The sequence below is a fragment of the Pelobates fuscus genome, chromosome 3 (assembly GCF_036172605.1).
Source record: "Pelobates fuscus isolate aPelFus1 chromosome 3, aPelFus1.pri, whole genome shotgun sequence".
NCBI lineage: Eukaryota > Metazoa > Chordata > Amphibia > Anura > Pelobatidae > Pelobates > Pelobates fuscus.
The window spans coordinates 161090306-161212201 of record NC_086319.1 but is presented as its reverse complement, the minus strand read 5'-3'; the positions used below and the strand labels follow the sequence as shown (position 1 = coordinate 161212201).

The window sequence follows — 121896 nt, the reverse complement described above, 5'->3', positions numbered from 1 at the left end:
ACCATTTACGGAAACCGAAAAATGCTCCAATAGATAAAAAGTCCATAGGGGAACAGTTCACCAGATCTAGCTTGGATAATAAGATCTAGAACAGGCTTCCTCAAACTCTGGCCCTCCAGATGTTGCTGAACTACAACTCCCATGATTCTCAGCCTATTTCATTCAAAGAATCATGGGAGTTGTAGTTCAGCAACATCTGGAGGGCTGGAGTTTGGGGAAGCCTGATCTAGAAGGTGGTCATTTTATTGGTAACAACTATTCTAAGATCTCACAGTAGTAAATATAGATGTCAGTTTTCCACTAAGTAGTTGATATCGTTTGAGGCCAGATTTCTACCCTTTGACACACCAATCAAAGCAGATGACTGGTTGAAGAACTTAATTACTTTGAAAGAAGATTTGTAAAAGTTTATTTTCTGAATAGCTACTTACATTATGCATTTAGTGAATTGATTTCATTTAAAATATTCTAGGTCTCACCAAATTACTACAGACCAGAAGCACTAATGTAACCGCAGCTGGTTCCCCTATTTACCATTATAACGTCTTAAAGCATTGAACTTTTTTTTTTTTTTTTAAGGAGGGCTAGCCATACAGATATCTTAGCCATAATTTTATAGAGTTAGTAAGAAATCCTCTATTTAAAATATCTAAATAATTGAGAATACAATATAAAATAAGGATTGTCTTGGAAGCAATAAAGTTTTGTCTTTTAGATATTTATTATATAAAATTATAAATATAGACATATAAAATCCATTACAATAATTTATAGCAGAGTTTATAAGATTAAACTACATGCTTGCAAATATCATTAAAAGATTAACACACCCTCCTGAACATGTCATCATGTCAGCCTCTCTGTCATTATAAGATGGAGCGTCTGTCTCCAAATCTCTCCTCTTTGTGTTAACATTTAAAAGGTACACATATTTATACCTAAGGTGTCTTCATTTTAGGGTTACTGTAGTTCATATATGAAAAAGTAACACTTCTTTTACTTCATTTTAGGACCTCCCTTAACTTGGCAAAAGATGGCATCTTAAAGTCTGAACATCTTTATCTATTTAGGGTTACCGCAGTATATTATGTATTGAAAGAGTCGTCGCATAGTCTTGAAGCTTGTTTATGCATTATTGTTATTGTATTTTGTCTGGGACAAAATGGCGTAAACATATTATGCACTGAAGGTAGGTAAAAGGTTATTGCTTAAAGAAACATGTATGAAAAACAATATGTTCCATTTCTAACACCATGTCCGTTTGCAATATTTCTCAAAGACAAAGTACACAGATTGAGAAATACAATATTTGCATTTGCCCATAACATGATAACATTAATAAGTGATATTAATAACCTAACTTCTCTAATTTACTCAATTTAAAGCGTAATTTGTTTTAGAGTTTGTTTTGGTTTTTTTCCCCAACTAAATTAAGAGCTAATTACCATATGGAATGGATATGTAAATATACATCATATAAAGGCACTAGATAAAGCAAATAAATTGGTTCTAATTTTGATATAAGAATTTAAAAGTTAAACATAATTTGACAATTAAGCAAATACATTTCTATCGAAATGGTGTTTGAATAATGATGTGCACAATCCTTTTAAGGTTATCAAAAGATCTCCAACATACAGAAAGGGTTATACAATTCGATTGTATGAACAGTGAAACATCGAGAAGATGATGTCAGGATTCCTAGAAGATCCAGCACGCAGTACTGTGTCACACCTAGGACTAAGGATAACGTATAAACGGACCTTAGAATGGCCGGACTTAACGTCTCCAAGAATAGTCAAAATACTTGCCGAGGTCAGGGACACAGAATCAGACTCAATCAAAAGTCAAGGATACCAGATATCAGGGAAGTCCAAACAAAATCAAATACCAGAAAATCAAGATCAGGCACGCACTCTCGGATAACCATAGGCATGAAACCATGACAGGGCAATGAGCAAGAGAAGAGCTAGGTTTAAATACCCCTCATGTAGATCCAATTGGCTGTAACGAGCCTTTGACCCCAAAGGCAATTACCAGTTTTACATGTGCTTGATTGCTGCTCAGCACAAACCTTCCTGTGGATTTGATTGGCCTTTGACCCCAAAAGTAATTACCAGGTTTCCATGTGCATGATTGCTGTTCGGCACAACTTTTCCTGTCAGGACAGTAAATGCCATTAACCACATTTTTATGTTTGGATGAATACGTGACAGAAGAATATAATGTATATAATTGAGTTACACTTGATTCACTATTTTGTTTATTTTTAAATTTTTTTTATTAATAATCGTTTTTATTTTAATGAATGGTCAATTGATCCTAGTAGATAAATCTAATATTTAGGATTTAAAGTATCCTAAGACTAAGTAAACCACTACATACAAAGGCACTAGTTTGATGAAGGTGGTGGTGGGATTGGGGGGAATCAATTTCACGTAAAATGTAAAGATTAACTTGCGGAAAAATAGGTAACTTGTGATTGGAAAAGTAGATAACTATCATACAGATGTGCAAGTTCGCTTCATATTATGGAACTAGGTATATGCAAATCACAATTCACTTATTAGGTTTCCATATTGAAAAGTTATAAAAATATGTCTAGTATACAGAAAAGGTTATATAATCTCATTGTTGGAAATTGATAAAATTATTGGAAAAAAATAATAGAATGTATATAATTTAGTTTGACTTGATTTATTTAGTTATTTTTTCCTCCTTTTTCTACCTTCATTTTTGAAGGGTGACTGGGAAGGGTCAGAGAGGAAATTGTAAATTATCCTCTTGTTGGACTGTCATCTTTGAGCTTGTGCTCTAATTTTAGTGTTTTTAATATAAACACTTATCCATTATTGGTCTATGGGTTGACCATAGTGGCTTTTTTGTTGTTTTGTAAACACCTTATAAGCAATTAATATTTCTCTGTTTTAAAGTTGTTTGTATTTGTGTAAAGGGCATATATTAATCTAGAATATTATTTTAGATGGTTACATTTCTTTCTTTAACCCCTTAAGGACCAAACTTCTGGAATAAAAGGGAATCATGACATGTCACACATGTCATGTGTCCTTAAGGGGTTAAACACTCAAGGTTTTAATTCTTGCTCTAAGTGTGCAATGTTGAGAGACCTACTGGGAAAGGGAAAAATAGAGATCTGTTTCCTTCAAGTAACACACTGGACAAAAAAAATAACAAGAAAAAAGTTTATTTAGTTAACCATATGGATCAAGACTCAAAACAAAACAAAAAAAAAACAACAATAATAATTTAAACAAGGAAAGAATGAACATGAATCTAGAATCCTTAAAAAAATTGTATTACAAAAATAACGAAGCTGATAAGATTCTTAAGAATAAACTAAGAAGAGAAGTTGCAAATAAACAAATCTATAAAATAGTAGGTAATAATAGAATGCTTTTTGTTTCTTGAATGCATTGGCCAAATATTTAATAAATCTTATTCTAATCTGAATAATCTTCCACACACTAATATCCAGACTGAATAATCTTCCACACACTAATATCCAGACTGATATTCTGATCTGAATAATCTTCCACACACTAATATCCAGACTGATATAGAAAAGTTCCTGAATATAACAAAAATTATGTATAAGAAAATACATATACATATAAAAAATATATAAAATAAATCCAAGTCATGATAAAGAAACCTGTACAATGTATATGTCATAAAATAAAAAGTTATAATATAAAATATGACATCCACTCAATAGAATCTGGTTCTGTAACTAGAAATATGAGTTTGGATACATTTGGACTTATGACATACTTTTATACATTATATAGGAGAGAGGAAAAAGAACAAAGAAGGAAACCCAATACAAATCTGACCCATCTAATAAGGTCAATATTTAGATCAAGGCCTTGCTTGAGTGTTTTAAGATTATATATCCATTATGCTTCTTTTTGTTGAGTTCCATTGACCTGTTTCCTCCTCTCCAATTTCTTTCCACTGTGTATATACCAGTAGCCAAGACGTTTTCCAAAGCGAAATGTGGACATGAGTTACAGTGTTTTGGACGCTGTGTTCAGTTTTGTTGTTTCTGATATTGTAGAAGTGTTCCGTTAATCTTTGTGTGGTTCGGCCGATGTATTGGGCTCCACAACCACATTGTAATAAGTATATCACAAATGTAGTGGAACATTGTATTAATTTTTTGGGTGTACTTTCTGTTGGTAAATGTACCTTATGGTTTGTATTGGCCCTAAATATATCTGTATATGAGATGCTGTTTTTCCAAACTAAAGAGATTTACATTTTTAAACCTCTTTTTATAACTAAAACTCTTTTATAAATCTCTTTTATCAATTTTGTAGCCCGTCTCTGCACTTTTTCTAGTGCCATAATATCCTTTTTTAGAACAGGTGCCCAAAATTGCACAGAATATTCAAGGTGTATTCACAATTTCATAGAATTTGGCAATTTTATATTGCCAAAAGATTCTTAAGAAATTAGAAATAAAATTATTAAAAAAGAAATTCAGTTAATTCCACTTGGGAAATATTCACTAAAGTCAATTTATTTTAGAGGAGACTGATTTTGGTACAATTTATTTTACCTTTTAAGAGAATTATAATAAGAGATAGTCTTGAGGTCCAAGGTCAGGAGTAGAGAGGATCAGAAGAAAGGTCATAAACTAAGGTTCGGTACACAGAAATATCAGGTAAGTATGAGCTCAAACGGGAGTAACGAATCGCTGAAACAATCTGAGTAAATGATTCAATAGTGCTGCGAGTCAGACTAAATAGGTGGGCGCCGGACGTGTAGGCTGGGCGATCGGCAAAACCTGGAAGTGCGGCAAGGGGATCTCCGATCCCAGTAAAACCCTTGCTCCCATCTGTCCTCTTGTTAGTTTATGGGCAACAGTTTCAGCATATATGAATAAAATCAGGATTATTTTTTCACGTAGGCTAGAATAATCTAGAATTAATTTTGTATTCGTTTTGGCAAACTTTTTTCACATCATAAAGTAAACAAAGGTGAAGGTTAATTACTGCATAAACAGTTTAAAGATTATGTAAAGGTGTTGGCCTTCAATAGGCGCAGAGCTAAAAGAAGAAAAAAAAAGAGCAATAAAAAAAAAAAGAGTACAAAATCATAAGAACAAAACCAAACTTCTCAAAACATGGAAGAAATGTAAAAGCATTATATTATATAAAATAAAAAAAAATATAACAGGATAAAAGAGAGGGTAAAAATAGTTATTATAGTTGTCTGTGTTTGTCAACCTTGTTTATATTTTTTACATTTTTGACTTTTAGGGACAACTTTTGGTCTCCTATGTCAAACAAAATAAATTGATTATAGTTACTTAAATTGGACATAGATGGATTTTATCCCTGGCTGACGTGAATCTGTGTTTTGGCGCTTACTCTGTCAGGTGCAGCAGCGTCTTCAGCTTTTACTTTGGGTGCTTCTCTGCATGTTATCCTGAAGTCTGCAGATTGATCTAGAGAAGAGACATTTAGTTTTTTCTATTTACGTCTGTTGGAGCACACTGATTTTTCGCTTTTATCCGAGCATTAAAAATATAAATGTGAAGCTAACTGGCATGTCATAAAATTGCAGATTATTCTAGCCTGAAGAAATAATCCTAATTTTATTAATGACAGGAAGCAAATATTTTCTATCCATTTTGTCTTATATGATCCACTTTTCGTCTTTGCGTAATGTATTCTAATTTTCTGTAAACTTATACTTGTTTGGTAGGTTAGTATTAGGTTATTAAGAGTTATTTTCCTGTGGGTCAGTTTCTGTTTGGGGCTGTGTTATGTGGTTCATTATTGGCATCATGGTATTTTATTCAGTTGCATATGTTCATGAACATTTTCCTCATTGGTTGATGCATTCACGCTTTGACCGTACGCGAGCGCTATATCCAAGGGCGGATCACCAGTCCGTGGGTGCTGTATCTCTGCGACTGCTATTCAGGAGCCATAGATTGCCGGGTATTGTTGCCAATGCTATTCAGGAGCCATAGATTGCCGGGTATTGTTGCCAATGCTATTCAGGAGCCATAGATTGCTGGGTATTGTTGCCAATGCTATTCGGTGGGTGAGTCCTGTAGCCTCCTGGACTGTTTGCGGTTGTTTGCGGTGCGTTAAACGGGGAGTTTGGTCTGTCACTGTGAAGCGGGCGTAACCCTTACACTACCTGATCGATACAACATCATACCTGATGTTTTAAAGCACGTTATTCCAAACAATTTAGGAATGTTAGGTGATTTATGCCCTTTATGGATTAAAACCAGACTGCATCAAGTATGTAATTTTCCATGGGAGTTTTGCCATGGGTCCCCCTCCGGCATGCCACAGTCCAGGTGTTAGTCCCCTTGAAACAACTTTTCCATCACTATTGTGGCCAGAAAGAGTCCATGTGGGTTTTAAAATTCGCCTGCCTATTGAAGTCTATGGCGGTTCGCCCGGTTCGCCCGTTTGCGAACATTTGCGGAAGCTCGCGTTCGCCGTTCGTGAACGGAAAATTTAGTATTCGCGACATCTCTAATCCCAACCCTTCCATGTAAAATGGGAAAATGAAAGTGACAGGTAGTAGGAAAACAGACAGAGCTGTATACATACCTGATAAACCTGAATAACTACTGGCAAAAAACAAGGGTAGAGATGAAACTGGGAGGGAAATATTTGCCTCCTTTCATTAATAAAATTAAGATCATAGGTACACTAAAGCTAGCATAATCTACAATTTTATAACATAACAGGAGGCTTCGTATTTGCTGTTTTAACGCTCAGTCAGCAAATCAAACAATGTATGCTCAGCTGGTCTGAAATCAAACTGCCAGAAGTTGTCTTCCTGAGACCAGTTCGCAGAACGTAAAATATTGTGAAGAGAAGCGCCTGCCACTAGGGCACCAGACGCCACTGCGCCCCTCACTGAGTGCGTTCCGAAAGACGAATCCACACCTGCTTAGGACAACAACCATTTGATCCATCATGCCAAGGTAGTGGAAGAGATCGGTTTGTGATGTCAGACATATGAAACCACTGATGTGGGATTATTAAAAATCTTTATTGTACTTGTATTGAATTATTGCACTAACTCCATTTTAACTTCATACTGTGACAATCCTCCATTTTGTCCTCCTAACCTGACTTCTTCAGCCCTCCATTTTGTCCTCATAACCTAACTTGTTCATTTTAAAACTACATTACATGACAGAATTGCTCAGCACATCTAACACAATAGACAAAGACTGTATTTTCCATAAAGACATGATTAACACAGGAATTGCTGACTTTTCCTTAACTTGCAACATAGTATAATTTGAAGGCCATGAGAACACAGTAGTAATGAAATGTTCTATTCATAAGAGACCTTGCACCTGGCCACGAGGCCTGAGATCACCGACCGTGTAAAATGACGCTCAAGACCCCCTTGTCCCCACCCGTGTCCAGAACAATCCCACCTCTTGGTGGGTGGGCACGGGACTAACCACTTAGTTTTTGAGCCAATTAGTAATATTGATAGGTGGACACTAATCCCGACACTTAACAATTAATCCAATTAATGATGTTTATTTGCTGATATTCTAATAATCAATGATGACGCAAAATGCCTCTTAAAAGGGCCTGCGCGCCCGCTTTTTAAGCACTTGCCAATACATTTTCTCAAAGTTATTTTAACCTGAACCTTGTGTGTCAGACTTAATTACTTCAGCGTATATACGCAATTCAATTTTATTAATTTGGACAGGAACAGATAGACATTTAAACATTTTGGTTTACTGCTAAAAAGTACCATAACAACTTGGCGCCCAACGTGGGGTGGAAACAAACCAGACCCATCTTTCCTGTCCAATATTGATGTCTCTTGTGTTGGAGTGGATGGCCAGCCAAGACACAGCCCTTTAACAACTCCACTACGAGTTGGCTCTAGCCTGCTTGCTCGCTTTGTGGTATCCTCCACATGCCCAATTAACCTGTTAGGTGCTGATGTTCTCTCACGCCTGCAAGCATCTATCACCTTCACCCCAGACGGACAGGTAGAAATGTCTACACCTCTATCTGAATCAGACACCTCAGCCTTGTGCTCATTGCCTCTGATGCTGCATTTAGAAAAGCCCCGTGAGGAAGCAGCAGAATTAAGGTCCAATTTCCCAGAGGTATTAAAAACACAGGTGCCTGCCAAATTATGGTCCTCAGACCCAGAGGACATAGGTCACCTAAATGTTCCCCCTGTGGTGGTAAAGCTAATTCCAGGAGCTAAGTTACCAAGGAAGCCACAATATCCATTAAAACCAGCACAGGCTGCTGCCATTTCTATCCACATCAAGGCACTCTTGGAGAAGGGTGCCCTGGTAAAATGTAAATCTGAATGCAACACCCCATTATTCCCTGTGAAAAAGAAAACTCCAAAAGGTGAGCCAGAGAAGTACAGGATGGTCCAGGATCCCCGTGCTGTCAATGAAGCTACCGTCCTGGACACCCCTCTTGTACCAAATCCCCATACTCTGCTCTCTGGAGTCCCACCATCTGCAACATTTTTCACAGTCATTGACCTAGCCAATGCCTTTTTCAGTGTCCCACTGGACCCATCCTGCCAATACCTGTTTGCTTTCACCCATGAGATGCAACAGTATACCTGGACTGTCATGCCCCAAGGGGCACAAAATTCTCCAAGTCAATTTGCAAAGGCCATGGCCACCATCCTTGACCCATGGCAAGCCGAGCACCCAGAAGTTGTTTTGCTCCAGTATGTGGATGATTTGTTGCTCTGTGGAGATGATATACCCACTACTGAAAATTGCTCAATTAGTCTCCTTTGCTATTTGGCAGAACAAGGATGCAAAGCTTCGCTCATCAAGCTCCAATTCTGCCAACCTTCAGTAATTTTCCTTGGACATTGCCTATCTCAAGGTACCAGACATCTTACTCGGGACCGGGTAAGAGCTGTACTGGACATTCCACCTCCAAGGACTTCAAAGTCTCTTCATGCCTTCCTAGGCCTCATTTCCTACTGCAGAGCATGGATCCCAGAAGCCTCTCTGCTTATGCAACCTCTCTATGATGCACTTAAGTCTGACCCATTCTGTTTGACTAATGAAGCTCTGGACAATTTCAATGCTCTCAAACGTGCCATTGCTTCTGCTCCTGCCTTGGGCCTACCTGACTACTCCAAACCTTTCAAATTATTTGTCTCTGAAAGACAAGGCCATGCAACAGGAGTTCTCACCCAAACTAATGACTTAAGAGGCCGCCAGAGGCCTATTGGATATTTCTCATGTCAACTGGACATTGTGGCCAGAGGGACCCCTTCCTGTCTCAGGGCTGTTTTTGCTGCAAGAGAGCTCATAGAAAGAACCTCAGACCTGATCCTTGGCCACCCTCTGGTTGTTTTGGCCCCTCATGACATTTCTGCCATTATCAACCAAGTCCAGCTCAAGCACGTGTCCCCAGCCAGACACCTGCGCCTACAATGTCATCTTCTTTTGCCTGACAACATTTCCATCCAGAGATGTCAGGTGCTCAATCCATCCACTCTTCTTCCACTCCCTGAGGGGGGTATCTACTATGGATTCATCACGGATGAGACCTACATTTACCTGCTCTGTGGGTGTATCAAGAAGACCATGCATCCACATCTGACATTTCAAGAAGAGGAGAATCCTCTCTGTGAAGGCCCGGATTACGCCTTCTGTACCATGTGGTACAAACCAAACATTACTCCTGAACCTTGCTATGAAGATGAGCTTTACCACTGGACTGATGTGAAGCTCACTGCTCAAGATTTCTATTGTGACTCTGAAGGCAATAGCATGGTCTTGGTCCAACTACCTCAACAACTTAACTACCTCTACCGCCATTGGGATACTGCTATCCCACATATTCCTGTTACCAAGTTGAAGACAAGGTCATGGAATGATCTTGGGCCCATGGCAAAGCTATGGGCCACCATGGATGAAGAACAGCTACAGGAAAATGGTATTGCCAAATACCCAACAACTGACCTTCTGGAAGCATGGCCACGCCACTTCCTAGAAAAAGAATTTCAAGATCTGGTCGTAGTGAATGATTATGACCCGGAAACACCTCATGACTGTTTTGAACAGATGAAAATGGAGACAGTGCACCTACCAACTGTGCATGAGAATCCATTACCAGATCCAGATTTTACCCTGTTTATGGACGGTTCAAGATATGCTGATGAAGAAGGAAGATATCATACAGGATATGCCGTAACCACAACAGATGAAGTTATCAAATCATCATCCTTACCGCCAGCAATGTCTGCGCAAGCAGCTGAATTACAGGCTCTGACTTCAGCATGCAAAATTTCCGAAGGAAAACGTGCCAACATCTATACAGATTCAAGATATGCTCTGGGCGTGGCACATGACTTCGGCCTAATTTGGAAGACAAGAGGATTTCTTACCACCGCCGGTACACCAGTCAAGCATAGTACTGCAATCAAGGAGCTAATGGATGCCCTCCTACTCCCTAAAGAAGTGGCCGTTTTGAAGGTAAAGGCCCATGGGAAATTGGATACAGATGAAGCAAAGGGCAACCATTTGGCTGATCAGGCTGCTAAGCTAGCAGCCAGGGATCTGCAGGAAGTGGATGAAGAAGTGTCCGGACAAGAAGAAGAAGAAGTCCCTATTTTTGCTCTGCAAACTCTTCCTACTGATTTGCGAATTTTGCGAGAACAGCAAGCTGCAGTCACTCCTGAAGAAATCCAGAAATGGGAAAGGAATGGAGCTGTCCAAAAGGACGGAATATATTACAACAACTTCAAATTTTGTCTTCCCAGAAATTTATATCCAGCAGTTGTCCAATGGACACATGGGCCTGCACACCTGTCAAAAGAATTGATGGCCGCGCTCAAACAGAAGTATTATGAAGCACCTGGAATTACAACATTGATCAATAGCTTCTGCAAGGCCTGTGTCATTTGTGCAAAATGCAATCCAGGAAAACCAATCAAGGTGCCTGCGAAACACCTGGCAAAGCCCATGTACCCCTTCCAGAGAATTCAAATTGACCACATCCAAATGCCCAAGAGTGGGCCCCATGAATATGCACTAGTCATAGTGGACATGTTCTCAGGATGGCCAGAGGCCTACCCAGTGGCCAATATCACTGCAAAAACAACCGCAAGACGCCTACTTACAGAGATAGTATGTAGGTTCGGACTCCCAGAAGTCATTGAAAGTGATCAAGGCCCAGCTTTTACAGCAACAGTGACTAAAGAAATTTGGACTGCTCTAGGGGTGACTCTAGCCTTCCACACTCCGTACCACCCACAAAGTAGTGGTAAAGTAGAGCGCATGAATGGCACTCTAAAAGCCAGAATGTTAAAAATGTCACAAGAAACAAAAATGCCCTGGCCAGAAAGCCTGTCAATAGCTTTATTTAGTGTTAGGCACACACCTAGAGGGAAACATTCACTGTCCCCATATGAGATTCTATTTGGGACAGCACCCAGACTAGGTTGTTATTATCCGCAGCAGTTACAGCTCCAATCAGATGTTTTAGTAGACTATGTAACTGAACTTGCAAGTGCCTTAAACAAAATACATGCCCAAGTTTTCTCTTCAATTCCAGATCCCGAATTGGATACAGGTACCCATAACCTACTTCCCGGAGATTGGGTTCTGGTCAAGAAGTTTGTGCGGAAAAATACCCTGGAACCAAGATTTGACGGTCCATTCCAAGTTCTCCTGATTACCGCAACCTCCGTCAAACTGGCCGGTAGGCCAAGTTGGATCCACGCTTCCCACTGCAAGAAGTCTCCTGCCCCAGAGGAAGCAGATACCGCACAAGCATGTACCTCTGGTACACCTTCTCCCTAATCAGCCTCATAAAGGCCCAGCAAGTAGCCATTACCAAAGATGTTAGTGGGTACACCTTCTGGTATAATTCATCGTGCACCCATGTGGCTACTTATACCTTTAATTACTGTGATATTGTAGAATGCCCATTTCCCACATCACAAATCCAGAGTATCTATAGAGATATCCCTCATTCAAAAGACCCATATGTTTGTGTAGTTGACAAGCAATGGGGGCACAATTGTGACCATTGGGGGGCGGCGGGATGGAATGCCGGGCCTGCCTGGGGTTACAAACCAAAGAGTGCCTTATCTAAAGTAGATGATCATGGTAGATCCCTTCTCCAGAGAATGACTTTGAGAAAGCCTGGGGGGGGGTACACCAATGAAATTAATCCTTAACATTGAGCATCCAAGCCCCGCGGATGCAGACCAGTATGTGATGGGAATGTATTGGAAAAAGGGTTCCTACCGTAAATTAGGGCATTTCTACCTCAAAGATATGTGTAACTCTTCTGAGTGGCAAGGGGCCACCCATATGGTCCCTAACCCATTAAAACCTCATATCCAGACCTTTCAAGACATGATGGCCATTGCTAACCCCACTTTTGAAGATACCATGGCCGCTGAAACAGGTTTTAATGATGTAAATTTATGGTTAGAATGGATGAAATATAATGCTAATAAGCATAATAAGACCGCATGCTATGTGTGTGGCGGTGCCCGGCCTCACCTGGGTACTGTACCTCTAATCCTGCCAGTAGATGTAGAGGAATGTGTTTTAAGCCTTTTTGCCTATCACTATAATTTTAACAGGTCCATATGTATAGCATGGACAAAGGAGTATCCTCTCCTAACCAAGGATGTCAAACCCCCAGATGGTATTACCGTGTATAAAGGTAATTACACTTGTTATGCTAATTATGATGGAATTGGTAAATTCTTGGGTAACTTCTCTAAGGGGTATTGTGCTACCTACAGAAATGTCTCTATGAACTTGTTGCAGGCCACATCCCAAATGGCTTTCCAGAATAGAATGGCCCTAGATATGATCTTAGCCGAAAAAGGAGGGGTTTGTAAAATTTTGCCCGACACCATGACATGTTGTACCTATATCCCAGAAAATACAGGCCCTAATGGTAAAGTTACATTAGCCATAGAGAAATTAAATGACCTGTCTGAAGAGTTAAAAAGGAATTCTGGGATAAAAGATCCCTGGGAAAGATGGTTTGGTTGGATGACAGGATGGCAAAAGGCTTTAATGCATATCGGTATGGCTATACTAATTTTTCTTTTTATCTTTGCTCTTCTCTTTTGCTGTATCCTCCCATGTCTGAGAAAGTCCCTCATGAAGACTGTTGACCAAGCGGCACCCACTTTCACTCATCTCGAAGTTGATGACCAAGATTTCCAAGATATCAACTCACCCTGTCTGCCGCTGCAAACAATCCCTTTTGTTGATAAAGTGCAGGAATTCTAGGAAGGGACCAGCTTAGGGACAGCATCTGTCAGTGAATGGTAAAGGCCCCATGTGGAGAAGTGGTGGGTTAGCCGCCATGGGACACCCATGGGTGTGAAGTGTTCGAGTGCCATACTGATGGATGAGATAGCCTATTAGGGTCAGACTTAGGGACAGTCTTGCACTTTGCATTAACATCTAGCTAGCGGCCACGGGGTTTCTGTGCCTTTGGGCTAACACGTCTTCCTGGTACTAACTTAATAAAGTTTTTATCTCTTAGAATCTAACATTTCATAGGGGGGACTGATGTGGGATTATTAAAAATCTTTATTGTACTTGTATTGAATTATTGCACTAACTCCATTTTAACTTCATACTGTGACAATCCTCCATTTTGTCCTCCTAACCTGACTTCTTCAGCCCTCCATTTTGTCCTCATAACCTAACTTGTTCATTTTAAAACTACATTACATGACAGAATTGCTCAGCACATCTAACACAATAGACAAAGACTGTATTTTCCATAAAGACATGATTAACACAGGAATTGCTGACTTTTCCTTAACTTGCAACATAGTATAATTTGAAGGCCATGAGAACACAGTAGTAATGAAATGTTCTATTCATAAGAGACCTTGCACCTGGCCACGAGGCCTGAGATCACCGACCGTGTAAAATGACGCTCAAGACCCCCTTGTCCCCACCCGTGTCCAGAACAATCCCACCTCTTGGTGGGTGGGCACGGGACTAACCACTTAGTTTTTGAGCCAATTAGTAATATTGATAGGTGGACACTAATCCCGACACTTAACAATTAATCCAATTAATGATGTTTATTTGCTGATATTCTAATAATCAATGATGACGCAAAATGCCTCTTAAAAGGGCCTGCGCGCCCGCTTTTTAAGCACTTGCCAATAAATTTTCTCGAAGTTATTTTAACCTGAACCTTGTGTGTCAGACTTAATTACTTCAGCGTATATACGCAATTCAATTTTATTAATTTGGACAGGAACAGATAGACATTTAAACATTTTGGTTTACTGCTAAAAAGTACCATAACACCAGTAGTTGGCCGGAACGTGAAGGGCAAAGAGGAGCAGTGACAGCTACATGTAGAGATAGAGACTGTAACTGAGCTCCCTGTACCCCTGGCTGGGTACCTCCACCAAGGACCGCTTCATAGCTGGAACAGGGAACAAACCACAGCATTTCTGCCCACAGTCACCATGGCTTGACTGGGAACCTGGAACCCGCCCATGACGTGTGCACCCTTATGTTTTTATGGCCTTGTATTTTTGCCAAGTTAAGGGAGGTCCCTAGAATGAACAAAAACAGAAGAAGTGTTACTTATGAACTACGGTAACCCTATAATAAAGACACCTAAGGTATAAAAATGTGTATCTTTTAAATGTTAACACAGAGAGAGAGGAGAGATTTGGAGACAGACGCTGCTCCATCTTAAAATGACAAAGAGGCTTACATGATGACTTGTTCAGGAGGGTATGTTAATCTATTAATGATATTTGCAAGCATTTAGTTTAATCTTATAAACTCTGCTATAAATTATTGTAATGGCTTTTATATGTTTATATTTTATTTAATAAAATATCTAAAAAGACAAAACTTTATTGCTTCCAAGACAATCCTTATTTTATATTGTATTCTCGATTATTTATATATTTTAAATAGAGCAGCTCTTACTAACTATATAAAATTATGGCTAAGATATCTGTATGGTTAGCCCTGCTAAGTTCTATGCTTTAAGACGTTATAGTGGTAAATAAGGGAACCAGCCGCGGTTACACTATAAAATCCCTGTGAGATAAATTTTGAACGTAATATAGGTGCCGAATCTCCCCTAAAGAAGGTCTCTTGAATAAAGCACACCTCAGCAGAGCTTCTGTGCATCTCATTCACAAAAGTTGGACTTTTTTCATGAGTATTCAGCCCCTTAAAATTCAGTGTCATAATCTTAAGTTGTGCCATTTATATAAAGAGACAAAAAAGAAAAGGAGACAAAAGATTGATATTGTCCACCGATATGCAGCAACCTTATCATACCTAAACCCACAGGAAACTCATTTGATTGAGTTCCGAAATAATAAAAAGCACAAATATTACTGTACGCAAATAAACTTACTTAACAACAAAGGAAAAAAAAGGGAGTAGAAAAAAAGTAATTTGAGTTGATGCAAGACTTGTCAGGAACAAAAAAAAGCCTGCGAGAAAGTCTGAGCACCTCTTGAGGGTTTCGTGGCATTTAGTAGAGATTAAATAACCAGGCGAACCTTGAAATATAAAAGGAAAAAAAAAACAGCAATGATACATAAATAAAATTATTAACCAATCCGCTGTGTATTCTCCAGCTTCAAGGTATTTAATGTCACGGTCTCCCAAAGACCAAAAAAGTCAATTTACTTATATACACTTGATCTTCTTCTCCTCACCTCCCTAACTAAAAGGTGGGGGAGAAAGTGAGGGAACGAGGGTCTGAGGGATAAAAAAAAAAAAAGAGAGTAGAAAAAGGGAAAAAAATTTAGCAGAAATTTTACCAATGGATCTTGTCCGATAGGAGAACCTCAAAGGGGCACTGGAGCCACTGAAATTGCTGACCTGGCCACGTTAACAGAACAAATAGACCTTCCTTGGTCAAAGAGATGGGAAAGGAAATTCAGGACACTGGATGCAGGGGCCATTAAGGGATCAGCACTCCATTCCAGGCACCAACAACACCAAGTGTTCCAAGTGGACAAGTAGCATCTCAGAGTTCCAGGAGTCCCAGAGGAGGTCCCTAGCCATCTGCGATAAGTCACCGACATTCCAGGTTCCACGGAAAGAGTCCAAGCCACTAATCGAAGGTAGCCATCCACTACTAGAGGATGAGGTTTGCTTCGTAAATCCGAGAGGAGCCAACTGAAGAATGTCGGAACCTGTCAGTCTGAGAGACGAAGAGATCCACCATGAACAGGCCCCTCACGGTTGTGATGTCAAGGAAACTCGAACTATGAAGTCTCCAATCGCTGGCGTCCCTCCAGTGTCTGGAGAACCAGTCTGCCATCAGGTTCATCATGCCTGGTAGATACTCCGCCTGGAGAGTGATGTTGCGCTGTTATAAAATTAGGATTATATCGTCACGTGGACTAGAAAAATCTGCAATTAATTTTGTATTTGTTTTGGCAAACTATTTTCACATAAAGTAAAACAAAGGTGAAGGTTAATTACAGTGTAAACAGTTTAACGATTATGTAAAGGTGTATTGGCCTTTACTTATTGGTGATATCGCGCAGATATCAGAGAGATAGCTAGTTAATATGTAAACAGTGGCTGCTATATAACATTGTATCTGCATTTACAAAGTTCCCTACACTGTAATGTCCACAGACTTCTGCTGAAATCTAACGTTTACAGATCTGACATCATGCAGATGACACTGGTCTTCCTACTGGGCCTAACCACCACTTTAGCAGCACCACAAGGTGATCATAACATTGTTTCTTAAAATATTCTTAATATTATTATTGTAATCACACATTTTACTATTGTAATTTGGTTTACTCATTGTATTATCTCAGAGATGTATACCTGCTGTCTGCAGTCTTTGCACCACTCCCGTTTTTCCAACTACAGACTTTCATATTGGTCTTGGAAATTGACCAATCAAAAGATTCTCATTGAGAAGCCTCTGAGCTGGAGACATGAGTGCATGCGCACAGTTGCTGCTTTTCTGTAATTCTCAGTGAGTTGTAGTACAGCTCATTTAGCGGGGGAAATGCAGGTACACTCAAATCCAGCGTGCTTACCACTTCCTTTAGCTCTATAGACCTTGTATTTCTGATTGTGATCCAAAGTAAGTGATACAAAAATTACAGTAAAAACAGAAATCAATATCATGGGTCATTTTCAGTCGTTATACATAGACCATCTTCAAGAAGGAGGTCACAATTCAAATATCAGTAGTGTTCCGAGGTAAAATGTAGTAAACGACAATTTATAGATTAGAAAATCTGAAATGGGCAGGGATATAATAAAACCTAGTAGCAAATTTGCAACAGACACTAAAATATATACAAAAAATGTATTATTCATATTACTGAACAAATACAAAATTCACTCACATATTGTGTAGATGGAACAGAGCAGGATGTAACTTAGGATGACCTTAGGCAGCCGCCTGGGACCCAGGGGTTAGACAGGGGCCCTGGAACCATGTATATGCTTGGCCTTTTTCAATATCTCTATGTGAATAATGAAGTAGGGGCCCCAAACTTGTATCCTGCCTATGGTCCTAACCACTAAAAGCATGCAGGACTCTTCATCTCAATAAAGTGGTCTGTGTGCAGTGGCTTTTTTTTTTTTTAACCCTGCAATCTAAAATAATGCTATTTCATAGTTACAGAAATGTTATGCCATATCTATGACAACCACTAGAGGTGCTCCTGCGTTGAACCTAGAGCAGCATTTGGTTGGCGAAGCAGGTCCATTTGCATGTGCACTAACCTTATGTTGATTCCCTATGGGGAAGAATTAGATTGGCTGAGATCATTATTATTACTATTATATTATTTATAGAGTGCCGTCAAATTCCGCAGCGCTTTACAATGGGTGGACGAACAGACATGTAGTTGTAACCAGACAAGTTGGACACACAGGAACATAGGGGTTGAGGGCCCTGCTCAATGAGCTTACATGCTAGAGGGAGTGGGATAAAATGACACAAAAGGTAAGGATAGTATTAGACTAGTGACAGTTGCAGAAGAGGAATCAGTTGGGAGCTATTAAGAGTTTAATTGATACGCTTTTATGAAGAAGTGGGTTTTTAATGATTTTTTGAAGGAGTGGAGACTGGGTGAGCATCTAACGGAGGAGAGAAGCGAGTTCCACAGGAACGGTGCAGCCCTCGAGAAGTCTTGAAGGCGAGCATCAGAGGTGGGAATACAGACAGAAGATAGACGTAAGTCTTCAGCAGATCGTAAGGGCCTAGACGGGACATACTTGTGTATAAGGGAGGATAGATAGGTGGGAGCAGCATTATGTAGACATTTGAAAGCAAGAACCAGAATTTTAAATTGAGCTCTATATTTTATAGGAAGCCAATGTAGGGACTGTCAGAAGGGTGAGGCATGGGAGGTGCGGGCGGACAGGAAGATGAGCCTCGCCGCTGCATTCATTATGGACTGTAACGGCGCAAGTTGGGAGCACGTAAGACCACTGAGAAGCGGATTACAGTAGTCAAGGCGAGAAAGTACAGTGGAATGGACCAACACCTTAGTCGCATCTGGCGTTAAGTAGGGGCGGATGCGCGCAATGTTTTTGAGATGGAAATGACAGGATTTGGCGATAGAGTGAACATGAGGCTTGAAGGAGAGGTCGGAGTCAAAGAGAACACCTAGGCAACGAGCCTGCGTGGTGGAGCTGATGGTAGCACCATTGACTTGGAGGGAGACAGACACAGGAGTAACAACACTTGAGGGAGGAAAGACCAGAATTTCAGTTTTGGTCAAGTTTAGTTTAAGGAACTGGGCAGCCATCCAGTTAGAAACAGCAGAGAGGCAGTCAGAGACACTAGTCAAGAGGGACGGGGAGAGATCAGGAGAGGACAGGTAGATTTGCGTGTCATCTGCATAGAAATGATATTGGAAGCCAAAGGAGCTAATGAGTTTACCAAAGGAGGCAGTATAGATGGAGAACAGTAGGGGACCAAGGACTGAACCTTGAGGGACACCAACAGAGAGGAGTTGGGGAGAAGAAGCAGAGCCAGAGAAAGAAACACTGAAAGAGCGCTGGGAGAGGATTGACGGGGTAACCATTGTGAGACGAGCATGCCACGGGATATAAAGTATATTGCTTATTTTTACCCCTGCAAGGGGCCCCATAGTACAAATAGTTTTACACCATAACGCAAAGAATACATGTTTGTATTTCTAACACGATTGTGTTTATTTAATTCTTATTTGTGTGTACATGGTTTCATGGGGAAAATGAGGATATAGCATCAAGAGTAAATTCTTGACAAGTGCTTTCCTCCCTTACTGGTAACTTTCCAGTAGGTACTATACTATATATATTTTTGTTATTTTTTCAAATGGTATTATTGGATTCTCTTTTAATTATTCCATCATGATATATGAGATATTTATATAAGAAGTCTTAAGTGTCATCTAGTGGCCACCTTTAGTATTACAAAAATAGATTTTTCTCTCTAGAAACTATTATATACAGCGCATTCAAAAAGTATTCAGACCCCATTCATTTTTCACATTTTTATGTTGGAAACTAATGCTATGATTGTTTAAATTATTTTCTTTTCACATGAATCTACAGTCAATATCCCATAATGATGAGGCAATAACCAGATATTGACACCAAAGCAAATATATTATAAAAATACACATTTTTAAAATATCACCTTGACATAGTCAGACCCTTGACTCGGATACTTAGTTGAAGCATCTTTGGCAGCGATTACTGCCTCAAGTCTTTTTGGGCATGACAAACTTTCCACACAGGCATTTGGGTATTTTCTGACATTCATCTCTGCATGTCCTCTCAAGTTCTCTTAGGTGGGATGTGGACAGCTGTTTTTAGGTATCCTTTTATTAAGAATATCTGTATTTTCCTGCATTTGCACTTTCCCTCAACCCTGACCAATTGCCCATTCCCTGCTGTTGAAAAACATCCCCTAATTATACTACCACCAACATGCTTCATGCTGGTATTGCGCAAGTGACGAGCAGTGCTTGGTTTCCTCCAGATATGACACTTTGAGGCCAAACAGTTCAAACTCACTTTTTCAGATCAGAGAATATGGTCTCTCACTGTTTCAGAGGGGGGGGGGGGGTGTCTGTGTGTCTGTGTGTGTGTGTGTGTGTGTGTGTAAATTCCAAGCAGGCTTTTATGTGTCCTGCTGTGATGAGAGGCTTCTGTCTGGCCAAACTGCCATAAAGGCCAGATCAGTTGAGTGTTGCAATGATGGATGTCCTTCTGCAAGCTTCTCCCATCTCCAAATATGGTCTCTGGTGCTCATGAAGAGTAACCATCATAGTTTTGGTCACTATATCCAAGCCCCTTCTCCATCAATTGCTCATGTTTGGTCAAGTGACTTATTTAAGGAAGAGTCCTGGTTGTTCCAAACTCCTTCCATATAAGAATTACAATTATTATCCATGTCACTGACGTCCGCAGGCAGTTCCTTAGACTTCATGGCTTGGCTACTGCTCTGATATCCATTTACAGCTGTGAGACCTTATATAGACAGGTGTGTGCCTTTTGAAATCTTGTCCAATCAACTGAATTTGGGAAAGGTGGACTTCAATAAAAGTGTAGAAGAATCTCAAAATGATCCAGGTTGATGTTAATAAATAAATAATTTTAAACAAATTAAGCATAAGATTGCAACTTAAAATGTGGAAAAATGAAGACATTTGAATAATTTCTGAATGCACTATCGCTTTATTTTCAACCTATTGGTGAGTGCCACCTATTGGTTTTAGACCATATTGCAGTAACTAAGACAATTACTTTTAACTATTAAAGGAGGTGAATAAGCCACCTTATGTGTGGAATTGGGGTAAGCAAAGATGCAGGCAGAGGTGCAGATTAGCAAAAGAAATTCAACCTTTACTGGTATACTATTTAAAAGTCGTAGGTAGTATTCTCTACATTACAGCTGCTCCAACCCAGTGCGCGTGCTATCGCAACATCTCTGTCCAGATGCCGGCAGTATTGGTCCTTTGGGTTTCGAATTGCACTTTAATTCTTCTGGGAGGCAGGGCTTACGTTCTACGTACGCAGAAGTGTTATGGTGCATTTCGCTGCTTTGCAGGCTTCATCAGAACATTACCTCTGTTCTAGGTTCAATAGCCATATGAAATGTGTGACGGTAGTCACCATCACTGGGGGCTGAAGACGGACACTTTATGTAGGTCCCCAGCTTCTTAGTAGATAGCTCCCTAATCCTTGAGGTATTGGTACAAAAAAGAAGCTCCCTAATCCTTACAAAGGAGCTATCTACTAAATAGCTCCCTAATTAGGTACCCTTAAATATGGCAGAAGCGTATCAATTTAGGGAGTTAACTACTAAGCGGCTGCTAGATGTTGCCGCGATCCTCAATACAGATCGGAATTTAATTTGTCCAAATTAAATTCTGAATCAAAATTAATGTCTGAATTTAGTCCAAAAATGAATGAACAAACAAAGGATATGCGGTTCGGACAAGGCAAAATTTGGCAGCTTTTTTTTCTCTTAGTCTTTTTAATATTGGGTGCTTTTAAATAAAGGTGTGTGTGTGTGTGTCTGTCAGTGCATGTGTGTATTTCCGTGAATGTCTGTCAGTTGGGGGACAAATTTGTGGAAAATCAGGTCTTTTATTTTATATCCTACCAATTTTCTTAACAAAATTAAGGCCATAAAGATTTTTCAGGATTCCATTTTGGTCTCCGTTGACGTAGTCTATACACATCTATTTGCAATCAGGAGTTCCTATTGGCCATGACTCATGTGGTATGTGCATGGAGAATTCTAAACAAAACTTCCAAACATTTTAATTTATAAGGATAATTCTACATGCAGATTAGGGGAACTTCAGTGGGCTCGAATGTGGCACCCACATATACAAATATAGTCATGGCAATGCTTCAAGAAAAATTCATATATGTACATCAAGAATGTCAAACCCAAAGTCTGGCACGGGTCACATAAACAAGGTTTAAGTTTATGTGGGCCGCAAAAAAAAAAATACCTTACATTTTCACAGAAACGTAGGTTTATTTTAAAAGTACAGTATAAAAAAACAGCATCCCCCTCTACTAAACCACAGCACCCCCTCTACTAAATCCCAGTCCCCCCTCTACTAAACCACAGCACCCCTCTACCATCCTGTGCCAAATCCGATCCTCCCGCTGACACACACACACACACATTCACTGACAGACACTCACACATACTCACTGACTGACAGACACACACATACAGACACACTGACAGACGTACACACATACTCACAGACAGACACACATATTTACTGACAGACAGACATACTCACAGACACACACACACTTTTCTTTATTGCTTCGTACCTTTTGGAGCCGATGTGGGGCATCTCTCTTCTATCTGCACCACACTGCTCCCGCGCACAGTTTCGTGATGACGGGTGTCGGAATAGGACGGCGCGTGCGAGGGAGCAGTGAGGAGCAGGAACACTGAGCTCCCTAGCTGGCCCTCCTCACCGGCCGGTGAGTGTAAGTGTTAGCAGAGTGGGCACCTGCAATGTGGGAAAAGCAGGTGCCTACTCTGCTATAACAACAGCATGTACTCGTGGCTCGCTGGGCCGCAAAGATGGTTCTTGTAGGCCGCATGCGGCCCAAGGGCCGCGAGTTTGACATGATTGATGTACATAATATGTTTACTAGGTAAATAAAGTACTGGTACAGATACATTGATGACATATTTGCAGTGTGGGAAGGCCCATTCGAGCACCTCCAGATATTTTTTGTCCCATTTGAATACCTTATCCCGGACTATTAAGTTTACTATTATTTATAATTATGAACATTTAACCTTGTTATATACTGAGGTATACATAGAAAATTATAGATTTTTGACTTGGTTCTATCAAAATGTTCTATCACAATATAAAATCAATTGACAAAAACTACTTACTGAGATGATTGCAAATACTTCAGACGTTACCAAGAAGCTAGTTATTTACAACTAAGCGCATAGAGATGACAGGAGATGTTCAGTAGAGAGTTGAATACAATTAGGGATATCACAAGAATTACCCATTCCATCTCATTTGCACGAACCAAGACATTAAATATCACAATTAAAAGTTCAAATTATCAACTGTGTACCTAACCCAGCAGAGGTGTTGATAGAGAAAACCTTGTAAAACGTAGAGAGGTTTTCTGGCTTAGGGAACACCTTGTGGCCAAAATGAATTATTCAATGATTATTTGTGTAATACTATTGTTCTTATCCTGTATCTATTCCACACTTTACAAATTATATTTAGTTTTTCCATTTCAGAGATCATACAAGAAAAAGGCATCAGCTTTATTTAAGATCCTCATTGTTTTCCTTTTGGAGGTTTTCTGTTTGGAGATAATTTTTGTTGTATTTATCTGGATTTACTTCAGTATTTCTTGCTCTGTGAATGAAAAATAATGCTTAAAGGACCACTACAGGCACCCAGACCACTTTAGCTCTATTATCGATGGTTTTTATGTGCAAATGTAGTTTTTAAAGTGCATATACACTAGTCCGTAAGACCAGGTGGTCTAATACGGAAGTGTGTCACCAGGCACAAATTAACAATAAAGTTATCTGCGTTCCAAGCTGGATATGCATGCATGCGCGGTAACGTATGCAGAAACGTTAGCCGCAATGCGCATGCGTGAAATAATGAAAGCCGCGCAAAAAAAAAAAAAAAAGCCAGAAGAAATACAGACACACAGCTCCTGAAAAAGTCTATAGGACGAAACGCGTTGAGCGATTAAAGCCTTCCAGCATCCCTACAAGAGACTCTTTTGGATCTTATACAGCTTTGAAGTTCAGCTGATGAAAGACTGACTACCATTTAAAGTCTTGAAAATTGGATCCATCTGCAAAAGGGAACTTAGCCCAGGAAGGGGCTGACAAGCTTTTGTAGCACAATTGAGACATATGTCCTTTTTGTGCCACTACATTTGTGAGTGTACATACGTGTTTTTATTTTTTTGTTCAGTGTGTTATTAAATACTTCACTATATATTCTATTGTTTTTATCACTTTACAGGACTACATCTGTCTACAATATGGTAAATATACTCACACGTTTGTGATTGTGGCGCCCCCGGTGGTATATGTTTTTTTAAAGGGACACTATAGTCACCTGAACAACTTTAGCTTAATGAAGCAGTTTTTGTGTATAGAACATGCCCCTGCAGCCTCACTGCTCAATCCTCTGCCATTTAGGAGTTAAATCCCTTTGTTTATGAACCCTAGTCAAACCTCCCTGCATGTGACTTGCAAAGTCTTCCATAAACACTTCCTGTAAAGAGAGCCCTATTTAGGCTTTCTTTATTGCAAGTTCTGTTTAATTAAGATTTTCTTATCCCCTGCTATGTTAATAGCTTGCTAGACCCTGCAAGAGCCTCCTGTATGTGATTAAAGTTCAATTTAGAGATTGAGATACAATTATTTAAGGTAAATTACATCTGTTTGAAAGTGAAACCAGTAGTTTTTTTCATGCAGGCTCTGTCAATCATAGCCAGGGGAGGTGTGGCTAGGGTTGCATAAACAGAAACAAAGTGATTTAACTCCTAAATAACAGTGAATTGAGCAGTGAAATTGCAGGGGAATGATCTATACACTAAAACTGCTTTATTTAGCTAAAGTAATTTAGGTGACTATAGTGTTCCTTTAACTATACTATTTATTTGCTTGTATTGTTATTGGGATTTGGAGTGATCCCTATTTTGGAGTGGCTAGCCTGCATTGTATTTTGCACTTTTATTCTCACTTACTGCACCTTTTCTACAATCATTAAATATGACTGATGACATAAAGGTCTGGGGAACATTTCGTAACAACTCAAAATGGTCATCATAATATGAAAAATATATTTAAACACATTGGTGACTAGAAATATTCCCTGTAGATGGTTGTGCTTCCATCACAGTGTGAAATCAATAGTCGGCATTGTGCCACACTGTGATCCTGTGGATGTTTGTGGTTCCGTCACAATATTAATCTGTTTCGTGTTTTTACAGGAAAAATAAATGAAAGATGGGTGAATGATTATGATCAGCTACTCTTTTTCAGCTGTGCGAGTAATCAGAGCATTCGTTCAATCACAAGGTAGGATTACAAACATAAATGAAAATGTAAATCCATTAAATGACAAGCAAAACAGTGTAGTACCAATGGTCGCTATCTGGCATGCAAAAAAGCAACAGGCTTTAATCTGCTAAAATCTACTTTCCTGTGAAAACTGATTTAAATGCTAATCCATGCATAGGTGAATAAGGTATGTCTTTTAGCAGTGTATAAAAAACAGTGAAGTCTGGGTGCTAAATGGTGCTTATTAAACCAGTGTGTATAAATATGCTTCACACTCAGGTGTAATCCCCAAATTCACCAGTAAAGAATAATGTGCAATAGTGAGTGGAGCAATATAGAACACAGTATTAGAAAATTGTATACAAATTTATTAGGTATTTGATGATTTCTTCCAATAGACAATGGAACATGTAAGAGAAAAAACGCAAAAATGCAGTGATCGTGCAGATTGTACTAAACTGACACTCATTTGTCAATTAACATATGTTAAATAATTCTATTTATGCATAACCTTAATTGTAGATAATCTTATATGCAGATAATCAATAACTTCAAATATAGAATGTAAACAAAGTTTAACAATTTATTATCTGCTACATGCAGAGTTAAAATCAAAACATAAATAGAAAGATAATATCAAAGACAGAGGGTCGCTAGCCTCTTACTGAATGAGGTGGTGAGTTAAAACGGCTTCCACCGTTACTCACTAAAACAGCTTGTGATAAGTCAATGGGTGAGCTGCTGTCTCCTCCTCCGGCTTGGCTGGGCTGTAGTCAAACTGCTGCGGACAGTAGACGAGTACACACAGACCGAAGTTGAAATTAACTGCCTGGAGTTCCGACTTGCGCAAGCTCCTCCCACTTTGATGACGTTGACGCGTTTCGCCGTATGACGGGTTCCTCAGGACGTGCTGCCGACTTCCATGTCGGTTATGGGCTTATAAAGGCCAGTCATAATCTGATTGGATGTCTTACACTGCCTTAATTTGCATGCGATCATTTGTCTTACTGCCTTGCGACTCACTTAAAATTACCAGATTTTACTATTAACATGACGTAAAGTCATGATTTTATTAATGACACGGAGGCGAGTATCATGCAGAAACCATAACAATAGCCTGGTAACAGTAGCACCAATCAGCATACAGTATAATCCATATAGGTGTAGTGCTCCTTGACTCCTCCTCTTTCTGCGTAGATCCTGAAGACCACGAATCAAAACCATAACTGGAACTGCAATATAGAACCGTTTCAACCGCCAACTCTCCAGTTGTATTCAAGCTAAAAGAAAGGAGAAATATGGTAATATCGAAGTCTCGTGACTGCTATTCCGCAATTAACAACTTGTCAACCATGTTAATCAATCGATGTAACTATATCAAGTTCGTCAACCATGTTGCTAGATCGAAATACGTATCATATAAGTCATATTTGTTGAATACTTACTCACCTGTGCCATGAATGATCTTGTACCTACCGTATTAAGTCATCCTAAAGGCTCCATGTCTGGGTTGTAACTTAATCACCACTCTGGGTAGGGTGGGTGGGAATACTACTCGCCTCCGTGTCATTAATAAAATCATGACTTTACGTCATGTTAATAGTAAAATCTGGTAATTTTATTAAAGACACGGAGGCTCTTACTATGCTATTTTAAAGCTGAGCAATCACTGAACTGGAAATGTGTTGCACTGGGCGAAAATAGAAATTACGAAATGTAGACTCATTCGACCAGTCGGCTGCCCGTAGTATATCCTCCAATTTACAACCTATCATGCAAGCTTTAGAGGCCATAGCTCCGCGAATGGAGTGTGAGGAAAAAATTGAGGTGTCTATGTCTGCCATTGACAGAAACCATTTGATCCAACGAGCTAAAGTAGGAGTAAATACTGGTAGGTGAGGTCTTTTGAATGAGATGAACAGTGGATGGGTTTGTTCTGGACGGAGTGATGCCGTACGATGCTCGTATTCCTTCAGACATAGCACAGGGCACAAATTTGGGTTGTCCGGAAATGACGGGTAGAAAACTTCCTTAGTCGAGGATTTCGTTCTACGTTAAATATTAAAGGATACTCCATTTGGGACAAAAACGCGTGCATGCCAGTCTAGCGCCCTGACATCAGCGACCCGTTTACATGAAAGTAAACAAAACAGCATCAACAGTTTGGCCGACAATTGCTTCAGCGAAAGTTCCTGGTTCATTGGCCAAGATTCGATCAAATGCAAAATCACATTGACATCCCAAAAGGAAGAATATTGAGTTTGAGGAGGTCGAGTAAGATGGATGCATTTGAGTAAACGACAGATCAGGGCATGTTTACCTATTGGGGTGCCATCCAACCCCATATGTCTCGCTGATATAGCTGATCTGTACAGATTTATAGTACTAAAGGCTTTTCCTTCCTCAAAGAGGAGAGTCAGAAATTGTAGGATTGCTTTTGTAGGAGCTGATATGGGATCCATTGACTGTCCCACGCACCAACCAGACCACTTTCTCCAAGTGCCCACGACTGGTGGTGCCCACGACTCTGCCAAGAGACTGAGTGTCGTCTGCGAAACCTCCTCGAGATTCCATGATCTCCTGAAATGAGCCATGCCATCAGTTGCAGTAGGCCTTGGTTGGCCAGGTCGTGACTCATTCCCTCTGGGTTGGTCAAGAGGTAGGGAATGTCCGGCAACAGCTGTGGGAAATCTATCAACATTTCCAATAATTGAGGAAACCAAGGTTGTGACCTCCATAACGGGGTTACCAGCGCCAGTGTCCCCTTGGAATATCGAAGGACCGCCAGGGTCCGGGAAATGAGGTTGAATGGGGGGAAAGCGTAGTTCCTGCCCTTGGTCCAGTCCTGTAGGAATGCATCTGTTGCCAGAGCATCTGGATCCGGTCTCCAACTAAGGAACCGAGGAAGCTGGGTGTTCAGAGGAGACGCGAAGAGGTCTATATTGAAAGGTCCCCAGAGTCGAGAGAGGCGCTGGAAAATCATTGGGTGGAGATGCCAATCCCCTGCGTCCCGAAGGTATCGGGAGTTCCAGTCTGCCATTGTATTGTCCTGCCCCGGAATGTATTCTGCTATTACTGAAATGCTGTGTTTCAGGCAATAGTGCCAAAAATCTCGAGCCATCAATGCGAGAACCTTTGATTTCGTCCCCCCTAGGTGGTTGATATAACGTACCGCTGAGATGTTGTCCATCTTGATTAAGATCGAGCATGAAATGCCTGTGGGGGTCATACTGCGAATGGCAAAGGATGCTGCTAATAGCTCTAGGCAGTTGATGTGTAACAGAGACTCTTCGTTTGACCATCTGCCACCGGTGGAAACTGACCCGCAATGCGCGCCCCAGCCGTGTAAGCTGGCGTCTGACTCTATGACCAGGTCCAGCGTCGATCCAAATATCGCCCTTCTGTTCCATGCCTCCATGTGGGCTAACTACCAGTCCAGCTCTGCCCTGGAGTCTTCGTCCAGTCCGACACAGGTTTCGTATGAGTGACCGGAGCGTAGGTATGAAGCTTTGAGTCTTTGTAGGGCACGATAGTGTAGCGGTCCCGGGACCCGGGATAAAGTATACCCTCAGAACCAGGGGATCTGGGTGAACCACATCTCCAAAATTCACCCAGATCCATTCAGTAGTTTGGAAGATACAGTTCAATGCAGATTCCGCAGAACATATACAGATTATATAAAAAATAATTACTGTATAATGTGTCCCCTGTTGTATAGTTTAAAACTACTGCACGATGACTTTGTGTGCCAAATACCGGCGAGATGGCACCGTGTAGAAAAGTCACAACAATGTTTGTGAGTTAAAATGGCCACCATCCATTGTTCTCACCATGTGCTTCATCCATTATTCTCACCATGTGCCTCTGATACATGAAATGGTGGTCACCCAGTAACTCCACAGTATGTCCCCAGATGGTTCTTAAAGGGCCAGTAAGGTCATACATAATCCATTATGCCCAAATATTGTACTTGAAGGGCCATATCTCCCAGGGACCATAATCACAGGGCAGGAGGCGAGCAAGCAGTCCCCTCCAGGAAACTGGGGCAGACTCTGGTGCAGGGTCCAGTCCGCTACAGTCTAGATAAATTATTAATCTGACCCCTCGTGTGCGCAGGAAGGCAATCACTGGTTTTAGCACTTTTGTGAAGCACCATGGAGCAGAGGATAGGCCAAATGGCAGACATGCAAACCTCCATTTCGTTCCCTGCCACTGAAACTGCAGTAGGCTCCGGTGCGCTTCTGCGATCGGGATTGTCAGGTAAGTGTCCCGTAAATCTATTTTGACCTTCCAATCTGATGGTATGAGGAGGTCCCGAAGGCTATGAATACCCTCCATTTTGAAATGGTAGTATTGGACAAACGCATTTAGAGGTCGGAGATTTATTACTGGGCGTACCCCGCCCCCTTTCTTGGGGACCAGAAACAAGTTGCTCACGAATTCTTCTGTGTCCCATGTGATTTGTTGGATAGCGTTTTTTGACGCTGTAACGGATCGCCTGGCACCCCGACTGGGTACCTCCGTTAAAGGATGCTCCTAGCGTTTCCTGAGGACTTCAAGCACTGCAGCAGACACCACAACCACTGAATCTGAGAAGCATAGGAATCCTCTCTAGCATATGAATGCTGTATACAGCTTAATAGGAAAAACCATGCAAATAGGTTTACACTCCTAGCAGTCAAACTGGAACAGCATACAATAAATCCTCTCCCAATAATGAGACGACACTTCACTTTGAGGGTTAAACAGGAACTCTCCACTGGCACATCCAGCCTGGCTTTTATTACAATTGTACACATACAGGCCACACCCAGGGGGAGGCATAAAATAACCAATAGCATAGATGTTACCTCCCACACATCTCCTCCCCTTAGATTAATACTTAACACAATTATACAGTACACACTTTTCCCCAAGTTCTGGATGTACCCCAAACACAGGGGGTACACCTTTAAAACACCGTTTGATAGCTCTTATTCAGGGGGACAACATATCCAAAAATCAGTTCATTCGGATAAACGGTTCGGGAGTTATAGCGTTCCAAAGATTTGACCGACCGCATAGACCAACTTGCCGAAAACAGTTCCATAAGTTTTGGCCTTGCGGTCGGTCCATCGTTCGTATGATGAAAAGGGATGAAATTCGTGCCATCCAGTCGAATCTCGGTGGTCGCTAGACTCCCCATAGCAAATTAAGTACAACTACCGAACGGCCGGGGGTACACCTTTAAAACACCGTTTGATAGCTCTTATTCAGGGGGACAACATATCCAAAAATCAGTTCATTCGGATAAACGGTTCGGGAGTTATAGCGTTCCAAAGATTTGACCGACCGCATAGACCAACTTGCCGAAAACAGTTCCATAAGTTTTGGCCTTGCGGTCGGTCCATCTTCGTATGATGAAAAGGGATGAAATTCGTGCCATCCAGTCGAATCTCGGTGGTCGCTAGACTCCCCATAGCAAATTAAGTACAACTACCGAACGGCCGGTTGTTCGGTAGTTCCAGCACGAAGTTATGGGTGTATGGAGGTCTCAGCGGTGTTCGCCTATTTGCGTATCCGTTTTTAGTTCCATGCGTTCACAGGCAAACACCGCTGTTCGTGCGCAAGATGGCCGCGAACACGTGTAAGTCCCGAAATGGCGCCCACCCAGACACTGAGACAAAGGGAATGATTAAAACGACACAAACGGTTTTTACTACCGAATCCCAGCAAAGTATTTAAACCTATTCCCGGTGTCCATAGCCTCTGTACAACCCATTTAAAGAGCCAGAGACAGCAATATTAAAATCCATTAAGCCCAGATATAGTTTTTAAAGGGCAATATGTCCAGGGGCCATAGTCGCAGGGCAGGAGGCTAGCAACCAGGCTTCTCCAGTTTACAGTGGCGAGGTTGGTTCCGCCACAGAAGAGGAAGGTGGAGTCAGAGGAGGAAGGTGGCTTTGAGGAGGTGGAAGACCAAACACAGCAGGCGTCTCAGGGGGGCTTGTTGTCACCTTTCAGGGACCCTTGGTGTTGTACGTGGCTGGGTGGAGGAAGAGACCTTCAATGACATCAGTGAGGACAAGGAACGGACATGGTTAGCTTGGTATCCAACCTTGTGCAATTGGGGAGTTTGCGGTTGTGCAAATGGACTGTTTGCGGTTGTTTGTGGTGCGTTAAACGGGGAGTTTGGTCTGTCACTGTGAAGCGGGCGTAACCCTTACACTACCTGATCGATACAACATCATACAGTAGGTCCCCCCCCTCATTTTTTTATGCCCCCCACCCACCGCTCACGGGTGGGGCCGGGGGGAGGACAGTAGGTCCTTATTTACTGAATATTCCCCTGTATAACAATGTTTAGCATTTAGTGAATATTCCCTATTCTGCTCTGTGTCAGTGTGTATCAGGGTCTCTGAGGACAGGTGTCAATCCATATCTGCCAAGTGACCCTATGTAGGAGGAACAGTCCTTATTCTGCTCTGTGTCAGTGTGTATCAGGGTCCCTGAGGACAGGTGTCAACTATATCTGCCAAGTGACCCTATGTAGGGGGAACAGTCCCTATTCTGCTCTGTGTCAGTGTGTATCAGGGTCTCTGAGGACAGGTGTCAATCCATATCTGCCAAGTGACCCTATGTAGGGGGAACAGTCCCTATTCTGCTCTGTGTCAGTGTGTATCAGGGTCTCTGAGGACAGGTGTCAATCCATATCTGCCAAGTGACCCTATGTAGGAGGAACAGTCCCTATTCTGCTCTGTGTTAGTGTGTATCAGGGTCCCTGAGGACAGATGTCAATCCATATCTGCCAAGTGACCCTATGTAGGGGGAACAGTCCCTATTCTGCTCTGTGTCAGTGTGTATCAGGGTCTCTGAGGACAGGTGTCAATACATATCTGCCAAGTGACCCTATGTAGGGGGAACAGTCCCTATTCTGCTCTGTGTCAGTGTGTATCAGGGATCATTAGGATAGGTGTTAATCCATATCTGCCAAGTGACCCTATGTAGGAGGAACAGTTCCTATTCTGCTCGGTGTCAGTGTGTATCAGGGTCTCTGAGGACAGGTGTCAATCCATATCTGCCAAGTGACCCTATGTAGGAGGAACAGTCCCTATTCTGCTCTGTGTCAGTGTGTATCAGGGTCCCTGAGGACAGGTGTCAATCCATATGTCAAGGTGTCAATATGTCATATGTCAGGTGTCAATCCATATCCATTGTGATTTAGGAATATTAGGTGATTTATGCCCTTTATGGATTAAAACCAGACTCTGCATCAACTGTGTAATTTTCCATGGGAGTTTTGCCATGGATCCCCCTCCGGCATGCCACAGTCCAGGTGTTAGTCCCCTTGAAACAACTTTTCCATCACTATTGTGGCCAGAAAGAGTCCCTGTGGGTTTTAAAATTTGCCTGCCCATTGAAGTCTATGGCGGTTCGCCCGGTTCGCGAACGTTTGTGGAAGTTCGCGTTCGCCGTTCGCGAACCGAACATTTTATGTTCGCGACATCACTAGTAATAAGCATGTAGCAAATAAAAAGATTAAAAACAAGGGATAATAGTGCAATAACATCTAAAAGTACAGAGAGGTCAACGTTATACGTGCCATCTACGTTATAGATCTCATTCACAAAATAAGAGCCAAAAAATTCACTTGGCTCAAGTGCGAAGTGCACTAGAGTAACAGCAAGGAGATCCTGGTCCCTCTTCTAGATGGCACTTCACAACTGCATGAACAGAGAACGTCTCATTTACTTGTCTATATCCTCCTTTTAAAGCCATTGAAGAACGCCGCCAGGAAGTATCTACTTGTCCGCCTTCCTCTTACCAGAGGATCTACTTGCTGATACTCTAGGGCAGGGCCAGATTAAGAGCCCAGTGGGCCTGGTGCTGACAATTATGACGGGGCCTAATTACAGAAACTTATCAACCAAAAACACTAAAACAGTCATACCTCCCAAGAGTCTGATGGAGTTGGTGTTGGAGGGAAACTCAAAGGATGCAGCTTTAAGAAAACACATACTCTATGCTAATCTCTATATCTAATTAATGCTTTCATCTTTCAAGTAAATCCATACCCCATAACAGCAGTGTCCATGGGCGGGGTAAAAGGGTGCACCACTGACACGAATCACGTGACCAGAACTGCCAAAAAGGGCGAACATGCCCAAAAAGGGGGCATGTCTGTTCAAAGTATTGGAAGGCCAGCCTGGCATCAGTGTCCCTATGTATCACAGTGTCAATGTCCCCATGTCACCCAGTCCCCTAGTCTCCCAGTGTCTGTGTCCCCATTTCTCCTAGTGTCCCCATGTCTCAGTGTGTCCCGTGTCACTAGGATACTAGGGGACACTGAGAGACATGGGGACACTGAGAGACCCAGGGACACAGAGACATGGGGGCACTGGGAGACATGGGGGCACTTGTTAATACAGACATGGGGACACTGGGAGACATGAGGACACAGACATTTGGGGACACTGGGAGAAATGAGGAGACAGACACTAGGGACACAGACATGGGGACACAGACACTAGGAGACATGGGGACACAGACACTAGGGACACTGGCTGGGAGGCATGGGGACACTGAGAGACATGGGGCACTTGGGGACATAGACATGGGGACACTGGGAGGCATGGGGACATTGAGACATTTGGGGACACTAAGGACACAGAGACATGGGGACACAGACACTGGGATACATGGGGACACTGAGACACTAGGGACACTGGCTGGGAGACATAGGGACACTGGGAGACATGGGGACATTGAGAGACATGGGGACACAGAGACATGGGGACATTGAGAGACATGGGGACACAGAGACATGGGGACACAGAGACATGGGGACACAGAGACATGGGGACACAGAGACATGGGGACACAGACACTAGCTGGGAGTCATGGGGACATTGAGATACATGGGGGCACAGAGACATGGATGGGGACACAGACATGGGGACACAGAGACAAGGGGACACTGGGAGACATGGGGCACTTGTGGACATAGACATGGGGACACAGACATTTGCAGACACTGGGAGACATGGAGACACTAAGGACATAGGGCCATGGGGACACAGACACTGGGAGACATGGGAACACTGAGACACTAGGGACACTGGCGGGGAAACATAGGGACACTGAGAGACATGGGGACACTGGCTGGGAGTCATGGGGACATTGGGAGACATGGGGCCATTGAGAGACATGGGGACACAGAGACACGGGGACACAGATACTGGGAGACTAGGGGACACTGGGAGCCATGGTGACACAGACATTTGGGGAAACTAAAACACTAGGGACACTGAAAGACATGGGGACACAGACACTAGGGACACTGGCTGGGAGGCATGGGGACACAGACACTTGGGGACACTGGGAGACATGGGGCACTTGTGGACATAGACATGGGGACACAGACATTTGGGGACACTGGGAGACATCGGGACACTAAGGACACATAGACATGGGGACACAGACACTGGGAGACATGGGGAAACTGAGACACTGGCTGGGAGACATAGGGACACTGGGAGACATGGGGACACTGAGACACTGGCTGGGAGTCATGGGGACACTGAGAGACATGGGGACACTGAGAGACATGTGTCCACATGTCTCCCTGCTGCCTTTCCCCCCATCCTTCACATATCTGAGCTGTAGTCTGTCTCTGAAGACTGGGAGCTGCTGTCTGGACTCTCTGTGCTGTGTAGCTGCTCCCCCGCGGATCAGTGAGTAGAGAGAGGCAGGGAGATGCTGTAACTTCCTATCCCTGCCTCTCTCCACACACAGTGACCCCTACTGGCCGGTGCTGGTATTGCAGAGTAATCTCCGTTTATACGGAGAAAAATATTTGCATTTGTATTGCTGGTATTACTGCAGTACCATCACGGCCAGGCAGCCTCCAATACCAGCTGTGCCTTAAAATATCAATCAGGTGGTAAACCTAAGAGTAGTCTGTAAAAACCAAAATGTAAAAAAAAAAAAAAAAAAAAAAATTATTTTTTTTTACAATGGGCCTATTCCATGGGCCTGGGCCTGGAGCTGCAGCTCCATCAGCCCCTATGTTAATCCGGCCCTGCTCTAGGGCACTTCACACTTGAACCAAGAGAATTTGTTGGCTTTGATTTTGTGAGTGAGATCTACTATACCCCTTGTTTAACTCTCTGTACATTTTAACACTACTACACAATTAACTCTTGTTTTTGTTTGTTTTTTTAATTCTTTATTTTTGTTGTGCAGGTGGGTACAAGGAATCAATAGACGCCACAACAGCGTATTGCAAGAAAGACATTGGTTAAACAGTGGCATGAGAGACTGCACATTTTTTACATTTTTAACAAGCTTGGTTGAACAGTGGAATTGTTAGAGTAAGGTTAAATACCATACAGTAAGATAATCATTGCTTAACTCGTCTAAATCGGCATTTATGCTAGGTATATGTAAGAGAAATAAAACATTGAGCTTATTTTTGTCGTTTAACCAGGAGCTAAGGCCAACATTAAGCACAGATTTCTATAGGTTTCATGAAGTTTGTCCACCAGGGGACAGCAGTGCATTGGCCATACATGTAGACTCAGACATTTTAGTCGCTTTAAGCAGAAAGAAAGATTATAAATCACAAAACTATATCACAATGCAAATTTGTCCCACTTGCTCCCATCTTTAAGCGCCATAAGCAATAGTGATTAACTGTGACTTTGCAACATTCGATAAAATAGCATGTAGTATACTAAGAGCTAGGTAGCCTATTAGTCGCGCATATTGTCATTTCAGTATGCCATCTCGATACAAATGTCCCCTTTTACCCTATACCAGTGGACGGCAGGCTGTTAGCATAGGTTTGAGAGCAGTCCGAGGCTTTCCACGTGGGGGTCATCTCTTGTGCTGCGGCTGTACAATTCCGGCTGCGAGCAGTCTCTTGAGCTGGTCCCCCAGCTTGTCTGCTTGCGTCGGGGCATTGCTGGGTGTGGGCAGTCGTTCGTCCGGGGATTTTCTCTGCTGGTTGTGGACTCTTAAGAGGGTGATTGCTGGCGCCTGAGGGGCGAGCCGTCGCTGCTTTAATTTCTGTCTTCGTCCCCTTCTGGAGGGCGCCCTGGGGGCTTGTTGTGGGTACTCACTCAGGTGCCGCCGGGTAGCTGGTCGGATCCATGCTGCTGCCGCTCGAACTGCTTGTTTGAAGGCCCGGACCCTGTAACGGAGTTTTGACCATAAGTTGGAGCAGAGTCGGTCAAAGAACTCCCGGGTGTGTCTGGGTGGAGTGGAAAGGGTGCTGCTTGTTCCATGTTTCGTCTTCTTTAACTCCTTCGCTGTGTGCCTTTCTTTGCTGCGTTGTGGCTGCATCAGGCCACATGTAGTGGTGCGCGGTTTGTCCGCCATCTTGGGCCATTCTGCTTGGAGGTTCATCTGCTATGATGCCTCTGTGTGTTGTGTCCTGTGCTGGTGGGGACCGGGATATCCACCGCCGGTCCAGGGGGGGGGGGGGGAGCGATGTGTGAGTATCCCCTCTTCAGCCTGAGAACTGGGAGAGCGGCCGTCTCTCCGCGGCTCCCACCCGTGCAGGCCGCGGATTGTGAAGCGGGCAATTTAGTGGCGGGGAGCCCCGAATCGGGTATCTCCGGACTCCGCATCACCTCCTGGGTGTGAGGGTAGTTGTCCGCTGCGGGCACGAAGCGGTGGTCGGGCGTAATGCCCAGAATCAGGGCTTCAGGTGTGGGAGCTCCCAACATGTACGTCTTGCTCGTTCGGCTGGTAAGCTCCGCCCCAACTCTTGTTTTTTAACTTTTTGTTTGCCATAGGCTTATTAGACCTCACAATAGATAAGTATTGCCATATAGTGTTCAATCTTTTGTATAGATTACTTGCTGATGCTCTAAATCGTCTGAATCGTGGGATGGCACCCTAGCACCATAATCACTTATGTGAGAGATTAATGTTTTGTCTCAGTGAAATATTACCTGAGACACACAGGAGAATTTTAGAGCAATTGTTATATATGTATGCGTACACATTTTTAACACGATAACGTAATTATATGATCTATTACACTAAAATACAATCAGCATGCAGTATCCATACAATATTTCTTTTTCTTCCTTAATAGTATACATGACAATAAGCGTGAGGATCGAGTGTGGGATTTTTTCTGTCAGAACACATTTAGCAATCCTGGAAGCTGTACCTGGTCTGGTTATGCTAATAATTTTGATGAAGAACTCTATTTCATATGTCCCTTTGGCTCTGTCCTCAGGGGCATGGAGAGCTCACATGATAACTCGAAGGAGGACAGAAGGTAAACCTGCCTATTTATTCTGTATTCACTGTGTAAAACTGGCTGCTAGAGTAAAAGCTTCCCTTCCCCCCTCTGTGTGCTCAGTAACTATTTCCTCTGCAAATTCCTCCCATCCTGCTACCTTCCCCCCTTCCCATCGAGCAAGCCTTGTGTAACAAATTCCTGTGTTAAAGGAACAGCTTCCTTTACTATCTCCTCCCCCACTTCCTTTGTGCAACTAAAAGCTCTATAGAAACATGCCACGTGTAGTAAAATGGAGCTAGAAAGGGGCTGGGATACAAAGAAATGTCATGTGATGATGCTGTGAAGACCCCTTAGACTGTTAACCAATTGATGAATGTATACTTTATGTTAACTGTGACTCTGTACATGACGTATTTCTGCTTTAAAAGGGAATTGCACCCCCTGCAATAAAGGGCACTCTGGAGTTCTTCATAAACCTGCAATGTGTCCGGTGTGATTTACTTCCAGAAGACATGCGCACAATCAATTTATAAAGTAGTAGATAGACAAATAATCAAACGCTTGATTTGATCTACCTCAAAAGCAGCTGACACCCCCACAGCTCCTCTCCAGCAATGGGCGCGCTCCCAGACACCTCAATCCGCTCCGGCAACGGACCAGTGGGATATCGGCACTCTGCTACAGAGGCAGGTACCATACAAAATGGCGGCCACTGACGGCACTGACACCCACACATCTCCTGACTTACCAAGCCAGACACACATCCCAGCAACAAAAGGGGAACCACACTTCATGACTGGGGATATCCCTGGAGGCACAGTCCCTGCCACTAAGCAGGATCTTCACAACATGCAAAATACTTTGTTGGAAATACAGAGGATCCTAAGTGCAGACATGACCTCCCTAAAATCTAATATGCAGCAGCTCAGTGACAGGACAACCTTGACTGAAGGGCACATTGGGAAACTTTAAAATTAAGTAACTGAATTGAAAACCGCAATGGTCCACTTACAAACAACTCAGCAGGCTATGTCACTACAAATGACTGCACTGGAAGATAGGTACCGCCGCAACCACCTTAAAATCCACAGGGTGCCTCCCCCCCCCCCGAGATCAACGCAGAGGAACTACCTCACTATATAAGAAGACTAATTGCTTCACTGTCACCACCAGCGCTACCCAAGAAATTCACTATAAATGGACTGTACCGACTGCCTACCATCACTAAGACGGCAGCCCCTATCACTGGTGACGTCATCCTCCGATGCTGTACACCACAAGATAAGGGCCATATCATGGCAGCAGTGAGGGATAAAACCCCATTACTATTTGAAGATTCGCACTTAACCTTCTACCAGGACCTCACTAAAACTACACTTCAATGGCGTAAATCACTGCAGTCACTCACCAGCCGACTACGTTCTGCAGGGGAAACATACAGATGGGGCACGCCAAGATCCCTACTAAACACACACAACGGGACGACCCACAAGCTCACAACTGAATCGTAAGCACCTGCAATACTCCGCACACTGGGCCTTACCGAAGCCTCAACCGCAACCTCTGCACCCCAAGTCGAACACACCTGGGACCCTGAGTCAACGATTCCATTCGTACCAAGAACCATACCAACTACCTGACTGATCAAGAAGAGGGCGCAGCTACCCCACACCGAGGAACAAACTTTGCTAGACCACAAATGTTCTTGGTTTATACTATACCTAATACTAACCTCTGTTCAGACTTCTCTTAACTTAATGGTCAATTACTAGTGATGTTGCGAACATAAAATTTTCGGTTCGCGAACGGCGAACGCGAACTTCCGCAAATGTTCGCGAACGGGCGAACCGGGCGAACCGCCATAGACTTCAATGGGCAGGCGAATTTTAAAACCTACAGGAACTCTTTCTGGCCACAATAGTGATGGAAAAGTTGTTTCAAGGGGACTAATACCTGGACTGTGGCATGCCGGAGGGGGATCCATGGCAAAACTCCAATGGAAAATTACATAGTTGATGCAGAGTCTGGTTTTAATCCATAAAGGGCATAAATCACCTAACATTCCTAAATTGTTTGGAATAACGTGCTTTAAAACATCAGGTATGATGTTGTATCGATCAGGTAGTGTAAGGGTTACGCCCGCTTCACAGTGACAGACCAAACTCCCCGTTTAACGCACCGCAAACAACCGCAAACAGTCCATTTGCACAACCGCAAACTCCCCATTTGCACAAGGTTGGATACTAAGCTAGCAATGTCCCGTTCCTTGTCCTCACTGATGTCATGGAAGGCCTCTTCCTCCACCCAGCCACGTACAACACCAGGGGTCCCCGAAAGGTGACAACAAGCCCTCTGTATTTTTTTTTTTTTAATGTACACTACTGTTACACCAGATATGAGTTGCACTGGTGTGACACTGTGCCCTGGCAGGCCCTGAAACGTACACTAGTGAAGGAAACTGACTGCTATTATATTACAGTCAAAAAAGTTTAGTTTTTTTTTAAATGCAAGCTATTGTGACACCAGATATGAGTGGTAGCACTGGGCAAGTGGGCACAGTATACGCTGTGAGCCTGACACACATGCTGGCAGACAACTAACTGCTATTCAATCTATTACAGTCAAAATTTTATTTATTTTTTAAAAATGTACACTACTGTTACACCAGATATGAGTTGCACTGATGTGACACTGTGCCCTGGCAGGCCCTGAAACGCACACTAGTGAAGGAAACTGACTGCTATTATATTACAGTCAAAAAAGTTTTGTTTTGTTAAATGCAAGCTATTGTGACACCAGTGAGTGAGTGGTGGCACTGGGCAGGCCCTGAAACGCACACTAGTGAAGGAAACTGACTGCTATTATATTACGGTCAAAAAAGTTTTTGTTTTGTTTTTTAAATGCAAGCTATTGTGACACCAGTGAGTAAGTGGTGGCACTGGGCAAGTGGGCACAGTATACGCTGTGAGCCTGACACACACGCTGGCAGGCAGGCAACTGCAATTAGATTACACAGAAAAAAAAAAAGCAGACTGACGTTCTAGCCCTAAAAAGGGCTTTTTGGGGTGCTGTCCTTACAGCAGAGATCAGATGAGTCCTTCAGGACTGTAGTGGACACTGAATACACTAGCCTAGCTATCAATTTCCCTACACTGTTACACTGTCCCTACTCTCACTAAGAATGGAGCTTCACAATGAATGTAAAATGGATGCTGTCCAGGAGGTGGGAGGGTCTGCTGCTGATTGGCTGGAATGTGTCTGCTGACTGTGAGGTACAGGGTCAAAGTTTACTCAATGATGACGAATAGGGGGCGGACCGAACAGCGCATGTGTTCGCCGTCCGTGGCGAACAAGCGATGTTCGCCGGGAACTATTTGCCGGCGAACAGTTCGGGACATCACTATTAATTACCCTACTATTACCCGTTCTATATACTAACAGACCCTGAGAGGGGCAGTCTCAGACCCGTCTTGCATACACACATTAGACACACCCACAAAAGATTTACAACCCCCCCCCCCCCATGCCTCCTTGGTTAGGGGTACTTACCTACTAGGGTAACCAAAACAAGCCTCAGGTCACCACCACTAACACCATGATTGCCCATATGCTTCCCTCATCAGAGATTTTTTTTTTTATATAATTCTTTATTTTGTTTGTGCATAGGATTAACAATAACTATATTGCATTTTGTGCCACAACAGCGCTTTTGTTTTTGTTTTCAACAAGGAAATCAGTATGGCTCAGTTTAGACCTGCACAGTTTTTAGTAAGTTATTCAAGCATAGCGTGTCCGCTATAGGACAGTGATGGTGAGCACATTGTACATTGTACAGTTAGTACATTAATTCGTGTAGCAGTTGAAGGTATTCTGAGTTTAGTACAGTATGATATAACATATTAAGTACAGTATGATATAACATATTAACCTGGCTCAACGCAGTTATACTATGATTACAGAAGAAAACTCGTGTCGTAAGTAGCTCCTATTTGTCTAGCATATGCTCGTTAGTTGACGACATTTGAGAACTTTCTGTGTGTTGGTGGGTCCTGGTGCTTGGGGGGGGGATATGGATTGTGCCCCTTAGCCTTCAGGTGTGGTGTTAGTGTTGGGCATAGGGCCTAGGTGGTTCGTACTTGGGTGTTCTCGTTTTTATTATTTTTGTGCCCTGCATGCCAAGTGGTTACGTACGTGGTACATGTGAGTTTATGACCCCTAACCAAAAGGGGGTCGCAGGGGGGGGAGGTGAGTGGTGATGGCCACTGTGTGGGCCTTGTTTGCGGTGGTGGTCAGTGTAAGGTGTAGGCTAGCCGCTGGTGGGCGTGTCGACCTTCGGTGTGTAGCACCCCGGGGGGGGTGAGGGACACGTTGTGAAACTGGGAGATGTAACATAAATATTAGACATTCAAAAACTCTATTGTATTAACAAAACAAGTAGGTAAACGTTGCGCCTGTGTGCTGTTGGAGTCATGTGGTATCTATCGGGGCGCCTCTTCCTCGGGGTGTGAAGGGGACAGTGCTTGTTGGGTCCCAGTTATGAGAGGTGGTGGGTGCATCACATGTGCCAGGTTCCGGTGGGAGCCCCAGTGCTTGAAGGAATGGGTATGCCTCCTGTATGGAGGTGAGTTTGAGAGTGGTACCGTTTTGGTCCACTATCAGGGCTTTAGGCATTGTCCAGCGGTAGGTCACATTGGCGTCACGTAGGCGGCGGGTCACTGGTCCCAGGGATCTCCTCCACTGAAGGGTGGGCTTGGTCAGGTCCGGGTAGAAAGTGGGACTGGCATTTTCAAAGTCTAGCGGTGTTTTGCCTCTTGTAGCGGCAAAAATGTTGTTTCTATCCGCTAGGGTTTGGCACCGCAGGATCACGTCGCTGTTTGTTAGGGGAGGTACCAGACTTGGTTTACTGGTGCGAAAAATCCCTGCAAAGGTCAGCTTCTTTGCCTGCGAGTGTGGTAGTAAGGTTGCAAAGAGGCGTCTGAGGTAGTGTGGTAATTCAGAGAGATTTACATCGTCGGGGATGCCTCTTATTTTTACATTGTTTCTGCGGTTTCTGTCTTCTGCCGCAACCAGCTTGTTAAGCAGGGCAGAATGGGAGGTTTGAAGTTGTAGTACTGTTTCTTTAAGACTTGTCACCTCTTGCTGCATGTCTAAAATGTCCTCCCCCGTGGTTTGCACGCGGTCTGTCACTGCCTGTACCTCGGTGCGCATCAAGGTCATGTCCGCCGGAGACATCTGTTTCAGCTCTGCCAGGAGGTTCCTAATATCTAGTTTGGTGGCTGGGGTTAGTGCGTCGGGGTCCGGCTGCACGTCCACGTGTGACTGTGGGTCTATGATTACCCCTGATGGTTGCTCTGGTCCTGCGAGCTGGTGTCCTGTTCAGGCATGGCGGCCATCTTTGGGGCCGTGGAGCGCTGCAGCATTGTGCTGATGTCCTGGGTGTTTGTGCCTCCGCCTGTAGCTGCCCGTTGGGATCTCCGTCCCATGTTTGCCGGGTAGGTTGTCCCTCTCTCAGTGGGTGTTGTGGCGGCCGGGATCACCGCGTTGCGTAGCACTGCTTCAAGGGCCTTGTATGCTGGGTAGGCCCTGACCTTGCGGCGTGTTTTCTTGCCCGTCTGTGGGAATTGGAAGTGCATCGGTCGGTCACTACCGTTTCCCCCTTGCTCAGCTGTGTGTTTTCCTGACTGGGTCGGCTTGTTCAGCCCCTCATCAGAGATTTAATACACTACTACAACAAAATCTACTAGTACCCTTAGGTACAAACATCAGCCCACTCATGATCACCTAGTTTACTAACACTTAGCCTCCACATAATCTTAAACAGCATAGTACACTACCCAATCCAGACCAGAGAGAGAAAAATAACTCCCACAACGCAGAAACTACACATATCTTTCCCTCCTTCCCCCCGGGGGCTACACCCCTGATACAAGCTGGGGATAGGATAAAGACGCTGCCCTGGAGTCTGCCCTGATGTCTTGAGTGGCTGCCCTGATGTCTTAAGTACCTACCGAATCACTCTTACATGGTGGACTCCTGTATTTTATATGCTTTTGAGTCTGCTTATGTGCTTCTGCTTTTGTTTGAAGTAATAGAATACATTTGATGTTTTTCTTTATTTTACGTTCTTAAGAAATCTATACTCACAACAAGACTGGGTACAATGCGAATCACAGTTATTTACGGCTCTAAACCTCACATTAAGCCTAGTCTTGTCTTAGAAGCCTGTAACTTAACCATCTTGTAACTTAGCAATCCGCAGTACCTTCGTGCTGCCTACTAAAGATCATATACATTACTCTAACCGGAATTCTAGAATGTTAAGCTTTTCTCACCTACCGACCTTCACTTTTATTAGCATGTTATTTTAATATAAAAATGTGCACTTTCTCTATAAGCCATGATACTATTAATGTCTGTTGTTCTCATGCTTGGTATTGCTGTCGTGGCATATCCAGCCTATTTGTTATTACTTGCACAACAAAATAAATTTACGAATTTAATGCGTTCTCCGGGACGTTTCGTATTGCGAAAAATTCGTAAACCGAAACACGGTTTCCCATAGGAATGCATTGAAAACCAATTAAAGCGTTCCGGAGGTGAGAAAAAAGTCAAATAAAGTATTTTATCTGTTCAAAACTCTTTATAAAGTGCACTTTAAAGGCATAAATACTGTACAGGGACATGATTAATCAAGCAATAACATTTCAAACATCCAACTTTATGTTTTAAAACATCACACAGTAAAAGGCATGGAAACAACTAAGCTCAGCTCCCTACCTTTCCACTTCTTGAGATGCACCAAAAAGGCTCCAAAACCTGCTGCAAATGGCTCCAAAAGGCTCCAAAACTTGCTGCAAAGTGCTCAAAAAGGCTCCACAACTTGCTGCAAATGGCTCCAAAAGGCTCCACAACTTGCTGCAAATGGCTCCAAAAGGCTCCACAACTTGCTGCAAATGGCTCCAAAAGGCTCCACAAGGCTCCACAACTTGCTGCAAATGGCTCCAAAAGGCTCCACAACTTGCTGCAAATGGCTCCACAACTTACTGCAAGTGGCTTCAAAAGGCTCCACAACTTGCTGAAAATGGCTCCAAAAGGCTCCACAACTTGCTGAAAATGGCTCCAAAAGGCTCCACAAGGCTCCACAACTTGCTGCAAATGGCTCCAAAACCTCTCCAACACCTCCACACTACACACTCACGTGCTACCCACACTTCAGTATGCAGGGGGCGGAGCTATAAACTGGGAAACTTGTTTCGTATTGCGAAAAAAATACGTAAACCGAGGCATTTTTTTAAATGAATTTTTATACGTAAACCGAATTTTTCGTTTACCGAGGCATTCGTTAACCGAGGTTCCACTGCATATATATATATATATATATATATATATATATTTAGATATGATTTTTTTTTTTTTATGTTTTGAATTTAAAAAAATTTTTATCCAAAGATATTATAAATCATTTTAAAAGCTTAGAAAAAAAATATTAAGTTAAGGCCTTAATGTGAGTTATTTTTTTTTTAATAAAAATACCTGCAATATAAATCTATCATGTATAACAAATTCACTTGCAGATGGAAGTTTGAATGCTGTACAGGAGAAGTACAAGTCACAAGTAACTGCCAGTGGAGTGGCTATGTCAATGAGTTTGATGGGTACTTGAAATGGGATGCCTTACCCAACTTCTACCTGGTGGGTACAAGAAGCTACCATGACAATAGAAAAGAGTAAGTATACAGTAACTGTCCAAGTTGAATTAAGGTGAACTCTGACGGAGCTCCTGTACTCCAACGAGTACCTCCCCCAGTTCACTTCCTAGTCACTTGACAGGACCCTGGAGCACTTCAGACCCAGGCACTGAGGCTTGACTATAGTCTCTCTGGAGCTTTTCCACCCGACCAAGTTAAAGCTCTCCTTCCAAGTAGCGCCCCCTCTGCCTATTCCTATGCAGACCTTCTTCCAGGCAGGTATTGTCTTCTCTGCAGCTTTCCATCCAGGCAGGTATGCACCTCTGCTTGCAATGCGATAGCTCTTGTCTTTATAAAGACACTTGCAGCTCTTAGGCCTAGCTCTATTTGATTTGCCCCAGGGCTAGGGGGGTCATGCAGCCCGCAAACAGGTATGACAACTCGGTGACTGGGAACCCTAGAAATCCACATAGGACACACAGTTCTGAAAGTAACTAGCATACACTTCTTTATTTTTTTTACTTGGAAATAGCCCATATGCTCATTAACCTAAGATTGCTGTGACAACTTCCACAAAATACAAATAACCAGATCATAGACAACAGACAGCAACTTATAACAACACAATGACATATTTATAAAGGAGTGGGGAAGACAATAATTAACACAAAATATCTATCCTGCTTTCAGAAATTACAATATGCAAATCTACCTGAACGTGCATATTAACAAGCCTTGGTATTCAGGCAGTGCAGGCTCCATAGCCAAATCCACTTATTTGGTAACAAGCATCAGCAGGACAGGAGAGCACACAAAACAATTCCACATTCATGACACGTTGAGATCTGATCTCTCCTGTTGGGCCCATAGCCATCTCAGTTCAGGCTGCCCATAGATGGAACTGGGAATGGAGCTTAGGTGTTGGCTACAGCATATACCTCCCATGTATACTGTTCACATTGTATTAGCCACCTAGTTTTGTGCCATCTGCAAACACTGACACTGACCTTTAAAGCCTCTTTTAAGAGGAATTATAAATATGTTAAATAGAAGCAGTCAGAACAGAACCCCGAGGGACACCATTTTTAACTCTCTATACTCTGTCTTTATGCCAAAGACAAGAATTTTATTTTAAATTGAACACTAGCCTAATGTGTCAAACTGTATAGAATAACTTACAATAGTGATGGTGCGCAACAACAAAAATCGTATTCACTATCGACCTCTTATAGAGAGTGAAAGTAACCCTGTGTACATGAAATGAGGTGTTTACAGAGTGGAAATATAAATAATTGAAAAGCACAATCTGTAGGTATACTTGCAAACATGGAAATCACTCTGACACCTATTAAGGAGACAAAAACAGAAAGAGAGCTCCAAGTGCATCATAGTAATTTACTTATAAATATATAGAATAAAGCAAACAGAGGTGCCCTTTAGGTGTTACACTCACAAGATTGGAGTGGTAAAAGCACCACTCGTTGCTATAGCACTCAGGGAAGATCAGCCCCTAGAGTGCGTGGGATCCGTGGAAAGGAAGCTTGCAATCCGGATCTCAGGTAAGTATACTTTATTAATAGCAATTTAAAACAGCAAAACTTGTTGTGGAGGTAGTTAGTCCGCTCACCAGCCTCAGGAAACCGCAAAGAAAGTTCCATATACTCATGTAATGTAAAAAAAATCTCCCGGCTGCTATCCTGGCTGCTGTTGCCGACTGTCTCCAAATCACTTCCTGGTTCCGGGTCCGTAATGCATTTCGCCCCACCCACATTGCTTTGTCAAACGGCTGATGCTTTCTCCCACTGCCCTGTGTCTTATATACACCAGTCCATGTTACCAACCAGTTTAAAACCAATACAAACTTTCTCATCAACATTTCAAAGTCCAAAATAAGTCTCTTATTAGTAGCACTGCTGATCCCAGTGCTAATTGATAGAAATGGGGTCTCAGATATTCAAAACTATGAATATAAAAAAAAAAAAAAAAATGTAAAACTTGGAACAAAAATGGGTTATATTGCCTAAACCAATTTTTCACATATTTCTGTGGGCAATAAGAAACTCTACAAAACGTATTTTGTTCAATTAGCATTATAAATTTAAGTAAATATATACATTTAAAATTCTAAATAAAAAAGTAAGTTATTTTATGTTCAAATCGTTTTACCAGGATTTGTTTTTGTTGGTTGCTGCATGTACTAAGATCCTTCTCTCATTTGCGCCATCCTATTTATAATCGTTTTTTCTTTAGACTGTATAGAATGCCTTGGCAAAACCCAAGTGGATCACATCCACTGCAGCACCCTGGTCTATACTTCTTCACAATGTGCAGCACTAACATTCAGCATCTAAACGCCTGCATGCAGGGCCGGTGCAAGGATTTTTGACTACACAGGCGAAGATGCGTTTTGCCGCCCCTCCTCCCCCCCAAAAAATGCATCTTCACCTATGTGTCATGTAACCCCCCCTTTTGAATTTCTTACCCCCTTCAGTGTTTTATATCCTATCATTCGAATATCTTACTCCCCTTTTCTCCTTTATGTGTCTTACACCCGCTTTGCTGTGTTTTATCTCCTCGTGTTTCTCTTACAACCCATTTGTGTATTTTTTACTTACTCCAGCCCCTTTGTCTGTCTCTTTCTTCTCCCCAGCTCCTTTGTGTGGCTCTTTCTCCCCCAAAGTCCCTTTGTACGTCTCTTTCTCCCCACAACCCTTATGTATGTCTATGTGTCCTCCCTCAGCCCCTCTGTATGTCTCTTTGCCCCCCGTGTGCATTCAGCCTCTGTGACTTTCTTTGTGCCCCCCAGCATTCCTGTGTCTTTCAATGTCCCCCTCCCCTCCTGTGCCTTTAAATGTCCCCCACCTTTTATTGCCTCCCCTGAACCTTTTATTATCCCCCTCCCCTCCTGTACCTTTTATTGCCCCCCTCCCTCTTGTAACTCTTATTGTACCGCCCTCCCCTCCTGTAACTCTTATTGCCCCTCCATTTTCTCCTGTAATTCTTATTGCCCACCTCCCCTCCTGTAACTCTTCTAGTCCCCCTCCCCTACTGTAACTCTTCTTGTCCCTCCCCTCCTGTAACTCTTCTTGTCCCCCCCCCGCCTGTAACTCTTCGTCGCCCCCTGTAACTTTTATTGACCCCCCTCCTGTAACTCTTCGTCGCCCCTGTAACTCTTCTCTCCCCCCGTAACTTGTATTGTCCCCCCCCTCTTGTAACTCTTCTCTCCCCCGTAACTTGTATTGTGTCCCCCCTCCTGTAACTCTTCTCCCCACCACTGTAACTTTTATTGTGTCCCCCCTCCTGTAACTCTTCTCTCCCCCCCTGTAACTTTTATTGTGTCCCCCCTCCTGTAACTTTTCTCCCCACCCCTGTAACTTTTATTGTGTACCCCCTCCTGTAACTCTTCTCCCCACCCCTGTAACTTGTGTCCCCCCTCCTGTAACTCTTCTCCCCACCCCTGTTACTTTTATTGTGTCCCCCCTCCTGTAACTTTTCTCCCCACCCTGTAACTTTTCTTGTGTCCCCCCCTCCTGTAACTCTTCTCCCCACCCTGTAACTTGTATTGTCCTCCACTCCCCTCCTACCTTTCATTGTGCCCCCTTCTCTCTCCATGTAGCGTGGTTGAGCGGGCGGTACGCGGTAGAGGATCCTATTTCCTGTCCCGGTCTGACAGGAAGCAGTTTGTTGCATCTCCTGTCAGACCGGGTAAACCGCGGCCCGTCCGCTCGGCCACTCTACACGCAATGACCGGCAGGAGGGGAGCACTATGCAGGGTGCTCTCCTCCTGCCGGTCACCCGAGGATTGCGCCCCCCGGGCCGGTGCGCCCTAAGGCGGCTGCTTGTGCCACCTTATGGTAGCGCCGGCCCTGCCTGCATGCAGGCGCTGAATGTTCCTCCCTCGAGATGCATTGATTCAATACATCTTTATGAGGAGATGCTGATTGGCGCAGAACAACATTTTGCCATGCTTGCGCAATAGTCTCCCATTGCTTTCCTATATGAAGTTTGATGATGTCAGCCAAAAGAATGGCACCAGAAAAAAGAGTTTTACACTTTTTAAACCAGGGTTGAGGGAGCAGGGATCTAAATAATGGTTTCAATACTATAGTGTCAGGAATATACTATAGTGTTCCTTTAATATTATTATGAGTCACTTGAACTGTATATACATTTTTATTACATACCTTCTTTGTTATGATTCTACTACTCTTGCATCTCCACCCCCCTTTTCCTGTACTGAACCCCATATCTTTTCTGTTCAATCTTCATTTAGTAGACTTCTGTACACCCCCCCAGTAATTTAAAAAAATTCCTCCAACCTACTAGTCACCTCCCCCTAGAACAGCAGAAACGTGTTTAGGTGCAACCCATCATGACAATAGAGATTTTACCCAAGCACAAAATCGTCGCAGTGGGCTAAAAAAAAACTGAACCCTCCTTCTTACACCATGACTTTAGCCATGGATTAACCTGCCTAATCTCCTGCTGCCTTTTCACTGGCACAAGTTATATCTCAGCCAATACCACCAGTTTGTTTCCTTATTCCTTGAACTCATTCATCTCAGACTTTTTCACTGGTACCCATGCAGAGCATGACAGCTGGATCAGCTCCAGTCCCTCCCAATAATTGTAACAGGAACAGGGTGCCCTGTCTTTGACTTTGGATCCAGACCTGAACCTGCTATTGCATTTGTACCTTCTTCATACTAATAGAGTTCAGGAGCTACCACAGCAACTTGTTACCTTATGGCTACTCGCCTATCTGCCTGAGTGCAATGCTCTCCTACTCCTCACCCTTCACACCAGGGAGAGTACCGAGTCCCTATCACTCCCTCTCTGAGTAATACAAGCAGAGAAAGTGAGATTAAAATGACAATATGTGTGTGTCTGTGGATGTGTGCTAGTGTGTTTGTTTGTAAATGTGTGTATGAGTGTGGTTATCTTTGGATGTATGGTATTGCTTGCGTGTTAATGGATTTTTGTTAGTGTGTCTTTGTATGGTGCCTTGCAAAAGTATTCACCCCCCGTTGGCATTCATGTTCTGCTGCTGAACAACCTGGAATTAACATGGATTGTTTGAGGATTTGCATCATTTAATTTACAGAACATGCCCACAACTCAATGTGCATAACTATACACCCCCCTAAAGTCAATACTTTGAAGAGCCACCTTTTGCGGCAATCACAGCTCCTAGTCGCTTTGGATAAGTCTCTATGAGCTTGCCACATCTTACCACTGGGGTTTTTGCCCATTCCTCCTTGCAAAACTGCTCCAGACTTGTGAACAGCAATCTTTAAGTCTAGATTTCCTATTGGATTGAGGTCTGGGCTTTGACTAGGCCATTCCAACACATTTACATGTTTCCCCTTAAACCACTCAAGTGTTGCTTTAGCAGTGTGTTTGGGGTCATTGTCCTGCTGGAAGGTGAACCTCCATCCTAGCCTCAAATCACGCACAGAGTTGTACAGGTATTGCTCAAGAATATCCCTGTATTTAGCACCAACCATCTTTCCCTCAACTCTGACCAGTTTCCCAGTCCCGGCTGCTGAAAAACATCCCCACGGCATGATGCTGCCACCACCATATTTCACTGTGGGATGGTGTTCTTTGGGTGATGTGATGTGTTGGGTTTGCGCCAGACATAGCGTTTTCTTTGATGGCCGAAAAGTTAAATTTTAGTCTCGCCAGATCAGAGCACCTTCCTCCATACATTTTGGGAGTCTCCCACATGCCTTTTCGCAAACTCAAAATGTGGCATTTTGTTTTTTGCTGAAAGTAATGGCTTTCTTCTGGCCACTCTGCCATAAAGCCCAACTCTATGGAGCGTTCAGCTTATTGTCGTCCTATGTATAGATACTCCAGTCTCTGCTGTGGAATTCTGCAGCTCCTCCAGGGTTACCGTTGGTCTCTGTGCTGCCTCTCTGATTAATGCCCTCCTTGCCCAGCCCGTGAGTTTTGGTGGGCGGCCGTCTCTTGGCAGGTTCCTTGGTCTTCATGGCAGTGTTTGGTTAGTGGTGCCTCTTGCTTAGGCGTTGCAGTCTCTGGGGCCTTTCAAAAAAGGTGTGTATATGTAATGACAGATCATGTGACACTTAGATTGCACAAAGGTGGACATCATTTCACTAATTATGTGACTTCTGAAGGTAATTGGTTGCACCAGAGCTTTTTATGGGCTTCATAACAAGGGGGGTGAATACATACGCACATGCCAATTTTCTAAAAAAAATAGTTGTATGTATATATTTTTCTCATTTCACTTCACCAGCTTAGACTATTGTGTTCTGATCCATAACATAAAATTAAGGTTAATAAAACATTGAACTTAAGGCTCTAATGTAGCAAAATAGGTAAAAAAAATAAAAAACAAAAAGTCAAGGGGTGAATACTTTTGCAAGGCCCTGTATGCTTGCATGAATAGTTATTTATATCTGGATGAATGTTAGAGTGTCTCAATGAATGGTACACAGATCAGCCAAAATATTAAAACCACCTGCCTAATATCGTGCAGGTCCCGCTTGTGCTGCCAAAACAGCTATGATGCATTGAGGCATGGGCTCCATAAAGACATTTGAACATTTCCAGTGTTATCTGGCACCAAGATGTGCAAAGCATATTCTTTAAGTACTGCAAGTTTAAAGGTAGGGTCTCCGTGGATCAGATTTGTTGTTCCAGCCCCCCTACAGATGCTCAATTGGATTGAGACAAGATCTGGTGGATTTGGAGATTAAGGCAACATCTTGAACTCTTTGTCATGTTCCTAAAACCCTTCCTTAACAATCATATCAGTGTGGTAGGGTGCATCATCCTGTTAAAAGAGGCCAGGGTTGTATGCGGTCTGCAACAATCTCTAGGTAGGTGGTACATTATTATTATTAGTAGTAGTAGTAGTAGTATTTATATAGCGTCAACTAATTCCGCAGCACTTTACAACATTACAGTACATGTCAAAGTAACATCCACATGAATGCCAGGACCCAAGGTTTCCCAGCAGAACATTGCCCCAGAGGATATCACTGCCTCTGCCAGCCTGCCTTCTTCCTAGAGTGCATCCTGCTGCCATCTCTTCCCCAAGTAAAAGACGCACATGGACCAATCCCTCCAACTAAACTAAAAGAAAATGTCCATTATACCAGACAACCTTCTTCCATTGCTCCATGGTCCAGTTCTGATGCTTACATCCCCACTGAGATGGGCTTTCAGTGGTGGACATGGGCCATGATGGGCACACTGACCAATCTGCAGCTATGCAGCCCGCACTGTGTGTTCTGACACCTTTCTATCATGGCCAGCATTATTTGTTCTGGCAATTTTTAAAGATAAAGTAGCTATTCAGACGGGCTAGCCTTCATTCATGTGCATTAATGAGCCTTGGGCGCTCATGACCTTGAGGCAGGTTGATTGGTTGTACTTCCTTGCACCACTTAGTAGGTACTAATCACTGTATACTGGAAGCATCCCATTAAACTTTTTTTGAATGCTTGTGTATTTAAATACGTTTTTGCAAGTGGAGAGTTATTAATAGGCCTACCTATGCAAACAGAGTAGCAAACACACCATAGCATACAGATGCCTTCTAAGCAAGCACATTATCATTTATTCATAAATTACAAATTGGTTTTATCAGGCCCTTCTTCATCTTTTGTCACTGTTTAAATTATGTATGTCAATTAATTGTTGGCAATTATCCTCATTCTGTAATTGTAAAGCATTGCAGAATATGTTGTTGCTATATAAATGCTAATGCTAATAATAGAGACACAAGCCTAAAACTTACCACTGCCTGAAAGGTATTGGTAAAGGTGGCTATAAAATTACCTCTCCAAAACAAGAGCATAATTCCCAGATTTTACTAGTAACATGACGTAAAGTCATGATTTTATTAAAGACACGGAGGCGAGTATTATGCATAACTCTTTCTTTATTTCCTCAGCAGCAAAGATAGAGGAATATAAATATTATCAAAAATGAAAGAAAAAACTGTACAGGCACAACAGGCAGCCAATCACATAATAGAGGAAGTAGCTATATAAGTCCTGTGTCTCCCACAATCCCCCTCTTTCTTGCGAAAACCGAAGACCAGGTAAGATGAACGATGTCCCACTTGATCCAAACAGGAAAACGGGAAACAAAGCGATAACTTCAAGCTAAAAAAGATAGAAAAATATGGTAATTTCCAAACTCAAAACTGTAGACTTACCAAACATAACCGTGAGGAGTCATACATAAAAACTGGATTCTGAAATAGAAAATATATAAAATTAGAAACCAGCATAAAACGTTCAAAATCATCCAAAACATGATAAAAATTCATGACATAAATACATGATCCAAATACAGACCTAATTGGAAACATACCTGCATAGTATCGAAGCATCTTCTATCCCAAATCCACACCGGGAGGGTGGGAGGGAATAATACTCGCCTCCGTGTCTTTAATAAAATCATGACTTTACGTCATGTTACTAGTAAAATCTGGGAATTTTATTAAAGACACGGAGGCTCATATTATGCAAGTTCAAAGCTGTGCTATCACCTGAGATGCAATGTGTTCAATTGGTCTGAAATAGAAATCCCTGAAGGTTGATTCTCGGGACCAGTCCGCTGCTCGCATGATGTCCTCCAGACGGCAACCAACTGTGGATGCCTTCGAGGCCATAGCACCTCGAACAGAATGAGGTGTAAAGATAGACGTGTCTATACCCGCCAGGGATAAAAGCCAACGAATCCAACGCGCTAGCGTCGGTGTCGAAACTGGCCGATGAGGAGCCTTATAGGAAATGAATAGGGGATGTCGGTCAGACGAACGCAACGTTCGCGTAGCATCCAGATAGGCCTTCAAACAATCCACCGGACAGAGTGCCGGACATACCGAGAATCTAGGATATACGAAGGATTTGGATGCTGACTTAGTCCTCCTAGATATGTTGAAAGTAACGCCTTCAGGAGTAAACACGAAGGCACCCCAGTCAAGAGCCCTGACATCGGAGACTCTCTTACAAGAGATCAGGCAAAGCAGCATAACCATCTTGGAGGATAGCTGCTTAAGGGTCAAGTCATGGTTAGGATACCACGCCGACAGGAACCGCAACATTATGTTGACGTCCCAAAAGGCCGAAAAACGCGACCTAGGCGGACGGACGAGGCGAATACCCTTGAGAAGGCGGCATACAAAAGGATGTTTGCCGACGGGTAAACCTTCCAAACCGCCGTGACCGGCAGATATGGCCGAGCGAAAAACATTGATAGTTCTGTACGCCCTGCCCGAGTCGAACAGGGCTGTGAGAAACTCCAAGATCAAATGGAGAGGGGCAGATACGGGATCCATTGCCCGTTCCATGCACCAACCAGACCAAGACTTCCATGCAGCTCGGTAAGCTGATCGCGTGCCCGGAGCCCAGGCGTTATCGAGGAGCAAGAGAGTCGTCTGTGGAACGTCAGGGACAACCCAGCGTCCCCTGAAAGGAACCACGCTACCAGGGGCAACTGGTGCTGTAATACCAATTCGTGTGAGTTCCCATCCGGATCCAGAAGGAGGTCCTGAAAGTTCGGTAATAGACAAGGGAAGTCTATGGACAACTCAATCAGTCGAGGGAACCACGGACGGGATCTCCACAGAGGGGTGATCAGAGCCAGACAGCAGTCGTGACGAACCAGCTTCGAGATTGTGCGAGCAATCATGTTGAATGGAGGAAAGGCATACAGGCGGCCCGGCGGCCATTCCTGAAGAAAGGCATCCGTCGCCACAGCCGCCGGGTCCGGCCTCCAACTGTAGAACTTCGGCAACTGAGTGTTCAGGCGAGAGGTGAATAGGTCCATCTCGAATCGCCCCCACAACCCGGTTAGGCTTTGGAAGACCGAGGCGTGCAAGCGCCAGTCTCCCGAGTCTCTTAAATGTCTGGAGTTCCAATCCGCACCCGAATTGTCCAGACCCGGAATATGTTCCGCCGTCACCGCAACGTTGTTGAAAAGGCAGAACTGCCAAAAATCCTTCGCCAAGAGAGCCAACATCCTGGACTTGGTGCCGCCCAGGTGATTTATGTACCGGACCGCCGATACGTTGTCCAACTTGAGGAGAACGCAACAGTTCGCCTTTCCAGGGGTAAGGCTGCGAATCGCAAAGGCTCCTGCCAGAAGTTCTAGGCAGTTGATGTGCAACGACTTCTCTGTGTCGGACCATCTGCCTCCTGTGGAAACGTTGCGACAACGAGCCCCCCAGCCGTGCAAGCTGGCATCTGATTCTATGATCACGTCCGGAATGGAACCAAAAATCGCCCTTCCGTTCCAGGCTTCCATGTGTGCTAGCCACCATACCAGCTCGTCTCTGGATTCCTCGTCCAGACATATCCGAGACTCGTAGGAGTGACCCGAACGTAGGTGCGACCCTTTGAGCCACTGGAGAGCCCGGTAATGCAAAGGGCCTGGGAATATCGCCTGAATGGAGGAGGCCAATAGGCCGATGATCCTTGCCAACTGCCGAACCGATAAGTCCGAAGCACGAAGAGCTCGACGAAGCTCCTTCTGGGATGGCTTTTATCTTGGATTCCGGCAAGTACAGGAACTGCCGTACGGAATCCACCTGGAACCCCAAAAACTCCATAGACTGGGCGGGGGTCAGGACCGACTTGTCCCAGTTGATCAGAAAACCTAGGTTCTGTAAGAGATTGACCGTCCAGTCCAAATGCAGTCTCAGGCATTCCAACGATTGGGACATGATTAGGATGTCGTCCAGGTAAATAATCAGCCGAACCCCTCGGGTACGGAGGTACGACACCACCGGCTTCATTACTTTGGTGAAACACCAAGGGGCCGAGGAGAGACCGAACGGCAGGCATGTAAAACGCCAACGCCGTCCGTGCCAGGTGAAGTGTAAGTAGTCCTGGACTCTACTGCTATTGGAACCGTGAAGTACGCGTACTTCAGGTCCAACTTGGCCATCCAATCCGACTGTCTCAGGAGGTCTCTGAGACAATTAATGCCTTCCATCTGAAAATGTTGGTAGCGTAGGAAGGCGTTGAGAGGGCGAAGATTTATCACTGGGCGGACTCCGCCCCCTTTCTTGGGCACTAGGAAGAGATTGCTCGTAAAGCCTGGAGTGGCGAACGGCAATTCTTCGATGGCGCCTTTCGAGAACATCTCCTCGACTTCCGCGGAGATCACCGCGTCCTGCTCCTGTGGGAGAGACAATTCCCTGGGGGCATACATTTGAACAGGCAGGGAGACAAAATCTAGTTGATAACCTTTTACGCATTGTAGAACCCAAGCATCTGAGGTTATATCTGCCCACCTTAGGTAGAATAAAACCAGCCTCCCCGCCACCCGAACCTGATCGAGAGGGGAAGAAAGGGTACTCACCATAAGGGCGTCTGCCCGAAGACGCACCATGGGGGTATCTGGAGCCCCACGATCTCCCTCTTGCCGGAAAGAAGGGAGGCGTTTTCGGATCTTGGAACCCTCGGGAGGGGAAAAAGGAACCTCTGGCGGCACGGAACGAGCCTCGGAAACCACGGCCGGGTGGACGGTTCCTGCTACGCCCGGCCCCTCCGAAAACCTTGGGTGCGAATACGCGCTTCATATTTGCCTGCGCCTTGTCGATCGCCGTAAATGTTTTGACATAGGACCCCATGTCCTTTACGAAGGATGTGCCGAACAACATCCCCTCAGCGGCTGAATCAGGTTCAGCTACGGTCATAGCGGCCAGTTTAGGGTAAATTTTTAATAGAATTGCCTTGCGTCTCTCGGAAGACATGGCCGTGTTAGCATTCCCTATAAGGCATATAGCCCGCTGGACCCACCCGATGGCCACATCGACATCCAAAACAGAGTCACCAGTACGAGCGGCATCAAGAAGCTCATATAGTTTTGACAGGGGGCCCAGCGTGTCTAGGATCTTGTCTTGGCACCCTTTCAGGGAGTGATCAAGACCCTTCTTAGGTTTCCATCCAGACTTATTTAAAAATTGGGCAATTTGAGGGTCAACGTCTGGGGTCTTACAGGCAGCGCCAGGGAGGGAAGGTCGTGGGCATTCGGCACGCAATTTATTGCGGCCTTCCTTGGACAGAGGTGTGCGTATTCTCTTAGCCACATATTGGGCGATATGGTCCGGAGGGACCCATTCAGCAGACCGCGGGTGACGTAGGTCGTCCGGGTCAAACAGGGGGTTACCCTGTGGGTCTAAAAGCCCTTTATTATCATCCCCAGCGGGGCCTGGCACTTTTCCTCGGGGGTTGGCAGAGGACCCAGAAGGGGTTACACCCGTAGGGGGTTGATCCTCGCCTGACTCGCCCTCAACATAGGAGTCATACTCCATAATATCGGAATCATCTTCCACACTCCGGTCGGGATCCGACCCATCATCGAGGGCTCTAGCCCGTTTGCACAATCTAGCCTTTTTAGCCGGGCAAGGGGCTCTTGTGCGCGTGGGATGCAGCGCTATCTGCGACCGCCATAGGCGTGTCAGTCATGGCAGGCAAAGCCTGCATCGAGAAGTGGGAGCCGACATGTCTAGACTTTGCCTTCGCCTTACGGGCACCCGGCACAGTTTGGGCAGGGGAAGGGGACCCCACACCCTGGGGGTTAGGGGTAGCCATGGAAGGCAAAAACACAGAGTGGAGTGACTGGGTAAAGGAGGATGAGACAGCCTCCATAGCAGAGGCAATAGCCTTTTGAAGGGAGGAAGCCATAGTAGCCTCTAATAAGGCCTGGAACTCCTGAGAGGCCATAGCACCCTCAGGGTTATCTGTTGGGAAGTCCCAAGGGGGGTCAGTAGGCCCATCCTTACTATCCTGCATAATGAGGCACTTATACAAAAAACGGGCACTAATATAATCCGAAAAGGAAACACTAGAAAAAATGGGTTGATTAACCCAGCAGAACAGAATATAAGCAAAAGACCTGATCGTTGGTGTAGCAGGGGAACCTGGAGAAGGACAGGGACCGACCGCACGGCAGAACAGGGTGATGCGAGTGACCGCCCAAAATGGCCGCCGCACGTGTCTGAGTGCGCTCGCGGACCGGCTCCCGGCGGGGGAAGGGGCGCGTGCACCTACCCGCACGGGCAGCCCACGAGAACTACAAGTAAACATCACAAAACACAATGTAATGAGTAGGAGAGCTCAAGTAAGATACTTAGCTGTCTGAGGAAGCAGCAAAGAAAGAGGGGGATTGTGGGAGACACAGGACTTATATAGCTACTTCCTCTATTATGTGATTGGCTGCCTGTTATGCCTGTACAGTTTTTTCTTTCATTTTTGATAATATTTATATTCCTCTATCTTTGCTGCTGAGGAAATAAAGAAAGAGTTATGCATAATATGAGCCTCCGTGTCTTTAATAAAATCCTATTTTTCATCTGAAAATCCCAAATTCAGGAGATCATGAGAGAAACTCCCTTAGTAAATTTAGATGTACACCTTATTGATACTAGTATAGTACTCAATTGTAGAATTAAAAAAAATAACCCATGGTGTCATCTCTAAACTGGGTTGCATCAAGTAATAATAAATCTCTAAAAAACACCAAAATTTCACCAGGGAGTGTTTTTTACATAATCCTGCTGGTTTTTAACTAAGGCGTTTCAAAAAATTATTGAGCTAGGCTGTTGTAGTATCTCTGCAGACAGGGAATTACTTACATAACTTCTCTCGAGCACTAATAACTAGATTAACACAAAAGTATCAAACAGAGATACAGACCAGTGGCAGAACTACTGCTGGTGCAGTCGGTGCAGCTGCACCAGGGCCTGCACACTTTGGGGGCTCATCGGGTGGCCCGTGCACTTCAGTGGCGGATCCAGGGGGGGGGCAACAGGGCCCCCCCAAACACACACTTCCGCACAAACACTGCCCCCCACACACATACACACATTGCCCCACACACACTGCCACCCACACACACACTGCACACCCATAGACACATTGCCCCCCACACACATACACACATTGCCCCAAACACACACGGCCTCCCCATACACACAGTGCCCCACACACACTGCTGCCCCCCAATACACACATTGCCCCACACACACACGACCCCACACATACATACAGTGCCCCACACACACATACAGTGCCCCCATATACACACTGCCTCACACACACATACAGTGCTCCCCAAAAACACACTGCCCTCCCATACACACAATGCCACCCATACACACGTACACTGCCCACATACACACACACATACAGTGCCCCCCATACACACACATACAGTGCCCCCCATTCACACACTGTCCCACACACACATCCCCAAACACACATGCAGTGCCCCCATACACACACTGCCCCACACACACATACAATGTCCCCCATACACACACTGCCCAACACACACATACACTGCAAGCCTCACACACATTGCCCCCTCACATACACACTGCACCGCTCACACACACACACACATACACAGCAACCCTGACATACACTGCCGCCCTCACGCACTCACACACACACTTCACCGCTCACACACACACACACACTGAACCTATGCCCTATATCCCAGCAGATCCCAGGTAAGTTGTCAAATTGCTCTTAAATGGTTTGACTACTTACTGTGGGATGGGATCCTGGCACCATAACTACTACACTGAGCTGTAGTGGTTATTGTGCCTGGATTATTTCTTTAAATAATCTTCAAGTGCCCCTCCCAAGATCAGGCTCTAGATCCGCCACTGGTGCACTTAGGGCCAAAAATGGTATTCAGGAGCCCAGTCAACACTGCAGCCCTTTAACAGCGCAACTAGGACCCTTTGATGATGTTAACACTCGGAGGTCACTTCCTTCCAAAGAACACAGAGTCACATGGGATGGAAGTGAAGGGGAGCAGTGTGGGAGAACTGACTCCAAACATCCTCAGCCAGTTGACTGGACTGCAGGAAAATTACCACCCAGCACCCAAAAGGTAGGAAACAGAAGGGTGGCTAAAAAATGTCTTCATTTTGAATGTATGCCTGTGCGTCTGTATCTGTGTGGATGTGTGTCAGTGTCTATCTGTGTGTCAATATGTGCCCCTGTGTATCTGTTTATCTGTATGTGCATTTGCATGTGTGTCATTGTGTGACTGTAAATCTGCATGTGTGTCATTATGTGTCTGTATATTTTGTGTTAGTGTCTGTGTAAACGAAAAATTTACATACAGTAGTTGCTAAAGTTTATAAAATAAAACAAATAGTCAAAGTGAAGCTATTAAGGTGGATAAACCTATAACACTAAATGGGCTGCAGAATAAAAAAAGACTGAAAAATAGTTTATTAAAGGTATATTAAACTAGGAATAAAAAAATATAGGATATATTTTATAGGACATATAGGATTATCGACACACATACAATAAAAGGTGAGTAAAATGTTGATTGACAAATGTGAGTGGTAAATGGAGGTGGCCGTGGGCTAAAAGAAAGGAGAAAAAACCTTATAGCAGAAGTATTAGGAACTAAAATATTAGATAAGACTAAAGCCCCAATTGATTCACCCTCCTAACTACTCAAATAAAGAAGGGGAAAAGCGATGGGGAATATAATATAAATTTACAACTATATTCGCCTAGAGATACCAATGGGTGGGAAATAATCCCACTACTCTTGAGTGTATACCAGGGAATAGTTACATCCCTAAAGAAGTCCCTATGACTACCTTGGCGCACCAAGGGCAGAGGATGCACATACAAAAACCTATATCTGCTGCTGCTCTAAAGAAGGGTTTGTCCCCCAGTATTGCAACATCAATCCTATCACAAAGAGCCAGGCTTTACGCTCTATAAAAGGTGAGAATCCTATCATTTGTTTACACTGTATTATACTTACCTGTACCTATTAGACTAAGAGCTTTCTGCTTGTCTTTTTTTATTCTCTTTTTTGAGTATACCTCAGTGAACAATAGAAGAGTGAACAATAGAAGAGGTTCTGATTTGAGCCTGTCCCAAATTGGCTCTATCCTATGTGAGTGTATCCAATATATAATTATACACTCATTTACTGTATTAAAAGATTTTTATTATAGCACTTTATCACTAGATATCCCCATAAAGGGGTAAGTACATTTACTTACTAGCTCACCACTGTTTAGACTGGTGGCGGCTTGTGCCACACAGTCCAAATGTTGATAACCTAGGAATAAGGGGAAGAACAAAAGTGAAGAAGATAAGAGGTTTGAAATACAATAAAAATAAGCTAGATATGAATTAAAACAATAGAATGAAAAATAAAAGTAATATTAATAAAATAAATAATAATAATACATATTAAAGATAAACAATATGAGAGGAAAAATAGGCAAATACAACCAGCAAAAAAAATAGAGAAAGCAAAGTGAAAATGAACTTCAATTAAATATCAAATGAATATTCCATGGTGTCATTTACTTACATTTTTTTTTATTACATAGCTATTTCCTTTTATGTAGTTGCTGTACTTAAGCCTAGTCACTTGTCATTTAGGCATTGTAAATTACTAGTGTATTATAATAAGTGTAACATTAGTATAATACAGAGCCTAACACATTATTACACATTTATTATTACATATTATGATTAAAAATCTCTTCTCAGGTTGCAAATCCATAGTTTCGTCTACGGCTTTATACCAGCTGTTTCTGTATAGCAATATCATGGCAAGCATTGACAGAGATTGAGAGATTGATATATGTTTCTTATTGTGTTACAGGGACAGACGATGGCAATACTATTCATGTCAAAAAAACTAAAATTGCAAAGAAATCAGCAGTCATAGCCAGAACTATATTCCATTCTGATTGAATAAAGGTTGTGTTCAAGAATCAGTTTAACTAATCAATAATATTTATTAGCAACATAGACAATATAAAAATCAAATGTTTGTAATTTAATAAAAAGGTTTCAGAAAGTGCAATCACTGTCATTATTTTTGCAGAATTTAGAATGTTATCATACACTTGAATAAGTGAAAAAACAACAAAAACAACAACAACAAAAACAACAACAACAAAAAAAAACCTCAGGCACTCACTGTGATCACTTCCAGGCAGATTTATTGCAACGTTTCGACCTGTAACCAGGTCTTTATCAAGCTTGATAAAGACCTGGTTACAGGTCGAAACGTTGCAATAAGTAGAAACCCTAACTTCAATAAATCTAAGATAAAAAGTGGAACTATAATAATAATAGTACTAGGGAAGAGTGGACAGTAAAGACAGTAAATCAAATACCCGATACATAAATTATTAAATTGTCCATTACACTCTACTCCTGGACAGAGAGACGTCTAGGTCAGTAAATACCCATGGACTCTGTATATATATCAATTTATTGAGAATAAAACATAGACCTGTATAGCATATAGGTAAAACATTCCAAGCATAAGCAAATATAAAGATGTCTCAATATAGTATATAGATACTTAGCTCTGTCCCTTGTTACCTCGGCACCGCACAAAGCTAGTGTCTACCAGAACCAGCAAACCCTAGAGCTATAATAAAAAACTAATGAACTATAAAGTGCTCATAGTGCTACCCAAGTGATTATAAAAATAAAAATGGGAAAGAAATTAAACACCCAACACGAATTTCAGGGGTGCTCACACGGCCCTGACGACGGCACCCTGGCTGTCCCGTCTTGCCAGTGGAGATCATCAGTCAATCAATCAAAATTAGATAAATCATGAGTGGATTAGCACTATCAGGCTACAGAAACCGGCAGCACACCTATAAAAATAGGGTTCCCTCCCAAACCCCACAGTACAGATATGGTTACTAAAAAAGGGAGAAAAAAGGTAGCGCCTATGTATATAAATTAATCAAATGAAAATTACAAATGTCCAGATAAGAAAAAATCCAAATAGACTTATAAAAGAAGCAGAGAGAGGGACTCCAATGGTACAGTATGTATATAAAATTCTAACGAGATATGAATGAGGTAGATATTACTCACATTTACCAGAGCTAAATCCAGCTCTGGTTTGTAGGGCTTAGAGTGGTATGATCCCCACTTCTAGGATATGTGAGGTACTCCCAACCTTCAATGGTATGGTAACAGGGGGAACCATGGGGAACTGTGTGTATGGAGAGAGACAGGGATAGGAAGCTACATCTTATCCCTGCATCTCTCTGCTGACTGAAACCGCAGGGAAAGCAGCACATGCAGGCAACAGAGACAGCCTACAGATCAGGGAAGTGAGGCATGGGGGGAGAGATAGCCTATAGATTAGGGGAGTAAGGCATGGTGGGGCAGCCTATAGATTATGGGAGTGAGTCATGGGCAGGGCAGCCTATAGATTAGGGGAGTGAGGCATGGGGGGCAGCCTATAGATTAGGAAAGTGAGGCATGGGGGGCAGCCTATAGATTAGGGGAGTGAGGGATGGGGGCAGCCTATAGATTAGGGAAGTGAGGCATGGAGGGGGCAGCCTATAGATTAGGGAAGTGAGGCATGGGGGGCAGCCTATAGATTAGGGAAGTGAGGCATGTGGGGGCAGCCTATAGATTAAGGGAATGAGGCATGGGGGCAGCCTATAGATCAGGGAAGTGAGGCATGGGGGGCAGCCTATAGATTAGGGAAGTGAGGCATGGGGCAGCCTATAGATTAGGGAAGTGAGGCATGGGGGGCAGCCTATAGATTAGGGAAGTGAGGCATGGGGGGCAGCCTATAGATTAGGGAAGTGAGGCATGGGGCAGCCTATAGATTAGGGAAGTGAGGCATGGGGGGCAGCCTATAGATTAGGGAAGTGAGGCATGGGGGGCAGCCTATAGATTAGTGAAGTGAGGCATGGGGGGGGGGGGGGAAGCCTAAATGAAGAGTCAGCAAGGAGCAGGAAGGTAAAGTAAGAGAAGGAGCAGAAAGGAGAAGGAACAGAAATAAGCAGGAAGGGTCTGCAAGTAGCAGGGGCAGCAAGGAGCAGGAAGGGTCTGCAAGGAGCAGGAAGGGTCTGCAAGGAGCAGGGGCAGCAAGGAGCAGGAAAGGTCTGCAAGGAGCAGGGGCAGCAAGGAGCAGGAAATGTCTGCAAGGGGCAGGAAGGGTCGGCAAGGAGAAGGAAGGGTCTACAAAGAGCAGAAAGTGACAGAAGGAGCACAAAGATAAAGGAGCAGAAAGAATCAGAAGGAGCACAAAGGTAAAGTAGAAGGAGCAGAAAAGGACAGCAAGGAGCACAAAGGTAAAGTAGAAGAAGGAGCAGAAAGGGTCTGCAAGGAGCAGAAAGGAATCATGAGCATGAGAAAGGAGCAGAAGGGCGCAAAATAAGCAGAAGGTAGCAGAAAGGTAAAGGAGCAGAAGGAGCCAAGGATAGAAGACAGTGTCAGAAGAAAGAGACGACTGTGTCAAATGAAGGAGAAGAAAAGGAGATTGGAGCAGGAAGGACAAATGAAGTGAACCCTCCACTTTATTCTGGACACCACATCATAAGGCTTTGGTACCTGGGCCTGGCAGGGAAACTCTGGACCTTCTCATCTCCCCAGGTTAAAAAAACATCAGTGTTAATGTGTTCACTTTTATTTACTGAGTGTCAGGAAGCACAGAGGGCCGCTGGGTAGGGGTGTTGCTGATTGGCTAGAGCGGTCAGCTGGCAGTCTAAGCCAATCAGTAACGTTTTAATGAACTGGGAACTAGTGATTGGCTTAGAGCGTCAACTGTCCACTCTAGCCAATCTGCAGCACCCATGCCTGACGTCAATCTGCACTTCCTGACACTCCGTTTCAGATGACGAATATCACTGAGCGACCTGGAGCTAGAGGAAGCCTTTGGGGTTAAACCATTTGAGAGCGGTTTAACCCCTTAAAGGAAAGAGAGCACCCAGGGGTTTCCTGGCATCATAGCATTTTCATTTAGATGAAGTTGTTATGGTGACCAGAATGTTCCTATAATTTTCTTAAAGGAACACTATAGTGTCAGGAATACAAACGTATTCTTGATAGGATAGTTGTGAAAACGCTATTCACCCTGGCTTTATGTGATAATGACTATGCTCCTTCCCTTCATGACACTGTCAAAAAGGGGCCAAGCATGGATGTCATTACAATTATGCCCCCCCCACAGGAAAAATTCCTGCGGACGACCATGGGGGGAACTCCAATCGAGAAGATAAAAACAGCAAAAAATATAGTGCTCACTGCAGTTTGGGGACAAAATAGTGAATAAGGAATATAAGAAATATACCCACATTTGGCTGAGCAGGCTCACTGCTCGATCTATAGGGCGCTTGGTGTATAAACCCACCTTGGATTATTTTAGTCTTCTTAAGAAAAGTGGGCAAAGGTGTCAGGCAGTAAAATATAAAATAAATAAAAAAAATAAAAAGGAATATGGCAAACGTAAACAAGTAGCCAAAACATGCCTTTATTTAATTTAAAATAGAATAAAAACAGAATTTCTAAACGCGTTTTGCCTCACAGGGTAGAAATAGGTATTGGGTAACAAGCCAGACATACAGAGGTATACATAGGGAGCTTACTGCAATTAACTTTTAAAATTGGCACCAAAATGACGTCATCATGGAAAGACAGAATAGATATATACATAGTATTCTTCAAAACATAAATACATAAGTCACAGTAATAGATAGTATAATAAAAGGATGCAAATAACATTTATTATAAAAAAAAAAACAAGGTTTGTAGTAGTGGTAGAAACTCGTATTAGGTTAGCATACAGGTTAGGTAAAACATTCAAAGCAAAAGCAAATCTAAAGATGTCTCAATATAGTATATATACTTAGCTCTGTCCCTTGTTGCCTCGGCACCACACAACGTTTGTGCCTACCAGTACCAGCAAACCCTAGAGCTATTAATTACCTATTTAATTAATGATTGTATTAGTTGCAACACCAAGAATGTGATATATTTATTGGAGTGCCCATGCGGACTTCAATATATAGGGATGACGACTAGGTGTTTAAAAGTAAGATAAGTAGAACACTGCCAAAACATTATTAAAGGATATGAAAACCACTTGCTGTCTAAACATTTTATTAGACACAATAAAAATCCTAAACATCTTAAATGTATTGGCATTGATAAATGTAATATTCCATGGAGAGGCGGTGATGTAAAGAAAATTGTGGGAAGTAAAGAAATGGAATGGGCATTCAATCTAAAAACATTTGCCCCACAGGGTTTGAATATAGAGTTTGATCTTTTAAATTTTTTATAAATATCATTTTAAAATATTTTATAATACTTTTAGGTTTTTTTATTCATATTTTTTATACTTATATGTATTTTTATATTTATTTTTAAGTTTATTTTTAGTTTTGTAATTATTTATATTTTTATTTCTATTTATTTTTATTTCTATTTAAATTTTTCTTTTTTATTAATTTAAATTTTATTTGTATTTATTATCCATTTTCTAATTTGTATTTCTATATTTGTGTTTATTTTCCAACATTCATTTTCATTTTATATTTTAATTATAAATTTATGTATTTTTAAGGTCAACATATTACCCCCCTCTCCCTGTCCTTTTATTCCCCTGTGGATACATATCACCCAACCAAGTTATTTTTATAAAGAACCCCTGCCATTCTATTTCTTATTCTTTTCATTCACACTGCATTATTTTTGGCTGAAGAGAGAATTTTCTTGTGTAACATATCCTGATCCATTTAACATATGGCAGACACTAAACTAGTGAGAATACTTTATCTATTTCAGCCTGCAGCAGGCATAAGGCTATGCTGCAGACTGTTGGAGATCTGTGCCTTTATGTCTGCAGTTGCAGGACACATGATGTGGCAGAGATCTCACCTCTCCACAGACTCACTATTGCTCATGTGCACTGTGGAGAGGGACGGATACGCACTCGCCCTCTCTCCTAAGGTATGTGCGTTCACCCGATGCCAATACTGACACGAGGATCACGTGACTAAGAAGCGCGCCATGTGACTAACCTAATACGAGTTTCTACCACTACTACAACCCTCGTTTTTTCATAATAAATGTTATAGGCATCCTTTTATTATACTATTACTGTGACTTATGTATTTATGTTTTATAGGCGCCAATTTTAAAAGTTAATTGCAATAAGCTCCCTATTTATACCTCTGTATGTCAGACTTGTTATCCAATACCTATTTCTACTTGAAGAAGCCCTGTGAGGCGAAATACATTTAGAAATTCTGGTTTATTCTGTTGTGCAGGTGTGACCTTCAGGCCTACTTCAGGGATCTACTAAGAGCATATGCCCCTGAAGTACCCACGGATATGCTCCTGGTGGACAGCGTACACAGAGTCCCTAAACCAAGGAACCTACCTGACTCGATACCAAGAGCTGTCCTAATGAGGGCTCATTACTTCCACATCAAGTAGATTGTCCTATGGGCCAGCAGGAAATGGTTAGAGCCTCACGAAGACTACCCGACGCTGAAAATCTTAGCGGACCTGTCAGCAGCGACCCTCAAGCGAAGAAAAGACTTCTACGAGATTACAGAAGAACTGCGGAGAATTGGGATCCGCTACCGCTGGGGCTACCCCACCAAATTGCTGATAACGAAAAATGGAGGACTGAAAGTCATCCACACACCTGAGGAAGGTGTCAATCAACTTCGGGAGTGGGAACTACTCACTGGGTCCCCGCCAAATTCTGCAGGTCCATAGGGATGCCTGACACAGGAATGGCGTAAAGTCTCTGCAAAATCCTAAACGACCTAAGAATTCAGAACGCGAGGATCGACCTACGAGATCCATCACAAGTATACATAAGACCGAACTGTTATATACTGTTTGCGTTGTCCTTGTAGTTTTCACTACTAACGAGGTAATATCTAATCATTAGTCAGTCCTGGAGATACCAATAATGTCTATGATCAGATGTCTTGTGGATATATTTGTTGTAACATGACCAATATTATTAGATAGAGTATACTCGAGAAAGCAATGGTGCAGCTGCAAACGGCCGTACAGCTCATATGGAGCTCGCAACCCGCTCCACAAAGCTAACCTAAAATGCTGTGGTAAGACTTAGACCCATGCTTACTGCTTAAGCCTCGCAAATGCGGGCAAATCACCCGCGCTCGCTGATCCCCACTATACCCTAACACCAGTGTTTCCTGAGGGGTGACCTGAGTGACGCTGTGTGGCCCATATAATCACCAGATTATCCCTACGTAGACCTGCCCATACTAAAGCCTGCAAATATAGATATCTTACAAGCTGACTAAGGCATAAAACATACAAACCATCGCAACCATAGGCACAGGGTATAGCCGCACTCTTTAGGCTCCCATGCTCAGTTAATGCCGCTGGCCAGCTGCTCTTGTGCCACCCACGGGATGCTTATAACTGCGTCAGGTACTGGAGCCATTGCCCACCCATTGTTCCATCCCACCTGTCAAATTCACATAGACCCTCAAATGCTCATGAGGCTTGGTCATAACTTATGTAAAGCCACGGCATATTATACCAGGTGGACTCTTAATTGACCATAGCCAGAATGTAAATCACTCCAATATGATTTAGAAAAAACAAATCCTGAACACAATATCAGAAAAAACAGGGTGCCACAATCACTTTGTAACCGCTGGCGGTTTCCTTATTTACCACTATAATGTCTTAAAGCATAGAACTTAGTAGGGCTAACCATACAGATATCTTAGCCATAATTGTATATAGTTAGTAAGAGATCCTCTATTTACATATATAAATAATTGAGAATACAATATAAAATAAGGATTGTCTTGGAAGCAATAGATTTTGTCTTTTAGATATTTATTATATAAATATAGACATATCAAATCCATTATAGCAGAGTTTATAAGATGAAATTAAATGCTTGCAAATATCATTAGTAGGTTAACATACCCTTCTGAACATGTCATCATGTCAGCCTCTCTGTCATTTTAAGATGGAGCAGCATCTGTCTCCAAGTCTCTCCTCTGTCTCTTAACATTTAAAAGTACACCTATTTATACCTTAGGTGTCTTCATTTTAGAGTCACCATAGTTCATATATGAAAAAGTAACTTGTCTAATTTAAATCAATTTAGGACCTCCCTTAATTTGGCAAAGATACAAGGCCATAACTAAAGAGTGCATACGTCATGGAAATTTTCCTGACTTAGTTCAGGATGGCATCTTAAAGTCTGAATAGCTTATCTGTTGTTTATACTAAGACGTAAGTGCACAGTCGTGGGAGATTCACGGATTTGGGGAAGTTCCATTAACTTGGGGTTACCACAGTATATTGTGTACTGAAAGAGTCGAAGTATAGCCTTGAAGCTTGTTTATGCATTATTGTTATTGTAATTCGTCTGGGACAAAATGGCGCAAACATATTATGCACTGAGGTTATTGCTTAAAGAAACATCTATGAAAAACAATATGTTAAATTTCTAACACCTTGTCAATATGCAATATCTCTTAAAGACAAAGTACACAGTTTAAGAAATACAACATTTTATTCTAAAACTTGTTATATTTGCATTTGCCCATAACACCCTCTCCATTAAACTGTGGGCATTGTAGAGCATTTCTTCCTTAAATTAGTGAACCAAAGTTCTCCAACAGTCTAGGTTTTTTGTGCTCCCAGCATCTTTGATCATTGTTGTAACAGTAAAATATCCGTCTTGTCTGGGAAAGAATTGAAAAGAACACCAGGTTCCAGAGTAAGATATTCTTGGATGGATCCAGATACAAATTGTAATCCAAAGTTAAAAGTAGTAATTGTATTTGTAATCCAAAGTCTTTAAAGGTCTGTAGAAGTTTACATTCCTTGTGTTTGTAGAATACCCGGGTATTTGTTATAGAGTATAGGTTGTAGAGTGTAGCTTTCCAAATATTATTTGGCTAGAATTGGTTGCAGATATTAAATCAGCATCATCTGTTATCACCGTGGTGATGGTGTTGGTATTTGTCTTTGTCTTTTGTCTTTACTTGTTTGCTTTTTGTTTTGTTTTTTCTGTGAAACATTTTTACACCGTTTTATGATGTGTATATTGGATAATCTCCGATATTCTTTTACGGAATAAATTAATTTACAGCATTTCCAAGACATTGTCTTAAGTGACATGGATCCCACTATAGTAAATGTTATGTTGATACAGCAATCGAAGTGGATTCTCAAGAACGCCTCTTTTTGCTGTATTGGAATCTTTGTAACATCTCAGTGATAGACAACTCAATGACATCAGGTGCTGTTGTGCTAAAAATGTTAACAGGTAAAATCTGTGGAAAAATCTTTACATTTGTTATACTTTGTATAATAATGATAGATGAAATAGTAACATAGTTAATCTTTCTAGTGTTTTGTTTTAAAGATAAACACCCTTGTATATGATTTAGAGATATAAGGATAATTCGAAGCAGCAAAGTATTTACCACCTTTGTTCACAATGGTATGTGAAATTACATTCTCTTTAAATGATAAAAATACTCTTTTATTCAAAATGTCTCAATATATTTAGAATAGTTGATAATTGGAAATATGACATTATTCATCTTTCTTTGTCCTGTTAGGGAGAAGACATTTTATTCCCTAAGTTACGGTTAGATAATAAAATAATTACAGTTATTAGTGGCTTAAAATACCAGAAACACCCAAAAATTGAATTAAAAAACTTTTTTTTACCAAGATCTGACAGCCATTGTGGAAAGTTACGTTCGTGACATTGGATGCTTAACAATGTGAATCTTAATTGGTTAAGTATATTTTTCAGTGGCTGTTGGGTGTGGCTTAAGATGATTTGAATGTTTTATTATTTCTAAAAGTGAGTTAAGAAAGCACTCAGATACAATATTGAAGGTATTTATATTATAACTCTACCTTTGTATAGGTGGCGTTATGTACCTTTAACCATCACAACCCAAATAACATTTCCTTGGTATTTTAAAAAACGATAAAATATTTGATTATGTGTATTTTAATATATATACATAGAGTGGTATGGATGTTGAATTGATATCTTTGCCATCTTTTCACCAGTTTGCAATAGGTGACCTAAATGATCAATTTCCAAAATCATCATGTATATGACCTGGACGGGTTAATCCATAATACTCTTTGACTTTCCATTGGCTGGCCTTAACTATGGCAGACTGAATATGTTGATCATTGTAAATAAACTTTATGATAGGTGAAGTAAAGTTTCTGCCTGTCTTTCAGTTACATTTTAACTGTTGAAGTACTTCACATATATTAATTAGATTGTATTAATTATACCACTCTGCAAACTTAAACGAATTTCAAGTAGTTTCTGATTTAATAAAAACTTTGACATTTTCTTCTAAAGTTTAAACATTATTCATTATTGCAGTTGTTATTGTAATCATACAATCTTTAACTATCATGATTCAATTATTCATCTGGGTAATTAGCTGTTATGCTCTTATACTTATGTCTAATATATTTGTTTGTAGGCCAGACTGCAGCTGCATATGGCATTTTAGCAATAATCTTCAATTGCGTTTCAGATATTCACAAAGTCTATCCACCTTTGTAATTAACACATTATGTGTTTATTTTATTTTTTTTGTCAATCTTTATTTTATTGAGGCATATAAGAAGGGTACAGAATAAAGAGAGGGAAGTGCAAAGATATTCCACAAAAGATAAGGGTCAATACAGCTGTAACAATGCTCTCTACATTTCCATAGTAGACGTGCCTCATTTTTTAGTTTTATGCGGCTTTGAACTGAAGCGTTTAGTAAACAAGTAGTGTTGAGAAGCAATCTAGACCAACAATTCCGTGAGTCACAGTAAATAGGCTAAACATCGCTAACAGAGCGTTTGCTTAAGTTAATGTTAAGAGTAGGTTACATGCTAAGCGGGGTGCAACTGTGAATATGTATGACAGTACTGAATAGGTACACGCTGGGTGACATATAGCAGGCCCCATGTGAAAGTTAGATTAACTGTACAGGCTAGGTACACGTTATGACTACATCTTTCATAATAAATTGCATAAGTGAGTAGTAGCAGTCGCTGTAGGTTACTATACATTTTTGTTTTGGCAGGGGTCATTGCCTGCTCATCCACACCTATCTGCTTCATTCAGGCGGTGCTTAGTTACAGTAAAGTAATACATTTACCTGCTGAACAGGCTGGGAGGCATGCAAATCAATAGGAGCTGATTAGGCTAGGTGAAGGCTTAAGACAAAAAAGAAATAGGAACTGAGTCACTATACAAAATAAGAAGAGCAGTATGCAGGGTCTGTACGGCATAGTGGCTGCAGGGTTGTGTAGTAAACCTGCAAGTCAAATGCAGTCCAAGCTTTAAATAGTTCAGTTATTGCCCCGAAAGGGGTGGTTGCCAGCAGGTGGGTGCTTCAGACCTGGTGTAGGTAAACCAGCGACGACCGATTATAGGGATACAGGTTTGTTCTCGAGCTTGGGCCGTCCGCCAGTGTCTCCTACTAGTGTATCAATTCCAGTCCCGGGTCAGCCGACTCCGCACAAGGGCCATGTGGGAGAGACAGTCTCTGCAACTGGGGAAGGCCAGAGCTTCACTCCGATTTGTTTGCGTGCAGCAAGAAGCTGTACTGTGGACTGGTAGGTTTCTGTGTTCCGGGATTTCAGAGCATAGGCATGCTGGTCAAAGGTGCTGTATATGTTGACCCCCAGGGTCAGGGGATCGCCACTGGTGGCAGTAGGTTGCGGATATGTGGCGGCCGCCTGCCGGCCCCAGGCTTTCGTGAAGGCCTGCACCATTGATCCACCAACTCGGTAACTCTGTGAGGCCGGGTTGATCCTCAGTCGGGTGCTGTGTTGAGCTTGGGTGTTTCGCCACCGCCTGCGGTGGCTTGCTCTCCGGCGGTGTGGTCGGTGCTTGGGAGGGTTGCTCCTATTGGTCTTCGGCCCGGGAAGGCTTGTGGGGCGGCCTTTGCCAGTTGCCGCTGTAATGTACAGGGGGTTCTGGGCGGTCAAGCGTTGTACGTTAGTCCCTGACCGCTGTCCCCTTTGGGGGTGGTTTGAGAAGCATGCTTGCTTGTTCAACTTCGTTGGTGGGCCATATTTACGTGTGTTGGGGATGTGGAGGGAGTTAATGCCCTGTGGAGTCCCCTTCCCCCTCTTACCCGCATGTGGTTGCATGCTTTTCTGTTCCCCAGTTGCTGTCCTCATATGTTCCTCTAGTTTCTCCCAGAATCGGGTGAAGTGTTCATCGATGCGTTGTAGCAAGCCATCTAGTATAGTGCTCCCGTCTAGACTGGGTTGTTGCCCGGTTCTGACGGTAAATGCGTCCGCCATGTTGCGAGGGCTCACTGGACGGCTAACGACCCTAGATGTAGCCATCAGCAGGCTGTGCGGTAGGTGGGGTGTGTTGGTGTGGACCGAGATAACCCCCGTCGGTCCAAGGGGGGGGGGGTGTTCCCCGAGGTGTCCAGCCGCTGTTAGTGAGTCCGGGGAGCGGCCGTCTCCCCAGGCCTCTTCCACGTGTAGGCCGCAAACCTCTTTTCAGCAACGATTTGGTCGGGAAAGGTACCGTCCGATTCGGCAGCCTCTCCCGGGTCTTGTGGGATAGGTTGCGGTAGGCAAATGTCGCTTTTGGGGCTGGATTACCCCGGATTGTGTCCCCAGATGCAGGAGCCCTAGTCGGGCACGTCTGGTCTGCTAAGCGGTTAGGCTCCGTCCCCCTATGTGTTTATTTTATACCATTAATTATAGTATCTGTATTATATTACACGTTGTCACTGACACATTTCTGATACAGGGAAAAAAATAGCATGATTGCTTTAGTAATTATAAATTTTCTGTCCATGCACCACATTCCTGGAAGTCCAGAATATAGCAAAAATCCTTTGTCGTTTGATTCTATGGAGCCATTTAACATTTTGATTGGTATAGTTATACCAAAAGAGCAAGGAGTACATCGGTAAATCACATCTGCAACAGAACAATTACAGATTCCTTGTTGTAGCAATGTCTCTGTGTTTATGTTTACAGGAGTTCCTTACTTTGCAGGTATGTACATAATATGTAGAGTTTAAGAAAAGCTGCAAATCGTGCTTTAGTACAAGTGTCCCATGATGTAAGGTTTCTGATAGATTTTGCTGGTCTTTTATATTCCATTCTCTTGGCAGGGCATCTGCTCTAAGTAGGCCTGTGTTGTTATTATTTATTAATTGCATCAAGGTTTTTTCGTTAATTGATATGTTTCTGCCGAATTCAAATTCATATGCCACCAAATGTCATAATAAAGTTCATTGTTACAGAATATTGTTCCAGGATGTTTTTTTACTCCAGTAGGAAATCTATATTCCTCTTCTTCTGCTCCTTCCTATTAACCACCTATTAACCACGTCTCTTATAATGATGTTGATGATTCATTTTTCATACATTCCATGTTAACTGTGAATGTATCACGCCTGTCTGTTCATCCTTTCTCCTTCACATTTGCAGGTTCAGATCATGATTGAGTCTGTGATGTGGCTATGATTCTGGTGGCTGTGTTCTGGTGGCATTTCTGTCATCCTCTGTTTGTTTTATCTTGTCATCTTTAACAGCATTCACTGTGTCAGTCAGTGGTTCTGTGAACGTCCTGTTAGTAAAATATCAAAACTTACTGTTCTCTGTTGGCTCTGATTGTTCTCTGTAGTAAAAGTTCTCGGAGTCACCCTCTCCAGGTCAAACTGGCCAACAGTAAGAAAAAGTTGGTGGTGCAGAAAAGGTTGGTGGTGCATGGTGAGGTGGGCTGGAAAAAAAAATTCCCTACATTTCTTTAATAGAACCAATGGTTGTCCCTGGTGCAGAATTATGTTTGTCAGTGAAAAACATGTAACATTTCATATGGTGTCTCACCATTTGTATCATCAGGTATGTTGTGAATGCTCCTCTGTACCATAGGAATAAATAGATACCACTGTGTGGGGCAAGCAACTGGTAACTTGGTTAATAATCATTTAACCTCAGCATTTTCCCAGACCACAACCCCACTACTTTGGGGGTGGTTGGGGCACTGAAATCCCAAAGTAACCCAAATGTGGTTGCCCAGTTTTAGGTTTCCTTTACAGTAACTGCAGGACCACCAAATGGATGGTCCAGGGATTATCAAATGCATACTAAGGAAGTGAGACTAGAAAACGTGGCATCAGAGGTTGCACTTCGCACAGGATATATCCAAGTAAACCTGGTACATGCATCAACACATACAAAAACATATTTATAACCATGAGATGTTGGCAAAGTTCCAATGTATAGTAATTCAAAAAGTACATTAGATATTAATATTTCAATAAACCGTACATCAGTAATGTGACAATAAGCAAATGCTTATGATTACTAAACACATGCATTACAGTATTTCCCATATTGGACCACCAATATTCCTTTTCAGGAGTCAGAAGTACATCTCTCTATAAGAGCTTTTCCTAGCCATGAAAAAGCTTTTAGGGCAAGTCTATCTTTCCTCTATAGGAAGAACAACCAACATATTACCTTCAATGGTTATTATGTAATTAACCCCTCTCAACGATAGGAGTATTTATACGGATACCAGGTGGATAAGGTCTGGATATCCTTGCAAGCATAAACTATGCATCATGACTGAGAGATAGGGTATGCTTTTGTGATCCAGTGACCACAGACACATTGCATCAAAGTGCCTGTTAACGGCCAACTATATGAGGAGAGGGACCATGCTTTGTTATAAGCATGTTCATACACGTATTACAATGCCAGGCTTTCAATTTGTTACCACAAAGCAAATTGCAGTTGTGGATATAAACATACGACGTATCGTAAGAAAAACTGTTTGAACACCAGACTGAGATTCGAGATCAGTGAACAGTGGAGCAAAATAGATAAATGAAATCTCATCAATTAATATACTTTCTTTAAATTACTTTATCCTCTGTATTAACTATGAAATATTAAAGTTAAAACAATTAAATTTAAAAGCCAACTTTTAGTGTGGATAGGAATTACAAGGCCGTTCATAATGTGAGATAAAGAACAGCTTTTTTTAAATCCGAATAGTCTGTGAACAAAAAATGACCTTGCGCTGAAAATTCACTTTCAGGGGAAAAAAAACTAAACCTTTTTTTCTTTTTTTAGTAAATTAATTAATTAATTAAACATAGTTAGAACCTCCCTCAAAGTCCCGATGACTTTGCAAGAAACATGTCGTCCTTAAATACTGGGTAATTCTATTAAACAGTGAAATAGCATTTTTACCCTGTATATCATGTTGTCACAGCTATAATGTGCAGTATAACAAACTATTTTATAGGTGTTGTGCAAACTGTTCATTAAAAGCCAGTGGTCTAGCGAGCCATAGAATATTTATTTATTTATTCTTTAAAGCTCTGACCTGAATTGGCAAAGCAATATTGTAATTGTGTCCATTGCAATCTGCTATCTATACTCGCTGCTCTTAAAAATTCTGAATATGTTCAGAGATTTCTTGGGCAATAATAAATCCCCAAAGAACAACAATTTTGCATTTATGCTAAACTTGCCTGTTGTAAACGTATTCTGTATATTTTTTTGACAAAATCCTTGTACTTAAATCTGTTTAACAAAGCTGTTTATATTGTGACTGTTTATCTTGTGGTAAAAAAATAAAAATATTTATTATTATTTATTTATTTATTTTAACATTGCTTAATTTTTAAAGATACCTGAATATTTAATTAAATATCCTTTATATGTCTTTAAGGTATAAAATATCTGCAAATTAAGATTAAATACAAAAATGCATGTTCTGGATGTTCCCATAATACTTCTTCTATTATTATAATTTATTTTATTTTTATTTTTATTTATTTTTTAAGTGTGAAATCTGATTCCTTTTAGGATGAGCACCCCTCTCAGCCCCCCAGTTTCAGAGGCCCCTTTGGAGGTGACCACAGAAAAGTATAGATTCTATAAAATAGATATGAGGGGGCTTTGGACAGTAAAGTTACCTTAATTATACTTTTCATATAGCAGATATGCGATATACAATGGGATTTACTATATCAGAGCATTATCACTTTAATTGACACTGCATTTTTTTATGCATTATTCTTTATGCATTATTATTTTTCTATTTTCTTAATTGTTAATGTCTGTTAAGAATATTGCAGGCTTTGCATTATTATATTTACAATGCTCCTACAACTCATTATTATTAAAATTAGCCTCCTTCAGTATTAGTACTATCTACCACTGGTGTATAATATACACCAATATGTGGTGGAACTGAATCCCCATATATGAGATTTGAAACTGTATTTTTATTTCTACGCTGTGCCCTAATCTGTATTTATATACATAATTGCAGCAGCATATAGCTTTTTAAAGAAGCAATTATTTCACCCATCATGTGTGGTTGACTGTGGACTTTTTTAAAACCTATTCTTTATTTTTATTTTTTTATAAATCCGTTTCTGGCTCTGAGAGAGCAGGCTGCTGAATGCATGTAAATGCTCTTATTACCTAGTCTATATACATTTATATATAAACAACTTTGATATTTAATCTTATTTTATGTTTTATGAAAACCTAGTTTATGAAATTCACTGAGATTACGTGTGTCTGATCTGATTACAGTCAGTAGTACAATATCATTGTTCTAATTTCCTTACTGCTAGCAATACAGGTACAGTGGGATAGTACCACTTATTTAAGTAAGCTTTCCCTTTTAAAATTGGTGGATTTTAATCCTGTCATTGCAATAGACTAAAGACTGTACCTGAGTAAGCAAAGTCATTATGTGCAGGAATTGTGCACTTTAAATAGTAGAATACTTATGCTATTCTAGTGAATTGGGCTGGCTGCTTAACACATCATTTAGTATTTTTTGGTCACATTATTTAACATTTTATTTAAATACGCCTTTATTAATTTCAGTTTAAAAGTTATCAGAGATCCTGTATAGTTACAATTTTATTTTGCCCTGATTTATTTTACATATATATTAGTTTTAATCATTTTATAACTATTTATTTTTGCAGAGCATTTAGGGAAGCAAGGGGTGTATAACCACCGGTTGCATTTTTTCTAGGAGGGTAGTATAATTTCAACTCTATTTAGGAACAAATATGAGCTAGTTAGCATATATTATATAAAATATATGCTGCAGTGTACTGCATTGTACTGCACTGAATGTATTTAAAAGCCATGTCTCGCTCTTTATGGCTGTATGTAATAATGTTGTCCATAATTTGGAATATAAACCAACGACTTCTCAATTCCTTGGAATGTTTACATGTCTCCTATCTCCGCAACCTTGGCTGGAAACTCCAGACTCCAAAAATAGTTATGCTGTTATAATTCCTGATTTTCAATCAACAGCTAGCGTAACTGACAATATGGAAATTATCACTGTTTTATAAAACCTTTCTTTTATAGTGGACATTAGAATCCAGAATGCAGTAATGCAATAATTAAAAAATCCTGTCTGTCTGTCGCTTATGTGGCATGAATATTTTCATTAAGCCATAATGCAATTTTCTTTGCATTCTTGGAATTAGACTTCAAATTTCATCGCTCTGTCTTATCACTTTTTTTTTGACAACATCTTGCATTAATCTTTTTCTTGCGCATGCATACCAAGCAGCTACAAAGAGAACATATCCCCCTGCCTGCAATCCACTGTCCTGGAACTACTGGGCAATGCTGTGCTGGTGTATTAGGCATATCAGGGAGTTTACCAACTATGTATATTTGTTCTCTTATGATATTAATTAAGATCCACAAAATGTCAGCATTGTATGCTAATTACAATGTACCTGTCACCAGAACTTGAAGTGCATTGTACAAGTTCACATTAAAATAATCTCTCCATGATGAAGATCTCTCTCTGAGTCTGGGCTACAAATAGCTCATTAGATTCTTGATATTTCAAGACTTGTGCCATGACAAAGTATTGTGTCTTCTCTTACGTGTAAGAGGTTACCTAGGTATTTATTATTTTTTTATTTAAAGCTTCCAAGTACAAGTCCCTTCGTGGTCGCCAATTGTAACCGCTGGCGGTTCCCTTATTTACCACTATAATGTCTTAAAGCATAGAACTTAGTAGGGCTAACCATACAGATATCTTAGCCATAATTTTATATAGTTAGTAAGAGATCCTCTATTTACATATATAAATAATTGAGAATACAATATAAAATAAGGATTGTCTTGGAAGCAATAGATTTTGTCTTTTAGATATTTATTATATAAATATAGACATATCAAATCCATTATAGCAGAGTTTATAAGATGAAATTAAATGCTTGCAAATATCATTAGTAGGTTAACATACCCTTCTGAACATGTCATCATGTCAGCCTCTCTGTCATTTTAAGATGGAGCAGCATCTGTCTCCAAGTCTCTCCTCTGTCTCTTAACATTTAAAAGTACACCTATTTATACCTTAGGTGTCTTCATTTTAGAGTCACCATAGTTCATATATGAAAAAGTAACTTGTTTACTTTAAATCAATTTAGGACCTCCCTTAATTTGGCAAAGATACAAGGCCATAACTAAAGGGTGCATACGTCATGGAAATTTCCCTGACTTAGTTCAAGATGGCATCTTAAAGTCTGAATAGCTTATCTGTTGTTTATACTAAGACGTAAGTGCACAGTCGTGGGAGATTCACGGATGTGGGGAAGTTCCATTAACTTGGGGTTACCACAGTATATTGTGTACTGAAAGAGTCGAAGTATAGCCTTGAAGCTTGTTTATGCATTATTGTTATTGTAATTCGTCTGGGACAAAATGGCGCAAACATATTATGCACTGAGGTTATTGCTTAAAGAAACATCTATGAAAAACAATATGTTCCATTTCTAACACCTTGTCAATATGCAATATCTCTTAAAGACAAAGTACACAGTTTAAGAAATACAACATTTCATTCTAAAACTTGTAATATTTGCATTTGCCCATAACAACTTAGAAAAAAATAAAACTTAGTCTGGAGATTCCCATAGATAAAAGAGGCAATCAGAGGAGATAAAAAGTCCACTTTATTACAACTAAAAAGCAAGAAATAGCACAGAATAGTGCAAAATCGCAAAATATACAGAATAAATATAAAAAGTCAAATATGGCCAAAAGCCCTTAGGGACAGCAGCTTCAAGCATACACGTAACTATGATAGTAATAATAGTGCATGTGCTAAAGTGCAAGAGTGCAAAAATCTAATAACACTCCTCGTCAAGCTGCCGACTTCACAATACACAAATTATACTGAAATTGATAAAATACAAACAGTATACAGATAGACAAAGACTGCTATACCAAAGATGCAGGGCTCTTGTAAATGCTCTACACGTTTTGTCGATCCGACTTCCTCAGGAGCTTCCTGAGGAAGTCGGATCGACGAAACGCGTAGAGCATTTACAAGGAATCTCCTGAGGAAGTCGGATCGACGAAACGATTGCCTCTTTTATCTATGGGAATATCCAGACTAAGTTTTATTTTTTCTAAGTGATTGTGGCAACCTGTTTTTTCTGATATTGTGTTCAGGATTAGTTTTTTCTATTAATAGAGGTTGGGAGTGACCTCAATACAGTGGCTTGCCTGCACAAAGTTAATTATCAATTATCACTTTCACCGCCCACCCATCTACTATTTTTCAATATGATTTAGATAATTGGTAATGAACAACTGCTATTACTATCAACATGGCTATGACCTAAATTACCTATTAAAGAATTCCCATACATTATCGCTCTGAGATCTCAGTAACCTAAACATGAGAGCCTAATGGCCACACTGCTAGAGACGCCACTCACCCATCCAACCCCCATGCTAAGACCCATGTTCAGGTCACTCTATATATACTTTGTTTTGTACCCCTTTATGCTTCACGCACCCCACTGCCTGCTACACTCCTTTTACATAACCTAGCCATACCGTCACAGCACCCAATGCAGACCTCATTACCTTTGCCTCTAACATAGGCCTACATAGAGCTACAGCAACTACATACGAGCAACTCCTATTACAGACCCATAACATGAGAATATACTCTCATAACACTAGAGGGTTGAATAACCCCCACAAGAGGCGCATGATACTAGAGGAAGCCAAACGCCTCAGAGCTGACATCGTTTGTCTGCAGGAGACGCACTTTGTCACCGCTAGAGTGCCACATTATGGCTTAAGGGACTACCCCCACCAATACCACGCCACCCATACCTCCAAATTGACGGGAGTCTCAATCCTCCTTCACTCATCCTTAACCGTGGAGTTTCTCCACATCAAAAAAGATAGACAGGGGAGAAACATTTAGGTAATAGGAGTAGATGATGTGTAGAGTCCCACAAGGGGAAACCAAGATCAGGAGAGCTCCACTGTATAAGAAATGAGGAAGGGAGGCCCTACCTTTAATCAATCTAAGGATAAAAGGGATATGCAAACAAAAAGTATAACTTGAAAAAAAGGGAGATCTACTAAACGGTGCCCAGGGGATCAATTGTCTGGAGTACTAGCTAGCATCTAAGTTCCAGTTCCCCTAGTGTCCGACTGACAGGAAGGTAGTGTAAACGAGGTTAGGGAGAGAGAAAAGGCATGGGGTCCCCAGAGAACAAGGGACCAGGTAATCTGGTCTAAACGCAGATGAGACATCTCACACAAAAACAAAAACAAAAAATCTCTCAATTCACCCTAAAAGTTACCTCGACACCGTGGTCTGACCACTAGTGTCTACCTGAATCAACTCTCCCTACTAAAGTTATAAATAAATAAACACCTAAAAATCAATAACCATAGTGGTAACAAAAATAAAAAAGTGCTACCTTCCTGTCAGTTAGACACTAGGGCAGGGGAGGGCTGGCAGCGTTAGGCCTGGGGGGCAAATCCAGTCAAGTGGCCCATCGCACCAAGAAGAGAGTAAAAACACGTTTCCCATGTGATTGAAAGGGGGGGCAGTCACCTAAACAGACACACTCACTGACAGGCGCACACACTTGCTGATTTGACACACACTAACAAACACACACTCACTGACTGGCACATGCATACACTCACTGACAGACACACTGTTACAGGCATACTGACTCACACAGACATACAAAATGACACACACAAAGATACCAGCATACTGGCTCACACACACACACAAACTGGCACACCCACAGAGACATACTTGCACACACATAGACAGACATACTGACACACACACAGACATATTGACACACAGACAAACACACAGACATACTCATACACACACACACACACTTCACACTTTTAAAGCCAGCTTCCTACCTTTGCTGGTACCTTTCCTAAGGTCCAGTGTGCTGGCTAGGGTGCTTGGGAGTTGGGGTCTGGCTCTGCTTGCTGTGTATGGGCCACCCGGTGGTCCCCCTTAGTGTGTGGGCACCACTGCAACCGCAGTACCAGCACCACGGGCCCATGGGGAGGAACCAGGGGCGTAACTGGGGACTGCTGGACCCCTGTGCAAAAATTAAAGTAGGGCCCCCTTGTCACTCTACCTTGTGCATATTCTCGCTCCTCGTCACTCCCCACTAAGCAATACACATGACTGAAATATGTGTGGTTTCTTTGTGTGATTGTACTGTTGCTGAGTGAGTGTTGCATGCATCTGTGTAGTTGGATGAGTGTGATTGTGTGGGTGTGTGAGAGCTGGCTGAGTGTGATTGTATTTGTGGCTGTTTAAGAGGGAGACAAAGAAACAGAGAGGGAGATAGAGAGTGCCAGAGAAGACACAGAGGGAGGGACAGAGACAGAGCTACACATGTAAAGATATGGAGAGGTAGAGAGTGACACAAGGAAAGGAGAGCCAGAGACAGCTAGAGAGAGACAAAGAATGACACAAGGAAAGGAGAGACTGAGACAGCTAGAAAATTAGAGAGACCGAGAGTGACACAAGGAAAGGAGAGACTGAGACTGCTAGAAAATTAGAGAGACAGAGAGTGACGCAAGGAAAGGAGAGCCAGAGACAGCTAGAGAGAGACAGAGTGACACAAGGAAAGGAGAGACTGAGACTGCTAGAAAGCTATAGAGAGACAGAGAGTGACACAAGGAAAGGAGAGACTGGGACAGTTAAAAAACTAGAGAGAGACAGAAAGTGAGACACACAGAAAGAAGTAGAGCCAGGAAGAGACAGCCTCGGATGTGTGCAGGGAGAGGTGAGGTAGAGTATTTCACTCACCTTGATCCTGTGTGCCACTACTGAAAGCTGGGACAGGGATCTCTTGGGGGCCTAAGGGCTGCTGGGCTTGCTCGGAGCTCCCCTGTGCAGTCCCAGTGCTTGCATCCTGGGAAGAGAGGGAGGGCCCTGCAGGCAGGATATGGAGGCAGCTCTGCCAGAACTCCGCCCAGGAAGAGGTGAGGGTAGGCATTGAGTTCCGGTGTGCCTCCGCGGCACACACAAACAATGAATGCAGCGGGACCTCCATCTGCACCCCACTTTGCCCTTTACTGAGGTTACTGGCCGATCGCCAATCAGTGAAGTAGGATAATTGCTATTTAGTATATTGCCGAATTAGCAATATACTAAATAGCAGTTTTGCAAGGGAAGCCAGTCCTGCCAGCAGAGGTCTACAGAGCAGCCGAGCCCGGTAGTTCAGCCACGGGGGGGAACATTTTTCTTTTCTTTTTGGATGTGGGCGGCCTGGGGGGCAATTGCCTCCCTGCCCCCGGCCCAGCCCGCCCCTGCACTAGGGGAACTGGAACTTAGATGCTAGCTAGTACTCCAGACAATTGATCCCCTGGGCACCGTTTAGTAGATCTCCCTTTTTTCAAGTTATACTTTTTGTTTGCATATCCCTTTTATCCTTAGATTGATTAAAGGTGGGGCCTCCCTTCCTCATTTTTTATACAGTGGAGCTCTCCTGATGTTGGTTTCCCCTTGTGGGACGCTACACATCACCTACTCCTATTACCTACTATTTTGGAGGGTTACCCCCTCATTGGAGCTCCCTATTAGGTGGTTACAGTGGTGCAGTTCATGAGCCCTTGACTTGTATCCGGACTCCTGACCTGCACTCTGTTTACTTTATTTCTCTATTAGGGGAGAAACATTGTATTACAATGCCTTATTAATGACTTACCATATGTAATAGTCAGTTTCTATAGCCCAAATGCATCAAATATGAATCAAATACATTTTCTTCATAAAGTGCTGTCTGCAATAATGATGGGCCAGTGCCCTTGGAAATGCTGCAGGCTCATGTGGCCACTCTGCCAAAATTGGGAAAGTCCCCCAACAAATGCCAAAACCTAAGACCGATCTCCCTCCTTAACACAGATGTCAAATTGATAGCAAAGATTTTTTCCAAAAGATTAGCACCAAGAATCCCATCCCTGATACATGAAGACCAGGTAGGGTTTTGTCAACGGCAGACAGGGGGCGGATGGCACCCGTAAAATCCTAGACCTGTTGGGGGGGACTCGCGGAGGGAGGGCCCAATGCGTGCTGCTCTCCCTTGACGCGGAAAAACCTTTTGATAGGTTGCTCTGGCCAGGGGCGGACTGAGAACCCTCAGGGCCCCCGGCAAAATAAATCAAGGGCCCCCTTACAGGCCCCACCCATACTCCGCAGCAAGCGCCACCCATGTCCCGCCTCCATGCATCGCCTCCAGCCACACCCTACACAATCTTTAGACACAAGGAACAAAAGTGCAATAATCCCTTCAAGGCCCCAGTAGGGACTACAATTGAGGACTAATGGGCCATGGAGGGGGGTCTTTCTAGCAGAGGCTATCTCAGTGTCCTTTAGAGAGTGTGTTAGAAAGAATCCCCTAATCCCCTCCAGGCCCTATTAGAGACTACAATGGAGTCAAATAGGCTTGGAAGGGGGTCTTTCTAACAGAGGCCATCTCTGTGTCCCTGCTGGAAACAGTCGCCTCCAGGCCCCAGTAGAGACTACAATTGAGGGCTAATAGGCCATGGAGGGGGGGGGAGCAGTCTAGCAGAGGCTATCTCAGTGTCCTTTAGAGAGTGTGTTGGAAAGAATTTCCTCCAGGTCCCATTAGAGACTACAATGGAGTCTAATGGGGCCTGGAGGGGGGTCTCTCCAACACTCTGGTTCCTATTCACAATATAGCAACACAGCATAGCTCGCTGATACCTAGGCCAAGTTGGCTCCTCTTACCTTAATTACTGTTGCTGGCTGGCAGTCTGTGGGCTTGCTGGAAGGCTGTGGGCTTACTGGCTGCGGCTGGCAGGCTGTAGGCTTGCTGGCTACTGCCGGCAGGCTGTGGGCTTGCTGGCTGCGGCTGGCAGGCTGTTGGCTTGCTGGCTGCAGCTGGCAGGTTGTGGCTTGCTGGCTGTGGCTTGCTGGCTGGCAGGCTGTGGCTTGCTGGCTGCGGTTGGCAGGCAGTGAGCTTGCTGGCTGTAAGCCTAACTGGTGGCCTGTGGGCTGGCTGACTGGCTACTGGCCAGCCTGTGGGCTGGCTGGCTGGCTGGCCGGCCTGTGGGCTGGCTGGCTTGCTGGCTACTGGGGCACTTGTAGATTATTTAAAGAAATAATCCATGCACAATAACCACTACTGCTCTGTGTAGTCGTTATGGTGCCAGATGGGCCGGGCCCCCTCCCAGAGTAAGTAGTCAAACCGTTTAAGAACAGTTTGACAACTTACCTGGGGTCTGATGGGATATGAGGCTGTAGTAGGGTATAGGAGCAGTGGTGCAATGTGTAAGGGGTGCAGTGTGTGTGAAAGGTTCAGTGTGTGTGAGTGGGTGTAGTGTGTGAATGTGTAGGGTGTGTGGGGCAATGTGTGTATGAGGGGGCTGTGTATGTGTGTGGCAATGTTAGTATGGGGGCTGTGTGTGTATGGGTGGGCAGTGTATGTGTGTGTGTGTGAGGCAATGTGTGTAAATGTGTATGGTGTGTTTGTGTGTATGGGGGGCAGTGTGTGAATGTGTATGGTGTGTGGGGGCAGTGTGTTTATGGGGCTAGAGTTCACTCTCACCACTGCGACCACCAGGAATCCCTGGTGGTCACAGTGTTGAGAGTGAACTCTAGCCCATAGTTTACTCTCGCCAGAGCCGTAACGTTGCCGTGGTAACCGCGGCAACGATCTGTGCTCGCGCAAGAAGGACCCAGAGGAGCTTCAGGCTGAGCTCCCGGGTCCTCTCTTCCTCCCTCCCCTGCCGGCTGCCCGCACGATGCCTGCGGACAGGGGAGGGGGCAATTGCCCTCCTCTTACTCCCCCCTCCCCCTCTTCTTACCCCCCTCCCCCTCTTCTTACCCCCTTCTTACTCCCACCCTCTTCTTACTCCCCCCTCACTCTCTTCTTACCCCCCTTCTTACTATCCCCCTCTTCTTACTCCCCCCTCCCCCTCTTCTTACCCCCTTCTTACTATCCCCCTCTTCTTACTCCCCCCTCCCCCTCTTCTTACTCCCCTCTCCCCCTCTTCTTACTCCCACCTCTTCTAACTCCTCCCTCTTCTTACCCCCTCCCCCTCTTCTTACCTCCCTCCCCCCTCTTCTTACCCCGCTCCCCCCTCTTCTTACTCCCCCTTCCTCTTTTTACTCCCCCCTCCCCTATACTTACTCACCCCATCCCCTATACTTACTCCCCCCTCCCCCTCTTCTTACTCCCCCCTTCCTCTTTTTACTCCCCCCTCCCCCTCTTCTTACCCCCTTCTTACGCCCCCCTCCCCCTCTTCTTACCCCCTTCTTACTCTCCCCTCTCTTCTTACTTCCCCCCTCTTCTTACTATTCCCTCCCCCCTCTTCTTACTCCCCCCTCCTCCCTCTTCTTACCCCCCCTCCCCCTCTTCTCCTTCTTTCCCCCCTTCTCTTCCCCCCTCTCTCTCTTCTTACCCCCCTCTCTCTCTTCTTACTCCCTCTCTCTTCTTACTCCCCCTCCCTCTTAACCTCTTCTTACCCCCTCCCCCTCTTCTTACCCCCTTCTTACTCCCCCCCTCTCTTCTTACTCCCCCTCCCTCTCTTTATACCCTCCTCTCTCTTTTTACCCCCCTCCCACTCTCGTTTTACCCCCCTACCACTCTCTTTTTACCCCCCTCCCACTCTCTTTTTACCCTCTACCACTCTCTTTTACCCCAACTCTCTTTTTACCCCTCTACCACTCTCTTTTTACCCCCACTCTCTTTTTACCCCCTCCCCTCCCACTCTCTTTTTACCCCCCCACTCTCTTTTTACCCCCCTCCCACTCTCTTTTTACCCCCACTCTCTTTTTACCCCCTCCCCTCCCACTCTCTTTTTACCCCCACTCTCTTTTTACCCCCCTCCCACTCTCTTTTTACCTCCCCCACTCTCTTTTTACCCCCCACTCTCTTTTTACCCCCCCTCCCACTCTCTTTTTACCCCCCACTCTCTTTTTACCCCCCTCCCACTCTCTTTTTACCCCCCCACTCTCTTTTTACCCCCCACTCTCTTTTTACCCCCCACTCTCTTTTTACCCCCTCCCACTCTCTTTTACCCCACTCTCTTTTACCCCCCACTCTCTTTTACCCCCCCCACTCTCTTTTTACCCCCTCCCCTCCCCTCCCAATCTCTTTTTACCCCCTCCCCTCCCCATCTCTTTTTACCCCCTCCCCTCCCAACCTCTTTTTATCCCCTCCCCTCCCAACCTCTTTTTATCCCCTCCCCTCCCAATCTCTTTTACCCCCTCCCCTCCCAATCTCTGTTTACCCCCTACCTTGTAGCGTGGCCGAGCTGCACTCCGGTCCGTGGTGCCCGGCCGGAGTGATAGGAAGGTGCACACTGAGTGTGCACCTTCCTGTCAGTCCGGCCGGGTACAGGAAACAGAAACTCCTGTTCCGCGCGGAACAGGAGTTTCTGTTTACTGTTCCTGGCCGGACTGACAGGAAGGTGCACAGTGTGCACCTTCCTATCACTCCGGCCGGGCACCGCGGACCAGAGTGCAGCTCGGCCACGCTACAAGGGAGGGGAGGTGAGAAGCTGCAGCCGCCTGAGGCTCTTAAGAGAGCGCTCAGGCGGCTGCAGCATTTAAAGGGGCGGGCGGGACCATGTCCGAAGTGCCCGACCGGTCAGTCCGCCCCTGGCTCTGGCCCTTCCTCCGTGCAATCCTAACCAAATTCGGCTTTCCAGCCACCTTCCTGAAGCCAGTGGGGGCGTTACACTCCACACCATCAGCAAAAGTCACCAATGGAGGCTTCTCTCTAAACAATTCACAATAACTAATGGCTCAAGGCAGGGCTGCCCCCTGTCGCCCCTAGTGTACATTTTATCTCTGGAACTGCTCACGCAACTCATAAGGGATAACCCGAACATCCACTGCATCGCATGTCACAGCAGGGAGTACAAAATCTCACTATTTGCAGATGACATACTCCTAACATTAGAGCAACTACATATCTCACTGCCAAACTTCCATGACACCCTCTCCCAATACAGTAAGTGCTCCCATTACAAACTCAACATCGCCAAAACACAGGCCATGGGCATACACATCCCCACAGACAAACTAGAACACCTTCGCAGATCCTTCGCAGATCCTTCAACTATGACTGCAGAAATTACCATCTCAAATTTTTAGGAATCAACTTCACAACGACATTGATCAATACAAAACAAACTGCCAAAAAAGTTAGACGAGATAAAGAGCATACTATCGGGATGGTAGGGCAAATACATATCTTGGTCAGGTAGGATAGCCGCAGTGAAGATGATTATCCTACCAAAATTACAATATCTCTTTAGGACACTGCCCATAAAACTACCACACCACTTTTTCAAGGAAGCACAAAAAACAATTCTGACATTAATTTGGGACAACAGTAGACCCAGAGTGGTAAAACGAACACTATACGCACCGCTTACAGAGGGAGGGATGGGGGTACCAGACTTGGAAAGTTATTATCGAGCAGCCATATTGGGACCACTACTAGCGACGTGCCACCAAGACCACCCACTTCCGTGGATGATGTTAGAAACGAGACACACCAAAAATATCCCCATCTTTATACTAGCATGGCTCCCAAATCATCATAGGCCGTCAGACAGCTCTATGCTTCCCACCACAGTGCTAACACTGAACGTATGGGATAATTATTGCCACAGGTTGGGTTGGAGGGGGAAAACGTTGCCTTCAACACCAGTAAAAGCATTACACCATCTAATCTCTGACTTGAACAACGCCATATGGCACTGGTACGGCATTACACACCTACACCAATTACTCCTAGAACAGGAGCTTGGATGTTTAGAGGACCTAAAAGTTACTTTTCACCTTTACACAATGCTCTTCTTTTCTTACTTGCAAGTATAATCATGGTTCAAGAAACAAACCCAGACCTTGGCAGGCAATGTACAGCAACCACAGCTGACGGAGGTAGAGAAAATCTGCTCACACCTGTCACCCCTTAAAAAATTAATCTCCATGATATACTAATCGATGCATCACCAACACACAGAACTCTCATTCATAACCGCTTGGGAGAAGGAATTTACATACACCCTGGAACCACCTCAGTGGAAAAAAACTCTACTGGCACACCGTCAACTTTCTAAATGTGCCTCCCATATGGAGCTCTCCCGTAAACTTCTATACAGGTGGTACTTGGTTCCCACACGCATCAAGGCCTCGCACCCACACACTTCAGACTTATGCTGGAGATGACTGCAACACAAAGGCACAATGCTCCACATATGGTGGACATGCCCCCTCCTTGACTCCTTCTGGGACGAGGTAGCTAACATCATACATGAGAGTACAAATACACATTTGCCTCACAATCCTGAAACATATCTACTCCAATTGCTCCAAAGGGCCTTCGGAAAAGTAAAAATGACCTAATTTACCACATTGTAATGGCTGCATTAACAGTGTAACGGATCACCTGGCACCCCGACTGGGTACCTCCGTTGATGTATACTCCTAGCGCTGCTTGAGGATTCCAAGCACTCTAGCCAACACCACAACCACCGCAGGCTGAACCTCTCTTCCTTCAAAGCGAAGCAGGAACGAGCTCTTAAAAGAGCTTAGGAGTGATTACAGCAAGGGAATATGCAGAGCATAAAGGTAAGAGACAGGACTCCAAATTGAGGGTGAAGTAGAACTGCCTGTACTGGCACATACAGTCTCTTTTATTCACATTCTACAAACATAGTAGTGCCCACAGGGTTTTGAAATACAACCAATCAATCCGTACAATACACACAGACACTCCCACACAAAATCCTCCCCTCTGCCTGTGATATGATTACTGAACACAATGGTTAATATAATTATCACAGGCAGAGAAATACAGTATTATAAAACATATCACAGGGACCCCAAAACATGCAATAACCCCATAAAAATATATCCTCGGAATCGGGGGATCTGGGTGAACCACATATCCAAAATTCACCCAGATCCGTTCAGTAGTTTGGAAGATACGGTTTAATGCAGATTTTGCAGAACATATACAGGCTATATGAAAAATAATTACTGTTAAAGGTGTCCCCTGTTCTGTAGTTTAAAACTACTGAACAATATCTTTGTGCACAAAATACCGTCGAGATAGCACCTTGTAGAAAAGTGTCAAATCAGTGTCTGTGAGTTAAAATGGCCGCCATCCATTGTTCTCACCATGTGCCTATGATACATGAAATGGTGGCCACCCAGTAACTCCACAGTATGTCCCCAGATGGTTCTTAAAGGGCCAGCAGCAGCATAATAAAATACAATATGCCCAAACCAGTTCCTAGAAGGGCAATACATCCCAGGGCCATAGTCGCAGGGCAGGAGGCTGGCAAACAGGCCCCTCCAAAAACCAGTGGCGAGGTCACTTTCACCACAAACAGTAATTAGGAGACACTGGCGATCCACAAAACAGGGCTCCATTGCGCAATGTATACAAACACTTGAAACCACCAAGCTCTATGAACAAATAGTCAGGCATACTATACCTCACAAGAATAACTGGTCAGATGCATGGGATAGATGGAATGCATACTTAGAGTGTTCCAAATCACACCCTACAATGAGTTGATCCGAGCGTGTTCCTACCGACCGACAGCTGTGTTCCTCTGAATATATGCATTGAAATATTGTTTGTGATAGTGAGATATAAAGTAACTGCACTGCACTGCCACATCTGGCTGTACGGGTTATGCACATCTGGCAAAAGTATGTCCCCAGATGGTTCTACATCGTGCACCACTCAATGCTGTCCCTGCTCCTCCTGAAAGCTCTTCCTTCGTGAAAGGTTATTAGCGGGCTTCTTCTTCTTGTGCCCGGTGCCATAGGATTCCGTATCGATCCTCCAAGCATGGCGTCTCGAGCTGCCACATTTCCTCCACCAGCCTGTCCCTCCTCCCGCACCCCCTGTGCGTGAGCCAAGTAACCAGCCCCTACCTTCTGCCAACAAAGCACGTGGCGTGCCTGCACCCGATATTAAATGACCTGCACAGTAATACGAATCGCCGCCAGCGGCGTACCTCCTGAACCGAGGACCCGGCTGGATGGTAAACCGCATGAACCCCGCCGTATTGTCCGTGAATTACGACTTTTCATCCCTTAATCCTTCACCTTTTAGAGCCACAGCAACTCCATTCTGCTGCGGAGATATACTCTGCTTCAGTAGAAGTATGCACCACTGATTATTGCTTATGACTAGTCCATCTGATTGGATTACTCCCATATAAGAACATGTAGCAACTTCTAGATTTATGGCCTGATTGGTCTCCAGCCCAATCTGCATCTGTATATCCTATTAGTCTGAGCAGGGCTGTATTTTCCACTAGGCTGCATAAAGACACCTGTCCAGTAGAGTGCACCTGTTTTCAGCACTTATTATGTACCTTTTTGTGGTGGTCTGATGGGGAGAGATAAGTAGAAGTGGCCAATGTACTCTGTAGTTCAGTCAGCCTCTTATGCTTGATACCAGAGCTGCAGGAACAGTTATAGATAGTGTAAAATTCAGTGCCCTAGCTGTCTGTGTGTAAGGCTGGACAAGAAGAAGAAGCCCACTAATAACCTTTCACGAAGGAAGAGCTTTCAGGAGGAGCAGGGACAGCATTGAGTGGTGCACGATGTAGAACAGCTCCTGCATATCTGTTATCAATCATAGGGTACTGACTAAAATACAGAGGTCATAGGAGGGTAAGTACTTTGCAAATAACCCTTCAAATTCCACATGCCCTAAACATCCATTTTCTCTTACTCTAAATGTTACCCTTTCACAAAACATAATTGAAAAATCCTCACATTTGGTGTTACTGCCAGATTAAGTACAGGGTAGCAAAGAGAAGTCTCCCACCAGGCCTGCTAACTGAATCTGTAGAGCAGGCACTTACTGCCCTAGAGAGGCAGGTGCCTGCTCTGATGTCAGGCAGTACGGTGAGTACCCACCAGCCACCTGTCATTTGGGATGGACCACCACCATTGGTTAGTACAATACTCCTCATTGATATTTAAGAGTCCATGAAGTCATGTGAATTCCCGGCATCCTATATATGACTAGGTCTTAAGGGTAGGAATTAAGATACTTGGTCCATCCTAAAATTTTCCCATAATTACTCCTCTGAACATGTGATTGTGAATTGTCAATTTGAACCTAAAATAGACTGGAATGCTAGAAAAACTCACCAAAAAGTTCTAAATCCCAAATTATCAAACTATTGGTACAAACTGTTAAAAACACTGAACAAAATAGGAGCCTGTGCTATCACTGACAAAGATACCCGGATTGTGTTCCAGATTTGTTCCCTGGTGTCCTACATTTGGGGAATTCAGGGAATTGTCCTCAGCAAGCACCAAGTGAATACACTGCGCAAAGAGCTTTTTGAAGAAATTTAGCCCATGTGCACAACATCACCAGCGCCAGTCAGCCTGGTGTGCATTCACAGATTGGCACACTTTCTTTATGGTAAGCTTATTCTCCTTCTGGTGGGTCCACCACTTTGGGACCTCCCACTAATAAAAGCTGCTTCTCTTGCAGGCCACTATAGGTCCACACAACCCTATTGCATCTTTATACTTCATATTGGAAGATATTCAATATTTCAACAGTGCAGAATTCAGGGTGATTACTACCTTTAGAGATTGAAGGCACACTCCAAGTGTGCTTGTGTCCATCCACAGTAAATAAGCATGTTTGAAAACGGTTTGACTGCCACTGAACTGAGGCTGGACATGCAGGTTCATGCACATTGGCTAAAAGCACCCAGTTGACCACTGCAGGAATTAGGTTAGCTGAGCTTATGGTAGCTCCTTACAGGAGCTTCTGGCACCAGGTGAGGCAGCAACAGTGCAGGAGCCATGTAAATGATAAATCCATTCCTAAGCAGTTTGAATTCTTACTGTGGAATGGTGACAATGATTTCTGGCCCTGTAACTGTTAAAGCATTATTATCCTCTATTATCGCTGACATTGGCTCGTTTCTTGAGTTCGACACTTATCTTTATTTTGCATGTTAAGTCTCCGGTACTCAGATCCGGTAAGTCTTAAAGTGGTACTGTCATGCCGAACTTACCTTTCTTTAATCGCTTCCTCTTCTCTCCCTCTGATAGGATCTGTTCTTCATTTCTTCCTGTCTGCTCTAGTTTTCTTTAAAACATAAGACAAAGTAGGGACTATTTGTCTTACGGAGGTTTCCTACGCCTGACCATCTCTGACCAGCGGAGGAGCAAAGTGTGCTTCATTTCCAGTGGTCAGAGACATTTTCCCACAATTCTTACCTTTCCTCCGTGTTCCCGCGATGCTTCCTTTCACTTTTCCTGAACGTCCTGTCACTTAGACATAACACCTAAAATGCCTATCTAAGTATAAATATGGGGATTTGGTTCCACCATATGGCCATATGTTGTTAAGCCCACCACTACTTTCAAAGTACCCCATTATAACACCGAAACTGACAAATTGCGTCCTAACAGAATGAGAACAGTTTCTCCATTCGTGTTAGGACGCATTTCGGAACTTTGCTTGGACCGGAATTTAATTCATATGAATGAAACTCCGATCCTATTCGTGCCGCGGCTGCATCATGCAGCCACTTAGTAGATAACTCCCTAATTCCCATTGTTATACCGCAAGTAGGGGTATGTCTATTGAACAGTGAGCTGCTCAGTGCTAAAAAAACAACAACAACAACAAAACCCTATTACCCCCCATCCTACCTACCTACCCTCTGAGCGGCAGGTGCGGGCCCTAAATAACAATGAGAGGGGGACCGGACCTATTGTCCTCCCCCCGGCCCCCACCCCTGAACAAATATATCACACTATTAAGACTGCAAGTGTGAATTCTATCTTTTTTTGTATAGAGTATACATAGTAGAAAGGAAGGAAATGATGACTATTGTCAGGGTATTTATATCGGCAGACATTTTGTGCTATGATAGAAGTACAAAGTGTATATTCTGAAGTCAATCTAAACAGACCAGACTCCATTTTGTATCTTCAAGCTAACAAAAGAGACCCATAATTTCTTTCCTTTCTCCAAAACTGACTGCTTTGCCCAAGCTGAATGGAATGTGTATATAAACAAACCAAGTAGATAAGACATTGAGAATGGGGGTGGACAGACTGTCTAATTGCGAATGGAATAAGAATAAATTCTAAACCCAGACCTGGGTGACAGAGGATTAAATAATTAAATTTTACTTTCTATACCAACAGATTCTCATTGTATTTTGAGTTCATCTATAGTGTTATAAGCTGTCATATTAGGAATTATAGCAGAATTTGCAGACGCATAGTCTGGACAAAACTGAGAAAGACCCTGTGATCTGACAGATAAAATAAGTTATAGGCTACATAAAGATAACGTAAATGACGTCAAAAATAGCCACCAGGAAAAGTTAACTCTTTCCTGGATAGGTATGTGTAGTGGAACAATGCTGCCCTCTTGAGTTCGAATATTAAATTGGTTACCTAGAAGGGAACCACACCCCACATTTGTGATTGGCCATCACCTAAGGAATTTTCCCTTTAAAAAGTTAAGACAAGGGAAGAGGGGGGGATTCAGAAAAATTCAAGGATTGAAGAGAGGCATTACAACACTCTCGGGAGATTCAGAGAGATCCAGGCAGAATCGGGCGATCAGAGTAACCAAGAAACTCTTACACTCCATGCAGAGCAAGAGAGAGAAACATTCCTTGACACTTAGCTACCTGAGGATATCTGATGAGAAAATATCTACTTAACTGGTAAATATACAGGCATTTAATTAATTAATTTAAATTAATTAAAATTAATAGCATGATATATGACTGGATAAATCGTGATTAGATTTCATATTTAGAAATCTTAATTATTAAAGAATATATATATGGTTATAGCATCCCATCTGCAGCTGGGATTAATGTAGCCATTAATGTATTTGTGTGATTAATATCACGTTAGCATATCATGACCATTTATCCAGCTGTATTGATTGGCTCTAAAATAAGATAAAATATCTATTTAGACAAATTAATTAAAATATCAGCTAATATAACATAGTAGATTTCTCTCATTGGATAAAATCAAGGAAATGGTTGATGACGGGTTAAATGTTATTTTAATTAAAATTACATAGGAGTAGATCTTAACTACTTAGGAGGTCCAGCCAGCACTGCAAGGGTTATTTCTAACTGTTAGCTAAGTTCTATTGCCCTACACTGTAGCTCTGTGTGTGAAACATCACATTCCTTCTGTAAAGAAAGTCGTAAATTGTCTTGACAGCGTGTAGATTCAATGCTGTACTAACCAGGAAGTAAATTGCCACTTTGTATTGCATACCATTTTTATACTGCATATTCATTGATTATTACCATATTGTATTGCATATTGTTTTTATACTGCATATTAATTATTATTGCCATATTGTATTACATATTCATGTTATACTGAAAATTCCATTGATTATTATCATGCATGTTACTCATCATTATTATTTAAATTGTTAAGAAATAAATATCTATTTTTATAACAATTTGTGATTTTAATTACCGGTATATGGTTTACCTTTCACTTATAACGATAACGATTAGGGATCCGAGAATTAAATTAGTGGGTAATTCTCTCTGTTTACAATTAATATCCCATAAATATCCCCACAAATTGGAGGCACTGCTGAGATCGTTTAAGTTGAAATTATATTCCATATACAATAATAATATTTGTGTAATTCATGCAATTAATCTTAATATAGAAAAGAGTTTTGTATTGAGATTAAATCACTGTATAAAATATGGCCAGCGGCAGCGATACATCTGTAACAGATAATACTGAAATAATTGAAGACTTAAGAAAAAATGCTCTAATCAATATTCATAAACATATGAAAATTGATTTAAGCTATGATGTTTGGTTAAAAAGCATAGAATGGGATGCTAAATGCACGATGACAACTGATGAACACATACTAAAACATCTTAAAGTAATTGCTGAACAAAAGAACATAGAGAAAAAAATGGGGTACATAATACACTCCTGTCCTTTCTTTATATCAGCACTTCTTAAGGCGTTAGATGAAAACAAGGTATTGAATACCAAACTGGACACGTACAGTGAACAATTTGGCATTCAAGATGGGAAACTCCAAGATTTACTTGCTGAGCATAAAACTCGTCAGGCTGATCATGAAAAAGAAATGACAGCTTTGATGGATAAATATGCACAGGAAATAAATCAGCTCAAAATGCAATTGGATAAATATGAAAAGGAAAGCCAGGAATCAGGCAGTGAGGTTGATAGCCATCATTCTGTGCCAAAAAGTTGCACAAAAATGAAAGAAAAGACTATCTATAAATCCCCTCCTTGTCATGATTTTCCCACACCAGACCAGGTTTTCATAAAACAGTCTGTAAGGAATGAGGTGAGTAATTCAGGAATATCACCTGTGAAACAGAATTCTCCATCTCCTGGCATTGCCAAACAACCTTGGCAATCTTGGGCAGAACAGTTTGAAAAAGCTGTCTTGGCCAAACTTGAGAGGGAGAGTCCAGTTCAAAGTGATAGGAATGAAAACAGACATGATTCTGTACACTGGCAGGATTCTGATGCTAATCAGAATTATGACAGTGAACGAGAAGCTCAGAGTGATGGGAGGGAAAGTGATTGCACTGTCCACTCTGAAGGCCATGTGACTGATATGCCATCTGCACTGTTGTACGGATCTAATTCCTCTTCAGCAGACAGATCGCATAGACGTTTAAACAGAAACAGAAGTCGTAAATCAACGACGCCTGTTTATGAATCGCCAAAGGTTGTTAAGTTCCTTAGAGAGACTGTCCCACAATTTTCTAGAGGTTCAGGAAACATATCTAAACATCTGGAAAATTATGATAGAGCAATGAATTCATTGGGCATGTATGATGACATTCAAAAGAAATGGTTCATTACATGGACCTTTGATTCAATGTGCCGTGTTCATCTTGAAAGTCTTCAAGCTATGCAATTAATGTCCTGGTCCAAGATGAAATATGAAATAATCATGGAATATGGTAAGTATAAAACCGTTGCTTCTGCAAAGAAGGCGCTTTATAACTTAAAGTGCCGTCCAGATCAAAGTCCCAGAGAATTTTTAGTAATTCTTAAAAATGCATACTCCGTGGCCCAAAGAAAACCCAGGTATGAAAGCACAGATTTCAAAGATCTGTATTTTCATGCCATGCCGGTAAGTATACAAATGAATCTCGCAAGAGATTATGATTGTAAACTACCGTTAGAATGGCTAGTCAGTCAGTGCATGAAATTGTATACCATACACCATGCACATGACGAAAATCAGCCAAAGGTTAAGAAACCTGGTGATAAAATGGTATCAGAGACTAAAATTCAGTTAGGTTTAGAAACCCAACAGAAAAAGAGGACCTATTCTGAGGTTTTGAAAACACCAAAGCCTCAGAAACAGGAAAACGCCAGAAGCAATTCTGCAAACTCCTCTGACAATAGCTCTGAAAAATCCAATGCCAATGGGAATAAACGCCCCTGGGTTAATAAAAACCAAGGCAATTCCCAATGGAGAAGGAATCCTCAGGGAAATAGGAGATATGGAAACAGAAACAACCAATCTGCTTCCAATAACTCCCAACAGTCTCAGCCATCCCAGCCAAATTCTAATGGGCAAAGACAAAACGGCAATGGGGGAAATAATTTGCGTCGTCAGGTTGGTCAATTGACAGATCAGATGGGCAAATTAATGGAGCAAATGACAAAGATCAACCAAGTCTTTGCTATCAATCCTTTTTTAGGAACAGCTCAAATTGCAGAGACACCTGTGCAATTGCAACAGCAACAACAAGTGCCGCAGCAAATATAGCTACAGTGACTAAACAGGATAGGTTATCAGTAGATGTAATGCCTAACCCTGTTTCCTTTCCAGGTACTAGCAGTCAAATAGACGATAGTTGTGTTAGGAAACCTATTGCCAATCCCGTCACTTCACTTCCGGGTGAAGGAGGCGCAACGTGTTCCTCTGTTTTTTCATTTCAGCCAAAGGCTAAAATAGCCCCAGCAACCACTAGTTTCCAGGATCCAGACCTGAAAGGGTTAATTGATGAGATGCCGACCACTAGTTCCCGCTTAACAGTTCAAGATAATCCTAAAAAGGATGGGCCTGTGGGTAAGACTGAGCATTCCTCAGTACAGGTAGAAACTACTGCTGTGACCGGTAATGTATGGAAAACAAGTAATATGTTGACACATTCTAAATTCTTATGTGAATTAGAAGAACATGAAGGAAGGTACTACATGTCTGTAGAAATACAGGATTCGCTACCCCAGCCTTTCAAAGGGTTAATAGATACTGGTTCACAAGCCACGATCTTATCCAATACCTACTTCCAGCAGGTAATGGACTTAGCAACGTATAAGCCGAAGCTAAGAAATTTCCCCAATGCTTTGTTGAGCGTTGGAGGAAATGCACTTCATGTTATTGGCAATACTTGGTTAAAGTTTTAAATAGGTAACAAAACCTTTAGACACCCGGTGATAGTGGTAGACCTCCCCTATAACCGACTAATTCTGGGTATAAATATACTCAGAATACTTAACACAATTATTGACTGTGTGAATGGAATTGTATGGTCACAAGCTAAGGTTCCTATAACCTATGAGAAATCACATGTACAATCTGATCGTAACTGCCATGTAATAGAAGAAAGACCTGACTCGATAGAGGTACATTTTAGGAATAGTCAGTCACCTGATGTGACTATCCTGCAGGTGAATGACGCAATCGCACCTGTAGATGAGCATTCCGTTAGAATTGCTCCAGAGAGGATCCAGAATGTCTCTCTGGAAGGTGATGTTTTAACCATTTCTCTCCACAGGGACTATGTTGAATCTGTAGATCTGGCAGGTCATGCTCAATTCCTTGCCAGAATTGAAAGGGTTAATAACAACTTATTCTTTCCTATTCAGATAAATGACTTAGGAAGAAATAGGAATGCAAAGCTGGTCTTACAGAGTGAGAACAGCTATATTAGCAGAAGTCTGTTAAAGCAGATCGCTAATCCTAAAATGATCAGGTACGCTTCCCCACATGACAGGTGGATCCAGAACCTGGATGGCGAATCAGAGAGTCACAATGTGATAGCAAAATGTTTACTATCTATTTCCATCGGAAATAAGACAGTTAAACATTTATTCCTAGTGATAGACGAACCTCGCTATCAGGTTTACATTGGCAATGATGTCATACATCGCTTTGCCATACACCTTGATCTGATTAATTCCAACTTATGGACAAGGCTAAAAGGTAATCCTTGTGGATACCTACACGAGGAAAACGCCCTGAAATCAGGACAAATACTCCCATATGCGGTAAGTATCCAAGTTCCTGGTGACATAACCATTCCACAAGGGACAAGTAATTTTCTTTTACCCCTACAGGTCAAGGAGGGTCAGAGATTAGAAAACTCTGATGCCCTAATCTGTTTATCCAACAGGATACAACAATTAGGGATGGTGGTAACGCATACACCAATGGTAAGTATTGGTAAAAATCCCACCTGTATAATGGTCAACAATGTTACACCCAATAGTGTTACTTTACCAAAAGGAACATTATTAGGTTTAGCATTGGATGCTGAGTACTATACATTTGGTTTCCAAAACCAAATTATAGGCCTCATCCCTGAAGAATACTTAACGGAGGACGAAATTGTCGATCAAATATTCCATTCCTCCCCAGAAGGATTATTCACTATCCTATCTGTGTATCCCTTCAACGTCGAAGACGGCTTGTGTAAAATAGAAGAAGCATCAATCACCTTCGATCATCCGCTCAATGAGCAGGAATCACAAGAGTATCACGACCAAAGTGAAAAGGTAAGTCAACACCGAACTGACCTAACTTCTAGGCTTGAAGAAGCTTATGAGATAGGCCAGCCTGAAGCCTTTCCAGGATTTCAGGAAAGGCTAGAAGAGCAAATATCTTTAGCTGACGGTTGCTCCAACGATGCTGAGCGGCAGCAGCTAAAGGAAATCCTTTTGGAATTCCAAGATATTTTTGCCAAAGATTCCTACGACTGTGGGTTAACTAACCTCCACGTAGCCAGAATACAAACTGATCCAAATTTACCACCTGTATTTATCAAACAATATAGACTCCCATTAGCGTCATACGATGGTCTACAAGACATCATTCAGAATCGAAAGGAAAGGGGCATTATACGTTCAGTGCACAGTTCGTATAATAATCCGATCTTGGGGATTCTGAAACCTAATGGACAATGGCGTTTATGCGCTGACTTACGACAGCTAAATAAACGCGTCTATATGTCTGGTTGGCCAGTGCCATACATAGACCAATGTTTGGTACAAATGCAGGGATCCAAAATATTCACTGCCATTGACTGTGCGCAGGGATATTGGACTGTACCAGTCCATGATGAAGACCAATACAAATTGGCCTTCACATTTGGAAAGCAGCAGTATACCTGGACCCGTATGCCCTTCGGTTACATAAACTCTGGTCATGAATTCGCTGTGTTCATGCATAAAGCTATGCCTGACGCACTCGAGAGAGGAACGTTATCATATGTCGACGATGTCTTGCTGAAAAGCACTTCCTTTGATAAGCATATCATAGAGATTAGACATGTTCTCACTCAGTTAAGAGAGGCAGGGATTAAACTGTCTTTACATAAGGCGCAATGGTGTCGCACCCATGTCAATTTCCTCGGACATGAGGTAACCTCTGAAGGATTAAATCCCCAGAGGAAGAAGGTTGAAGCCGTACTAAAGGCTAAAACACCTTCAAACATCAGGGAATTAAGATCGTTCCTTGGTATGACTAATTACTCCCGTAAGTTTATAGATAACTATGCAGAAATAACGAAACCACTCTTACACCTGCTTAAAAAGGAAACTACCTGGAACTGGGGGGAGCCTCAGGACCTAGCGGTAAGTGAACTGAGGAGGAAGCTCACTCAGGCACCCTGTTTAGCATACCCAGAGGGGGGTAAACCTTTCTATCTGGAGACAGGTTATACCGATTTAAGCATCAGTGCTGTTCTGTATCAGAAGCAGGATAGTTTGAACAAAGTTATTGCATATGCTAGCAAGACTTTGTCACCTGTTGAAGTTAAATTTAACACGTGTGAGAAGGCGTTATTGTCGACTGTCTGGGCACTACAAAATTTTCGTAGCTATATCCAAGGTGAGAAAATAATTGTAGAAACGGCTCACCAACCTCTACAGTATCTGCAGAGTGAAAGAATTAGAGACGGTAATCTCTCTAACAGTCGAATTACTGCATGGACTCTATCCTTACAGGGATGGCCGTTAGAAGTCCGTTATAAACATAATAAGAGAAGCCCAGTTGCTCAAGGTTTAGCAGAATTACATGATTGTACTGCTCCATCTCTGGATGATAATGACACCGGAGATGACTTCCTAGAAGAGCAATTGCTATCCCCTTATAAAGTTTATGACGAGGAATACTGTCTACCACTACCATGGGTATACATTGATGGTTGTTCATATCACCACGTCGCTGGTGCTGAACGGAAGTTAGTTGCAGGTATCGGAATTGCCTGGATAGGTGATTATCCCAATGTATCTATAGGATACAGTATTGGTCCCAAAAGCAGTCAGATAGCCGAACTCTGTGCAGTTTATAAGACCATTCAAATGGCAATAAAATATAGTATCAAATAATTTGTTATCATAACTGATTCCAACTATGTTCGTAACAGTTTCGTCGAATATCTGCCTAGCTGGAAACGTAACCAAATGCTGAAAAGCAATAACAAACCTGTTAAACATGGGAAATTGTTTTGTAAAATCGATGAGTTGGTTAAGGAACATGGTTTAACCATATATTGGAAGAAAACCAAAGGCCATTCTAAGATAGAAGGTATTGACAAGGATGGTAATGACTTAGCCGATTCACTGGCAAAACAAGCAGCCATCAATGGTGAAACCCTAAACATTGATGATCTCATGGGTTCAATTCACGTTGAAACCATAACTAGACGACAGGCTAGAGATAATGCCGACTTAAATGTCGTGCAATGGAGTCAAGAAGCTCCTAGTGAGGACCTGATTACCAGTCAGAAGAATGATCCTGTCATAGGTATATTCTATAAACATATAGAAGAACCTACTGCCAACCCCCTTCACAGATGAGGATTGCAAAAATAATGAAGATTTACGAATCTTGATAAGATATAAAGTCCAATTTAGTATCATGGATGGGTTGCTGGTCAGAACTTCTAAACATGGTATTCAACAATGGGTAGTCCCTACTGTATACCGAGGGTTAATGCTCCAACACGCACATGATGCACCTACATCTGGGCATCGTGGTGATAAGATCACATATGAGATATTGCGTGATTATGCATATTGGCCACACATGTTAAGAGATGTTAAGACATACTGTCAGGGATGCTTGATTTGTCCGCAATATCAACCCCATGGTCCAACCCATCGTGCACCACTTCAGAAGAGGGGGGTGTCATTACCCTGGTCTGATATCCAAATTGACTTTATAGGTCCTGTAACAAGATCTTCAAGAGGTAACAAATACATGTTAACCGTTACATGTATGTACACAAAGTGGATAGAATGTTTGCCTTGTAAAGAGAACACGAGTACCGTGTGTGCCACTTTGTTAATCAACCATGTCTTTTCCAGGTTCGGTCTGCCTCAAAGAATTGAGTCAGACAGAGGTAGTCATTTTACCAGCGAAGTAATGGCTAAGATGTGGAATATTCTAGGTGTTAAACGAAAGCTACATATTGCATACCGCGCTGCGTCTAGCGGGGGGGTAGAGCGATATAACCAGTCTATCGTTAATATTCTGAAAAAGTACGTTAAGGAGTCTGGTAAAGACTGGGACATGAAATTGCCCCTAGTTTTAATGGCGATTAGAGCTACACCTAGCACTGCTACCAAATTGTCACCTTTTGAATTGATGACAGGAAGAAAGATGGTTTTACCACAGCATTTACTATATCGTACTTCGGATCATAATTTGATCAATGCTGCCACTACGCATCAGTATATTGAAGATTTGCGCAAGCATTTACAGCAAGCATTTGCTTTTGCCCAAAAGAATCTAGAAAAAGCAGCGACAGGGGTTAAGACCTATTACGATTTAAAAACCACGAAAAAGGAATATGAGATAACAGATCAAGTCTATCTGTATAATTTTGCGCGAAATCAAGTCAAGGAAAATACATTTTTACCTTCTTGGAAAGGGCCATATGTGATCATTGACAAAATTTCCCCAGTAGCGTACAAAATAAAAATTCCTAAGGATGGTGATTTTATTGAAAAGTGGGTTCACATTAACCAGTTGCGTGCTTGTCATCCTAAATCTCAATTAAGGATTATAGGTGTGGATTCAGATGCAGAAGGGTGAACGACTAACCTGGATGAATGTTTGATTCACGTGGTATAGTATGATGTGAAATGTTGTGATGTGCCATGATCTCATGTACGTTCATGTCATTAACCATTTCCTTGCCATCCAATAACTACATTTCTAAGCAGGTTACTAGCTAGTGTAACTGCTATAGGCATATTGCCGAGGAGTCAGTAATAAATGTAGTGAGGGATGAAGTTATAAAAATAGAATTAAAGAGAATACATATGTTGATGAATCGTAATAATGTGTTGTCCTAGGCCAAGTGATGTCACACTGTTATAAGTTTGTATACTTAACAAACCTTGAATCATTAGTAGATAAGTCTGAAACGAGTTCCTGATCCATGACTGTCGAAAGATGTCCAAGAAGGATGTGGCGTGTTTCTGGATCGTACTGCTCCTGTGCCAAGAGCTACGGACCGACCCGATCGCAGAGATGGGACCATCCTCCGGCATCCTGATTCAAGAGACACCAGGATTCATCTTGACAGAGAAGAGGATCCTTACCCAACGTGTGTTCGTCAGCTTGGACCCCAAGATTTCCATCGAGAAGGCGTACAACATTTCATCGATGCAGCTTCCTGAGTTACAGACCTGGTACCAGATGCACCTCCAAAGAGCACAGGACCGTGTGCGAAACATCTTGGAGCAAGCCCGGAAACCATTTGTATCCAGTTCTATTTCGATGAGTAACCGACCCAAAAGGTTCCTCACCGCTATAATTGTTGCATTAGTTTGTGTCACTGTTGGTGCAGTTGTCGCAACTGGAATGTCTGCAGCCAACTCTATTACTGTCCAAAAGCTGGATATGGAAATCTATGCGCTAAAGCAACACATTAACGATATTCATCAGGTGATAAAAGAGCAAAGAACACTTCTCCAAGACGTGTTAACTATTGTGGAAGACACAGTTGTTACAACAAATTTGCATTCGGAGTTAATTGCCAAATCCACTGAGTTGCACCAAAGTCATGACTTATTTAAGCGTGAACTTGTATTTCTGCATAACCCGATATTGTTCCACACACTTGCTTTTCTCGACGAAGTGCAAACTGGAATGATCGAATTGGCAGGGGGACGCATACCTCTGTATTTTGTATCCAAGGATATTGTTCATGCGATGCTTGCCAATGTGGATGGAGAAACAATTGAGCCTATGCAATTAAATCTGGCCTTTGAGATGGGGAGCGCTATACCTCTCTTAATTGACCCGGAACGTATGGAGATTTGCTTTTTATTGGCCATACCATATGTAACTCCCAAAAACATTTTTCAAATGAAAACAATTTACAACGTTGGTACATGGAAGGAAAATATCCATGTAAAAGTCCAAACCCCAGATGTTTTGGCTTTTCAACCGTGGATACCAGATTGGTATTCAATACCCATTTTGAATGACTGTGAAAAATTCAAAGACAATAATTTCCAATGTGATGGAAAACCTTTTGTGTACGATTCTACCAATGCTTTGTGTGGGATCGAGTACCTTAAACATGGCTCTGAAACATGTCAAGTGACTATGTCAAAAACCGACAGTAATGCGTTAGTGCATGCTATCTTAGTAAAAGATAAATGGTTGGTAAGCACGTGTCTTAAAAACATCAGTGTTTTTCGCAGGGACCAGGTGACTAATAAAGTAATTGCCTTACCAGCACCTGTATCATTGATCAAGGTACCCCACGACTCTCGCATCACCATCGGTGACGTTACGCTATACCCAGTGTACACTGACGTCCTCGAAAGTGCTATTGAGATGGTGGATCCCTTCCAGAATCTAGATATCCCTCTAGATCCTAATCTAAAGTTCTTGCTGGACCATAAGCCCAACCACACTATCCAAATGTCAATCAAGAAAGATAACATTTCTGTGGACACATTTAAATACTCTGAGTTAGATACTGACCTTATTGATCGTGTTGGCTGGTTCATCCATGTTAAGATTGTTATTGGGTGTGTTATGATAATGATGTTATTATGGTTGATTGTACTAAGCGTAAAGTTCAAAACACTTACAGGTACAAAAGCATACGAACATGTTCATTCCACGCATGAGCCTATGTCAGAAATGATGTGATTGCACACTATGTCTTGTGACTTCCATAGTGCCTATTCATAAGCTAAATTATTTGGCTATGACAGGCACTAAAGGGGGGTTATGTCAGGGTATTTATATCGGCAGACATTTTGTGTATGATAGAAGTACAAAGTGTATATTCTGAAGTCAATCTAAACAGACCAGACTCCATTTTGTATCTTCAAGCTAACAAAAGAGACACATAATTTCTTTCCTGTCTCCAAAACTGACTGCTTTGCCCAAGCTGAATGGAATGTGTATATAAACAAACCAAGTAGATAAGACATTGAGAATGGGGGTGGACAGACTGTCTAATTGCGAATGGAATAAGAATAAATTCTAAACCCAGACCTGGGCAGGGCCGCCACCAGAAATTTTGGGGCCCCTAACTCAGCTCAGGGTCTGGGCCCCCTCGGGCCCGCCTCCAAATACCGCCCACTGGGTCCACACACAGACACAAACGCACACACTGATACAAAAGGACACAGATACATACTAACAGACACAAATACTGAAACAGACATGCACGCATACAGGCATACATACTAACACACACATACTGAGACATACAAACAGGCATACATAGTGACAGACAGACACATAATAACATACATACAGACACACATACATACAGACACTGACATACATACATACACACACACACACATTCATACAGACACGGACATCCATACACACATACATTCATAATGGCATACAGACATACAGACTGACATACATGCAGATATACAGACATACTGACAGACATACATGCATACAGACATCCATACACACAGACCTACGTTCATAATAATATGCAGACATACATTCATACTGACATACAGACATACATATATACATATATAATGACATACATATATACATACATAGACATACATACAGACATACATGCATACAGACATACATGTATGCATACAGACATACACAAACATACATAGACAGACATACATACGTAGACATACATGCATGCAGACAGACAGACAGACAGACAGACATGCATACAGACAGACATACATACACATACATGCATACATACAGACATACATACATACATACACAGACATACAGACAGACAGACAGACATACACATACATGCATACAGACACAGACATACACACAGACATACATACATACATACAGACATATACATACATACAGACATACATACATAGACATACACACAGACATACATACAGACATACGGACAGTCATACATGCATGCAGACAGACATACATACACAGACAGACATACATACACAGACAGACATACATACACATACATGCATCCAGACACACAGACATACACGCATACAGACAGACATAGACATACAGACAGACATGCATGCATCCAGACAGACATACATACATACATAGACATACATGCATACACATACAGACAGACAGACATACATGCATACAGACAGACATACATACACATACATGCATACAGACATACATACACAGACATGCATACAGACACACAGACAGACAGACAGACAGACACATACATGCATACAGACACACAGACATACATACAGACAGACACACATACATACATACACATACATGCATACAGACAGACAGAGACAGACATACACATACATGCATACAGACAGACACACACAGACATACATACATGCACACACACACAGCTCATTTTCCAGCCCCCCTCCTGTCTCTTACCTTTTCTTTGCAGGAGGGTGGCTGGGGATGATGGGAGTCGGCCCTGCTCCCTCTTCATTGCCGGGCTCTCCCTCTTCACGGCTGGGCGGGCGGGCAGGCGCGCTCCTCCCGCGCGGAGTGAGCTGGGAGGAAGTGAGCACTTCCTCCCAGCAGCACTTGCGGCTGCTTTTTTTTTTATTTATTTTTTTATTAAAGGGGCCCGGTCGCGCTATACAACGGCCACAGCGCTGACCGGGCCCCTGAAGGAGGGGGCTCATCGGGTGGCCTTAAGTGTGTGGGCCACCCGATGGGCCCCACACGTGGGGCACGGGCGGCCGGGCCCCCCAGGGCCGCCGGGCCCATGACAACTGTTATGGTTGTCATGCCCTGATGGCGGCCCTGGACCTGGGTGACAGAGGATTAAATAATTACATTTTACTTTCTATACCAACAGATTCTCATTGTATTTTGAGTTCATCTATAGTGTTATAAGCTGTCATATTAGGAATTATAGCAGAATTTGCAGACGCATAGTCTGGACAAAACTGAGAAAGACCCTGTAATCTGACAGATAAAATAAGTTATAGGCTACATAAAGATAACGTAAATGACGTCAAAAATAGCCACCAGGAAAAGTTAACTCTTTCCTGGATAGGTATGTGTAGTGGAACAATGCTGCCCTCTTGAGTTCGAATATTAAATTGGTTACCTAGAAGGGAACCACACCCCACATTTGTGATTGGCCATCACCTAAGGAATTTTCCCTTTAAAAAGTTAAGACAAGGGAAGAGGGGGGGATTCAGAAAAATTCAAGGATTGAAGAGAGGCATTACAACACTCTCGGGAGATTCAGAGAGATCCAGGCAGAATCGGGCGATCAGAGTAACCAAGAAACTCTTACACTCCATGCAGAGCAAGAGAGAGAAACATTCCTTGACACTTAGCTACCTGAGGATATCTGATGAGAAAATATTTACTTAACTGGTAAATATACAGGCATTTAATTAATTAATTAAAATTAATTAAAATTAATAGCATGATATATGACTGGATAAATCGTGATTAGATTTCATATTTAGAAATCTTAATTATTAAAGAATATATATATGGTTATAGCATCCCATCTGCAGCTGGGATTAATGTAGCCATTAATGTATTTGTGTGATTAATATCACGTTAGCATATCATGACCATTTATCCAGCTGTATTGATTGGCTCTAAAATAAGATAAAATATCTATTTAGACAAATTAATTAAAATATCAGCTAATATAACATAGTAGATTTCTCTCATTGGATAAAATCAAGGAAATGGTTGATGACGGGTTAAATGTTATTTTAATTAAAATTACATAGGAGTAGATCTTAACTACTTAGGAGGTCCAGCCAGCACTGCAAGGGTTATTTCTAACTGTTAGCTAAGTTCTATTGCCCTACACTGTAGCTCTGTGTGTGAAACATCACATTCCTTCTGTAAAGAAAGTCGTAAATTGTCTTGACAGCGTGTAGATTCAATGCTGTACTAACCAGGAAGTGAATTGCCACTTTGTATTGCATACCATTTTTATACTGCATATTCATTGATTATTACCATATTGTATTGCATATTGTTTTTATACTGCATATTAATTATTATTGCCATATTGTATTACATATTCATGTTATACTGAAAATTCCATTGATTATTATCATGCATGTTACTCATCATTATTATTTAAATTGTTAAGAAATAAATATCTATTTTTATAACAATTTGTGATTTTAATTACCGGTATATGGTTTACCTTTCACTTATAACGATAACGATTAGGGATCTGAGAATTAAATTAGTGGGTAATTCTCTCTGTTTACAATTAATATCCCATAAATATCCCCACACTATGAAGTTAGACAATCCACAAACCAACCTTTTATAAGGTTCATAGTATTTTTGGGAATCACCAAAGAAGCTAGAGACGTTGACTTCATTTTTTGTTCATGTCTGAGTGGTTAATGCAGATGGCATGGGGCTTTCTTACTAAGCTATATAATTACCTTAGCTGCCGCAAGAGGTAACACTAGTATTCTTTAAAAACTGCATTTAATATTCTGACTGCTGCTAATTTAGTTGTATTTCCTTGTTTAGGTATTTTAACTAAAGTATATACTCACCATGGGGTATTTGCTCTTCTTTCTTATAACTTATAGGCGGTCTCTCCATTTTCTTCTTATAACTAACGTGGTCTCAATTCTTATTATTATTGGTGTCTGCTTTTTAACCTTTTTAGGGGCACCTCCTGCATTTTCATATAAATCACAGGTGGGGCTCTCTTCTTCTCTCACCTCTCATAACACTTGTAGGTATCACCTCTCCTTTATTGTAACACATGGAGGGGCTCACATTTTATTTTTCTAACATTGGTGAGGGCCTCTTACTTCTTGTAACTCATGAGAGATCTTTACTCTCACTATTCAAAAATTAACCTACATTGTTAACTGTGCTTATCAGTAATGATGGGGATCTCTCTTCTCTCCTTGGAACTCGTAACTATTTTCTTCTTATAAATCATGGAGTTTCATTACATCTCATGGAGTGGTCTCTCCTAACCCTTATTAGAACAAATGAGAACAAATGAGGGAGAAGGCCTCCTCTTCCCTTTTGCAGTTCATCAGTGGTCTCTCCTCTTTCTTCCTGTAAATCATGCCGAGTCTCTCCTTTCCACATACAGATATTGATTGCATTTCACGTTGGTCTTTTTTTTTTTATTCTTTATTTTGGCGTGCATAATGATGACAAACATGCCGGCACTGCCACAACAGCAGGTACCGGCTATTTTGAGTTAATAAACATGGATTACAATTGCACATTTTTTATATTGGATTCATGCTTGGTTCAGGGTTAAACAGTAGCTATATCAGCATAACAGGCAACTTAAAACGTGGAAGACCGGGATGCCGACCCACATCAAGGTTAGGTAGTAAGATGAGCATTTGACAATGTCACAACGGTATATCAACACTCAATTATAACATGTTTTGTCACAGAAAGGGCATGAAAGTAGCTGCGCATCTTCAAATGTATTCTATCAGGCTAGTATGTTAGATTTGATTAGCAATCAATCAATGTTACGCGTTGCGCGGTATTTTATATGAGGAAGACAGGTTAGGCTCACAAATAATTGTTGAGTACTATGCTATGGATTCACAGGATTGTGCATGTCAGCATATGAATATCCTGTTAAGCAGGTTCTGTGTTTGACTGTAGTGTATGAGTGGGTACAACCAGCCCAGCGTTCCCAACGCATGCCTGGCAGAACTTGGGTACTTAGCATGCATATTTGTGTACATGTGTTCAGAAAATCCTTCTGGTTTGTACAGGTTTTAAACAACCTAGTTTGCTGGCTTTTGGGAATATTACGTAGCCATACAGGATTGTGACAGCTTGAAAATTCAATCAGACTGTTACAATCCGTAGGCTTGAAAAAAGTTTTACTACAAATTAAATTTCTCTCAATAAAAAATGTTAAATCCAAAAAATGGATCTGTTCGTCTCCTATTTCTTAGGTAAAATTTAGCCCATAGTTATTGGAATTAACATAGGTCATAAAACTATTAAACAAATGTACATCCCCCTTCCAAATAATAAAAACATCGTCTATGTACCTTCTCCATAGCACCAGGTTTGCCCCAAATGGATTGTTATTCCAGATGCATCGTTCTTCCCAACTAGCTACGAAGATATTAGCGTAACTTGGGGCAAACCTGGTGCCCATGGCGGCACCACAGATCTGTAAATAATGAATACCTTCAAACCAAAATGAGTTTCTATGTAAAATGAAATCGATACATTGTAAAATAAATTCACTCTGTTTTTTTGACAATTTTTCAACTTTATCAAGCACCTCTTTTACAACGGCTATCCATTTGAGATGGTCTATAACCGTATATAGTGAGGTAACATCTATGGTGACACATAGGTAATCTTCCTTCCATTCCATTCCTTCCAATTCTCTAATCATTTGGGTTGAGTATTTTACATAGGAGGCTGCTAGAGTCTTTTACATAGGAGGCTGCTAGACTTTGTTGTGTGGCTCTCCTTCCTAAAAAAACATTACCAATATTAGGTCTTTGATTCCCATGTTCTATTTTTCTCCAAGTAGTATTGGAGTTATCCATTTTCTGAATATTTTGTTCTCTAATTTGTTTTTCTTTATAATTTCTACTTTGAGTTTGTCTTCCTTGATTATTGGTATAATTGTTATACTGAGATCTTTTATTATAACTAAAATTCCTTGGTCTATTTTGTTGAAACTTGTTAGATTGAAATCGAGATGAACTTTGATTTTTATTCCATTCGTATTGAGATCCTTTTTCAAAATCCTCTTTATCTCTTTTTAACTTATTATCCTTCCTTATAATAATAGTTTCTTCTAATTTCTCTTTTTTAATTTTTAATTGTAAGTTGTACTCTCTTACTGACTCCTCACTAATTTCCTTATTGATATCAGCCTCCAATATACAAATCTCCTTCTCAGTTTCTGCCAGAGCTTTAGATTGATGTTCTAAAAGCAGCTCTATTAGCTGGAAGGAGCATTTTTCCAAAATCTCATTCCACCTGGACATGAATCTTTTATCCTCATGTCCATATGCAGGGGGTTTATTTATCCTCAGCCCTCTGGGGATAATACCCATCTTTAGATACTGTTGGAAGTATTTCACTTCCCACCACTTTTTTACTTCTTTCTCTGCTAGTCTTTCCAGTTTGTTAAAGAAAAAAGTGCTGTTATACTGTGGGTTTACATTTTTACCTAAAAAGATGTTTTCTGCTTTTTTATTTCTAGTCTCTCGCATGGAGGTGGTCATCATCCTGCAATATGCCATGCTCCCAAAATGATAAATACATTTAGAGATGTGTATATATAGACAGAATTTATAATAAAAAAGGGGGGGGGGGAAACAAGATACAAGAAAATAGCAATTAGAACAATTCATTTAAACAAATCAGATCAATAATAGTACTCGTTATGTATACCTAGATCTGGACCTAAGGAGTGATTGTGTATCAAATCCAATATAAAATAGACATAGATCCAGAAACCAGGTGCAAATAGAAATGTTCTATAGGTGAAAAGCTGCCACTCAAATTAGGCTCACCCCAATAAAGCCTAAGAAACAAGAGATAGGAAAAAAAGGGGAGGGTGCAAATTCCCCCTAGTGAGGGCGCTAATCAATACTGACAAGTACGTGAATATTTAAAATATCAAAATGTATTAATACATAGAAAATAAAAAGCAATATTAGACAATACAAGACCAAAGAGCCAACACCAACCACTGAGCAAACAAATATAAAGATGATACAAACAGCCCTGGGTCGCGACTCCTAGGGCTGAAAATACTTGCGGCTCCTAATGCAATAGTGGTGATGAAGTCTCTGGACTGCCGTGTAAAGGCTCAACGCGTTTCGTCCTGTGTTTTTCAGAACTTCCTCAGGAGATGTAGATGCTGTAGTATCTTCTTCAAATCGTTCTCTTTTTATACCTTCTAAATCTTCTGTCTTCGCGCTAAAACTGCCGTAGCGCATGCGCATACCGACATAGAATTCCATTCAGCTACGGGTACCTCCAAGGACCAGTAGCTATCAGGAAGTCGTCGGCGCGCATGCGTGGTTGGTTCAAGACGCACAAAACTTTATTGGCACTGAGTATGGACACTACACAACACAATATGAGTTGAAAGTGACCAAAAACTCATTACATTCATGCCTACAATAGTAAAAAAAGTCCTTAGATCTTACCACAAATGTGACAAGTATATATAGACATTAGAAAAGTCAATGAGGTCTACAAGAAACTACATGTTTAAAAAAATCGTTATAAAATATTATAAAAAAATTAATAGTAATGTTGTATGTGTTGTATATTTGTGGTAATCTTTACAATCTAGATACAAGGATTATATACCCCTTCTTATTATTGCTGATGAAAATAATTCCATACAAAGTGTATTTATCAAGGTACATTCTATCTTTATACAAAAACAATAAGATGATAATAATAATAAGAGTAATAATGGTAATCTTTACAATCTAGATATAAGGATTGTATATTTCTTCTTATTATTGCTGATGAAAATAATAGATGAAAATAATTCCATACAAAGTGTGTTTTCAAGGTACATTCTATCTTTATACATAGACAATAAGATGATAATAATAATAAGAATGATAATAACAATAATAACAACAATAATAATTATTATGGGCGATCAAAAACTGCAGTACTTATATTGTTCATATGTATACTGTATAAAACAGCAAAAAATGAGACGAAATAGATGGAATAAAAAAAAATGAAAATAAAAATAAAAATAAGGATAATAAAAATAAAAATAAAAAATAAAAAAATGGGGATAAAAAATGCTTTTCTTTCACATGAAAGCACGAATATCTAGGTCGGTATTCAGACCTAGAGGGGTGGAGGACTTCGTTTTATAGATCCATTCTGTTTCTTTTCTGGCCAAGGTCTTTGTGGTATCACCGCCTCTCCAATATGGAACAACTAGGTCAATACCTATACAGACAAAACTATTAAGAGAAAAGGCAGAACAACCATTACAATGCCGAGGTACACTATGTTTCTCGCTTTTTTTCTTTATACCGTTGTAGTTTTCTTTATACCATGTAGTTTGCGTATGGTCCTCCTTGGAGGTACCCGTAGCTGAATGGAATTCTATGTCGGTATGCGCATGCACTACGGCAGTTTTAGCGCGAAGACAGAAGATTTAGAAGGTATAAAAATAGAACGATTTGAAGAAGATACTACAGCATCAACAGCTCCTGAGGAAGTCCCGAAAAAGACAGGACGAAACGCGTTGAGCCTTTACACAATAGTCCAGAGACTTCATCACCCCTATTGCATTAGGAGCCGCAAGTATTTTCAGCCCTAGGAGTCACGACCCAGGGCTGTTTGTATCATCTTTATATTTGTTTGCTCAGTGGTTGGTGTTGGCTCTTTGGTCTCGTATTGTCTAATATTGCTTTTTATTTTCTATGTATTAATAAATTTTGATATTTTAATATATTCACGTACTTGTCAGTATTGATTAGCGCCCTCACTAGGGGGGATTTGCACCCTCCCCTTTTTTTCTTATCTCTTCCTCATTTTCACAGTCCCTGCATTCTATGGTTTTACCTGCACTGGCTACCCCTACCCCCCTGGGTGTGGGGTCCCCTTCCCCTGCACAGACTGTGCCTGGAGCCCGTAAGGCAAGGGCCAAGTCTAGACATGTCGGCTCCCACTCCTCCTGCCATGACAGACACGCTGGAGGCGGTCACAGATAGTGCGCACCTCACGCGCAAAAGAGCCCCTGGCCGGGCTAAAAAGGCTAGGTCGTGGAAACGGGCTAGAGCCCTAGATGATGGGTCGGATACCGACCGGAGTGTGGAAGACGAATCCGACATTATGGAGTACGACTCCTTTGACGAAGGTGAATCTGGCGAGGATTTGCACCTTACGGGCGTGACCCCCTCGGGGTCCTCTGCCAAGGCCCGGAGTCAAGTATTAGGCCTCTCTGGGGATGCCAAAATGCTTTTTGACCCACAGGGTAACCCCCTGTTCGACCCGGATGACCTACGTCACCCCCGGTCCGCTAAATGGGTCCCTCCAGATCATATTGCACAATATGTGGCTAAGCGCATCCCCACCCCCCTTTCTAAAGAAGGCCACAATAAACTGCATGCCGAATGCCCACGCCCTTCCCTCCCGGGCGCAGCTTGTAAGACCCCAGACATTGACCCCCAGATTGCCCAGTTCTTGAATAAGTCGGGCTGGAAACCCAAGAAGGGTCTTGATCATTCCCTGAAGGGATGCCAGGACAAGATCCTGGATACTCTAGGGCCCCTATCGAAGCTATACGAGCTTCTCAATGCCGCCAGAACTGGGGACTCAGTTTTGGATGTGGACAGGGCCATTGGTTGGGTCCAACGTGCTGCTTGCTGGGGAACGCTAATACGACTATGTCTGCAGAGAGGCGTAAAGCGATCCTCCTAAAGATCGACCCTACACTGGCCGCTATGACTGTGGCGGAACCTGATCCCACTGATGAGGGCTTGCTATTCGGCACCTCCTTTGTTAAAGACATGGGTTCGTATGTCAAGACCTTTACAGCAATTGATAAGGCGCAGGCGAACATGAAACGCGTGTTCGCGCCCAAGGTTTTCGGAGGGGCCGGGCGTAGCAGGAACCGTCCACCCGGCCGTGGTTTCCAAAGCACATTCCGTGCAAACAGAAGTTCCTTCTTTCCCTCCCGGGGATTTCAGGACCCGAGAACCCCTCCCTTCTTTCCAGCCAGGGGACGAGCTTGGGGCTCCAGATACCCCCGCGGTGGCGCTCCCAGCAGACATCCTTACGGTGAGTACCCTTTCTTCCCCTCTCGCTCATGTACGGGTAGTGGGGAGGCTAGCCTTGTTTTACCAAGGGTGGGCAGATATCACCTCAGATGCTTGGATACTGCAATGCGTAAGGGGATATCGTCTGGAGTTTGTTTCCATGCCTGTCCAGTTTTATACCACCAGAGAGCTGTCTCTTCCACCAGACCGACCGAGATGATTTCCGCGGAAGTCATGGAAATGTTGTCCAAGGGCGCAATAGAGGAGTTGCCGTTCGCCGCCCGAGGCTTTACGAGCAATTTGTTCCCCCAAAGAAAGGGGGTGGGGTCCGCCCTGTGATAAATCTCCACCCTCTCAACGCATTCCTCCGTTACCAACACTTCCAGATGGAGGGTATACACTGCCTCAGAGACCTTCTGCGTCAGTCAGACTGGTTGGCCAAACTGGACCTGAAAGACGCTTACTTTACGGTCCCCATCGCAGCGGAATATCGGGACTACCTGCATTTCACATGGCACGGGCGGCGTTGGCGATCTTCCCGGGCCCGCTACATTACCGAGCCCTCCAGCGACTCAAGGGGTCTCATCTTCGATCGGATCACTCCTACGAATCTCGGATACGCTTGGTTGAGGAGTCCAGAGACAAATTGGTGTGGTGCTTGGCACACATGTAGGCATGGAACGGGAGACGTTTCCACAGGAGGCAGATGGTCCGACATGGAGAAGTCGCTACACATCAACTGCTTGGAACTCCTGGCAGGGGCCTTCGCGATCCGCAGCCTTACCCCAGGACGGGCGAATTGCTGCATTCTTCTCAAGATGGACAACGTTTCGGCTGTCCGTTACATAAATCACCTAGGAGGAACCAAATCAAGGATGTTGGCGATTCTGGCTAAAGATTTCTGGCAGTTCTGCCTCTACAACAATGTCTCGGTGACGGCGGAACACATCCCAGGTCTGGACAATTCGGGAGCGGATTGGAATTCCAGACACTTAAGAGACTCTGGGGATTGGCACTTACACGCCTCGGTGTTCCAGAGCCTGGACAAGTTGTGGGGGAGATTCAAGATGGATCTGTTCGCATCCCGACTGAACACTCAACTGCTGGAGTTCTACAGTTGGAGGCCGGACCCGGCAGCGGTGGCGACGGATGCTTTCTTCCCAGAGTGGCCGCGGGGTCGCCTATATGCCTTTCCCCCATTCAACATGATCGCACGCACGATCTCGAAATTGGTTCACCACGACTGCTGTCTGACACTAGTCACCCCTCTATGGAGATCCTGACCGTGGGTCCCTCGCTTGATGGAGTTGTCGATAGACTACCCTCGATTGATACCGGTCTTCCGGGACCTCCTTCTGGATCCGGATGGGAACTCGCACGGGCTGGTGTTACAGCAACAGTTGCCCCTGGTAGCGTGGTTCCTTTCAGGGGACCCTGGGTTGTCCTGGACGTTCCACGGACAACTCTCCTGTTCCTCGATAACGCCTGGGCTCCGGGTACACGAGCAGCTTATCGATCTTCATGGAGATCGTGGTCTGATTGGTGCTTGGAACGGGCAATGGATCCCGTATCTGTCTCTCTCCATCTGATCCTGGAGTTCCTCACGTTCTTATTTGACTCGGGCAAGGCATACCGCACGATCAACCTTTCCCGCTCGGCTATTTTGGCCGGTCACAAGGGTCTGGACGGTGCACCTGTTGGCAGCCATCCTTTCATATGTTGCCTAATTAAGGGTATACGCCTCGCTCGTCCTCCTCGGCCTCACTTTTCTGCCTTTTGGGACGTCAACGTGATGTTGCAGTTCCTATCATCATGGAACCCTAACCAGGAACTGACTCTTAAACAACTGTCATCCAAACTGGTGATGTTACTCTGTTTGATTTCATGTAAGAGGGTCTCCGATGTCAGGGCCCTGGATTGGGATGCCATTGCCTTCACTCCGGAAGGCGTTACTTTTAACATTTCCAGGAGGACTAAGTCTGCATTCAAGTCGTTTACGTACCCAATATTCTAAGGGTGTCCGGCGCTCTGTCCGGTGGACTGCCTTAAGGCTTACCTGGACGCTACATCTGGATCCTTTCGTTCGTCCGATCTACATGCCCTATTCATCTCCTTTAAATCACCTCACCGGCCCGTTTCAACACCAACCCTGGCACGTTGGGTGTGTTGGCTGTTATCTTCAGCAGGTATAGACACCTCTGTATTTACACCTCATTCTGTGCACGGTGCTATGGCCTCGAAAGCATCTACAGTCGGATGTCGTCTGGAGGACATTATGCGAGCGGCAGATTGGTCTCGAGAATCGACCTTTCGTGACTTCTACTTCAGACCAATTGAACACATTGCATCTCGGGTGATAGCACAGCTTTAAACTTGCATAATATGAGCCTCCATGTCTTTGATAAAATTCCCAGATTTTACTAGTTACATGAAGTAAAGTCATGATTTTATTAAAGACACGGAGGCGAGTATTATTCCCTCCCACACTCCCGGTGTGGGACTTAGATATGAGATGCTCTTGGACTCTTCAGGTATTTTGCAATTTGGTCTGTCTTTATGTCATTGAGTACGGCTTTATGCAGTTTTATACTGATTATTAATTTTGTTTTTTATAATTTTCAGAGTTCAGTTTTGTCTATGACTCACGACGATTGCATTTGGTAAGTCTACAGTTTCGAGTTTGGAAATTACCATATTTTTCTGTCTTTTTTAGCTTGAAGTTATCGCTGTGTTCCCGTTTTCCTGTTCTGGTCAAGTGGGATATCGTTATTCTTACCTGGTCTTCGGTTTCGCAAGAAAGAGGGGGATTGTGGGAGACACAGGACTTATATAGTTACTCCCTCTGTTATGTGTTTGGTTGCCTGTTGTGCCTATACAGTTTTTTCTTTCATTTTGATAATATTTATATTCCTCTATCTTTGCTGCTGAGGAAATAAAGAAAGAGTTATGCATAATACTCGCCTCCGTGTCTTTAATAAAATCATGACTTTACGTCATGTAACTAGTAAAATCTGGGAATTATCGAGGTATAATTTTGCTAGCAACTACCGGTAGTTTCCAGTCAGCTTCCAATGACCATGAGCAGTGGGTTAAATATAAAACAAAGCCTCTGGAACACATAAATCTGGAGTAGGACATAGGTTAGGTCAAGAGGTAAATTGAGAGCGTTTACAGAACTTTGACTCTTTTTTTATCATAGAATGCAAAAGCAGCCATGTTTACATTTATAATTAAATAATATATACATTTATTAGCAGAAGCAAAATATTATTTATTGTCATTACTTTATTTAGATTATAAATATAGTGCCATTAAATGTTTTTTTTTTTTTGCAGGAATAAGAAAAGACCGATGTGTTAATAAATATAAAGGGAAATTTTCATTCTGATGTCAAGATAATCAAGGAATTTTCCAAATCAGAAGAATTGAACAGAATAGATCAAGCATGTCAAACTCAAAGTCTAGCACGGGCCACATAAACAAGGTTTATGCGGGCTGCAAAGAAACAAACAAAAAAAAAAAAACTTACATTTTCATAGAAAAGTAGGTTTATTTTGAAAATTACAGTATTAAAAAAACAGCATCCCCCTCTACTAAACCACAGCACCCCCTATACTAAATCCCAGTCCCCTCATATACTAAATCCCAGTCCTCCCCCTCTACAAAATCCCAGCCCCCCCTCTAGCCCTCTACTCCACTGTCCAGTCGCAGCCAATGCAACACTGACCAACATACACATTCACTGACACACACACTCACTGACACACACACACTTACACACACACATAGAAACTGACAGACACATACACTCACAGACACACACAAACAGACAGACACACACGCTGACAGACACACACACATGCACACACACTTGCACATACTTTTCTTTATTGTTCCCTACCTTTTGGAGCCAATGTGGGGCCTCTCCCTGGGGTCCAATGGGGATCTTCTATCTGCTCCCTTGCGCGGTTTAGTGATGCCAGGTGCCGGAATATGATGTCATATCCAGCACCCGGCTTCACTACAGAAGGCGTGCGAGGAAGCAGTGAGGAGCAGGAACACTGAGCTCCCTCGCTGGCCCTCTTCCCCGGCCGGGTAAGTTTTAGTAGAGTAGGCACCTGCAATGTGAGGAAAGCAGGTGCCTACTCTCAGGGCTGGACTGGGGATACGAAGCAGCCCTGGAAAAAAAATCTATGACAGCCGCATAAGTCATTTGCTATGTAGTGTGTGTTTTATATATATATATATATATATATATATATATATATACACACACACATATCTATCTATATATATCTGGCACATCCTTTGCCCACCCACAAACTGGTCAGCGTATCTCTATTCAGCATTATATCACCTGTACTACAGATCATGTTATATACATGATCACACGCCCTTGTGGGCTATCATATGTGGGCAAAACTGATTTAACCCTTCGTGACAGAATAAGAGGTCATCGCTCAGGAATAACCACAGCTTTCCGGGATCAACATTCCGAAAAACCAGTTGCCAAACATTATTTGGCTCTACAACATCGATTGCCCACATTGAGGTTCACTGCGATTGACCATGTCCCACCCCTGCATCGAGGTGGAGACAGATCTAAAATTTTGTTACAGAGGGAAGCATATTGGATTCACCGTCTGGATACGGCATCCCCTAAAGGACTTAATGAACACGTTACGTATTCGATGTTTCTTTAAATCATAGCAACCTAAATTTTGGCTTCTATTTAGAATAGCATATAATTTACATATGTTGTCATATGTTTAGTATTTACAATGTGTATCTAATTTAATTTACTCACTATGTTTCAAATGGTTTGAAAATTTTGATTTAGTGAACAGTCCCCTTTATTTAGGGTGTATAACAATATGCCTCAGCGTAGTTCAGTTGAATTGTATATGGTTTCTGTTGCAAAGCAGGATGGCTCCTTATGCTTAAAGTTTAGCAAGCCCTTTTTGGGATCCTTTGATGACTTTTTTTCTTCTTTTTTTTGTAATTATTTTTAGAAAAAAATTATTTAGTGAGTAGTCCCCTTTCTGTGTTTAGAGCAGCATGCTTTAGAACATTTAAGATGCACTTTTTGATTAGCTGCTATGTAAGACAGCATACAATGTATATACTGATATGATGTTAATAATTTTGAACCAAGATTTGTTTTTTACTTTGTGGGACTTATTATCTTTAAATACTTTAACAGATATTGATATGATGCCTAGACATTACTTGCTTTAGTCACTTAGTTGCTTTTTGTATAAGCTTTCACTCATTCACGTTTTTAGGCACATTTTGTCACTTTCACAGTTGTTAAGGTGGTATGGGGATCAAGTAGGCATCTTATCATTATATTATTTTATTTTATTTTATTTGTTTATTATAGTAGTTCATAACATTTTCTAAAGGCTGTATATTTCTTCCATCTTGTTGTTCTTTTATCACAACCTCGGATTCACATTCTCTTATAGACACGGGTTCTATGTGTAGTTGATATGTTTCTATGGAAACCACTCAGTATTCCGCCGGATGTAATGACGTAATGACGTCACATGAGCGGTCCTATCACACTTCCGGGTTCGGTGAAGGGATTCACAACGAGAATGATTGGTAAGTGCACTTACACTTATGTATATATAGATATTATTGTGCTTGTTACAGTAACCTTGAAAAAAACCTGCAGAGGTCGAAACTTCGGTTTTTGGTTTGTACCTGGATTTAATAAAATTATAGATTTTTTCACAAAGTCCTGAGTGTGCATCCTACATTCTCTATTTTGCTATATTTGGAACGCAACGTGGATTGCACCCAGGCAGGTATCCTATTAGATTATTAAGGAGAGTGCCAAGCTATTCTTATATTTTTTATATATATATATATATATATATATATATATATATTATTGGTATATTTATTTTTCTAATTCAAAGTATTAGCCCTTTCAGGGTAATTAGATTATACAGTAAAGCATACTCACATGCAGACACAGATAATCTTACTGATGCACACAAATAGGCTCATTGACAGACAATCTCAATGACACACACAGGCAAGGTTACTGGTAGACACACACATTTAGTACAGACAAACTCTGGTACACACACAGATTCACTACAGACAAGCTCACTGACACACATATGTCACTAAAGACAAGCTCACTGACACACACATGCTCACTACAGACAAGCTCACTGACACACATATGGTC

General features: G+C 42.4%; 1 protein-coding gene across 1 annotated transcript; it reads left to right on the top strand.

Moving 5' to 3' along the window:
- Nucleotides 1-16643: 16643 nt before the first annotated feature.
- On the top strand, nucleotides 16644-61785 carry LOC134600922 (hemagglutinin/amebocyte aggregation factor-like). The gene is made up of 5 exons (XM_063445309.1): nucleotides 16644-16746; nucleotides 25022-25109; nucleotides 37177-37365; nucleotides 44904-45056; nucleotides 61674-61785. The coding sequence occupies exons 1-5, from the start codon at nucleotides 16689-16691 to the stop codon at nucleotides 61711-61713; spliced, it is 528 nt and encodes a 175-aa protein (XP_063301379.1). The 5' UTR covers nucleotides 16644-16688; the 3' UTR covers nucleotides 61714-61785.
- Nucleotides 61786-121896: the final 60111 nt, after the last annotated feature.

Bases quoted from the DNA above. Each gene is read 5' to 3' on its own strand.
- LOC134600922 (XM_063445309.1), top strand. From the start codon at position 16,689: ATGCAGATGACACTGGTCTTCCTACTGGGCCTAACCACCACTTTAGCA. The intron at 25,110-37,176 runs GTAGGATTACAA...CTTCCTTAATAG, and splicing joins AGCATTCGTTCAATCACAAG to TATACATGACAATAAGCGTG. The intron at 45,057-61,673 runs GTAAGTATACAG...ATTGTGTTACAG, and splicing joins TACCATGACAATAGAAAAGA to GGACAGACGATGGCAATACT.